This window comes from Diabrotica undecimpunctata, chromosome 2 (assembly GCF_040954645.1).
Source record: "Diabrotica undecimpunctata isolate CICGRU chromosome 2, icDiaUnde3, whole genome shotgun sequence".
NCBI classification, from domain to species: domain Eukaryota; kingdom Metazoa; phylum Arthropoda; class Insecta; order Coleoptera; family Chrysomelidae; genus Diabrotica; species Diabrotica undecimpunctata.
The window spans coordinates 12,439,289-12,582,838 of NC_092804.1; the positions used below are offsets into that span (position 1 = coordinate 12,439,289).

Here is a 143,550-nt window from a genome sequence, read left to right on the forward strand (position 1 = left end):
GGAAGAAGTACTTAGGAACAGAAAAATAACAAATATAGTAAGAGCTTCGTTTATTATGCATAAAATTGTAAAATTAACAAAACGAAATACACATACACACACACTCAGACACACACATACACACACATACGCACAAATAAGGCAATCAAAAACAGCAAAAGACAATGCTGAATAGAGAAATAGAGAAGATCGTTACTAAACTATTTCCTTAAAAAATTTAAATATCGATGTAAATCTATCTCTAAATGTATTTTTATAAACAGGTACCTGTGGGTTAGCTGATACTCTTAAGAAGGCATATATGAGGCTAAGGTATTCTCTCCTGAGTTGAAGGGATCGTAGATTCCACATACATACTTTGAACTGAGCTTGTGTAGTGTGCTCCCAGTGCAATTCTAATTGCTGAATTATGTACTCGATCTATCACTTTTAACAGTAAATCTTTGGCTGAAGTCAACAGCAGCATAATCTAATTTTGAACGAATTAAGGTTTTGTACACAGTAATAAGAGTTTGGAAGTCGGTACTCTATTATTTATGAGATATAATTTTAAAGTTGAGGCCGTTGTGATCTGACAATCAGAGTGAGCGGATGTGGTCTTGCCAAGATGGGTAAATTTTTAGATAGGGTTTCTGTGGTATATTGTGCTTCTTTGGAGTTTTACTGAAGATGATTGCTTTCGTTTTAGTAGGAGAAAATTCTAAGCCAGTAGCGTTAGACCAATTCTCTAGTTTGTAAATGGCTTGCTGTATATAAGTCGTCGAGTTTTACTGAAGATGATTGCTTTCGTTTTAGTATTAGAAAATTCTAAGCCAGTAGCGTTTGACCAATTCTCTAGTTTGTAAATGGCTTGCTGTATATAAGTCGTCATTGTTGATATATTTTTTCCTCGAGAATATAACACAATCATTGGCAAATAGACAAGTTTTGACTAAGGGGCTAAATGACTTGATATGATATTTCCTTGAATCGATCAACTTGACAGAATTCTTATGATATCTTATTTCTAAATTGTATCATATGTACGCGTTATATTAAAAAATATTGCCAAACATTCTTGGCCACATCCAATTGACTCATGAATTACAGATTTAGTAACCACTAGGTTGTCTATACAGTAGAAGTTAGAGAGATTAGTCGGAAAAACTCTGGGTCCGATTTAATATTGCCCTGTTTGGCATATAATATTGATTTGTTCTAACCGCCAACATGAGAAAATATGTGATCGGTACATATGAAACAGATCACATCTTGTCCCTCACTCTTGTATGAATTGAAGTAAAATACTGCACCCTTTATTACACGACCTTGTGTAATACTAAACTAACATCATACTTTTTTTAGGAAATATTAATGTTTGCATTACGAGCCTCTGGTAAGTATGCTTCTTCTTCTGTTTCTTTTAATAGTTTTATCTTCCCTCTGCTCTATTATATTTATCGTGTTTCCGATTTCTTACTGTGATTCTGAGCTTTAACCGTTGTTAAATTGTTTTGGTGGTCTTCTTACTGGTTTTCGCATGTTTATTGCATGCAATATAAATGGGTCACACTATATAAAAAGCAGTTTTTAGAATAATATATGCAATTAGAATAATTTAAAAAACTTAAAACTACAAGAATATAACAACGTCCTGATCTTCTTAAATTTTCCATCTGTACTTAACGTATAATATATGAAATACCTTGAATTAAATTAACACCGACGCTTATCGCTAGTGAAAAGTCTCGATTCTCGTTTTTAGAAACCGGGTCAGTGGTTCGGTGACACAGCATCCTTTTGGTTGGTGCTTCAATCAACAAGTGCTCGCATAGGCGTGTAGTGAAAGTGGTTATTGGGTATACAAAAAACAGTGTAATCGATGTTTTCTTGCTGATATCAAGAAACTTGTACGCATTACAAAGAGAGTATAAAATACCACTAACAATATTTTATATTAAATATATCGCACTTTATAAAAGTGTACTACTTTTTCTTCACTTATAGCCTGCACACAAGGGCACTTGTTAGGACAGTAATGGCGAACCTATGACGCGCGTGTCAGTGATGACACGCATCTTCAAAGATAAAACTTTTTATAATAATTCAAATATTTAGCATAGAAATAGAAGATTTATTATCAAAAAAGTCACTAATTTTATATATCTAGTCTTGACATATAGAATTTATAAGAAGTGCGAGGAACAAATATCTGACAGACAGTTCGGCTTCATTAACGCAGTGGGTACCATAGAGGCACTTTTCGGAGTACAGCTGCTGATTCAAAGATGCAGGGACGTTAACTGCGACGTATACGCGTGCTTGATCGACTATGAAAAGGCATTTGACAGAGTTCAACATCAAAAGATGATAAACATTTTAAAAGAAGCAGACCTGGATGACAAAGACCTCAGAATAATTTCAGAACTATACTGGAATCAGACCGCATACATGAAAATTAACGGAGAAGAAACAGATCACATAAAAATACTACGTGGAGTTAGACAGGGATGTATCCTATCGCCGTTGATATTTAATATGTACTCAAAGAAAATTTTTAATGAGGCTCTTTACGGAATAGACGAAGGCATCCTTCTAAATGGTGAAAGAGTAAACAATGTTAGATATGTCGACGACACCATGGTGATAGCAGATAGTTTAGAGGGACTTCAGAGGCTAATGGACAGAATAAACGAGTACAGTCAACAGTACGGACTAAACATTAATACCCACGTCTTTAATATATATAAATATATATATATATAATAATATAAACGGTCTTTAATAAAATGAGCGCCATCTTCAAAAGTCACAACATATCCCTAGATACAAAAATGAGACATTTGAGATGCTATGTTTTCTCTGTGTTGTTGTACGGGGCGGAGGTATGAACGCTTACAGACACCACTATTAAAAAACTTGAAACATTTGAGATGTGGCTTTATAGAAGAATGCTGAGAATATCAAGGACAGCAAGGATCACGAACAAGGAAGTTCTAGAAAAAATGAAGAAGGAACCAAAGATTGTGTTTACGATCAAACGCATAAAATTGCAATATCTGGGACACGTTATGAGAAATCAGCACCGTTACTCCCTGCTGCAGCCTATATTGCAAGGTAAAGTCAAAGGTAAGCGAGGACCCGGTAGAAGGAGAATATCATGGCTGCGGAATTTAAGAACATGGTTTAAGAAAACCTCAACGGAGCTGTTTCGAGCCGCAGCAGCGAGCAAGGTCATGATTGCCAATATGATTTCCAACATCTGAAACGGATAGGAACCAGAAGAAGAAGAAGTCTTGCCATAAATATTGACACAAGGTATTTAACTTTAACTTTAAACTTAACTAATTAGTAATAAATTTTTGCACAATTTATGACTAATATAATGAACTACAAAGTACAAAAAAATATTTAAAATGAACGCTATTTGCCTGAATACAACGCTGAAGTCTGTTAGGCCATTCATCGATCGCTATAAGGACGACATCTATAGGCACATTGTCTAAAACTTCTACCAGAGACTGTTTCAATGACTCTTGATTATGGTGACCTCTCCATACAGACCATGCCATCTAAAAATAACCACAATTCGTATTCGAGTAAATTAAAATCTGGGCTGGCTGACGGCCAACGTTCACTACTAATAAATTCGAGGATATGATTTTTCAGCCACCGTTGAGTTGTTTTCGCCTTATTCGCAGATCCAGAGTCTTGTTGGGACATCCATGGTATATTTTGGAATATGTGCGGCTTAGAAGCTCCACTATATTTGGTATAATGTTCCGATGACAATTTCTCGCCGCTGTTTTAACGCCCTTTTCACAAAAATGTAAAGAACTTACGCCGTCATATTACACTTCCAACCAAACCATTACTGAAGCCGGAAAATGTCTTCGTTTGATCCTTGGCACCAGTTCGCGGGCCTTCTTGGATGACCGTGCATAAACCATATAGTTTTGCTTATTGAAAGTTTTCTCCAAAACAATTTTTTTTATATGTAAAGTGAATTTCTTTGTAACGCGCTTTACCGTACAACGACAACAGGCGTCTGGATTATTTTTCCTATTTTATTTGAATGCAACGATAGGGTGTTGCCTTGTTTATCAATTGAAAACACCAAGTCCCAAGTCTTGATTTTTAAAATGTAACTCATAGTTTTCGGCGCAATATCAATTTTCCGAGCAATAGATTTCGGGTAGGGGTTTTTCTATTCCATACTTATGAAGAGCAATGACAGAAATACGGTTCTTTTTGTCTGTTAACTCTATCGTAGTGGCTCAAACTAGACTACAAGCCGCGTTCTCCACCCGTGTCCTGTGAGCACTTGCATAAGGAAGTAATCCAGTCACTGTGACCACAGTCCACCCAGTCCCTTAGGCTTGGTATCAGCATCTTAGTCACTGGGATCATCTTCCCTGTTGTTCCACTCTTTCTGTTATCTTTCCATTGATCTCTCCCTTTCTTCTTTTCTTATGGCTGTAGTCAAATGCTCTCTTCTCTCATAGATATGTCTGCTTTTTACTGCTAACACATACAGTGCTATCCACTCGTATTATGAGCTTCTTACAGGTCGATATCTCTACCGCACCACTTCAGACTGATGCCGCGTAAAGGACGACTAACTGCACAATTGTGTTGGGCCCTCTTCCTTTCGGATTTGGTTCATCATTTGGAGAGGCATCACTCTCCCCACCGCAGCTGTACTCTTCGCTGCCTTCCGGGCTACCACGCGTATATGCTTCTCCCATTCGCTATATTAGTGATACCCATGCTGACTACAAAGAATAACGAGTTAGAAATCAAATAGACTATTTATTTATAAATAAGTCTCCCCAAAAACTAGTAAGATCAGCAAAAACGTATCCTGGGGCAGACGAAAATAACGATGAAAATCCAATTGTTATGAAAGTAAAGATGTGTTTTTTAAAATAAGTTAAATGTGTCTGACCATAAAAGTGCACAGACAAAAAACTGAAGGACCCTCTGTTGAAGATAAGAACAGCTCAAAATTTAGAGGTAAGAATGCAGACCGTTGAGTCCAGTACATTAGCTGAGGAAAAATAGATAGCGATGCGAGTACTCCTTGAAACGCAGAAGCAGGATGTTCTGACACACAGACAACAAAAAAATAGTCCTGTATAACCGACAATATTTTAAATTTAATGAAATAACGGAAAAACCAAAAAACAAAAATTTGCTGATATATACAGGGAACTAAATAAAATTATTTGTAGAAAGTGCAGAGAAGCAAATAATAAGGGGTGACAGAGAGATTTTGTAAAATTGAACAACTACACAGCAAAAATTACGACTTACAGAACTTATATAAAAAAAATCAATGAAATAGCAAGCAAAAATTACAAAAAAAAACAGCGGAAAATGGAAAAATAAAAACCAATCATATCCTTGTAGGATCTGAACCAAACAAAGTACTGGAAAGAATACGTTATGCATATGTTTAACGACTAACGACCAAAGCGACCCCGTCATGCCACTGAAATCAATAAAAGGAGTCCTGTCATCACTAAAAAAGAGATACAATATGCCGTTCTTTAATAGAAAGATGGTATAGTCGTAGGACCTGATGAGGTATATGCCAAAACTCTAGAGCTCCTGATATACGCAGACGATTTAAGGTTATACATTTTGACAGATTTGTTTAACATCATCTACAGAACTGGGAAAATACCTTCAGATTGGCTGAAATCGACTATCGTCATCTTGCCACATGAAACATTTCATATCTTACGTATTAAAAATGTTCTTGTGAGTCATACATTTCTTCTTAGGGTGCCCGTCCATTTCGAACGTTGGCGATCATTCTGGCTATGATGACTTTGTTGGTTGCAATACGGAATAGCTGTGTTAAGGTCTTTCTATACCATGTTCTTAGGTTAGCAAGCCAGGATATTCTTCGTCGTTCTGGGGCCTTTCCTTTAATTTTACCTTGTAAAATGCAATGGACTAGCTCATATCTGCCTTGATTTCTCATTATATGTCCCAAGTACTGCAGCTTATGCCACTTCAAGATGTTGACTAAATCCAGGGTTGTGTTCATCCTCCTTAGTACTTCTTCATTGGTGACTGTCTATCCATGGTATCTTCAGGATCCTTCTGTATAACCATAGCTCAAAAGCCTGAAGTTTTGATAGAGTTTCCGCCTTAAATGTCCATGTTTCTACTCCGTACAGAAGCACTGAGTACACATAACATTTAAGAAGCTTATTTTTGTTACTAAGGTGAGGTCATGGCTATTGAACACAGAGCTCATAGTCAAGAATGCACTTTTTGCCTTTCCGATGCAACATTTAATCTCTTGGGTATTGTCCTACGACTAATTGATTATAGTTCCCAAGTAGTTGTACTGTGAGACACGTTCAATTCTCATTTGGTTTACATACAGATTTGCTCCAGTTATGTTTTCCTTGCTGATGATCATAAGCTTGGTTTTGCTGGTGTTTATATCCAGTCCATATGTTCTACTTGTTTTCGTTATTTCGTTTACTAAGTTTTGCAGCCCTTCTAAGGTATTGGAAAACACTATTGTATCATCTGCATACTGCAGGTTATTGAGTTTGACTCCATTTATTGAGATGCCTTCGTCAATATCTTTTAGAGCCTCTTCAAAAATATGCTCCGACTACAGATTGAACATCAGTGGTGACATTATGCACCCCTGTCTTACTCGCCTTAAGATTTTGACCTGAGTCATACACACCCGTATATATTATTTGCCAAGACTCGGATGACTTTCGAAATTTTACCCCGTCTGAGCAGAGAGCAGAGGGAAAAATTATTCGGGAAGAAAAAAAAATGGATGAATGCCGAGACTCGTCTACCTAATTTTTTAAGCAGTTTACAGCTTGAGTTTACTTCTGTTTTCAAGATAATTTATAAAGTCGTTCCTAGGTTTGACAAACTGTACAAAAAGTGTGAGTATTAAGAGGGCGACACCCAATTCGGCTTCAGAAAAAAAAACTCGTGATGTTGTATTCTGACTTATACTTATACTTATACTTTAAGTGTAATGAATATAGAAATGTACGCCAGCTTTATAGATTTGCGAAAAGCGTTTGATTGTGTTCAATACCAGAAACTAGCAGAAATACTAGAGCAGCGGATATAGATGAGGGTGACTTACGAATCATCACATAACTCTATTGGTATCAGATAGTTCAAGTAAGGGTGAAGGGCATCATGTCGGAGGAGATAGACATAAAAAAGGTGTACGTCAGGAATATATACTGTACCCACTTCTCTTTAATCTGTACTTTAATCCTTTTACATTAAGTATGTTACAGTTATTTTTTAATTACTTGTTTTTTCTCCTTGATTCTTCTTAAAAAGGCAAAATGTTAAATAAAATATTATGCTTCTTTACAAGCCAGTATTTAATTTTCGATTAGTTTTAATACGAATTTTGCTTTCGAGAAATTTCCTACCAAATCCTTTCGATTTGGTTTTCACTCTTTTTGAATTATTCTCTCAGCTCATAGTCAGCTCTTTTATTAAATGTTGCAGTAGGATTATTTTCGGTAATTTTTACTAAACTACTGGAACTTGAAACTTTTTCCCTAACTATAAAAAATTCGTAACCGTAACCAAATAGATTACATATTGGTCAACAAAAGATATCACAATGCAATCATCAGTGCAAAAACATATCCTGAAACTGACATCAATTCCGATCATAATCCTGTTGTTGCAAAAGTTCGCGCAAGATGGAAACTAATAAAGAAACAAAAACCTCAACACCAACTATTAGACATCCAACTATTGAAAAACGACACCATACATCAGACAGTAAATAAAGAATTAAACAAAAATTTAGGAAATATCGACCACAATAGAATTAGCGAGTACGATGGCATAAACGTTCTGTGGAAAACTATTAAAGAACAAATGAACAATGTAACGGAAAAACATCTAAAAGTAACACCTAGAAATAATAAACAGGAATGGATGACAGAAGAGATTTTACAATTAATGAACAAACGAAGAGAATCTAAAGGAAAAAATGACAAGGACGGAGAATACAAAAGACTTAATAGAATAATTCGAAAAAAAATAACCGAAGCAAAAGAGAAATGGCTGGAAACAAAATGCGTGGAAATAGAAGAACTACAACAAAGGCACGATTTTTTTAATTTACATAAAAAGGTAAAAGAGTTTACATCGACTACCAAGAGAACGACTTTTCACACCATGCTGAACACGGATGGCAAACTTCTAGAATCAACGGAAGATAAACTGAAAGAATAGGAAAATTATATTAAAATTCTTTTTCACGACATACGAGAAGAACCAAGATTGGAAAATAACAACGAAGGGCCAACAATTCTGAAATCTGAAATCATAAATGCAATTAATCATCTTAAAACAAATAAAAGCCCAGGTCCAGACGGAATATACCCAGAAACGTTAAAATTAATCAGCGAAGAAAATATCGAAATATTTGTCCTTTTATTCAATCGCATTTATGATACAGGTAAAATACCCCAAGATTTGCTGGAGTCAATATTCATCCCACTACCAAAAAAGCCAAACCCACAACACTGCAATGAGTTCCGTCTGATAAGCCTTATGAGTCATGCAGTAAAAGTCCTACTAAAAATCGTACATAATCGTATCTATAGAAAATGCGAAACAATCATCGGAGACGATCGGTTTGGATTCAGAGCCGGCATGGGAACGAGGGAAGCCCTGTTCAGTTTACTAGTTCTCGCCCAAAAATGCTACGACCAACAGAAAGATATATTTATATGCTTTATAGACTTCGAAAAAGCATTTGATAGAGTAAGACACGACATACTATTAGAACGTTTGCAAGAAGTCGGTTTAGATGAAAAAGACATCAAATTCTTAAAAAAACTTGTACTGGAACCAAAACGCCAGAGTTAGGATCGAAGGTTCCACATCCGCAGAAGTAGAAATTAGGAGGGGAGTTAGACAGGGATGTGTTCTGTCGCCTCTGCTGGTTAATCTTTACTCCGAGTTTCTATTTAAAGAAGCATTGGAGGATTCCAAGGATGGAGTCAATGTGAATGGCGTAAATATCAACAGTATCAGATACGCCGATGATACAGTTTTAATTGCGGATTCCGACTTAGGTCTACAACGACTCATCGACAAGACCAACTCGACCTGTGAGCAATTTGGTATGAAAATAAACATTAAAAAAACCAAAGTGATGTCAATCCGAAACAACCAAAACGTACCTCAACCTTGCACAATAAATGGGCACATTTTAGAACAGGTCAATAGATTTAAGTACCTGGGATGTTGGATCGATAGCAGACTAAATCCTGATCTAGAAATAAGATCGAGAATAGAAGAGGCCATAAAATCTTTCGAAAAAATATAAAAACTGCTTTGTGATTCTCGAATAAAACTCGAAATTCGACTACGTTTATCAAAATGCTACGTCTGGTCGACTCTTCTATATGCAGTTGAAACGTGGACCCTTAAAACATCAACCGTAAATAAATTGGAGGCCTTTGAAATGTGGATCTACCGGAGAATACTCAAAATTTCATGGACATCGCATACCTCAAACGAAGAAGTGCTGCATAGAATAGGCAAGGAAAGAGAACTTTTTAACACAGTAAAAGTTAGAAAAACATCATACCTAGGCCACATACTGAGAAATAATAAGTACCAATATGCCCAACTTATAGTGAAAGGAAAAATCGAGGGAAAGAGATGCCTAGGAAGGAAAAGACTATCGTGGCTCAGAAACATCCGATAATGGACAGGGCTAAATTTTGAACAGCTAATAAGAACAGCTGAAGATAGAGAAGAGTTTAAAATTGTAGTAGCCAACCTCCATTGAGGAGAGGGCACTTTAAGAAGAAGATAAAAAATTAAATTACATTATCATTTAATAAAACAAAACTCAAAATGTGAATGGATGAATTCTAAATAAAAAATACTAAAGCAGTCACCTTTGGGTATTTAATATATCTTTTTTTAACAATCCTACTTTTTTTAAAACACACAGCAGTGGTATTAATGTGATTTTTTATAAGAGTCCAATTTACGATGTCAGATGTAAATATTTTATACTCCTTTCACACGGCTGTTTAGATACGCACTTGGATGCCTGAGGTGTTAAAAATTCTGTACATCACTTGAATACTTATGGGAAATTGTGTAATCCAAATTTGCAACGAGAAAGTCTTGTAAATCGAAGGTGATAGAGAAGATGCGATGGTCTGTTAGATTAATATTAAGATTTACAATGCAAGTAATTGTCGTGAATGAGCTTAGTCAATCGGAAAAAGTGACGGTTTTCTTGTTTCTACTATGAATACATTGTACACAAATAAATAATTTGATTTGTAGGTAGTCGACCAGAAGTAAATAAAGAATTTCTCTATGAGGAAGAAAATATTAATCACTGGGACCTTGTGTCAATTTCGAAAAAAAACTATTTATTTTGGAATTTATCGTGTAATTTTTATGCTATATAAGATTCTACATTTTTTTTTGCTTAATAAACGCACTCTTAAAATATACAAAAAAAGTTTTTTATTAATTTTCAACATCTTTTAAATTCAAAGTGGCAAATTTCCTGTGACTGTCCCAAAATTGACGGCGACTAAGATTTTTGTAGGAATTATCTGAAACATAAAATTTACAAAGATTTTTGATAACTATATCTACTAGTATAATCACTATAGTATGAACTAAAAAGAACTGATTCTATATAGAAATGACTGCTTGGTAGCAGTTTAAAGTCAAAATTTTCGAGTTTTTTGCAATTTTTGGCAGTTTCAGAACAGAAAAAGGTGGAAAAATTAATATTCTAGCGTTATTTTAGTTCATACAATACTCAAATATGTGACAAATACTTGGATAAAATTTCAGAAGGATCGGTCAAATAGTTTTTGAGAAATCATCGCCGTAAGTAGAGAAGTAATTTTCAGAATAACGTGTTTAACATGTTTCGATTTTTCAATGTTGCTTCAATCGCGTTATAAACGGAATCACATTCCATCTGCGTATTCCCTTGGGTCAAACATTTTTTGCTCGATAGTAATATTCCATTCTTTACTCAAGTGTAGCTGTGCGTTAGATAAAACTGCATTTCTGTTTTGATAGTTACAGCCATCCGACCAAAGGATAACTGGTAACTGTTTTTCTTGCAAAGCGTTTTCCAAATTAACGTATGGTCCTAAAGTTTTGGGAAAAAAATCGCCTGGTCTGATTGAGAAGCAAAATGCATTTAACAAAGAAGGCCATGGAATTGAAATGTCATCAGTTATTGACATTTAATAAACAAAGCAGAATATTTTGGTTTGTGCTCTGCAAAATGTCTTATAAAATTGATATTCGTCGAGGTGTTTATAATATGGTTGGGCGAATGTCGAAACGAGATATTGTTAATATTTATCGAGATCAAAACATAAGCTAATCGACAATTTATCGCACAATCAGAGAATGTGAAGAAGGGATACCATGTGTTAACTTGCGTAAAAGTGGCCGACCGCGGATTTTGAACCATATAAGAGAGGCAATACTGATTGAAGCAGCTAAGAACAAAATTGGGGTCTTACAGCGAAAACTGGTCAGAAGATTTCATGTTGGAAAGTCTACAGTATACAGGACCCTATCGAGTAACAATATTATCTACCTCAAAAAAAGGAATGCTCCAAAATACACATAGGATCAATTAGAGAGAATTTCGAGATGTTGCCTCGCGTTAAGGCGAGTGCATTTCGTCAACAAGTTGATCGTGATGGACGATGAAAAATATTTTACTTTGTCCAACTCTGAGATGAAGGGTAACGATGGGTTTTACACGAACGATTACGAAAATGTACCTGATGAAATAAAATTCCAAAGTAAGAAAAAATTTGAGGACAAAATTTTGGTATGGTGTGCAATTTCTGAGGCTGGCTTTATCTCACAGCCCTACATTGGTGTTGTTCGAGGTGAAGCCTTAAACGCAAATATTTATATTCAAATATTTCTCTCTAAATTGCTTCAGTTTGTGAACACACATCATGAAAATGATCAAATAGTCTTTTGGCCAGATCTTGCTTCATGTCATTACGCGAGGATCACAAGGGACTGGTACGAAACTAACAATATTACCTTTGTACCGAAAGCAGACAGTCCCCCCAACCTACCTCAGGCTCGTCCAATTGAAGAGTTCTGGGCAATATTAAGTCGGAAAGTCTATAATAACGGATGGGAAGCACAAAATCAGGAACAGTGAAGACGCCGCATATACACTCCGCGTCATAGAAAACGGGCCACCCCAAATATTTAAAATATTTTCGAAATTATTATTTATTGCTACAAAATTAAGCATTTATTTTTTTGTATATTGAATCAATAACTCGTTTAATATAAAATTTCATCATTATCGTAAAACATCAATCGAAAATGAAAAATTTAAGAAAAAGAGGAAATTTATTGAAAAAATCAACTTACAGTTTTTAAAACAACAATGAACTGTATATTTAAAAAAAAAGCTGGTATCCATTCTCAGTAATGGGTATTACCACCTCGATTCTGGATGACACTCCTCATTCGATTTGGCATGGAATTTATAACGTTTTGGATATCTCTTTGGGGAAAAGTGGCCCATTCATCAATGAGTGCAATCTGAAGCTCTACAGGTGTTGTTGGAGCAGGTATGCGACGCCTAACGCGACTTTTTAGCAGGCTCCATATATGCTCAATAGGATTGAAATCGGGGCTTTGAGCAGGCCAGTCTATTTTTGGAATACCAACCTCGTCAAGGTACTCCGTTACTATCCTTGCCTTGTGTGGTCTCGCATTATCCTGCATTAGCAGGAATTTGTTGCCAATAAATCCACCATAGGGCATCACGTGATGTTGTAAGATTTCCATTATGTACCTTACTGCTGTTAACGCACCTCTGTCGATCACGACGAGATCCGTATGCACATCAAAAGAACTACCACCCAAAAACCAAAACCACCTGCCCAAAACATTACTGAACTACCACCAAAAGCAACCCGTGGTGCCAAGTGCAACCAGCGAAACGTTCTCCAGCCCGTCTGTACACCTTACTGCGTCCATCTTTACCATACATAGACATTCTACACTCATCCGTAAACAATACTTTTTTCCAATCGTCTGCTGTCCAATTGATGTGCTCACAGGCAAAATCGAGTCTTCGTCTTTTGTGAGCTGGGGAAAGTAAGGGCCCTGTTGCTGGACTGCAAGCTGTCAAACCTTGCTCCCTTATCTTCGCCGAATAGTAGAAAGGCTGATTGCTGGTCCTTGAGCTTGCTTTAAATGACCTTGAAGTATTCTAGCGGTTTGGGTCTGATTCCGTAATGCAGCAAGAATGACGACGCGATCTTCCCTAGCGGTTGTTTTCCTTTTTGGACCTGTAATAGATCGTCGTTGGTGAGATCCTGTCACAATAAATCGTTGCTGGGTCCTTTGTGCAGTCGAACGACTAACATTCAATTGTCTTGCAACTTGTCTTTGACTTAATCCACTTCCCAGTAACGTTACAATTTCAACCGATTTTTGAAAATTCTCCATCGTTATTAACTCAAGACTACTTCACACTAAGTCGGCTACTGTAATACTGAGATGAGTTTAAAACTCATTAGAACCCTTTACAATATCATACATTTCTCAAAACAATCGCTTCCTCGAAAATTTATTAAGTTGTAAACAACTTTTTTTCAAAATTGTTTTGTTTTATAGGTTCTACGAATATCCTCAATCCAGTTACATGGTCGGTTTGCTTTCGCAACAACCCATTTAATTTAAATAACCCAAGACACATTAAAAATAAAATAATATTAATTCAATTTACAAAAAATAAATGCTTAATTTTGTAGCAATAAATAATAATTTCGAAAATATTTTAAATACTTGGGGTGGCCCGTTTTCTATGACGCGGAGTGTATACAAAAATTAGAGAAATTGACGCCGAGGTCATCCAAAGGATGATGCAACGTGTCAGGGGAATTATTAGGCAAATCGAAAATAATGGTCCCTTGTCTGTCATTTGAATTTTGATTTATAATAAGGATAGTTAAGTTAAACTGTTAAATAATTTAATAAAAATATAATATTATTGTGGTCAGAGTTATATGCTTTTGAAATTTTTCCCAAAACTTTAGGACCATACGTTATGTACAATGCAAGAAGCAAATGAAGAGGATACTAATTCTGTGATCGTTTTGTCGAACCAGTAACAAACCGCGTCATGAGTGTGTAGGTTATACATAGTAAAGTTTTGTAAATCTGAGCTAATTTAGTGGCTTGAAGATCTTGCGTAAACACATGTGCTTCACTTTTTAAGGCTCTTTCTTTGTTTTGTCCTTTTTCAATTCGTGCTCTTTCATTATTTTGTATATGTGTATTATGCTCAGCTTCAGAACTGTTTCAACTTTTATGAGCACAACATAAATCGCAATGATCTTTCCTCGGTTTAAACAGTGACAAATTCTCTTTTTTAAAAATCGATTCAAAAGTAAATCTACTGACTTCCTTCAAATTTTCTTGTAACAATCTTTCGAGATAAAGACTGTACCGATGCGAACGTGATGTTACGATATGCTCTAAGTACTTCCTTGTTGTTGTTTGTCTGCAATAATGGGACGGCATCTTTGGTAGAGAATCGAAAAAACTTTTTTAATGAAATATTTGTTCTTTGTGTGCCGCTTTGCAGCAGTCTCTGTAGATTTTGAGTAAGTAATATTAGAATCAGGAGTAATACCATCACTATTTTCTTTAAAGTCAAGCCAGTAGCATACAGTACATTTTTTAATACCAAATGTACTAAAGTAAGTTTTACAATAAACTTGTCTGCTAGTCCCATTAATAATTAGGAAATATTGTAGCGATTAGTGGCGTCTAGAATTATCAGCTTTGCTGTTTTAGTGTGTTTTTCAACTGTATTTACAATAAATGTTTTTCGTTTGTCCCATGTCATGGTTTTCCAAAACGAACTAAAAAGTTCTTGCCTCTTTTGCTCGGTAATTTCATTACACAGAACCTTCACTTTTCGGCACATATCAGAAGAACAGGGTGATCCCATTTTTCGTTGACCTCTCTCAACATCTTGATTTATTTTTCCCTCTCTGGTTCTTCGATACCCTAAATACGCTTCCCCTTTCATCCTTAAAATTTGGAAGAGTGAAACTTTACCGACTTTGTAAAAAACGTGTATTTTGCATATTTTGGTGTAAAAATTGGTGACCAAAACAAAGGTTGGGCTCCTCACAATGTATGATGTTTGTGTTGAGCATTAAAGGAAATAGTCAAACAAAGAAAAAAAGCTTTCAGATTTGCAGCTCCTATGGTATGAAGAAAGCAAAAAATTAATCAAATGATTCTTATTTTTGTACTACCGATGTTTCTGGATATAACTCAAAAAGTAAGAAAATGATTGTTAATAACCTCCCGTCTGCTATCCGTCCGGTGGTAGAGCATGGATCTAAACTGCCAGTCCCTGAGCCTCCTCTATGTATTGATGACATTTTAAATACTAGTGAACCAGAATCTAATAAAAGTAGCCCAGGAGGTGATGGTGAATTTCAGTTTCCTTCAGAAAATTTACAACCACAGTTATTTACACAAGTTGAGTTAGATGACTTAGTAAGAGATTTGGGATTAACAAAGGAAAAATCAGAATGATTGTGGAACATGATTGTGGGACATATTGTGGAAAGACAGTGGGTGATGCGTAAAATCTAATTTCAGATTCTTTTTAGCACCAAAAAAATACATAGGATTCACATACATTTATAAGAAAAGTTTTCTAAATCTTTTTTTTTGTTGGCCTGTTTATTCTTTGTCTAATTAAACCTTAAAGACTTTAGTAAAGACTTTACTGTAAATTTCTTAAAAAAAGTATTTTTGTTTTATCATCTTCAATATTCTTTATTAGTTCGGTAAAATACCTCCTTATAATTTACGAATAATGTGGGTATAAATGTCTCTTGTTTTCATTACTTATTTTAATCTAAGGTTAATTTTACTTAGCGTGAACAAAATTTGAACCATTATGCATAAAAATTATAAAAATTGCCTCATTTAAAAAATCGCAATGCATGTTCCATTGTTTACTTTTCAAATTTGTTCACATCGCCGATACATTGTATGAAGGTAATGATAATTATACTTTCAAATAAAACGTTATAAAATCGAGTGCCATTGTTTAGAACTAAGCAGTTCAAGTGGTTGGCGTATGCTTTAGTAGACGTTTGGGTTACACAACTCTGGTTCCGGAGCTTTTAATTTTGCTAGTGAACATGACAGTTCTTAATTAGTAATAATTTAATTCACCTATTTTTCATTAATTAAGTAATAATCGTAATAGAAGGACAAAACTGTGATATTTTCTCTTGTAATTATGTAAAATAAATAAATATTAGATTAAAATTCTGTTTTTTCTCACGTATGTTTCGTTTATGATCACTTGTTGAAAGTATTTTACCAAATAATTTAAAATACTCTTGCAAACCACAAAGAAGACAAAGAAGAAAATTGGAAAGGGAATGGTGGTATTTTATTTGTTAACAGAACATAGGCTTTCCTATGTGATAAAACGATTTAATGAAACAGGCCAATTGAACGCAGAGGTGGTGATCGAAAAACTGCGAACTATCGGGATAAGTTGAAAGGAATGCAAAAATTTATAAACCAAGTAAAATGTAATGAATCCCATTACTGCCATTCAGCGACAAAAATAATGTATCTTTCATCTCAATTCAGCGTCTCAAAATTGGATTTAATGTACACTGCTCAGACAATTTCATCTGAAACTGAAGAAATCGTATTTTTGCTATATATTTAACAAAAAATATAATTTGAGCTTTAAAACTCCAAGAACAGACGTTTGCTCAAAATGTTTAGAGCTAAGTGAACGCATTAAATACGGGAAAAATGAGCAATCTAAAATTAAACTAATGACTGTAAAAAGGGCTCCACAAACTTCGAGCGAAAGCATTTGCCAATTTATTGAAGAAAACAGAGAAGACCTAGTCACTTTGTCGTTTGACTGCCAAAAAAATTTGGTCCTCTCCAAAGTTCTTGATCAAAGTGTTTATTATTCAAGGCAGCTTTATTTCTATAACTTTACTGTTTTTAAAGGTTTCTCAAAGTCTCCACTTTTAAAGGAAAACGTATTTTCATACTGTTTGGCAAAGCATCAAATGAAATTTCCTCTACAGCCTTTCATCGACTCAATGACACTGATTTTGGCAACATGTCAAAGAAGGTACGACTGGTCGCCGATGAATGTAGTGACCAAAATAAAAACTCAATAACGATTGATATCTGCTGCAAATGGCTAGCCGAGAGGGCACCACCAAATGTTAAATTACTTGAGTTAGTTTTTCATGTAGTTGGTCACTCATTCTTACCATCTTATAGAATTTTCGGTCAAATTGAGAAGAGATCCTTCTTCATCAGTTTTATTGTTTTAATTTAATTTTGTTGGTTTCTGTAGTTTCTCGCGGTTTCACAAAATTATGAAAATGGGAGATTGCTGACTTTGATTTTACACCCCTCATATTTGACTTCTCTATTTTACTATGATGTATAGTAAAACAATTAAAATCAAATGCTTTATGTTAATACGTTTAATTTTAATTACTCATACATTATTTGAAAAACTATTTAGTATTTATTTACATTTTTTTTTAACAATACTTGTTGTTAATTGCTCGAAAGCAACGAAAACGCTACAAAATATCAAATTTCTGAACGATTTATTTAAATAATTGCCTAAAAAGACCATACAATAGCATTGATTTATGAAGATTCACTTGCCCTACTTACCTACGGACCATCTAAGAAGAGTGGTCAGAAGGTTTGTGCCCATACCAAGGGATGCTAATTTATTCACAATCAAAGTATTGCATTTTTTTTTCATTATCATTCTTATTATTAAACAATCGACCTTGATAAGTTTTACGCAAAAGATTTGTGGTCCTCCCCCTTCAAAATCGATGTTTTTAAGAAGTATAAGTAGCTAGTATAAGTGTAAAGAATGGACATAAGAAGATCGATATACTAATAACAAACTAAGTAGAAGAAAATTGGGATTGACAAATAAGCCGCGGGCATGTTTTGATAACAGGACATTATTGGATGCCATATGAAACTGTGCTCAGATTAACAACGCGTACACTGCCGTCAGTTAAAATTATTAGCATCGAATCAGTAGAATTTTTAGACCCTACTCAAGAGACTGTGACTGTGTCAAAGAGAATACCGTTGTCCTCTTTTCCTGTAAGAATTCCGTGGAGTGTAAAAGACAAGAAGAAAAGCTTCGAAATCTCGGCTTGGCATCGAATTTCAGAAGAAAGTCTTCGACGAAAGCAGGAAAATGTCAGTTTGGTGAAAATTGTACCAATTGTGTTGGTGATAAAACATGACTAGCACAATCAGAGGGGTTTTGATAAGAAGGCACATAATACCAAGAAGAGTTTGATATTAGTTCTTGTATGTATTTATTACGATTGGCAATTTATGGGTAGAAAAATTAGCTCGAGTGAGCTCAATCGCAGAATCAGACCAAACATGATGATTGGACTAGACTCGTTGCCAAAAAGTGACTAGATCAGCCAGTAATATGGCTACTAAGGGCTCCAATCTAGCTAAAAGGACCAAACAAGCTTTATGTTTTATGTAAAATTTATTAAGGTAGCTGGTTTAATAATTAGAATGAAAATGAAAAAAAAAAATGCAATGAGTATTTGATTGGGAATAAATTTGCAATTAATTGAAATTCACAAAAATACCTGGCGTATCTGCGCGTCGCAACGCAAGGGACGGATGCATTCTGGTCAAATTGGAGATGTTTACATGGCGATGACTCTTTTGGATCTGTGTTACCTTAGCACGGACACAAAACCACTCTTCTTAGGTGTCGTAGGTTAGTGGGACAAATGCATCCTCTTAAATCAATGCTATTAATATTGCCCTTTTGAAAGGCGATTATTTAAATAAATGGTTTACAGAATTTTGATATTTTTCTGTTCTTTCAAGACAATTAACACAAGTGAATTTCTTTGAACTTTAAAACAGATTAACATGTGTTTGAAAATGAGAAATTACTGAATAGGTAGATTATAATTACCAGTAAATAAGTAATTAAAATATATAATTAAACAATTGTTTATATTGTGTTAATATTGTGTTAATATTGTAATACAGTAATAAAAATATTAAAGCAAAATATGTAAATAAATCCTAAATATAGAATACTTTTACATGGATGATTTAAGATGATCGCTCTCTCTTCTTCATATTTAATTACGTTGGGTTTTTTGCTTATTGAGATGACTACAAATATTAGCTATTTTTTTCGAAATTTTATTTTCTAGGATATCATTTGATCTAGCTCTGATTTATGTTTCTTTATAATAGGTAATGATTTGCCAAACTTTACACTTTCGTTTTTAATAACTCTGCTGACACTGATGTACTGATAAACTCTTAGTTTTATGGAGGTTGCATAAAATATGCAATAAAACAAAATTACCATGGATTAGAAATAAAACAAATATAAAATAAGTTTGGTAGATTTTAATTTTGAATAATTTCACAAAAATACTTATTTATAGACAAATCTAACTGTTATAACCATTTCATCATATCATCTTTTTTATGTTTTTATTGACGTTAATAGACGAGAGAAATAAACTTACTTGAATATTACAATATAATGTTCAAGTTACAATAAAACCAAAAGTCTTTTCTTGTCTATTCGTAGCTATTGAAAATGGACTCACGTTGGCAAACGTGCAAACTTTTTTTGTAACAGAGTGTACCTCGTTGTTATATAATCACACCTCATATACTGTGTATACTATAATCTATTAATTTAGTCTGTCTTTATAACCTTTGGAATACATCCACCAGCTGAAACCTTGAACATATAAATATCTGGTATTTTTATTAAAAACGATAAAAAACAAGAACATAATAAACCCTTGCAATGTAGCCATAAAACAAAATACAACAGCGAATACTGGAGTATTAAAAATAAGAGCTGAAAACCCAAACAGCCATGTCAAGCCTAGCATAGAAAACAGTAAAATTGCAAGTCTCCACTGGAATAAAATTTCATGGTTAACCTGGTCTCTATATTCAGTTTTCTTGTGAAAAACATTGTAAAGAATAAAAACAAAAATAACGAAGTTAATACTGATTATGACAATCAGAGGAAGCCATACTCCTAAATATAGTCCCAGTCCAGATGGGTAGCATAACCCAACACCACTTTTGTTGTAGTTATTTACATCTATTATAAAAATGAGGAAAACTGGAAGAGCGGGAAAAACCCATCCGCAAATACATGCTTTTAACAATACGTACTTTAGAGGACCTCCAAGAACTTCGACAAACCTTTTAAATTGGAGGATAGCAATTATCAACATCCAACAGAACTCGGAAAGTATAGAATAATGCAAAATACCTCCAGTAATGGTACAACCCATGCTGGTTTTGTTTTCGTTAGATATCCCCTCACTTATATAGAGCATAACATTTTTTATAGAAACAGCTAAAGTAAAATTTATTAATATTTGATTTCCGGTATTGTTTCTCCATCTGTCAAATAAAACGGCTGTTAGTAATATACCGAAGAGCCCCAGTAGAGAAAGAACGCTGTTGACATTAGTTATCATATCTAAAATTTGACTGGTGTTAAGATCGTTTATAACATCGCTGGAGCCGGCTAGAAGCAGGACAAAGTGCGTCAGATGGTTGTATTCACACTTAATATAGCCTTTATCTGTTGCATTAGGAACGGTGTCATCTTGCCAATATCCTTTAAGTTTATCAACCTATAAAACAAATGTATGTTAATTATCTAAAAAGAAAATATATATATATATATATATATATATATATATATATATATATATATATATATATATATATATATATATATATATATATATATATATATATTGTTATGATTCATTTTATCAGCCAAAGATAAAATTAAAAATTACTAAATAGACCATTTAAATAAATTTTCAAGATATCCTGGGGAGTTGCTATGCTATGTAAAATTGAAAATAATATTGGTTTGCTCTTAATATATTTCAAAGTACAAAATATAATAATGCAAGTAATTCAACTAATAAACTATAAAAGATATTTCGAAGAAATGAAAGTCGATTATCCTGGATGACCTGTAGTAAACAAAATTTAAGATATGCATAAATTATTTTCTTTGTAAAATATATTCGAGTGACGTGAGTGAGCTTAAGTGAAGTCATGAACAATGCGAGCGGGTTTTCCAAATGGACTTGTGAATAAGACAATAGAACAGAATATTTAGAAATTATTTTACTCCGTTAGTTCTTAAGAATTTGTAGAAACCGATTAGCATGTTAATAGTTTTTAGGAAATTTATAATTGTAGGTAAAATTGTTGTTTGTTATCTAAATGAAGAGATGGGGATACGTATGACGAGCTTTGATTGGAGGAGATTGAAAAAAGTTTTATTGGTATGTAGGAATGAGAGTTTAGCTAGATTTTTGAGGGAGAAAAGATAATCAGTTGTTTTCCAAGGGTGCAAGGCGAACAGTCGTTGTTCTCTGGTGGTTCCCAAGTGATAGTAAGCATTAGAAGTGAATGTTTGTGAGTTTTCTTGGAGTAAGTGTATCTGACGGAAGCTGATCCAGTAAAATATTGTAAGTTATACTTTTCTACTTATATATTCCAAGAGTCACTGTTCAGGCCGGAATGAGAGATTCAGTTTATCGAGAGGAGAAGAGGCTAGCATCTTTTGAACGATACGTGCATTTGAAGGAGATCATTAAAGACGAGAGGCTTGCAATAATTTGTTGTAAGATTGCTGATTACCTAGGGAACTGCTAAGAATAGATAGTGTAGGCTACAAGGAACAAGGATTTGGACAACTCATCATCAGAGAGATAGTTTTTTACCATTCGTCAGTGTTTCTTTATTAACAAAGTTTCTTTTTAATTGCTTTAGAAAAGATAGAAATATTTTGATCAGGAGATTTAGAACAATAATTTTGATTTGAAATTTTAATTTATATTGTATATAACATTAATTTTTAAAGGTTCACGTACGTAGAACAAAATTTTGATAATTATTATATGAGATAATTTTTGTTAAAGATATTTGAGTGTGAATTTTATTTCAATATATAATGTTGTATCATATATGTTTTTTTTATTATTCCGGTATTCTTTGGACCTTACCTATCATATGTAAAGCATAGATATTGAGATAAGAGAATTAAATAGTGTGATAAAATGATAATTGCATCATTTAAATAAGTTTATTCTACTCTATAAGGCCTCTATAGAAGTCTTTTCTTGGAGTGTTGTGATTGGTCAAAGAAGAGATTTGGAGGAAGTGATGAGAAAGGAAACCGGGGTTTGGTTGGCAAAAAAAGTTAAGTTTTGTGGTAGCTGCCAAGCAGTGTAAGCAGAGATCTCCAAAGCTCACAATTGTAACATTCTTTAAATACAAATTATTTGAGCATAGGATGACTATGTCTTTTTTGAGCGGACACCAGATTCGGAGAGTTAGAAGCAGCAGCATATTGTCAATTAAAATTTGAATTAGAAATAATTTCTTTGAGCATAGATCGACTTAAGAGGAGAATACCCGAAGCAGGAGCAGTTGGAGCCTAAGAAGGACTTTCAAATTATAATTCATTTTTTTCATTTTCGAAAGTCATTCACAGCGAGTTTATAGTGGATTAAAAATATTTTATCGGTGATTAAATATAAACAGTTCCCTCATTAATTCCTAGAACCGGAAAATACGTTGGATCATCTAATCTGTGTATTGTAGATGTTGAATATTTATAGTATAACTTTGTTTTGCGCTATAGCAGATATATAATATATAAGATATATAATAATGCTAAATAAAGATAATTTTACGTTTGGTATTTTTTATTAATTTTATTTCGATACAATATATTGATGAATTTTACATTTAATATTTTTTTGTGTGTGTATTATTCCTTTTTTCCGCGGTTAGTGTAATAAAACCTAAAACTTAAGTTTAATATTACAAAAATGAATATTAAACTCACCAGGCTTCCGAGTTGAACCGCGTCGATTATTACGAGCCGAGCTTTCGACATACTCTGATGTTTTCTTCAGTGTCTCGGGGATCTCAGTCTCATGAGTCCCCAGACACCACTACACTGATCCATAAATCACTGCACTACTGCTACTGGGAACAGAGGACGGTACATTTATACCTTCAGGTTTGGGAGTTTTCAAAATCAATTTTGTGACCTGTATGAAGACAGTGTTGACCTAGAGCTGAAATTGAATCGGAATTGCGAACAGAAATGGAATGTTTATAAATCCTTTTTTGGATTCTACGATTTGTTTGGTCTATATAAGATCGGGGGCAGTCTGCACAAGGAATTTCACAAACTCCTTGTTGTTTATTTGGAATACTGTTTTTGTTTGATCTGACAAGAGGAAAGTTTTGGTTGGGGGTAAATATTGTCTTTATTGCTCTTGATTTTAGAATTTTGTCAATTTTGTCAGCGACACCTTTGATGTAAGGAAGAAAAGCTTTTGTATGATGGGGGTCTGAGTCTTTGGTTGAGATTAAGTGGAAGATTGATGCTCCTATTTATGTGTTTTTTGCGGTAACCGAGCACTATCCACATCAATGCTCAAATCCACATGTTGGCTACGATATGTTGACGATACATTGGTCCTTGCTGATAATACATATTCGCGCCAATCCCCACGCCAGCCCCCGCCCAAACCACTTTACCAACGGCGGTATAAATTAACCCAGCAGCAGCACTAGTGCAGTGATTAGTGATCAGTGTAGTAGTGTCTGGGGACTCGGAAGACCGATGCACCCGAAGTTCTAAAGAAGACATCAGAGAGGATGTCGAAAGCTCTTAGCAGTAATAATTGACGCGATCATTTTTGTAATACTAATAATCTTAGCTTTAGGTGATAATCAAATAACGAGTAGTTATACTACTATGACCAGAAGTTATAAGTCATTTCAGTTTCCGGATATTGTTCAAGTCTCAAGTTACTTAATCGGGAATTATACTTAGTTATGACAATTTATTGTGTTTTATTAAATTTCCCCAAGAATATGAAAGTCCTTCCGTATAAAACAAGAGTGTATTAATGGATTACTGTTTCGCTATTTAAAAATAATATTACACCCTTTGTTACAAAATAGGAAATGATTAATAAACATTTCATTTTTGTTATCAGAAACTCTTACCTGATACTTCCAATATGCACAACTACTATTTGCCGTCTCTTCTATATTATCTTTATTATGTATAAGATAAATCGAACCAGCAAGTTTTTCATTTATACCTATAAATTAAAAGCCAAAATGTGTTACAAATCGCTCTATTAATACTTATGGTGAAATTACAAGGAATAAAATTAGCAATAAAACCGTTAATAGATAAATCGTTAATTGATCGTCGTCACACACTAAAGGACGATACTAGACGCAACTTACAGAAATTAAAAGAAAACGTGAAATCAGAAAAGCAATAGGAATTAAAAAATCCGAACAATCTAAACCAAAGAGATGATGTTCAAAGGCAATTAACATGTAAAACGGGGTTAAAGGAGAATCTTCTTCTTAGGGTGCCTTGGCGATCATTCTGGTTATGATTACTTTGTTAGTTGCTACACGAAATAGCTGTATTAAGGTCTTTCTATACCATGCTCTCAGGTTATCAAGCCAGGATATTCTTTTTAGTTCTGGGACCCTTTTTCTTTCAATTTTACCTTGCAAAATGCATTGGAGTAGCTCATATCTGTCTTGATTTCTCATTTTATGTCCCAAATACTGCAGCTTACGGCTCTTCACGATGTTGACTAAATCCGCGGTTGTGATCATTCTCCGTAGTACTTTTTCATTGGTAATTTTGTCTGTCCATGGTATCTTCAAGATCCTTCTTTATAACCATAGCTCAGAAGCCTCAAGCTTTGTCCTTTAATGTACACGTTTCTACTCCGTACAGAAGCATTGAGTACACGTAACATTTAAGGATCCTTATTTTTGTTTCGATCCAAGGAAAGAGAATCATAGGGAGGCGTAGAATGTCATGGCTGCGCAACCTGAGAGAGTGGTACGGATGTACATCAAATGAACTTTTCAGAGCAGCCGTCTCAAAAGTCCGAATAGCTATGATGATTGCCGACCTCCGCCGCGGAGATGGCACTTGAAGAAGAATTTTTGTTTCTAGGGTGAGGTCATAGCTCTTGAAAACATAGCTCATAGTCAACAATGCACTTTTTGCCTTTCCGATGCAACATTTAATATCTTGGGTATTGTCTCACGACTCATTGATTATAGTTCCCAAGTAGTTGTACTGTGAGATGTTCAATTCTCATTTGGTTCACATACAGATTTGCTCCAGTTATGTTTTCCTTGCTGATGATCATTAGCTTGGTTTTGCTGGTGTTTATATCCAGTCCATATTTTCTACTCGTTTTCGTTAATTGTTTATTAAGTTTTGCAGCCTTTCTATGGTATTGGAAAACACTATTGTATCATCTGCATACTGCAGGTTATTGAGCTTGACTCCATTTATTTAGATGCCTACATTAATATCTTTTAGAGCCTCTTTAAAAATGTGCTCCGAGTACAGTTTGAATATCAGTGGTGCAATTATGCACGCTTGTCTCACTATCCTTAAGATTTTGACCTGATTTGTATATTCCCCATCTATTCGGAGCACCGCAGATTGATTCCAATACAGATTAGCTATTATGTTTAGATCTCTTCCGTCAATCCCTGTCCTCTTCAGCACTTCCATCATTTGTTCCCATACTTTCTTTTTATTTTCTTTGGTTATGACAAGATTGCCTTCATCATTTGTTATTTTTCCACTGTTGATTTTTTGAACTTTCCAGCTATTTACTTCACCTTTCGATGGACATTGAAGTTATCATATCGACTCTAATACTCCTCTATTTCTTGACATTACTCTGTTTTTTGTTTATCTTTGGGTTCTCATATCTTTCTTCTGACGATGGTATGTATTCTCTTATATTCTTGGAGATTTTCTTTGTTTTTTTTTCTCTGGTCAATAAGTTCAAGTATTTCATCGGTCATCCACGATTTCCGTTTAGGGAAATAGACAAGACCGACGAATAAAACGACACTTATCTATACACGTTTAGTATAAACGGAATTTGGTCAGAATATGCATTATTTAAGCTTTTAATACCTGAATCATATTACCGATAACAGCATGAATGGAAATATAAAGGTCCGGACTTACACTCACAATAAATTTTACGAATGTAATTTTTTGTACAGACGATGATTTACTGAGAAAGTATAATGTTTAGTCTGCTAATTACTTTACCCGAATTGGAAAGTTTGTGAGTCATAGATATACCACGTTTTTATATTATTACGTATCACTGCAAATAGTTGTAAACAAGAAATGTTGTTATTCAGTTATATTTCAAACTTAGCCTGTAATAAATTTAGTTGCATGTGCTTGTTGTAGTAAAAATTCTTTCACTAAAGACATTACGTAGGTAGACATTTTTAAAATGTGGCGTTCTTGAGAAAACAATATTTCCGAGCATCAGGTTGAAGGACCAATAGAAGAAGATTCTTATGAATTAGAATATTTACAGAGCTACTAAACCCTATTCATTTTACAAATTCCCAATCGTCAATAGAACCACGTGTAAGCCAAACAGGGTCGTACTGATGTACGACCTATGTATCATATGATTTTTAAAAATATTTACTTTTGAAACTGTTAGTGTAAGAATTTCTTGAAATTTAATCATTATATCACAATTAAACTAAACTCTAAATAATAACACGACCAGTAAATAACTTAACAATAACTATAACATAAATATAACACAATATATTAACTTAAAAATCAACACGTTACAATTTGAATTTAAAATGCCGGCAAGTTGGGATCTGTAACATGAGAATCTGTCTCGCTTAAGGTAATAAATTATATTTAATAGCCTCTTGACGAATGAGACGGCGAATATCAACACGTGCTCATGTTTACTGATGGGAATTTGGTAAACGAATGAACTTTTATGTAAAACGCAAGCGAAATCTCAAATATCTCTCTAACGGTGCCAAATCTATGGTAAAAATTGTGTATAAAGGACAGTGCTCTGAACTGTACTGTGAACAGAAACTGTATTTTTAACAAAAGTGCCCAAATTAATATGTGCCCAAAAGTTCTATTATAAAAGGAACATCTACATCAAGAAAAAAGCGAAAAAATAATGGGAAGTCTAAAAAAATAAGACGCCACTTGATTCAACCTACAAGTATAACAAAGGTATACGCCAACATTTTTTCCATGATTGAAACTCTTCGATAGACACTGATTGGAAAATTTTAAGTATAGAACTATACATAAACGTCAGATACTTATGAAAAGCAGCAGAATAATTTTTTTTGCGAAACGAGTATATTGAAATATTTATACGAAATATAATGGAGTATAGAAACATGAAACGAAACATTGTATATTTGGGTGAAACATAAACATAAACATAAACATAAACATAAAAAAGGCTGGATAAAGATAAACAACAATAAAAAAAATTCAGTTGTATTACCATCCAATAAAGGTAAAAAAATTATTATTTTACACTGCGGTGGAGAAAACGGATGGATCAACGACGCAATTTGATATCTGCCAAAAAAATTAAAAATGCGTCATTGGACTACCACGATGATACGGGCAGTGATCTTTTTGAGTCTTGGTTTGAAAAAACTCTTCTCCCAAAATTGCCCAAAACAGCGTAATTGTCATTGACAACGCTTTATACAATTCCAGATTAATTAAATAAATATATTGTTGATGACTGTGCTCTCAATATAAAAAAACTTGAGTGCCATGAAATAAACCGTGTTATGATGCGTATCATCCGAAACAAAATATATTAAAATTAGTATTCCTAATCTAGTAAATCCAAATGAAAAAATTTCAAAAAGGCAAAAAGAAAAGAAAAAAAATGCTACCTATATAACCTAGTCTGTCTGTTAGAGTTCCTTGATTTTTTAGCAATTTTTTCTTGAGAGGTGAGTGATGGTATTCACCTGAAGTTTTTTTCCTAGAGTGTTGTTGGTATCCTGACTTTGGTTTTATTCAGACCTGCTGCGGTCCATGTCCCAGCAGTCATTTTTGCCTCTCTCCATCTTTTTTTTATCCAGAGAGGTGTTTTTTTATACTTTGCGGAGAGTCTGTTTCACTAAGAGTAGTATTAGGGGCAGGTACTGGAGTCATCCCTCTAATCATTACCGTTTTGTTTACAATTATGGGCTTAGAAATGTTTTTCATTTCTGAAACCTTTCGTTGTTGGCACTGTAATGCGCTCTTACCGTATTGAGATAGTTTGCTAGATTCCAGATAAGATAGTTCGGGACATCTCGTAAGGCAACACTTTCTCGTCTGTACGAAACATCCTCTTGGCACGATGGTGGACAGTAAATACTAGCAGAAGACAGTAAATAAAGAATAGATTCAAGTCTCATGATGTTCAACTTAAAAAATGTAATTAAGCTCTTAACAAATAATTCTTTTTTTTAATGTATAGAAAAAATGTGAAAAATTTTACCTTCCAAAATAATCCCCAATATTTTGCTAGTACTTAAACTTCTTTGCTGTTGTTCTCTAAATAGATGGCTGCTGAAATGAACGCTTACAATAAGATTTACAGGATCTATATTTTCATCTATTTGCTTTTTTAATGCTTCACTAAAAAGTAATGCAGTTTTAAAAGGAATTTTTTCTGCAGTATCTTCTATCGTTTGATTAGAATGCAAAGGTGTTATATTACAAAGACTCTCAGAGCAATTATTCAATATCAAACCAGTAATGTTAGAGTTTTGGATATTGATTTTTGTTAGCAAAAAATTATTGTGCAGTAACCCTGAACTAAAAGTCTCATTGCATAATTGTGTAGTTTCATCAAGTGTATAGAGAATATTGTCTGTTGCTCCATATTTTTCTTGAGATCGTTGAAGAACGTTTGTGTTCACTAAATATAACTGGCTGATTATTGCTGAAGAGAAATCTATATGTTGAGTAGTCACTGTTGATTCTTTAAGTAGTTTTCCTAAAAAAATAAATGAACGATATATAAATAAATATATTTATGACTGATTTTGAGTTTCTTGTGTACAGATAAGACAATATTATCCTTATGCAGTTTACCACAAATATTTTATGAATCGTATATACGTATACTTTAGAGGTATGGTGCTAGCACCGCATGCTCAGGATGTCAAAAAAGATTGACGATGATTACTATGATAATAGTAATGACGATAATTATAACAGCAATCATATAAATAGTAAATATAAAGGTAAAACCTACCTCAAAAACTATTTGAATGAAATTTAAACGACTATAGAAACATAGACTTACCTAGTATACTTGCTACAAGATGAACATCGAAAGCCTCTAAATTCTGGCTATGGATATCCAATATATTTATCACTTTCTGCAATTGTTCGTCAATTGAGACATTGGAATTAAATACTTGCTCTAAATCATTAGTTACGTTATGGCTCTCTAAAAGAGCAAAATATGTACCTTCTGTACTTTCGCAAGGACATTTACTAATAGGTTCCCAATAACCTGTCTCTGTATTAGAATCCAAAGCTTTATGTTTCCAGTATACACAATTTGTGTTGTTTTTGTAATTTTCAAACGACATACTAAAAATTAATATCCATCAAATTATTAATGTAATTAGAATTTGTGATATGCTAAAAATATCACAAATTCTAATTACATTAATATTTCTCACTTACAATTCACACTGATATTGCTTACAAAACAATTCACCAATACTAATTTTTAAAGATCACCTGGGCAGCTTTTATAATAAAAACAAATGTTCTCGAAATAGAAAGCAATTCGACGTTGCGCCTCTGTAGAAATGAAGTGGAAGTAGAATCTCATGTCTTCTTTGGATTTTCTAACAGTTCAGTGGAGAATTGGTGTGTATATTTTGTTCTGGTCACCCTTATAACTGACCCGCATATTTTAAGTACTGGTCCTTTTTCAAAGTGATCTTGTTGTCATTTGGGTTGGTCATTCTTACCGGAATGGCCTTATTCTTTCCATCTACCAAACATCTAGAAATAATGAGACCATCATGACCTTGTTCTTCTGGATGCCCATCTACGATATCGGCTATTAGGAATAATACTTCTATCTCGACATGTCCCAGTTCGATTCTTATATATCTCTTCCCATAAACAATTATGTTTTTACCCGTCGTATGGGAGGTATCAACATTGTCATAAATGACTGATCCGGGAAACGTTTACTTATCACTGACCTTGTTGCCCCAGTATCGATGATAAAATTGGATTTATGGCTATTGAGAAGTTCATCGACAACTAAATTGTTATTTCGTCTTATTCCAAATATTGAGAATTTCGGGGCTCAGGTAACAGCAGCCAACGTGCGCCTTTTGACGTTGGCTTCTTTCAGTTTTCGTAACTGCGTTGCTGTTGAGGGGATTGCCTGCCGTTCGATTTTCTATCCTCTTGTACGTTGTTCTCAATCTCGTTGAAGATGGCCTACTAATCCAAAATAGTAACATTTTTTGACGTTTTTGTTTCAAAGACTTAAGTCTCTCCAGCTATTTAGAGTATTTAGATCATCTTCTTCTACTTTGGCAATACCTCATGATGGACTTTGCGTTGATGGCAGGACACATTCTTCACAACTTCGTACTCCAAGGCTGTGACAATGGCGTTATTCAATATTTAGTAGAGCTCTCTCCCTAGTCATAATGTCTGCTGTAGATCTTAATCGCGCAGGCTGTCGAGAAAGCATTGGATGTTAAATTGGGGTAGAAACTCTTCCGGAGCTTCTGGCCAAGCGAGTCATGCCATCTTTTCCACCTCCGCTCCATATTTTTGCACAGATTAGTTGGAGCCTTGGATATGCACTTTTGGTTAACTTTGGTAGACTTATTTGAAGTACTGGCTTACGTATCTTGGTTCTAAAACCGATAAGAAACTATCATAGCTTTGACCTTTGGGATGTTTTTGCGAATTTTGACAGCTTTATTTTAAAGTGGTAATATGATAGTTGTTGTCTTCTGTTCATTTGCCCATCCATGCAGTTTCAATTGCTTTCTGTACACTGGCCGGGAGGTCTTGTCGTCAAATTTAGGAAGCTTAATTTATTTCGTTGACAGCGTAGTAAATAAAGCCTACTTCTGATTTTCCTACAACTGTCAGTTGCTTATTTTTTATGTCTAACTGGATATTGTCAAGAGTTCTCATTACATCATTATGTATCTTCGTCACTAGACTTCATTTTACTTAAATTCCTTTAATCATATCTTTATTTATCTCTTAGATTTTGTTTCATATATTCTTTACCCAATTTGGAAGCATCTATTTTTGATATAAGACTCATAAGCAACTCTCTTCCTGACGATGTCCCTCTTCAGCTTCTTGTCAACGTTTTATTTTTCTTTTGCCGTTTCTTGTTAGCCTCTTTTTCTACTCTTCGACGTTGTTCCATTGCGGCAATCATATTTCAAAGTTCCTCCGTCTTGGTCTCGCTTCTTATTTTGACCATACAAATTCTTGAAAATAACTTCTTTTATTTAATCCCACTTCTGACACAAGTTACATTTTCTGTGGGTTCAGATATATCACATCGGAACACAGTGAGACGGTACATTATATCAGAACACGGGCAATCTGACGGCTGACTAATTAGAGTCAGCTGCAGTTTTCTGTTCCTTTCATATTGTTTTGTTAATGGTTTTTTATTACATTTTCTAGTTTTTAGGCGATTTTGATTTTTGTACTATTCGATTTTAATTTTGTTTTTTAGGCATAGTGCGTTCTTGGTTTCTCTATGATATTCCATTGATAATTCTAGTCTCTCCAAGAGCGCCACATTTAGGAATGAAATTTGTAGGAGCAATATATTTTAAAATGTTTAATTGGCTTGTATTGGGATCTTTTATGCACTATTATTAAAATAACGACTTTATTACAAATAAGTGTTTCACAAGGTATAACAAAACGAAAATACATTGACTATGTAATAAAAATACTAGCAAAAATACGAGTATCTGAAGGAAAAGACTATGAGAGAAGTGCAAGGCAGATGTTTGTAATTTTGAGATATATTCGAGAAGGAAACAATACAAAAAGAAATGAATCGGTTATGAAATACAGACTGGTGTATTTCATAAGTAAAAATCAAAGTAAAATTAATAATATTACCTCATGGACAACTGTAAGTTTTCATCTGAGACTGCTACACCAACAATAATTCCATTCTTTTCATCAACTGTATTATATTCTCCAATAAAAAGAGCGTCATTGAAATATACCGTCACAATTGTGTAGTATTCTGAAGTTCCAGCTTTATTTTGATAGGTATTGTTGATAAGTAAGGCTGTATGGCAACTATCCACTTGTGCTTCATCAGATATTACATCTTTTATAAAATACTCATACTCATCTTTATCGAATAGTATACCAGCAATTTTTGGTTGAATTATAACAGCAAAATTTTTACGCTTTATTTTAACTGTTCCTGAAATAGGAGATAAATAAATTTAAACAAACCTACCATTTTTTGTAGTAGAATAGATCTCAATGAAACTTGTGATTCGATTCGAAAGAGCGTTAAGAAATTTTGTGATCTAAAATGATGAAGTCGAAATGAAAACTGCATTATTGGACAGGGAAAATGCATTTTTCAAAGTATATTTCGTATTGATGAAAATAATAAATTCGTAATTTGGAAATATTTGACGAAATGAGTTCAATATTACTACTCGGGAGTTTTTGGGGTCGCTGAACACGAATATCATGACGGCGATGGTTTCCGAGGTACCTGATGCCCGGGCGTTTTTGGGGTTACTGAATACAAATATCGAGTAACGAGTTTGGACAGATTTTGTATCTTATTCCCATGAAATTTTCGGAGACAAGGTTCCTCGCGAGATCAATCCTGAGCACCCTCTTCCTCTTGTCAAAAATTTGGCGCAAGATAAAGATCTGATCTATTGTTGATCTTCCCTATTGGAAGCCACACTGGTAATCACCTTAAATTTCTATAACACCAGATTTCAAATGTTGTGAGTTTCTTCAGTGATGCTTCAGTTAAGATCCATGACTCTACTCCATCTATAATAACGGAAAATAAAAAACGGAGAATGTCCTATGAGGACGAAACTAACAAAAAAATTTTACTGGATCATGGAAGAAAGTTATAGTAATAGGAAGTCAAGTAATACAATTTGGAGGAACATGGCCATTATTATTAGATAAACTGCTATTAAATACTTGAAAAAATCTAAGCAATGAAGTTTGAGAATAAAAAGACCTGTTGGTTATCAAACAAAGTTCAAGAAAAAATAAAGGTCATATAGTTTTGATCATTGTTATATATCATTGATTTTGAGAAAGCATATAATAGAGTTTCTAGAGATTCTGTAGTGAAAGTTCAATAAAAAAGGAGTTCCTGGTGAATATTTGAAAATCCGACCCACCTATATGCCTCAAAATCTTTGACCAATCTTATCTTATTTTGACTTATGGAGCAAAAACACTAAAAAAAATGTAGTAAACAAGATTCCGAATGCTGTGGAGTATCAGTGTCTGTAAGTGTCTCTGAAAGACCGAAACCCAAACGAAGAAATACGTCGAAGAATGAAAACAACAGAAGCTATCTAAATAATCAACATCAAATGGGGCAGAACCAGTTTCTAGATAATCTAATAACCGATTAAACAAAACGTATTGTCGAGTGGAGGCCAAGATAAGAATCACTAAGCAGAGGCTGCCCAACAACCAGATGGACTGACGACTTAAAGGGTGTTAACACTATTTGGATACAAGCCACATAAGAGAGCTATAGCTTTGGATAAGATAACCGAGAAATTAAAGAGTGAGATTCCCTGGTACGTAACGTGACTGCTGGTGTAGTGTTAGTAATAAATACTTGAAGAAATTTAAGGCATAAACTGCAACAGTGGAGTGAGGACAAGTTCATGAGGACAATCTTTATCGGACAAAAACAAAGTATTTGGAATTTTTATTTAAAGATGGAGTTGCTACAGATAAAATGGTTATTGTTGACTGATTGTAAGAATTTTGTAAAGTTTTACGTATCTAGAATATGATTATAAGTCGAAGTATACCAATACGAAGATACTGTGTGACAAAAAGTTTCCCAATACAAAGATACACAAGATTCCCAAGTTACTGAGAGAAGTAGGAGAGGAAGATTGTGAAGAGAAGCAGGAGAGGATTGTATATGTTTCAAAACGTTGTTAATATGATGCTCTTAAGTTGACAGATGTTGGAGATCGATGTTGATCTATTAAATAAATGAGAAGCGTTCGAGATCTGACGTAAGACATGGAGAAGTTCTTGAAAAAATGAGAGAGGAGTTTTTCCATAAAATCAGGGAAAGTGGGATATCTTGGACATACATTTGGAGATAAGTTATAGGACATAGACAAATATACTTAGAGAAAGCCGTGACTACATGGAAAAGAAAATGCGAAGGCATGGAAGTACCGGTACGGAACGAATACCTATATACATTAAGTTTTGCAGACGATCAAGTAGTGATTGCACAAGACCAAGACGACCTCAGCTACATGATGAAGAAACTACAAGAAGAATATACCAAGGCTGGCCTAGATATTAACCTCGCGAAAACAGAGTACCTATCTACAAGTGAAGAAGACATAGAAGATCTACAGATTGATGACAACGTAACAATCAAAGGAAAGGATAAATTCAAATACCTGAGGTTTATAATCACGAAAAAGGCAACAACAGAGGAAGAAATTACACAAAGATTAGGACAAACAAGAACAGCAATCCGACAACTTAACTCAGTATGGTGGGATAGACACCTAAATATGAAAACAAAAACGCAGATTTATAAAACATTAGTGCGAAGTATTATGACATATGGGGCTGAAAATTGGATCATAAACAAGAAAAACAGCAGTAAGATAGTAGCAACAGAGATGGAATGCCTGCGAAGATGCTGCAGAGTAACAAGAATGGATAGGAGAAGTAATGACGAAATAAAGCAAAGAACATCAATAGAAACAGACATACTAACATATATAGAACAAAAAAGACTAAAGTGGTATGGACATGTAAGAAAAACTAGCGACAGCAGATGGATAAAGAGAATAACCGAATGGAGCCCCATAGGAAGGAGGAAAAGAGGACGACCCCGAAAATCCTGGAGGAACGAAGTAGACGACGCCATGGGTAAGAGAGGACTAAACGATGGAGAATGGAACAACAGAGAGAGATGGAAACGGTTGAGCGCGGGAAGGCAGTGAATACTGTAGAATCCCTAAATATATATATATATATATATATATATATATATATATATATATATATATATACACATAACGTGAATTAAAAATATTAGACAATGGACTGATTTAGGTGCACAAATCATTTTTAAAATACCAGTTGATAGAAATAAATTTACCAGAGTAATCGCTAATCTTCGATAAAAGATATAAATACAAGAAGAACAATGGGAGGGTAAGTTCTGACTGTAAGGTATCTAGATACAAGTACAAATTATATTTTTAAGTCGACATTTGCCTACGACAGATATGAGGCAGAGAAAACACTCGACCCAGTCTGCAGGGATTAAGCCGAGGGTTCAAGCCACAACTTCAAGCCTAACGTTCAAGCTTAAACATAGCCACTCAAAAAATCGATATAAGTAAGATCAAACCCTTCAAAATGTGGGTCCATAAAAGAATTCTACGCTTGTTTTGGACAGAACTCAGAATCAACCTGTCAATTCTAGCAGATTCCAATGGAATATATAGAAAAATCCCTATAGGAAATTCCTACATGAAATCGACCATCTGGCAGAAGATTGCAGAACGAACTAATAATATCTGGATTATCACCATGACCCGATAGGAGCTCAAGAAATAAGGAGGAGGAGGCAGCTGCATACTGTGTAGCAGGTGACCTGAAACAGTCAACCATATATTACATGACTGCAAGACATTCAATAGCAGGCGACAAATATTTTTCGAAGACTATTAAGTGATTTCAAACTCATATGGTACCCATCCTATAAATCATTACGAGCTAGTACATGGTTCCAGAATCCGGGAATAGGTACCATGAATAAATGTAAGTTGTACAGCTGGTTCTTAAAAAAACCTGATACGACTTTAGTAAGATTTGATCATTTTAAGCAGTCTATTTGATTGGTTTGACATTTTATTTTATTTATTATGACAGACAAATAATGAAATAAAAAAACAAACAACAAACAATTGAGTACATATTTTAATTCATAAATTGTAATAATTATTAAGGTTTAACTTTTGATAATACAGTAAAACCTCCCTTAACCGAAACCTTTTTAACCGAAACATCGTTTAACCGAAACAGCTGACAGTGTCAATAATTTCGTCAACAAAAAGTAAATGTTTGTCGCAAAACGTAAACAATTCCGTTAATTTCACTCACCAATTGATGTCTATGTGTGTTGGGAAATCACAAAAACCAAGAGCTCTAAAAGATTTTTCGAAAAGGCATTTTAAGGTATAGAAGCCAAAAAAGTTCATGGATGTCGACCACTTTAGTTTTAGAATGGTTTGAAAATGAATTCGTCTCAAGTGTAAAATCCTTTTTAAAATCAAAAAACCTTCCCATCAAAGCATTGTTGCTTGTTGAAAATTCCGCATCACCCTCAAAATCTACAAAATGGTGACAATTGTCAGATTTTTGCCACCGAATGTCACAAGCTTAATCCAGCCGTTAGACCAGGGAGTCATAGAGACATTCAAGAGACATTATAGAGAAGCATTCTCAAGACATCTGTTATTACAGGAGATGAATTAATCCAAAAGTGTTCCCGAAATTCTCAAATCTTTAACAATAAAACATCTTTATTGGTAAGCTGAGTCCTGGGCCAAGATCAAATCTTCAACTTTTGAAAAATGCTGGAACAAACTTTTTGATTTTTGACAAAGATTTTGATTGACGATCCTTAAGAAGAAAATGGTAAGAAAACGACAGAAGAAATTAAACCTTTCATTAAAAATTTGCCGGGACATGAAGAAATTAACTAAGAAGAGATACGTGACTGGTAAGCAGCTGATGACTCAGAACGTGAATTCATCGACCAGGACATCATTGATATGGTTCTTTATCAAGACAACCTGAGCATATCAGATGACGAAGATTGTCATTACATAAAGTTTTGTCCTTTTCAGATTGCTTTACATTTCGTCAAACAATCGAATGAGGCAAACTTATGACGTCCTACAAATTAACGATGGAGGGAGAGGGAAACATCGTTGTCAAACGAAAACGCAAAAACATAGCAGATTTCTTTAAAAAAGCATGTTACACTTGTTCATTATCCTTAATTTTATTACTTTATTTTGGATTTACTTATTAGAAAACATTACGAAATCAACTCATAGTATTTTTTAATACCAATACTTTGATCAAGAATATTATAAAAAACAATGTTATTTTTAACCGAAATTCTTGTTTTCCGAAACGGCCTTCCCCCCAATTATTTCGGTTAACGGAGGTTTTACTGTATTTTGAATTCCTGCATTTTATAAAGAGTTACATAAAATAAGGTTGTTGTTATTATTTTTATTATTATTAAGGAATAAAACAAACGACTTAACAATATATTAAAGCAAGAATTGTCCCCAAATTAAAATATAACTGGGCACTATCAGAGGCAGCAAAACATTTTAACATAAGCAAAACCACATTTTCCTGTTAATAAAAAATGGGGAGAAAAATAAACTCTCGAAAAAAAGCGATGCTCTGGAAGACCAAAACTATACCAAATTTAGGTATGTAAAAATAACATTAATATTTTGTAATATCTCTATCAGCATTGATAACGGCTTGTAGTCTTCGGTCCACCTACGTGAAAGGAACTCTGAAATTGTCTTCGAGAGCTCTTCCCAAACTTGCCACAGCTCTTCAACATTTTGAGGTATAAAATTACACCGATACAACCGTTTTATAATAACCCCCTACACATTCTCGATTGGGTTTAAATCTGCACTGTAGCTGGGCCATGGTAAGGTTTCGATGTTGTTATTCTAGAGCCACTGGTTTATTATATTTGCAGTGTGAACAGAACAATTATCTTGTTGGAAGATAAAATTATTTTCTGGATACAACTGTTCTTCACTGGGAAATACCATCAATATGCCATACCATTCCCATTCCTCTAGATGAAATCCATCCCCATACATTGGCGCTTAAATGACCAGCTGTTCGATATGTATTAATATATAGAGGATTAAGTCTATTATTATCTGGTCTATACACCCCAATTTTGTCCTTTTTAGAAGATTGAAAATTTTCTCATTTGTAAATATTACCCTGTCCCAAAAATCTTGATTTTGTAGCTGATGGTTTAAAGCAAATATAAGTCTTGATTGCTTCTGTTGTGTTGTAAGAGCTTGTTTTTTTGCTGCAGTTTGGTATCTAAGACGCGATGCTTTAATTCTGCGCCATGTTGTTGTTTTTTTTCCCGGAAACTGTCACATAATTCTTGCAGTTTTCAAATCTTCAAAAGGATTCTCGTCTAATCTTTCCAAAAGCGTACGATCTTAATGAGCGGTAGACATTTTTGGTCTTTCGGAATCTTGTTTTCTTTCGAGAGTTTCCTGTTCTCTCCATCTTTTATTAATATTTAAAACTGTTGTTCTGCTGTTGTTCTTTAAAACTGTTGATAGTGACCAACCATCTTCTAATTTCGTTACAATTCTTGCTTTTAGTTCTTTGCTAGCATGTGGAGCCATTTTTTGAGATTGAACAGAATAAGTTATCTGACAAATTTTAAGATTTGGCAGTGACAGTGACAGTAAGTAAATAATAAGTATTTATCCTTCAAAATACACTGCTCAATGTTCTACAAAATACGCTTTAAGAGTCGTATGAGGAACCAGAGTTACTTTTTTTTAGGAACAGCTGTACAATAAGACAAATGGCTCTAGTACAACTGGTTTACAACAGACGGCATAAAAAAATAAGAATCCTCGAAATGCTAATAATAAAACTTTTATATAATATAAATACATTAATCTCCATTCGCTTAGCTCGGACAAATTTTGACAGATTCATTGTCGGAAACCTACAACACAACAATTCCTACTTCTCGGTATTAATAGCTCAAGTATCCTGCTATTACAGACTTCTTTCTTTAAAAAAAGAAGAATTATTCTAAATAATCGAAGTGTATACTAAACCCATCAAATTTTGGGTAGTATATATTTAAAAAATATATATTTAGTTGTTATAATTTAACATAACTATTTATTATATGGTGCAGATAAATAAATATTGATTGTCGGTAATTCGCAAAGTTCTATTTTATTTACTATTTAGTTTGTTTACTATTAATATTGGCTATGAGTACGGGTGCTTGGTTGTATAGTAATTTCCAGCCACTTTTAGTCTGTCAAAAAGTAACTAACTTCGCAAAAAAATAATTACTAAATTCACTAGACAGTTTGGACTGGGATTAGCGAACCGAGTTTAACAAAAACTGATAATACCAAGGCTGGCCTAGATATTAACCTCGCGAAAACAGAGTACCTATCTACAAGTGAAGAAGACATAGAAGATCTACAGATTGATGACAACGTAACAATCAAAGGAAAGGATAAATTCAAATACCTGGGGTTTATAATCACGCAAAAGGCAACAACAGAGAAAGAAATTACACAAAGATTAGGGCAAACAATAACAGCAATCCGACAACTTAACTCAGTATGGTGGGATAGACACCTAAATATGAAGACAAAAACACAGATTTATAAAACATTAGTGCGAAGTAGTATGATATATGGGGCTGAAAATTGGATCATAAACAAGAAAAACAGCAGTAAGATAGTAGCAACAGAGATGGAATGCCTGCGAAGATGCTGCAGAGTAACAAGAATGGATAGGAGAAGTAATGACGAAATAAAGCAAAGAACATCAATAGAAACAGACATACTAACATATATAGAACAAAAAAGATTAAAGTGGTATGGACATGTAAGAAGAACTAGCGACAGCAGATGGATAAAGAGAATAACCGAATGGAGCCCCATAGGAAGGAGGAAAAGAGGACGACCCCGAAAATCCTGGAGGAACGAAGTAGACGACGCCATGAGTAACGATGGAGAATGGAACAACCGAGAGAGATGGAAACGGTTGAGCGAGGGAAGGCAGTGAATACTGTAGAGAATCCCTAAATATATATATATATATATATATATATATATATATATATATATATATATATATATATATATATATATATATAACAAAAACTAAAAACACAAACATTATTAGACAAATAGTTATCGTAAAAAATATTGTGCTTACCTTTATAATCTTTCACCAGGCGATTAATACACTCATGTAACTTTTCCGTCGAATTGTTATGAGTTTGTGCTTTAGCTAGAATTTCTCTATCCAAATTCATAAGGAGATCGATAATATCCGCCATATATTCTAGTTGTTGTTCTGTATCTAAATTAATTTTGTTAAATATGTTGAAGACTGTATCAATATTGGAAGCCTCCAACTCGCTAAAATGATTGTTAAGTGCGTTTAAAGTGACTTGCAACGTAGTAGTACAAAAACTAGATTCATCACATTTGCTGTCCTGTTCATCATCTTTGCTGTAAACGTCATTTAGTATTTTATTTATGTCGAGGTTTGCCAAAGTCACATATTCGCAGTACTGCAAGTCGTTGATGTAGCAGCTTGTGTTGTATTTTGATTGCAAGGTATGAAAGTAAGTCCATTCGTGATTGTTCCAACAGGCGCAGGAGTAACTTGGATCATTATACTGGTCGTGTTTAAAAGTGATTTTGAACTTAGTAATGGAACTTTCTGGGGTGACTAGAGTCGAGATACCTAATATTTGGGAAGTCTCGTATTCTTCGTCAAACAGGTCGTTACTTTGAAAAGCAATCACTGAAAAAAGCGTGACCTGCTCGGCGGTTTTCGTATTCCCATAATAAACCAAATTTGTACTGTAATCGTTTTCGGATAAGGGCTGGCAACTTATAAAATTCCTCGCTAAATATAACTCTTTATTTTGATTGAGTTTACAACTTATAATTTGGAGTCTATTACCGATTGTGTAGGCGGTGTTAGTTTCAATAATAGATCCCACAATCGAAACAATTTCCAGAATCATACGGTTAGTATGAAATAATCGTTCCGCATTCCTTTTCACGTTATTGGGTATGTCACAAAAATTAGCGCCTATTCGTTTTAAAATATTTAGATCGCTAATGCTTAAATCTTGGCAATTAAGTAATTTCTGTAAAAGAAAATACACATCCTGTGGTTTAAAATCCTCAGAATACGACGATATAGCCTCCAGTTGTTTCAGTTTTTCCCTAGTTGGCAAGCTATCGTCCAAGGCTTGTAGAGATGAAGTAATATTAAAGGGTTCGTCGAGTAGCTTCACCGAGAACCATCCTTGTTGAAACCATTCACATCCACCATTCGAGTTGAGTTGCTTCTGCAATCCCCACCGGCCTTTTTCTACATACTCAGTACTTTCATCTTCCCATGTGACACAACCAGCAGTATCTGGAGTAAACACGAAAGAATCAAAAATCACTGTTACCTGATTGTTAAAAGTATCATCAATATTTGGTATGTACAAGCCAAATACCTTGTCATTGTTCGTCAGAATTTCGCCGTTATAAAAAAATGAATCGCAGGAAAGAACGATTAAATACAACTTTTGTACACCGTATTCCCTTAATTGTGATACTAATAAACTATCGAGCCATATTCCCGAACTGTTTATCATAAAATCAGATAACTTATTTTGATATTTACAGTAATTATTTGTATCAGTAATTTGCAAGCCCAATACACCGTTTTGGTTCAAATATAACACTTCAAAGATAACGTTCCAAGCACAATTGGAGTATGATGTTTTCAGCAAGTCCGCCACCGAGAACAGGTACGATAAAATTTTGTTACCAGCGTCCTTGGTTTCATCTTCTTGAAATATATCACGATCAACGTTTAACAAAATGCTCGTCATAGTTATACTTTCGTTAAATGCATCTGGTAAGATAAGTTGACAATTTGTGAAATTTGATTCTTTTGATTCTTTTAAAAAATTAGCCAATAGCTTGATATCTACGGCTCTAATTTTTGTTAAATATTCTGCGGAAATGGAGGTAATATTATTTATTATATTATGAAATGGTATGTTGTTTTCATGGATTGCATCGTCTAAAAGTTCAGTTACATTTAAGGTATCATAAAAAAGAACGTAGTACCTAAAAATAACAAAAAACTTTAATCTATATATATATATATATATATATATATATATATATATATATATATATATATATATATATATATATATATATATTAAACCTAGAGCTGAGATTATTACTATTACAGGAATTAATATTAAATTGCGTCGACATGGGTTCCGAGGCCTCAGTATTCCAAGCCCCCAGACTCTACTATACTGATCACCAACCAATGAATGTGTTACTGGTGCTGGTAACAGAGTACGGTTCATTTGTACCGCCGATGGTGACGTGGTTTGTATGGAGGTTGGCGTAGGGGTTAGCATGGTAGCTGGCAGTAGGGTTTAGATTGACGGTGTTGGAGCAGACGATATTTTCTTGAGTAGTCCCCATCGGGGGCAGTCTGCACAAGGAATTTCATAAAGTCCGTGTTGTTCATTTGGAATGTTGTCTTTGATTGAGCGGACAAGAGATGAAAGTTTTTGTTGGGAGGTAAGTATTGTCTTTATTCCTCTTGATTTGAAAATTTTGTAGATTTTGTCAGTGACACCTTTGATGTAAGCGATGAAAGCTTTCGTATGGTAAGAGTCTGAGTCTTTGGGTTGAGATTGAGTGGGAGATTGATTTCTGTAGATGCTTCTATTAATGTGATTTTCACGGTAACCGTTTTGGACGAGGGCTTGTTTTAAACAAGAAAGCTCAGCGGATCTACTTGCATCATCGGAAAGGCGTATTGATCTGGAGATAAGTGTATTAATGACTGAATTAATTTGTAAAGGTAGATGATAAGAGTTGGCATGCAAGTAACGATTGGTATGAGTGGGGTTTCGATAAACACAGTGATGAAAACCTTGGGATTGGTTTTTATTTACAATAATGTCGAGAAACGGTGGGGATGAATCAGTTTCTACCTCCATCGTGAACTGGCTACTAGGATGTATTCAGATGAGTTTGAAAAGACACCAAAACATCCCTGCCATGGAGCCAAATGACGAATGTATCGTCAATATATTGTAGCCAACATGTAAATTTGAGCATTGATGTGGATAGTGTTCGGTTCTTGAAGTCTTCCATAAAGATATTGGCAATTACTGGAGATAGTGGGAGCCCATTGGAGCACTATCTATTTGTCTATAGAATTGATTTTGGAAGATGATTGGAGCCAGCAATGCATTGATTAGTGATGAGTGTAGTAGTGTCTGGAGGCTCGGAAGACTGAGACCTTGGAAGCCCTGAAGAACGTCGACGAGGATGTCGAATGTCTCGGCGCAATGAAAATTGTAATGTATAGTTCGTAGTTTCCTAGAAAATTCGAGTTTTAGCTAAGTAGCGCTTCTTAGACTATTGAAATTCAATGTCTCTGCCCTCTTGTCTATAAAGCTGAAAAAGACGGCTTTACAGACAATTTTCGAACGCTTTAATCTACAATAAAGCTAAAATATTCAATTTCTAAAGGCGCGTCCTTAGTCACATAACATGGTATCAACAATTTTATTTAACATGTTACCAAAATTCTACTAAAAATCAACATGTTGCGCGTTATTTCAACAAGTTATTTGTTTACCGTCGGTCAACGGTAAAGATGAAAGAATGTTGGCAACATGTTGGTGCTACATGTTGGTACTGCGTTCTCACTTAATGTTTTTAAATATATTCTCCGGTTGCATTATAGGCCGAAAGAGACTGATAATTTCGGATTTTTAGACAAACGGTTTCCAAAACTTCTATAAAACTGTTCTGGTTTCAGCTTTAGAAAAAGAACGCGGGTCAATTATATGATACTAGTTTAAGAAACTGAATATTTAGTTTTATAGACTAAAATATTCTAAGAGCTGGCTTTTTCAGCATTATAGGAAATAGGGCATATATAAATCAACCAGTGCACTTTAAATTAAGGTCCTGGACAATATTGCCCGAAAACAGTTTACCGAATGGACAATTGGCAGATAAGCAATTACTCGAAAAGGGAAATGACCAAAAAATATATTTAAATAGGTATTGCTCTATATATGTTTCCTATATACTAATACGGTAACTTACGTGCTATTTAAATAGTTAATACTGCTTAGATTGTGTTCGACCTAGCTATCTCGTTAATTAATTTATATTATAATATATATTTTTTATTCCATGTTTCCTTCCCACTTTACTCAGGCTTAGGACTGGCAGCGTACCGCTGGAGTGTTTAGAATTTGGAATAAACAACCAATTTGTCATATTTTGAATTTTTTTATTTTTTAAAATTTTAATTTTTATTAATTTTTAAAAATTTATTTATGCATATGATCTTTATATGTATTTTCTATATACTAATACGATAAATTATGTGCTATTCCCCGCAACAATTCGTAAGTGTTCGCAGGGTCGTAATTGTTTATCAGATTTGCAATCCGCTCTGCACAATCTCTGTATTTTTACGTGTAGGAGGGCCTTCCGAGCCTCCTATATACTGTTCAATTTAAAGTTCATGTAAGCTCTGCTCCAGCTGAATGCCTTTAATAAATCTCCAAATGTTTGAATGATCTGCGAAAATCTGTTGTTCAAATCCTCGATGCCATCCTTCTATGGATTTGTTTGTTTTTGGTAAACTTTCTTGGATCCCATCATAACAATTCCACATATCATGTGAAAATAAGGTCAAACGACGTTGTCTACCTCTTTGTGTACTCCCGATACAGGTATCTTCAAAATAATTAATTACCGACTGGGCTTCTGCTGGTAACACATTTGCTCGCAAATCGTTTCAAATGCCTCCACTATGTCTGCAGTAGGAACGAATGCTAAGGCCCCCAATAATCGGAGCTTTAAAGCAAAATTTAGATGAGTTTCATATCTTCTTTTTAAACCATCTGACTGGATTCTTCTAAAGAGACATTGAGTGAAATGGAAAAAACACCCACGATGTCGTAAGTCGGGATATTCTTGTCTTATAGCACGTATCATACCGCTTTCAAAATCTGTTAATATGTTTGCCATCGAAGCTCCAGGCAAAACTTCTTTTAATTTTGAAAGTAGTCGAACATAAGTTTCTTCTGTCTTGGTAGGTAGTAGTGCGTATACTAAAGGAATCGGAGTATTCTTCTCTAATCCGTGGATTGTATATAGTTGATAAAAAAGGTGAGGTACAGTTTTAAAGGTTCCGTCGGCAAACCAGTGTTGTGACCTTGCCAGAAGAAGCAGCTTTGTTAAAAAAATTAACAACCGATCATCGTGTGGGCCTGAATCAAATAGTAAAAATTGTTCTCCATTTTGTGTTAGTTTATACTCTTCTGGAAAAACAATGTCTCTTCTGTGTAGATGTAAAGCCGGAGCGCTTTCTGGTTACTTCGTACAAGCCTTATTGTTCTTTTATTGCTGCTCACTTCTGGAAGCGTGGCAGCTGTAGCTTGACTTAGCTGAACAGATGCATTGGATATTATATGATGTGGCCCACCTTGGGTTTGTGTAGCGTGTTCACGTATTCCATTGACAAATTTTGTTTTTTTCCACTTGCCTTGCATCCGCTATATGGTTGTGTGTCCCACTTCTTTTTACTACTGCATCTTCCAAAGTTGTAACACGAGCTTTACACTTGAATGTCTTGTAATAATCACACTTCCAATAAATGTTTTGCTTTTCTTTCTGCTTAGCTTTCTGGTAAAGATAACTGTCAATCAGTAATTTACTCGTACCCTTTTCACTAAGTACACACTCCAAAGCCATTTTACGTCGTGACCCTAGTTCAGAGTTTTGACAATAACTTTTGTTCAAGAATTTATATGAAATTTAGTTATTTTGGTTAGAATTAAGACTAATGGTACAGATTAAAATCTCTGTTAATGGAGTGTACTTATAAAAAATTTAAGAGTTGGATTTCCCAACTTCAAGTAATCAGGTAAAATAGAATTTGAGTCTTCTTACAAACTCTTAAGAGACCCGAATTAAATCGAAACGCAATCGTCTTCGTATAAAATAGAATTTATTTTAAGATATTATTGTCAAAAAGAACAGGAAACAAATAATAGAATATTTAGAAAGCTCGTTAGCAGTTTAATCACTTTGTTAAAAAAAAACATTAAAATGCAATTAGCAAGGGATTATTGCCCTCAATTCTTGCGTGGAATAGCACGTAATTTATCTTATTAGTATATAGGAAATACATATAAAGATCATAAGCAGTAATAACTATTTTAGGTAAGTTACCATATTCTTCTTCTTTAGCCTTCAGTAATCCAACTTTGGACATAGGCGTCCCCCAAATCAATCCAGTGTCTTCTATTTTGCGCCACTTGCTTTCAGTTGTGTTCTCCGATCTTCTTAATATCATCAGCCTATCTCATTTGTGGTCTTCCTCTGCTTCTCTTTCCTAACCATGGCCTCCACTGTTGTATTTCGTGATTCCATCTCTTATCCTTCAGTCGGGCATTGTGTCCTGCGAAGCTCTATTTTAATTTGGCAGCATGTTCTCCTGCGTCTTTTACTTTAGTTTTGCTTCTAATCCATTTGTTTGTTTTTTTGTCTATAAGTCTCACCCCGAGCATTGATCTTTCCATCGCTCTTTGTGCTTTTACTATTTTATCCATATTGGACTTGGTGAGTGTCCACGTCTGTGAACCATACGTGAGTATAGGGAGGATACACTGATCGTAAATTCTGGTTTTCAAATACTGTTCTATTTTAGTGCTTTTCAAGATCCAACTCAGTTTTCCAAATCCTGCCACGCTAACCTTATTCTTCTGGTAATTTCAGCAGTTTGATTTTCTTTAATTTTTCGTTAATTTTCATTATCTGTCCTAGGTAGATGTATTGGCTTACTGTTTCTAAATTTATGTCGTTCAATGTTATTTCTGGAATGTTCGGTGTATTTGTCAATATTTTTGTTTTTTCCAAGTTCATCTTAAGACCTACTTTTTCCGAAGCTTGAAATAGTTGCGTCATCATCGTCTGTAGTTCTTCGAAACTTGTAGCGAATATTACAATATCATCAGCGTGTCTTAAATGACTCAGTTTTCTTCCATTAACATTTACTCCCTTATCTGCCCAGTTAATGTCTTTGAACACGTCTTCAAGTCCAAGTGTGAATAGCTTTGGTATTTGGTAAGTTACCGTATTGTATATAGGAAATACATGTAAAACAATAACTATTTAAATATATAAATATAAGGTTGAATGCTCGAATAAATTAACTTTGATCAGATTAAAGGCATATATCGAGCACAGTTTAATTTAATCTTGCCCAAGTACTTTCGATCCCTAGATCATCTTCAGGGGCATTTCGTCAATTGTGGCCTATCCGGCAAGAACAAGATGTCATAAACATATAAATGTACATTACACTACACTACAAATGGACAAACAAACACTTTAAAATTATTTAAGAAAGGCTACATTACTTGAAGAAGTTCAATCAGTTCATTCTGTCTCCGGCTTCTTCAAGTAATGTAGCCTTTCTTAAATAATTTTAAAGTGTTTGTTTGTCCATTTGTAGTGAAGTGTAATGTACATTTATATGTTTATGACATCTTGTTCTTGCCGGATAGGCCACAATTGACGAAATGCCCCTGAAGATGATCTAGGGATCGAAAGTACTTGGGCAAGATTAAATTAAACTGTGCTCGATATATGCCTTTTATCTGATCAAAGTTTATTTAAATATAGTTTTCGGTCAATTTTCTTTTCGGGCAATTGTTCTTCTGCCAATTGTTTTTCTGCCAATTGTCTATTCGGGCAATGGTTCATTCGGTCCATTCGTGTTTCGGGGAATTGTACATTCGGGAAATTGTCCATTCGGGGATTTGCTTTCGGGGATATGTCTTTCGGGAAACTGTTTTCGGGCAATTGTCCTAGATCCTCCAAATTACACTAACAATAACATTAAATACTCACCCCGGATACCAGTTATCGCATCTATACGTTCCATGTCTGAGTTGTTGTACTGGAATATTTCTGATCCAAAGATTATTATTCCAAATTTGACAAGACTCATTTTTACTTCCAGCCCCAAGTACATAAGTAACAGAAATGCATCCATCAAATCGTTGTAGCTGTGTAAAATTTGGAATTGTAACTCCAACCACCTTAGACAAAGCCGTATTGGTATATTCTTGTTTAGAGCTAAAGAAAACGTCATTCGCAAATAAAGTAACGATTATCTTCTTAACCTCGAACTTTAACAATTCTGCCAATAACTCTTTGTTTATCACCATGTAAAGCTCACTACTTGATGGTATTTGGTTATAATCGTGCGTGAAAACTATTTGACACTTGAACTGATGGCAATCTATATAAAATCCGGTGAGGTTGTCTTCCTTCAAATATTGTACGGCTACCGCAAAATGTTTGAACTCAGATATGTATGATTTTTGCCGACATTCTAAAATCGCTTCTAATAAATCAAGAAAATTAAGCGAATAATCCACCATTGCATGTGTAATAATTTTCAAGGGCATTTGTAAAATTTTATCAATGATGTTCATGCTTATATCCGTATCTGTAAAATCTTCACATTTTACTAAGAGGTAATAGAGTTTTTCCACATCTGCAGCAGTAAAACTATTTAAATGTTCTTTCAATAATTTCAGTGCCTTCGCCAATGCTTCATCGCACTCAAGTTGTAGAAGATCTACCAGAAGTTCGCTCACGTCAGCTTTAGAGACCATTGCAACATTAGCCATTTTTTGAAATGAACAAACATAGGTTTTGTTACTTTCCACGATTACGTTTTTATGATACCAGTAGCCTTCTGTCCAGTACGAGCAAATATATTCACTTAACGGATTATCGTGCTTGTATATAGTTGTCACCAAATCTTGTATATCAGAATTTGTTTCGTCTAAATTTGGAAATATTGTAGTGAATACTGTTGAAGTGTAATTTCTTGTAACGTCTTCGTTAAACAACGTGGGCTTGAAGTAAGCAATTACTATTATTTTCTTACAATCACTACTTCTTGTTGCATTCTCTATTAAACCTTTGTTAAATCTAAGACCCAAGTCAAAGTCTTCTTCTTGCTCTAGTTGAAAAATATTCATATCAGTTGAGTTGACGTATTTAATACTGTATACGTTATTTAATACATCATTAGTTTTTGTCCATATAAGAGTATCGCTGTAGAAATCCTCAATAGAAAATATAACAATTGATAGATAATTAGTTGTTTCGCTGGTAACATTATCAGATTTTTCCAAAATTTTACCAACACTATGAAGGATACTATCGGTACTCTTGTAAGTCTGTTGAGATTGCTTTAAAATTGTTGGTGGTACTTGCATAATTCCATTTATTAAGGAAGTGAAGTCAGAGAGCGATGTAATCCTTGAGCCGGAATCTTCTAACAGCTTTAGATATTTAGCGCACAACTCTACATCGTACGCTGTAATGACTGAAGTTCTTTTAACAGTATCTGTTACTAAAGACATATATAAAAACGGATCTTTTACTTTTAGTAAATTTGACAAAATTAACGTGGGGCTAACTGATTCCGGACTGAAACAGTTTCTGTCCAATTCTGACCAAACAGCTCCATCGATAAAGTTACCTAAAAAATGGGATACGTAAATTATAATATTTTTCAGAAAAATCATGATAATATTTAAAATAAAATGTGGTTTCAAGTGTAAAAACATTTTTATTACATACTAAAACATATTAAACATAAAATTCACGAAATTGAATTTGAAAATAAAATTCAAGAGTTTATCGGTAACATTCTTACATAACTCTAATGGCTTTCAAAATTATTGAATGTTTTTTTATTTGTAATGAACGTGTCACTGATCCTTGGAAATACTGCAGAGAAATTAAACAGATAGGCACATTATTTTGAAGAACTGCTAAATAATGAAGAATAAATGAGGCAATGGGCCAACCAGAGGATAATGAGAAGTACGTAGAGAAACCAACAGAACAGGAAATAAAGGAAACAATAAAATGGCTTAAAAACGGCAAAAGCGCAAGAGAGAATGGAATCTCGACGGTAATTTTCAAGGAAGGACGGGTCACACTGCAAAGAAAGCTATGCGATTTGATGCTGAGAGTGTGGAGGGAGGAAAAAATGCCAGAGTGATGGAGTAATGCCGTAATTTGCCCAATACATAAGAAATTTGACAGAACCCTTTGTGAAAATTACAGAGGGATAGCGCTACTGGATGGTACAAAATATTAGCAAAGATCATACGTAATAGATTGAAAAAATACGAGAATGGCATAGAGAACAGGCGTATGACTCTATCGATCAAGAAAAGTTGTATAAAGCTCTACACAATTTGGGAATATCAAAAAAGTTGATAAAATCATTGAAAATGTCGCTAACAAGTACAAACAATGGAGTGGTCGTTGAAGGAAGTATCGCAAATCTGTTTTCGGTTACAAGAGGATTAGGACAAGATGATCCACTTTATACTGATCTGTTTATCTTTGTCTTGGAGGCAATAATGAAAGAAAGTAAGATCCAAACTACGGGTACCATTTTTCACTATAAACAGCAATGTATAGTGTACGCATATGATGTAGTCCTCTTAACAACAACAAAAAAAGAGCTTGAACACATATTCAAGAACTTTGAAGAGGAAGCAGGAAGAAAAAGAAATAGAAAACAGACTATTAAAAGGAATTAGAGCAATGGGCTCATTAAACAATATTCTAAAAGCAAAAAATGTATGTAGGGTAGCAAAAATTCGAATATATGAAACTGTCATTCGGCCAGTGGGAGTGTATGCCGGTGAGACTTGGACTATAAATAAGAAAGATCAAATGAAAATCGAGATCTGGGAGAGAAAGGTGTTGCGGAAGATTTTTGGTGGCATTAGGACGGCGGAGGGAAACTGGCGAAGAAGAACAAATAAAGAGGTAATGGAGATGTATGGAAAACCCCTAATTATACAAAAAGTTAAAGAACAGAGAGTCAGGTGGTTAGGTCACATCACTCGAATTGTGTAAAAAAGATGCTTTTTGGAGGAGGCGGGGGTAAAATGAAGGGAGTAAGACCACGGAAAAAGTGATTATAAGCAGTCAAAGGTGATTTAAATGGAATAAGAGTGCAGAGTAACGAAGAATATATATATATATATATATATATATATATATATATATATATTTATATATATATATAAATATATATATATATATATATATATATATATATATATATAAATATATATATATATATATATATATATATATATATATATATATAAATATATATATATATATATATATATATATATATATATATATATATATATATATATATATATATATATATATATATATATATATATGTTATGGCGAGCACGCACTGTGTGTGTGTGTTTTATCCCAATATTCAGACTACTTAGAAGATGATAAACATCCACGCTGAGTATCTCGAGGTGTTTACGATATTATCAAGAACTAAGAGAGGTTTTTAGGATATAGTTTGAAATTCTTAAGTTAGTATAGTTTTATACCCTAAACTGTTAACATCTAAATAAATTTGTGCATTTCATTCAGAGTTACGTTGTTTAATTCTCCAACGAACACACATCATTTTATAGAGAATAAAAGTTATATATATATATATATATATATATATATATATATATATATATATATATATATAATATTAACGTGTCTGGACACATTTTTTCTAAAATAACGTGAGCGTGTGATTTGATGCATTTGCTGGAAGAGGCTTTATGGTATTGATTAGATTTATTACCGGATTACTTGGGTTTGCTAATATTCTTACAAAGTATGCAAGTAGAAGTTGTTGCCTTCTTAGATGGATTGGTGGCTCTGAAGATTCAACACAAACACTTTCAGCTTGATTTAAAGGCACCAAGATATAGTCGTAGTGATGTATTTTGAGTTGTGTTTTGAAAATTTAGTGAGGAGCTATTGGATGTCATATAAAGAATTTTGCCATAGTCTAGCTTAGAGCGAATTCCTCATCGTATTCCCAAGAGTAACCAGCAAGAGATGTAAGTAAATTGATTCTTTGGGTACAGTTTTCTTTAAGTTCAAGAAGTATTAAATAGTTAACTGTTTGTAAGCGAATCCCGTTTGGATTTATAAAAGATAAATTAGGTATATGCTTTTTCGTAAAGTGAATTACTTTAGAATTTTGGATTTAGAAACTGAAAACCCAAAACCAGCACGCGTAGACCAAATGTCTATTTTATTCATTGAATTTTGTAACAAACCGTTGGTGGTAGCTGTGACTCTAACTTGGCACTAAAATATAATTTCATCAACATATATCGAGTGGCTGACTGGTGGTTCTATATATGAGTGAAAGTCATTCATGCTAAATAAAAATCAGGTAGTGCTAAAAACAGAGACCTGAGATAATCCGTTATCCAAAGCGTGTGGTTAACACTCTAAATGGTGGCACTCTAACACTCTAGTGGCCTTTGTTTTGCTAAGATTTTGCTTCTTTTCGAAAATGAGTTAACAATATCAGTGTGTAGTGTGACCAAGTTCTTTCGTTGTACTTCGATTTGATTTGAAGCTTGTTTGTAATGAATCAGGAATATTATTTTTTTTTTTTCGAGATACCATAGCATGCGTTTATTGACCATCTTTCTAATAGTTTATATAGTAAACAAGTGAGAAAAATTGGTCTATATATTTTTAGAAGATTTGGAGGTGAGTCATTCTTTCTCATGGGAATTGTAGTTTAAAGTTGTTTGTCGTCATAATATTGGGAACTGTTTGTGAGACCAGATGTTATTATATAACTTTAATAGTTTAAGATTGTATCTGGATAAAAATTTTTTAAGAAAATTGATGGGATATCATCTAGATCGCCAGCTGAGTTTTTCAAATAGGATAGGGCTTCATTTAATTTAGTGGATTAAAAGAAAGATTAATAGAACTGGTGTTAGAAGACATTTTGGGACTGGATATGTTGAATAAGGATATGTTGGATCCAGCTGTAGCTGGATAATCTACAGCGTCGAGGTTTGTGTTTGGCGAAAATTCTTTATGGAAAATATCAGTGGAAACAAAAATTAAGGCTACACCATCGACACCTGGTTGGGTAGATCAAATGTAGTGGTAACCAGTAAAAGTTGTCCGGAATATTTATCAGTAGAATTTGTTTCTTGTAGGCATAGGATGTCAGGAGAAATAAGCTGTTTAAGGTGCGAACGACGAGAATAAAATCCATTACAGTTCCATTGTATCAATGTGAAGGCTGAGATTAATATGTACAGTGTTTGGATTTTTGCGAGGTTTATGAACTATCGGACAAGTATTCTGTATTAGAAGTATCCTGGGGATTATCAAGACTGTCGATACTTTTAGAATCATATATTTCCGGATGTATTTTAGTTTTAATTTTTTTAATTAAGCGGGTAATTCTGATTTTTGTAGATCTTCCTTTAAAAGTTAGGTTTATTAATTGCATAGTTATAATGAGTGCTTTAATATCTGTTGTGGATTTTAATGCTTCTGAGACTACCATAAGCGTTGTTTATAAAAGCAATTATATTATCAGGAGGGACTGTAAACGCTTCCGGGTTTTGTTTCGAGACTTAAAGATACACTGGAGTCGACCGAAGGACTACGTTTTTGCTTTTTTTATATTGTAGGAGCTAGAGGAACTGGGAACTGTTTGCTTGAGAGAAAAAATGGTTTGTTTTGTTGCGGGGTTTTCCACAGATTTGTTTGATCGCTCACAGATAATACAGAAAAGCATGGCATCTTCTGTGAAAGTGGAAATGTTAAACATAGTCTATCTGACTGTTCAGATATTGTATCATTTTCGAAAATTTCTCTTGAGGAAGAGAGATAAGGTAAATTGGTTTGAGAGGGACATAATTCAGTATGAGAGGAAAGTTGTCTATTCTGTTGCTGTGGCGTTAATTCGGTAGTGGGAATTAGATCATGAAAAAGAGTAGGATTTTGAGATGACCGCACGAAAACATTTTTAAAAAGAAATTGCAGGAAATTGCATTGGCACCAGTTTCAGTTGGTACCTTTTTGGTCGAAAAGTGGACATTTTTGAAACAAAAGTTTCCCTATAAAATCAAGATCGCAGCTGGGGCAATGGCGGAATTCATTCATGATTTTAAATTTACACTACTATTGATCCCCCTCCCCAAAGGTTAGAATAATAAAATTTGTGGTAGCTTGCCAAGCATGGTCAAATGCTTTCCCGACTGGACTACAAGGTTGTTGAAACAACCTTCAGTCACTGGCATTAAAAATTATACAATGACATCAAACTTATATTAATTTTTGTGTTTGAGGCTTGCTTTTATTTGTCGGTAATTTTGTTCATGAATTTTTAATTCTTTTATAAGTAATTACTTGATATTGTGTATTATGTTCTATTCTTTTATAGAACAAAATCACATAAAGAAAAGAGTCTATTTAGGTTATTTTACATTATTAGAAATTATTTTTTTATCAAGCAACCGTCAATTCTATAATTATGACATAAATGTATAACAAAAAATAAAACATACCTCCACAAGTCCTTGTAATAACAATTCCCTCCTTATTGACACACCAATCATTAAACGGTTTAACAGCAGTTTCTCCAAACGGTGTTGTTGGCCATAAAACCTTTTTACCTTCCGCGTTTTGTGTCTCTGATCCAATACACGTGGAATATATTAACATGCTGGTTAAAAAAAAATTTTCTACTTCTAAATTAAGTAAATCGGAATATGTTTGGAATAAATCGACATCAGTTTTCGTTGTTAAATGAAAATTTAGAATGGCTGTGGAATTGGTTGCAAAAATATCGACTATTTTCATGATCCGTGGATACAGAGAAGTTAAGGGTAAACTCTCTTGAATTCCAGTTTTGAGAAAGTTTTGAACATACTGCAGATATTCTGTAGAAAGTGGATTGTTATCTGCTGTAAAATGATGGACGAATACTGCGATATATTCAGGATTAGTTGGTCTAAAACAAAATTTTAATTAACATTGTTTGGAAAAATATTTACTTAAATATTTTATTGTTTATTGTTCCTAATATTTTTAACAAGACCTTATTTAGTTACTTATTTCATTGTATGTTACTATCTTTAAATTATTAACGTTAAAATTGGCACTATATGCATATTTTATCAAAGTTGCAAGCTGGTAGACACTTATGCATGCGATATTATTAGATATCTTCTTCTTCTTCATAATCTTCGAAATCTCACTAATATTAAGGCAATTAAATTACTTTATTACACTTTTGTACGATGTAAACTGGAATATGCCTCTGTCATTTGGTCACCTTTTTATGATGTACATATCCAACTTATAGAGCAGGTGCAGCGTAAATTTTTAAAATTTTTGTCTTTCAAAATTAACGGCATATATCCCAAGAGGGGCATCAGCAATAGTGAGTTGTGTAGCGATTTGGACGTAGTATCATTAGAATCTAGACGAATTAATGCCTCCCTAATATTCCTGTACAAGCTACTACATAATCTCATTGACTGCCCTGATATTCTTCGACAAATAAATTTTAACGTTCCATTTTATCCAGTGAGAAATTCGATTACGTTCAGAAATACACAAGCTAGAACTAATCTTATGTTAAATTCTCCTCTATTTCTCATGTGCAACTATACTCAGTGACATTAGAAGTGTTACACCCAGAAAGAATAATTTCTTGAACTTAATTTTTTGGCAACATGGTAGATTTACATCAAGAATGAAACGATAACGTTGTCAAGAATTTTTATTAACAAGTAATCAAAAAAAAATTAATAATGTGTTTGGCGACCCCGTAGCTGAATACACTCATGTAAACGTCTAGGCATGAACAAAATGAGATGTTCAATGTCTGCTTGGGGCTCCTCGTTCCAAGCAACTTAAACTTCATGTATTAACTGTGCCAGAGTCTGTACAGGATGGTGCAAAGTGGACAGTCTCCTTCACATCATATCCCATACATGTTCAATAGGATTTAAATCCGAAACACGAGGCGGCTGTGGCAACACATTAACGCTAGCTTCTTGGAAAAGTCCATAGTTTGATGAGCAATATGAGGACGCACGTTGTGTTGCTGAAAAAGGACGTCTCGACTGCCGTCGAGATAAGGCAGTAAACTGGTTTGTAAGATGTCTTCAATATAACGCGCAGCTGTGATATTGCCTCGAATAAACACAAATGGTGATCGGCTACCTAGGCAATAGCCCCCCAAACCATTACTCCAACTGTCCTGTATACATGCCTCTCAACAGCAAACCCGATATCTCGTCGTTCTCCACGGCGGCGTCTTACCATCCTACGACCATTATGCATTCCTAAACAGCATCGTGATTCATCGCTGAATGCTACATTACGCCATTCTGCTACCCAATGCTGCCGTTCTCTGCACCAATTCAAACGTTGATGACCGTGGTCCGCAGTCTAAGGAAGCACTAGTCATGGGCGGAATGAAACCAGTCCAAAGGCTCGAATACGAAGGTATAGTGTACGCATACTATAGTTGAGCCGCTGAAAAGATGGAATGATCATGTGAATGGCACGCACTCTTAAATATTCCTCTTTCTATGTTACCACTTTTCCCACGTTTACACCGCTCAACAAAAACGAACTAACAATGTTGCTATAATATATTTATACCGTTTTTTAGAGGTTATTGATTTACATTAATTTTAAACATTTTCACAAAATTCACCAGCCAGCGAAAGTGAAACACAAATCATGATACATAAAACATTTAAGTTATAGTATCATGACACAAATAATGACGGTGTAAACAATTTCCCATAAGGTCTAGTTTCGAGCGCCTGTCGATGCTTGCATTGAGTGATCATGCGACCTTGGATTCCATGTTTTAAGCGGCCAGGGTATAACAGGTTTATCTACTACTCCAAACCATTGGTCAGCAATTTGACGCGCAGTAGCAAAACGGTCTCGCAGAGCCAGTAATCTAAAGCGCCTATCTTGACGCTCTGTGGTACACCTTGGTTGACCATTTGGTCTTCTTCTTATTCCTCTGCCTTAGTTTGTCCACATACGACAGACACGCATAGCCGTCATTGCCATACAATTAACACGACGGCCAATTTCGCGATACGACAAACCCATATCTTTATACACAAAAATTCTACCCCTGTCAAAATCGCTAAAATGGTGGTAATTATGATTTATTCGAACTCGAGGCATTGCTTACACTGAATACAATTAGACTAAGGAACAATAACTAAAAATTTCTATACGAACCGGTTTTCACAGGTCGGTCTCTCACAAAAAAAATTAGAAGATAAAACTTTATTTTTACAAAAAGTAGAAGAGATAAACGATTGGTATTGTTATCATAGCATGTTTTAAATATAGTCATTCTGTTGCCAAAAAATTAAGTTCAAGAAATTACTCCTTCTGGGTGTAACACTTCTAATGTCACTGAGTATATTATAATTCCTTAAGTGCTTACTGCGATATATTTCACTGCAGTTTAAAGCAGCTTACTAGGATGGCTGAGATCTACCTAGGTGATTGAGTAGTTTCTTTATGTTAAGGTAAAATACTCGAAAAATGTGTTATTTAGTTAGTACTTATGAATTATTAATATATCATTTAATTTTAGTATTGTATTTTGTCCTATAAATGGATTCTGTTGGACAATAAACGCTATTATTATTATCCAGATTTAGCCATACGGCTCACACTCCCTCTAAGGGGAAAATTCACTCATCCCAGATACCTACGGTATCAAAAGGATTGAGCTCTGGTGGGACTCTTTCCATGTTATCGAGTCCTAGGTGACTTGGTATGTCGGTGTATCTCCCAAAAATTTTCGTACGCATCTGGACGTCGAAAGTAACACAGCTTTCTGCATAATCTTATATAGATGTTCGTTTAGACCCAGCTTTTTTATGTTTTCTAGGAGGCTCTTCGGGATGACTCCAGTGGTAGAAAGAATAATGGGTATCGTCTGGGTACTTTCCATTCTCCATTGTCTCCTGATTTGTATTTCTAGATCTCTGTACTTGGCGATCTTTTCGTTGTATTTAACACGTAAATTATTGGTGTTGGGTATCGCCACATCAATAAGTGTTGTTTGCCTAGTAATTTTATTAACTAGTATGAGATCGGGTCTATTATGGGCCACTGGTTGGTCTGTAAGCACAGTGCGGTCCCAGTATAGCTTGTAGTTGTCATTTTCAAGCATTCTATCAGGGACGTATTGATAATAAGGAAGATGGTCGGTTTGGAGAAGTCCCAGTTTGTCAGCTAGTTCTTGGTGGATAATCTTTCCTACTGAGTCATGGCGTTCTTTATAATCAGTACCGACAAATACCTGGCAGCCGCCGGTAAGATGTTGGATGGTTTCTTGGGCTTGGCATCCATATCGGCATTTGTCATTTTGGGCTTGAGGATCTTTAACAATATATTTCAGGTAATTTTTAGTTGGAATAACCTGATCCTGAATGGCAAGTAGGAAACCCTCAGTCTCGGGAAACATCTTTCCTGATGTCAACCAATAGTTCGACGCTGTATTGTCGACATATTCTTGGCTGATCTCATTGAGATGTCGCCCATGCAGAGGTTTACTCATCCAGGTGCGCATTTTGTCTTGTTTAGTCAGGTGGTTTATGCGCATTTCTTGTTCCCTCAGTTTAAGCGGCGTCGTATCATCTACTGCGCAAATTGCTCGATGTAAAGTAGATGTCTCAGCCTGTACCTGAAAATAAGTTCTTAAATTAGCAATTTGTTTATCCAATTGCTCACCTATATCCATAAGTCCTCTTCCCCCTTGATACCGCGGTAATGTTGTTCTTTCTACTGCACTGCGTGGGTGATGTTTTTGCGCCTTTGTGAGAAGTGTTCTTACTTTCCGCTGAAGACCCTCTATATCTGTTTTTGACCACTTTATAATACCAAATGAGTAGCTCAGCGCGGAACAGGCGTACGTATTTAATGCCTTAAACAAATTTTTACTATTAAGATATGACCGATTTAGTTGTCTTACTCTTCGTACGAACTCCGAAGTTAGTTCAGTTTTCATTTGTTTATGGTCAATTTTCCGCGCTTGTTTTACTCCGAGATATTTGTACATATCATTTTCACCCATTGCCTCGATGTTTTGGCCATCTTGCATATCGAAACCTCCGGGCTGAATCTTTCCTCTGACTATATTTAGTATACGGCACTTGTCTAGTCCAAAATTCATACTGATATCATTTGAGAAATTTTCTACAGTTTTTAGCATCTCATCTAGGTGGTTTCGAGTGGAAGCCATTAATTTTAAATCATCCATATACAACAGATGATTAAGCTTCGCTACAACAGTGTTGTTATTTTTGATGCTAAAACCTGAGTCAGTAGAGTTCAGCAGCTGAGATAGTGGGTTCATTGCTAGGCAGAACCAAAGTGGACTCAACGAGTCCCCCTGGAAAAGCCCCCGGTTAATAGGGATATTTTCAGTTTCGATATTAATTTCACCCGGTATTTGGAGGTGAATTTTAGTCTTCCACTCTGCCATTATATTCTTCAAAAAGGTCACGAGATTATCATCGACTTTATATATTTTCAATATATCTATAAGCCATTCATGCGGCACTGAATCAAAAGCCTTCTTGTAGTCAATGAAGGCAGTAAAAAGGTTTCTTTTTTTGGTGTATGCCTGGTTAGAAATGACTGAGTCGATAATAAGTTGTTCTTTGCAGCCCATGGAGCCCTTAGCGCATCCTTTCTGTTGAGGCTCTATGATATTGTTCAGAGCACAATGTTGGTAGATACGCCGGGCCACACAGGATGTGACCAATTTGTACAAAGTTGGAAGACAAGTAATTGGGCGGTACTTTGCTGGATCTTGGGTATTACTTTGATCCTTCGCTATTAGATAAGTGGTTCCCTGAGTAAGAAATGATGGTATTTCCTGTGAATTAGAAATAATATTATTAATAAATACTGTTAAAAGCTCATGAACACTCCAAAACTTCTTTAGCCAGAAGTTTTGAACTCCGTCTGGTCCAGGAGATTTCCAGTTATGAAGCTCTTTGATAATGTTCGAGACTTCTTCAGTGGTGAAAGGTTCATAAGGAATATTACTGTAGTGTTGACAGTTGTTCGTCGTCTGTTCAATCCATCCAGCATTGTTATTATGAGTAGCTGGCGTCGAAAGTTGGTTTCCCCAAAACTCATGAATTTCTTCTTGGCTTGGGTGGGATTTATTATTTGCATTTTCTACAGTGGAATTAAGTTTCCTATAGAAAGCCTTCTCTGCTTGCTCAAAAAGTATGTTGTCGCATTTCCGGTGGTTACTAACCTTGTACCTCCTCAGGCGGCCTGAGTAAACAGATAGTTTTTGTTTTAATGTGTCCAGGCATTGTTGAGGTGTGTTGTTTTCTGGATCATGTCGTGAGTGTCTTAGAGTGTTAAACAATATTTCTTCAGCTCTTTTGATGATTTTTCTACTTCTTACTCCTCTTATGTATTCTGTTATTTGTCCAATGTCCCTACGCAGTAATTCAATCTTCCCCAGCAGTCGTTTTTCCCAGGGTGCTATTCTGTTACCAGTCCTTCCGATGTTGGTACCCCGTCGTGTTCTGATCTTAATGCCCATAACATTAGCAATTGCTGTTGCCGCACAGTAAATCAGCATATGCAAATATTCTAATGTGTGGGCTTCTGTGATATAATTGGGTAGGACTTCAGTATTCACAATTTGTAACAGCGCTCCTAGTTTCTTAGAGGAGTTTATTTTTGGTAGCGGTGGTCTGCTAAGTGGGTTTGTTCCACTAAACTCTTGTACAGCGCGTGCCATCTCGTTTACCAGACTATCGTGCAACTCGTTATTGTCCTGCTGTGTATTATTAGGTTGAGTTTCTTGTACGAGAAGCTCAGGAATCTGCTCGTTGGGGACTTCATTAGGGACTTGGTCTGCAACTTGCTCTTGGTTATGGATCTCCTGTTCAATTTCGCTTCTGATGATGTCGCGTCTAGTCTCTGGGATAAGATTGTTTCTTAAAATTACCTGGTATTGGTCTGCTACTCTTTGTTCAGATACTTGAATTTCTGGGTATTCCCTGCAAAATTCGGCATACAGTTGTTGTCGATAGCCGATCGTTTCTTGACCGAGGTTTGTCACCTTATAATAAAAGCGCAAAATATTTTCGTTTATGGACACAGTCCATTTCATGCGCTGCCTCGGTCGTCCCGCTTGAGTGAGCGCCGGCTGATGTTCCAGCGCAGCACCTTCAGCGGGTGGAGCTCTTGTTGTTGTTTGGCTCATTTGTGGTTCTTCTTGTTGTTGGGCTGTAGCTGATTGTATGACAGGGGCCCGCCTCCTCAACACCCTGCCACCGACGTCCCGCATGCTGTCACGTCCAGCGCCGGCTCCAGACGTGCCCTGGCGATCCCCAGGCAGCGACCCTAAACATAAATCAATAATCTCCATTTTCATGGGTGTGCATTTTATACCTACTGCCAGGTGTCAGTTTTTGTTCCACGGCAGGTATCCCTGCTACCCTCTGGGTATCGGTTCTAAGAATACCCAGAGAGCATCCCCCATTCGCAGGGGGCCGCGCCTGATAGAAGAACTGACAAAAACTCCTACAGGTTATTATTATTATTATTATTATTATTATTATTATTATTATCCAGATTTAGCCATACGGCTCACACTCCCTCTAAGGGGAAAATTCACTCATCCCAGATACCTACGGTATCAAAAGGATTGAGCTCTGGTGGGACTCTTTCCGTGTTATCGAGCCCTAGGTGACTTGGTATGCTGGAGTATCTCCCAGAAATTTTCGTACACACCTAGACGTTGAGAGTAGTACAGCTTTCTGGATGGTCTTGTAGAGATGTTCATTCAGACCTAGCCTTTTTATGTTTTCTAGGAGGTTCTCTGGAATGACTCCAGTAGTAGAGAGAATAATAGGTATTGTCTGCGTACTTTCCATTCTCCACTGTCTTCGTATTTGAATTTCCAGATCCCTGTATTTGGCGATTTTTTCGTTCTGTTTAACACGAAGATTATTGTTGTTGGGTATCGCCACATCAATTAATGTTGTTTGTCTCTTTAGTTTATTAACAAGTATGAGATCCGGTCTATTATGTGCCACTGTTTGATCTGTGAGCACAGTGCGGTCCCAGTATAGCTTGTAGTTGTCATTCTCAAGTATACTCTCAGGAACGTATTGATAATATGGAAGATGGTTTTTTTGAAGAAGTCCCAGTTTGATAGCTATCTCTTGATGAATGATCTTTCCTACTGAGTCGTGCCGTTCCTTATATTCAGTTGCAGCAAATGCCTGACATCCCCCGGTAAGATGTTGGATGGTTTCCTGAGCTTGACACCCATATCGGCATTTGTCATTTTTGACCTGAGGGTCTTTGACGATATATTTTAGGTAATTTTTAGTTGGTATAACCTGATTCTGAATGGCCAGTAGTGAACCTCCTGTTTCAGGGAACATCTTTCCTGATGTCAGCCAATAGTTCGACGCTATATTGTCGACATGGTCTTGACTGACCTCATTGGGATGTCGCCCGTGCAGAGGTTTACCCATCCAGGTGCGCATTTTTTCGTCCTTGGTAAGATGGCTTATGCGCATTTCTGGTTCCCTCAGTTTGATCGGTGTTGTATCATCTACTGCGCAAATCGCGCGATGTAGAGTAGATGTCTCAGCCTGCACCTGAAAATAAGTTCTTAAATTAGTAATTTGTTTTTCTAGTTGCTCACTTATATCCATAAGTCCTCGTCCTCCTAAATACCGCGGTAATGTCATTCTTTCTAGTGCACTTCGAGGATGGTGTTTTTGTGCCTTTGTGAGATGTGTTCGTACTTTTCGCTGAAGATTTTCTATATCGGTTTTTGTCCACTTAATAATACCAAATGAGTAGCTAAGCGCGGAATATGCGTAGGTGTTTAGTGCCTTAAACAAATTTTTACTGTTAAGGTGTGAACGAAGCAGCTGTTTTACCCTTCGTATAAACTCAGTAGTTATCTCAGTTTTCATTTGCTTATGGTCAATCTTCCGCGCTTGCTTTATTCCGAGGTATTTATACATATCATTTTCACCCATGGCCTCGATGTTCTGGCCGTTTTGCATATCGAATCCGCCGGGCTGAACCTTTCCTTTGATTATATTTAAGACACGGCACTTGTCAAGACCGAAGTGCATACTAATATCATTAGAGAAATTTTCTACTGTTTTTAGCATCTGATCCAGGTGGCTTCGAGTGGAAGCTAGTAGTTTTAAATCATCCATATACAATAGATGATTAAGCTTTGCAACAACAGTGGTGTTATTTTTGATGCTAAAACCTGTGTCAGTTGAGTTCAGTATCTGGGATAGGGGGTTCATCGCTAGACAAAACCACAGTGGGCTCAACGAATCTCCTTGAAATAGGCCTCGGTTGATTGCAATATTTTCAGTTTCGATATTGTTTTCACCAGGTATTTTGAGGTGAATTTTTGTCTTCCAATCTGACATTATATGTTTTAAAAAGGTCACTATGTTATCATCGACTTTATATATTTTTAATATATCTATAAGCCATTCATGTGGCACTGAATCAAACGCTTTCTTGTAGTCGATGAAAGCAGTAAAGAGATTCCGTTTTTTGCTGTATGCTTGGTTAGAAATGACAGAGTCGATGATAAGTTGTTCTTTGCAGCCCATGGAACCCTTAGCGCATCCTTTCTGTTGTGGCTCTATGATATTGTTTAGAGCACAGTGTTGGTTGATACGCCGGGCTACACAGGATGTGACCAATTTATACAGAGTTGGAAGACAAGTAATTGGGCGGTACTTGGTTGGATCTTGGGTGTTATTTTGATCTTTGGGAATTAAATAAGTTGTTCCCTGGGTTAGGAAAGATGGTATTTCCTGCGGATTAGAAATAGTGTTATTAATTACTGCTGATAGGCACTCATGAATACTCCAGAACTTTTTAAGCCAGAAGTTCTGAACGCCATCTGGTCCAGGAGATTTCCAGTTATGAAGCTCTTTAATAATATTTGAAACTTCTTCAGTGGTGAAGGGTTCGTAGGGAGCAGTAACGTAGTGTTGGCAGTTGTGCGCCGTATCTTCGATCCATCCAGCATTGGTGTTAAGAGCGGCTGGTGTGGAAAGTTGATTTCCCCAAAACTCATGGATTTCTTCTCGGCTTGGGTAAGATTTATTGGCACTTTCTGCAGTAGAATTGAGTTTCCGATAGAACGCCTTCTCGGCATTTTCAAAAAGCGTATTGTCAGATTTTCGTTTGTTACTAATTTTGTATCTCCTTAGTCGGCCTGAGTAAACGGAAAGCTTTTGTTTTAATGTATCCAGGCACTGTTGTGCTGTGTTGTTTTCTGGATTATATTGTGAGTGTCTTGCGGTGGTTAGCATTATTTCTTCAGCTCTTCTGATTACTTTTCTACTTGTTGTTCCTCGAACATATTCCGTGATTTGACCAATGTCCCTACGTAATGATTCAATTTTCGTTAGCAGCCGTTTTTCCCAAGGTGCAACTCTGTTATCTGTCCCTCCGATATTAGTACCCCGTCGTGTTCTGGTCTTAATGCCCATAACATTAGCAATTGCTGTTGCTGCACAGTAAATCAGCGTGTGCATATATTCCAATGTATGGGCTTCTACGACATAATTGGGCAGAACTTCAGTGTTCACAATTTGTAACAGCACTCCTAGTTTCTTACAAGAGTTTACTCTTGGTAGCGGTGGTCTGCTAAGTGGGTTTGTTCCATTAAACTCTTGTACGGCGCGTGCCATTTCGTTAACTAGGCTATCGCGCAACTCCTTCTCCTGCTGTGTATTATCAGGTTGAGTTTCTTGTTCTTGTATGACAACCTCAGGAATTGGCTCTTGTATTTCGTTAAGGGCTTGATTTCCAACTACCTCTTGATTATGAATCTCCCGTTCGATTTCGCTTCTGATGGTATTGCGTCTAGTCTCTGGGATGAGATTATTTCTGATAATTACCCGGTATTGATCTGCTACTCGTTGTTCAGATACTTGGATTTCTGGGTACTCTCTGCAAAATTCGGCATACAGATTTTGTCGATAGCCGATCGTTTCTTGACCGAGGTTTGTCACCTTATAATAAAAGCGCAAAATATTTTCATTCATGGACACAGTCCATTTCATGCGCTGCCTCGGTCGTCCCGCTTGAGTGAGCGCCGGCTGATGTTCCAGCGCAGCACCTTCAGCGAGCGGAGCTCTTGTTGTTGTTTGGCTCGCTTGTGGTTGTTGTTCTTGTTGTTGTTGGGCTGTAGCTGATTGTATGACAGGGGCCCGCCTCCTCAACACCCTGCCACCGACGTCCCGCATGCTGTCACGTCCAGCGCCGGCTCCAGACGTGCCCTGGCGATCCCCAGGCAGCGGCCCTAAACATAAATTATTATACTCCATTATCATGGGTGTGCATTTTATACCTACTGCCAGGTGTCAGTTTTTGTTCCACGGCAGGTATCCCTGCTACCCTCTGGGTATCTGCGCTACGAATACCCAGAGAGCATCCCCCATTCGCAGGGGGCCGCGCCTGATAGAAGAACTGACAAAAAACTCCCACAGGTTATTATTATTATTATTATTATTATTATTATTATTATAACACACGCATCACAGTTCCTAATTCATTTATGAAATTACTAGATTCGGATCAAACTATAACGTTACTCAGATTTTTTCGCATATATATATATATATATATATATATATATATATATATATATATATATATATATATATATTTATATATATATATATATATATATACAATAGCACTAAAGGCCTTAGAGGCCCAAGGCTTAAAAAGTTTGTTCTTTCTTCATTTTCGCTTTCATTTATGTACTGAGATCTTCTCTGGCCCGATATGTGATTTTTCTCCATTCCTTCTTGTTATTCATTTTTATTTTCTGGCCTTCTAGTCCAATTTCTTCCATATCTTTTTCTACCTCCTGATTCCATCTATTTTTTGTCCCTTTTCTCTTTTTTTCTCTAAAGTTATAGTGTAGTTTAGTAGCCTATTTGGAGTCCTCGTGTTTGGCATCCTTTCTAGGACCTCGAGATGACCTCGCCATCTTAGTCTCTGTGCCTTTATGACTCCTATTATGTTAGGTTGATTATATAATTTCTTTAACTCATCATTTGATCTTCTTATCCATAAACCGTCCCTTATTATTCCTCCATATATCTTCCTTAGGATTTTCCTTTCCCATATCTCCAGTAAATTTTGTTCATTTTTTGTCATTGTCCATGTCACACTGCAGTATGTTACTATTGGTTGTATAGTTGTTTTGTATAACTGTATTTTTGCCTTTCTTGATAAAAACTTGCTTTTCAACATTCCACTAAGAGCATGTACACTTCTATTGCCTGCCATTATACTAGCTTGTATTTCTTCTTTAATGTTAGGTTTACGTGATATTATTGTACCTAGGTATGTAAATCTTTCTACCATTTCGAATTCGTATGTTGATCTTTATTCTACTTCTACTTTAAACTTTCGTCCATCCCTGAACTGATCATCTGTCCACTGCATACATTTTGTTTTAGTTTCATTTATGTAAAGTCCTATTTTCTTTGCTGCTTTTACTATTCTCTGTACTATCTCCTGTAGCTCTTTTTTTCCTCTTGCCAGCAACACTATATTATCCGCAAATGCCAAAACTTGGTGTCTTTTATGATATAGGAGTCCTTCTCTATTGATTTTCGCTTCTCGCATTATTTTTTCTAGGCATAAATTGAAGAGTAATGATGACAAAGGATCGCCCTGCCTTAATCCTTCGTTTACTATAAATTTGTCCGATGCATGATTGTTTACTTTGACTCTGTTTTCTGTATTCTCTAAAGTACGCAGTATCATGTTACGCAACTTTCTGCTAACTCCCAGTTCCTCAAGGGTCTCTTTTAATTCCTTCCTTTTTATTCTATCGTATGCTTGCTGGAAGTCGATGAACAGCGCTATCGTTGGTAAGTTGTGTTCATAGCTTTCTGCTTGTAATTCTCTGATTATGAATACTTGGTCCGTTGTGCTTCTCCCTCGTCTAAATCCGCACTGATATTCGCCTATTACATTTTCAACTTCTTTTTCTAGCTTATCTTTTATGGATTTTGATAGGATTTTATATACGGTATTTAGTAACGCTACTCCTTTGTAATTACTGCATTCTGTTTTGTCTCCTTTTTTGTGTAATGGGCAAATAATGGCTTCCTTCCAATCTTCTGGTATTCGTTCTTTTATCCATATCTCCTTTATTATCTTGTATATCCAATTATTTAGCAGTTTTCCACCATATTTCATCATCTCTGCTGTTATGTTATCGCTTCCAGGGGATTTGTTGTTTTTCAAATTTTTTATGATTTCCTCGATTTGTTCTTTGCTGGTGAATTATCTTCTATGTCTTCTAAGTGTTCGATTCTTGCTTCTGCTTCCATACATTCTCTTTGGTTTGACTTATTACTACCATTTAGTAATTCATCAAAATACTCTTTCCATCTTTAGACTATTTCTGCTTCCCCCCTTATATTATTTCCTGCTTTGTTTTTAACGGATATGGGTTTTTGTTGGAAACCTTTTTTTTTCATTTCTAGCACCTTGATATAGGTTTTTTATTTTTTTATTTCTGTAATTATCTTCTATTTCTTTTAGCTTATTTTCTATGTGTTTTCTCTTCTTTTCTCTCAGCGCCCTCTTTACTTTTTGTCTTTGCTGCCTATATCTATTCTTTGTCTTTGTTGTTTCTTTCGTGATCATTTTCATCCTTCTTAGTTCTATTTCTTTTTGACACTCTATGTCGAACCAGTCTTTCCCCTTTTTATTCTCTTGTTTATTACATTCTTTTGCTGCTTTGTTCATTATTTGCTTTATGTTTTCCCATTTGTTCTCAGTTTGCTCTCAGATTTTTTCGCATGCTATAATTTAAATCTATATTCCATTCCCCCACTTAAGAAGGTACAAGTTGCTGAAAACTGTTACCCTGTAATAATAATTTAATTAATTAAATACTTACGGTAAGAAATAAACGTTAGATTTTCTCACTTCCAGGTCTGGATACAAAAATCCTTCACACCAATAGTGTCCAGGTCCATCCAGGTCCAGAAACGTAAAAATATTATTATTATTTTTTGTAATATCTAATCTTTTTACTATTAAATCTTCGGCTGCATCGGTAAAACAAAACAACAAAGGTTCCTCCACAGTATCTTTTTGCTTCCAGTAAGCAGCATTGGTAACCGATACAGTAAATATAGAAGATACATTATTATAGCTTAAAACCAAAGAATCATTGAGAAAAGGAGGAAATATCTCGAAAAGACTACATTTATTATCAAATTTGTTTTCCCTCAATACCCATCCATCAGAAGACATGGCACCATATGCAAAATTTGTACCAAATTCTGTATTAGGTGACCAGTTGGTGTATTCAATAGATACATTAGAGTAGGTCCAAAAATATTGATTGTCTTTTCTTTCTAATCCTATGTCACAAACTTCATCTAGAGATGTGTAAAGCAGATTTTGGTATGGCATCTGCAACTCAATTTTATTTCCGTCTGGTTGATATTGTTTACAGAAACATACTGATTCGGGAGAGTAGGTACTCTGTTTACAATTCAGGCCCAAAGTCTGTGTGCAAAATGATTTTGTTCTATCTGATAAAGTTCTGTAGGCACATATAGCTGTATGTATTTCGTCACATGGTACAGCTTTTACATATTGTGGTTTAGTCAAAATTAAACAATGATTATCTAAAAGCAGTTCATCGAAAGAAATGTTAAAACTGCTTAAAGGTGTTTTATAAAGTTCGGACTGCTCGTTCCAGTAGAACAAACCTACAATAAAATAGATACTAAATTCTTTATAAATGCAAAAAAAACAGTATTAAAGTTATAACAGTAAGGAGATTTGAAGGCAAATAACACAGCTATACATACACACCACAGATGCCGTCGCCGCTTGGATTTCCAAGCAATCCAGAGATTTTTTTATTTTCATTTCGCTTGATATACCATATTTACCAGCTCATATTCGTTTTTTCTTCCCTGATTATATGCTTTCTTAAGATCAATAAATATGATATGAGCATTTGTTCCTTTTAAATAAGTGACGGATTCGACCGTTACTTGTTGAAAGTGCATGTATTTTTACTATTCGTCAACAATTTATAGTCTTCAACTGAATAAGTTGAGGAGGGATGAGCTGTTTGTCTCGTCTCAAGTTCAATTAAATTTAACTATATCTGTATTTTTTAATTTACTAGGTTTCATAGATTTCTGATATTGAAAGCCGGCCCTGTTGTGTTCTATTATACGTTTGTTAAAGGTTTTACCGGTTTGTCCGATGTATGTTTTTGGGCAGTTACCACATGTAAATTTGTATACGTATATGTTGTCATTATTGGGCAGTACACTTCATTGGTATAAATACATGTGTAAATCTATAAATGTATATAGAGAATAAAATACAGAATGTGAGTAAAAGTTTTACAGTCTGAACAAAATTGTCTTGATTATATATTTACAAAAATAACTATTTGTAATATTCATTGAAGATAACATTTATCTGAACTAAAAATATGAACTAAAAATTCCTGTCCAACATATATACCAGTGGTCGGGGAAATGGGGCAAATTTCCCCAAATGGGATAAAAATGAAATTTTTGAGGGTAAAAACGAAACTTTTGTGAGTAAAAAGTATATATTTTTAATTTGCTATTTTCCAAACCTGTTAGTATTTTTTTTACTTAAACAATTTAGTGACATATGCAGGCCACGCCTTCTCACTCCCCTCCACTAGAGTTTTCTAGAGTTACATCTTTGCGAACTAAAGCTCAGTCCCGGCACAGAATAATAAACAATCAGATATCAGAATGCCCACTCTGCTTGTCAAGATAAGTACGCGCATTTTGTTCGCGCAGACAGAAACAACCATGTTTTAAACGGAACCAGTGCTGTTCAGTGAAATTTTATGTTGTGTGCATAGAAAAATTAACCCGGTTTAATTTATTTACGGCATCCAAAGACATAATATGCAATATTTTATTCACACTTTTAATTGAAGAATAGATTAAATTATTTCAAATTTACTAAATTATTAATTTCTAAAAATTTAAATTACAGTTCTGTCGTAGCTTGTCACAAATTTCTCAATCCGAGTCTATGTTTCCGTTTAAGATATGGCGATCGCTTGCTGACACACTTTAAAGGTGGCATCTGAGAGTGGGTATTCTGATTGTTATTTATTCTGTGGCACCGACCCGGCTACCTGCTCAGGTTCAGTCCGTGCCATGCCGTCAAGATACAAATACATTGACGAGTCAGAGAAGGCCACCATTTTATCATTAACGATCGATATATCGATCAAGGTAAGCCGCAATTTAAAAATTTAATTTAAATATTTTACAACTATTATCTCCTTAAGATGGCAGCAAATAGAACATACCAAGACGAATTCCTTAATAGCGGTTTTACACAAATAGAACAAATAGAAGACAATGGTACAATGAAACCACAGTGTGTAGTATGTATGAAGGTACTGTTTTCAGAATCTTTCAAAAAAAGTCAATTGAAGAAATATTTAGATAATTTGCATTCACACTTGTCTTCCAAACCGCGAGAATACTTTGCAAATTTAGAAATCTCTGTTAAAAGACAAAGATTGAATAGCAACTTGCTTGGTGCATTTGATCAGCGTTCAGCATCAAGGGCTAGCTTTGAAGTAACCTAGTTGATTGCTCGAAATAAAAAACCATACACTATTGGTAAAGATTTGGTTAAACCAGCTGCTGTAAAAATGGCAGAGATTATGTGTGGTTAAAAAGAAGCGAAGAAACTGAATTCAGTGCCCTTGTCTGCGAGAATTGTGAAAGAACGAATTTCTATATTAGCAGAAAATGTGAAGGAACAGGTTATTGTTGCATTAAAACAGGCTAAATATTTTGCTATTCAGCTTGATGAGACAACTGATTTTAGTAGCAACGCACAGCTAATGCTATATGTTCGCTACAAAGGTGCAGATAATTTTGAAGATGAATTGCTGTTTTGTTTTCCTCTCGAGTTGAGATCTAGTGGAATTGATCTCTACAATAAAGTAAATGAATACTTCAAAGCGCAAAGTTTAAAATGCTATGCTTGCTCATATTAATGGTTTTTCGGCTTTCGTAAAAAAAATAACCCAAATATTGAAGTTACTCACTGCATAATCCATAGCCAGGCCCTTATGGTCAAATATTTAAGCATTAAACACGCGGCTATTTCGTGAATTATGTCAGGACGGTGAAGCTGAATATACGGACCTACTTTATTATACAGAAGTAAGGTGGCTTTCTCGCGGAAATGTACTAAATCGAGTATGGACTCTCAAAACTAAAGTCGAAATTTTTATGGTTGATCAAAAAAATATTCTCGTAGATAAGTTTAAAAACTCTTCCTGGGTTGCATATCTCGCATATTTAGCGGACTTTTTTGAGGGTATGAATATAATAAACAAAGAATTGCAAGGAAAGAATATTAATATCATTTCAGCAAGAGAAATAGTGTCAGCGTTTGGATTAAAGCTGCAATATTCAAGACAGAAAGTAGAACAGAACAAGATAGCTTCTTTTTCAAGGTTAGTTTTGTTCAGATCTTGATACACGTACTGTCAGTTGGATTGTAGATCCTTTTAAATGTGAAATTGCTATTATATAACTGTATACTATATATACTTAACTGTATATTATTTCCGTTATGTATTACTAGGTACTACATTGATAAATTGAATAAATGATGATGTTATTGTTGTCTTTTTAAAATTATCATGGGGCTATAATAGAAAAGAAGCTAAAAAGAGGCGAGGTTTTTTTTGCTCTTCTCGATGGGGTAATATTAACTTACACAAAAATATTTTGGGGTTATGATTAAAAAAGTTCCCCGACCGCTGATATATCCTCCTGAGACCTGATGTCCAATTAAATGGACATTTACGTTTTATATATTTTTTTGGAAAGAACTAAATTTACAGCGCCGAGTCCCACGGTCCATCGTAGTGTATATACAAGTGACCCTGACAACAGCGCGCCGTATTACTGTGACCACATTATAACTTAGTTAACCTGTTAATCTCAAGTGACAAAAATGGCGGGCAGTTATAGAAAAACAATTGATGGTAAGTAGCTAATTTTATTAGATTATTAACCTAAATGTTGCTTAGTCTAATAACTTAGGATAGTATAAATGCATTCATGCGATGTAGTTGTCTTATCAAACCATTTTTAAATTGTTTTTTATCTAAAACGGGGATGTCCTTTTTTATGGACGTCAGGTCCTTAGGCATACATAAAATATTATATTAGACTTTTTTGTTTCAGCTGTGTTTGGTAATAAAAAATATTTAAGACCCGAAGTTGACATTGAAAGACTTCTTGAATGCCTGGAAAATTCAGATATAGACGTTTCAGATTCTGAAAACTCTGATGACGGCTTTGATCCAAATGAAGAATCGTATCAGCCTCAGCAATCAGATTCGGCCCAACATACAGATGATGAACAAGATACAGAAATGTCATCCGAAGATGAATTAGATAACGTGCCACTCAGTGAACGAAAAAAAAAAGGAGAACCGAAATACATGTGGAAAGTTGAAAACTATGTCGGTATGTATTTTGATGATTCAGATTTTGAGAATATTTGTAATTGTACAAATATTAAATTTTTGCAAGAAAAAGGAAAACCTTTGAACGTTACTCTAACGGAGGTGAAAGAATTTTTTGGAATATCTATTCTAATGTCCTGTCTGAATTATCCACAAAGTAGAATGTTTTGGGCTAAGACAACAAAAGTCAACAGCATTGCACAAGCCATGACTCGTGATAGATATTTTCAAATCAGGAGCAACTTAAAAGTAGTTATTGACACTGATGTGCCTCAAGATCAAAGAAATGCTGACAAATTATTTAAGATCCGGCCTTTAGTTGACAGAATACGAAGAGGTTGCTTGACACTTCCAAGATACAATGAGGTTGCTGTGGACGAACAAATGATACCTTTTACGGGCGTGTGTAACATGAAACAATTTGTTCGAGGTAAACCTAACCCAGAAGGATTAAAAAATTTTGTCTGTGCCACTCCCAAAGGATTAATATTAGACTTCGATATTTATCAAAGGAAAAATACATTTCTGCAGAATGATGATGATGTTAAGAAGTTAGGTGTTGGTCCATCCACAGTTATTAAGTTATCTACAACGTTATTAGAAGGAACGCATGTGTTCATCGATAGATATTTCACCACCTTACCTTTACTTGAGTACATGTTAAACAAAAATATTTTTTTAAATGGTACAATAATGAGATCCAGAATACCCAAAGCAGTTCATGTAACATCGGATAAGGTGATGACTCGATTGGGTCGTGGTTCATCTGTGCAGGATGTAAGAGCTGATGGAAAAATTAACATAGTTCAATGGTATGATATGAAATCAGTTATGCTAGCGTCAACTGCATTGCAAATAGAACCTTCAGATGAATGTAAGCGGTGGTCAAAAAAGGACTACCGATATATTGAGGTACCTAGACCAAACATAACCAATAAACAATACCTTGGCTGTTGGATTAATTGCAAGCTGGACCCAGAACAAGAAATTAAAGCGAGAATTGCTCAAGCTAGGGATAGTTTCTTTAAGATGCGCGTTCTATTCTGCGATACACATATAAATATTAAATTGAGATTAAAACGAGGGCATTTGAAATGTGGGTGTACCGTAGAATTTTAAAAATTCCTTGGACAGCACGAAAAACAAATGAAGAAGTACTAGCTAGACTCAATTTAGAAAAAGAACTATTGAGAACAGTCAAAAGAAGAAAAACCAGTTATTTAGGGCATTTGTTGCGCAACGAGAAATACTACATCCCTCAGTTGATAATAAAAGGCAAAATAGAAGGAAAGCGAGGAATTGGAAGAAAAAAATTGTCCTGGTTACGTAATATCAGAAACTGGACAGGACTTGGATTTGAGGAACTCTTAAGAACAGCTGAAGATAGACAAACGTTTGCCACCATAACCGCTAACCTCCATTGATGGAGACGGCACTTGAAGAAGAAGACCAAACATTGTTAAAAAGTATAATGAATGCATAGGGGGAATAGATTTAATTGACAGGATGATAAGTTATTATAGAATGGGAGCTAGAAGTAAAAAATGGACAGTCAAAACCATTTTTCACTTATTTGATCTTGCGATTGCCAATTCTTGGATTCTATACAGAGATGACCATAAGCAACTTGGTGATGCTAATAAAACCGTAATGAAGTTCCTGGAATTTAAAATAGCTGTTTCCGAGTTGCTCCTTAAAGACAACATTTCTGAAAATTCTGATTTTGGGAACACTTCAACATTAGTAACTAGAAACAGTTCCAATCCTAGACCATCACTTCAAACTTCTACTAAAAGAAAGATACAACACATTCCTGCAATGGCATCCGAGTTAAAAAATTCTGTTAGATGCAAGCTTCCAGGTTGCAAGGGTAAAACAAAAGTTTATTGTGAATCATGTGACATATTTTTATGTTTAACGTGAAATAACAATTGCTTTAAACAGTTTCATTTATAATAATTTTGTATTGATGCGATCCTGATGTCCTTTTGAATGGAAATAATTTTTTTCATATTTAACAACAAAATAAAAATTTAGAAAAATTTACATGTGTTTTTATAATCAACATCATACGAATTTTATTATTTAATCAAAAAAAAAAAAACAAAAAGAATCAGCTCAGGTCTCAGGAGGATATATCAATACAAGTAAATATTACCTTTTCCATATGTTCCGTCTTCTCTGTTGATTGGTAACCAAAAGGGATATTGAACCGTTTCAATATATTCTGCATATTCGTCATAAGCCAAAGTTTCCGCAAATGGGCAATTCGGAGGATAAGTCGTAGCTATTTTAAATATACAAATGTTGTCTATTCCAACAAATGCGTCCGGACAAGGATTTATTATGTCTTGTTGGAGTGAATAACATTTCGGAGATTCATCCCATATAGAGTTTTCCCCACAACATCTTTTTGATATTTCTAAATTTGTATTGAGGCATATGGGCTGAGATGTGGAGCAAGATGATTCTTCTGTGTCAGGCCAATATAAATCTTCATCGACTTTTGAAGGGCAGGACTGTAAAAAATTCGACAATAAAAAGTTAGACAAAAAAGTTGACAAAACGTACAATAAAACGTAGCGTAAATACCGGTTTTTATTACATTAATTTTCGTAAATAAAAGCCGCAAAGTGAAAAGAAATAATATTGTAATAGTTTAAAATAAGTTATAGGTGTTATAAAACTACTTGCCAATTGTAGAAGTCTAACAATTTAATCTCTTTTGCTTTTTTTATTATAGACATAACAAATAAAAACTATCGGTAGGCGGACAAGCACACCAACACATTTTCGGCTGTAATAATAATCGTAATAAATTATATATCTTGACAGTTAGAAATTTTAATTATGTGTTAGACAAAAGCTTCTGACAGAAAAATGTATTACAGAAACAATAACACATCATTATTTTATAAGATAAATAAATAAAAATATTTGAATATTTGAATAAAATAAAAAAATCATTAATATCTTTTACTTTCCTCGTAATTATTTTTAATTAATTATTTTTTGAGGTTAAGTCTGATTAGGTTAATTCTTAAAAACAGGTTTCTATTTGTTTTTTTTTTAATTAAAAGAACACCTTGCACGACATCATCGATATTTAGTAATAACTTATTACTAATTTTAACAACACCCTCTTAAAATACACCGAATATATGTTTCTTCTTCTTTATGTGCCATCTTTATGTGGCATTTTTTAATCAGAGATATCTTCTTCTCTCTGCGCCCTACTCTATTATTATGCGTTGGGTATTAAATTGGCTATACTAATTTCATTCCATCAGGTTTTTAAGCCATAACGTTCTTCTTCGACCTGGCCTGCTTCTTCCGTCTATCTTGAATTATTGTATTATTAAATATAGTATATTAATCTCTCTGGGTGATGCGTAACATGGCCAAAATATTCCAGTTTGCTATTTTTTACTGTCTGGACCACCTAATCTAACCTAACTTTTGCCATCCGCTGCAAATCATCGTTACAAACTCTATCTATCCAACTTATTCGCAGGATTCTCGATACAAATAGACTTCAAAGGCTTAAAATTTTCTTATACGTGTATTCATTGAAGTCCAACCTTCGACAACATATAAAATAATAGAGAATACATAACATCTTATTAGCCTAATTTTTATTCTTAAAGTAATATTGTTTCCACATTCCATAGAACTGCAAGATATTGCTAATAATTTCTGCTAATAATAGAATTCCGATGATGAAGAATCTCCTGAATTAGGTGGCATTGAAAGTGACTCTGAAATTGAAGATCATCTTTCGGAAGCAAGTGAAGAGGATGGTCAGTAAGTAGTTCTTCTTCTTAGGATGCCTGTCCGTTCCGAACGTTGGCGATTATTCTGGCTATGATGACTTTGTTGGTTGCTATACGGAATAGCTATGTTGAGGTCTTTCTATACCATGCTCTCAGTTTAGCAAGCCAGGATATTCTTTTTCGTCCTGGGGCCCTTTTTCCTTCAATTTTACCCTGCAAAATGCATTGGAGTGGCTCGTATCTGCCTTGATTTCTCATTATATGTCCCAAGTACTGCAGCTTACGGCCCTTCACGATGTTGACCAAATCGGCGGTTGTGTTCATCCTCCGCAGTACTTCTTCATCGGTGACTTTGTCTATCCATGGTATCTTCAGGATCCTTCTGCATAACCATAGCGCAAAAGCCTGAAGTTTTGATAGAGTTTTCACCTTCAGTGTCCACGTTTCTACTCCGTACAGAAGGACTGAGTACACATAACATTTAAGGAGCCTTATTTTTGTTTCTAGGGTGAGGTCATGGCTCTTGAACACAGAGCTCATAGTCAAGACTGCATCTTTTGCCTTTTGCAGCAAGTAGTATTAGGTGATAATGAAGAAGAATGTGTAGTTACAAGTTCTCAGATTTCAGAGTGTGTAATTTTAGAAACTAAAGATGGAATTAACTGGAAGAGTCAACCACAACCGACAGGATCTATGCGACATAATAAAAAACAAAGTGCACAAAGTACTGTTAGCCCCTGGTCAAAGTGTAGATGATCTTGTTGATTTCTTTTGTTTGTTTGTGGACGAAAAAGAGTGCCAATATTCATAATGTAGATATACTTTGGAATAAGTTTTATGGACCTACTATATTTAAAGATACATGGGGTTAAAACGATTCAAAAAATTTGCTAAGATTTGTTTGATTTGATGATAAGGACACGAGATCTGAACGAAGAAGGAATGACAAATTGGGAGCAATACGCGATGTGTGGAATCAAGTCAAACAAAACTTTCAGAAATACTATTTACCAGGAAAAAACATAACGGTAGATGAGCAACTTGTTCCGTATCGAGATAGCTGTCCTTTCAAGCAGTATATGCCTTCAAAGCCAGATAAGTATGGTATGAAAATATGGTGGGCTTGTGACTCGGAAACACAATAACCTTTAGGTGGAATACCATATACAGGAAAAAACGGAAATACAGTAGCCAAAGGTCTTGCATCTCAAGTTGTAAAGCAACTCGTTGAGCTTTATAATAATTCCAAGAGGAATGTGACTTGCGATAACTATTTCACTGATCTTGCTCTTGCACATAAATTACTTGCAAATTCACTAACTCTTGTGTGCAGAGTAAAAAAATAAGAGATTTGTTACTCGGAAATTTTTACCAAACAAGAACCGTTTAGAGAAATCTTCAATTTTAGGATTCACTGCAAAAGCATCTGTTCTTACGTTCCAAAAAAACAAATAAGTGTCCTAATCCTATCTATCATGCATCACAATGCTTACTGTGCAGATGATGTTGACAAAAACTAGATATGATACTCTATTATAATAGTACAAAATGTTGTGTCGATACGCTAGACCAAATGGTTCATAAATATATGTTTTACATTTTTTATGAATATTTTAGGCGTAGTTGGGGAGCCTCGTTTATTACTTGGACACATTTACATCCAAAATGGAACGAAAACAAAAATGAACAGTGAATATTGTTTCTTACAACGACAGCAGAACACCTAATGTTGCCTCAAATTTTGAGAAGAAAATCAAGGGAAGTACAATGGGAAACAACAGTGTATTGAAAAATGCTTACAGGAAGTTGCACCACACAATAAAAAGCAAAAACTAGAAAAACCTCCAGTTTTAACAAGGAAAAGGTGTCATATGTGCCCAACAAAAAAGGACAGGAAACAAAACCAAATTTGTGAGATATACAGTAGAAATGTGTGTAACGATCACTGTATAATTAAAAAGTATTGCCATAAAGAAAAATAAAAGACTAATTTATGGTTTTTTTATTTTTATTGTTTTTTTTAACCTCTTCTTCTTAAAGTGCCTATCCGTTCCGGATGTTGGCGATCATCACGGCTATCTTTACTTTATTTATTGCAGCGCGGAACAGTTCAGTGGTAGTCGTGTTATACCACTTTCGTAAATTTTGAAGCCAGGAAATGCGTCGTCTTCCCGGTCCTCTCTTACCTTTTACTTTCCCTTGGAGAATAAGCTGGAGAAGGCCGTAACGTTCTTGATTTCTCATTACATGTCCTAGATATTCCAACTTTTTAGTTTTGACGGTCATGAGAATTTCACATTCTTTCCCCATTCTACGCAGGACCTCCACATTAGTAACTCTGTCAACCCAGGATATACGTAAGATGCGCCTATAACACCACATTTCAAAAGCTTCGAGTCGATTCATAGATGCAACAGTCAGTGTCCATGCTTCCATTCCGTAGAGCAGAACTGTGAATATGTAGCAGTTCAATAGACGGCTATTTGTTTTTAATGATATGTCTCGACTGTTGAAAATGGTTCTCATTCGCTTCTCTGCTTTTGCTTTTATTATTCGCTGTTGAATTTCTGTTGAGTGGTCCCATTGGCTATTTAAATTGGTGCCTAGATATGTATATTGCTCGACTCTTTCGATATTCTGTTGGTTGATTGTAAGATGAGCGTTTAGTATTGGTTTTTTACTAATTGTCATAAATTTGATTTTCTTTATGTTAAGAGCTAGTCCGTATCTGTTGCTGACTTCTGTTATGCGATTTGTTAATATCTGTAAGTCATTCAGATTATCGGCAAAAACTATAGTGTCATCTGCATATCTAATGTTATTCAACCATTCACCGTTTATTAGTATTTCTTTCGCACAACCGTCTAAAGCTTCCTTAAATACCCATTCAGAATAAATGTTGAACAACAATGGAGACAAAATACAGCCCTGTCGTACTCCACGTTCTATTGCAATTTTATCAGTTAACTGGTCTTCTATTTTGATTTTGGCCGTTTGATTGTAGTAAATGTTTCTGATAATTCTAAGATCTTTGTTGTCAATTCCAATTTCTTGCATTAGAGTCATTAATTTGTCATGTTTTACTCTGTCAAATGCACTTTCTCGCATTGGGTTTTTTTGGAAGATTTACAAAAGTTGACACTAACCACTCTTGGGGAACCACGCCGGTACCATATATACCGTTAAATATATTTGTCAACCATTTTATGCCATCATAGTCCATAAGTTTTAAGAATTCTGAGTGAAAATTATCAGGGCCTACTGCTTTACCATCTTTGGTGCTTTTGATGGCATATTTTACTTCTTCGACTGTAAATGGTGGTCCAGATTCGCAATTGGTGTTTGTTGTAATACCAGTGTTACTTCGTATATCTTCAAAAGTTTTTTCTACGTATTTAATCCAAATATCTCTTTTATGCTCTATTTCCAGTACTATGTTTCCCTGATTATCTGTCAGGAATCCAGTGTTCTTGTGTTTATATAAGCCTGCCGCTTCTTTAATCTTTTTATGGAGGTTAAATGAATCATGTTTTTGTTGTAATGACTCTATCTCTGTACACTTCGAGCTAAACCAATTTTCTTTTGCTATTTTAATAGCCCTTTTTATTTCGTTATTTATGTTGTTGTAGTAATTCTTATTATCTTTAGCGTTTCTTCTGTCTTCCATCATACATAGAATCTCCCCCGTCATCCATTCCTTTTTATTTGTTCTTTCAGATTTTAAGTATTTCTCTGTTTAACCTAATATTTAATATTAATTTAATTTGTCGTTTCAATTTTGATATTCTAGTTGGAAATAAGCTAATCTTGTACTCGTAGCTTAGTTTCAACTAAAATAGTAAATTGATATGACAAAGTATTAATTGGTAAAAGTAAAATAATAATATTCTTCTGACTTACGCGTTTTATTTATTTTGTAAAGATTGTTTTTGTCGGTAATTTATACATGAGCTTCTAATTACCATAATCTTTTCTCAGACGGGTTTTCACACAATAATGAAAGGCAACAATACCGTAATCTTTTTCCAGAGTATGCGTAAACATCAACCTCTATTTTCAAATAAAATGGTTTGGTAGATTTACAAAAGTTTTTATTTATTTATTAATTAAGTCTTAAGTTGGCTCCAAATGTTTATTACTTGTGCATAAATATTTTTTCTACAAAAGTTTTCTAGCATTTCATTATTTTGTGCAATTTGTGCAAATCCTTCAGGTAGATGGCACCCTCGAGGTAGACCGCATACTATAGCATTACTTTTTTTTTAATCTAGACAATTTAAATTTAACTGTAATAAAAAATCAAAAAAGAATATTAGAAATATATGGGTAAATATGAATAGTACCTTCAAGAACAGTGGTGGGCCCAACTGACCCGAGTTTACTTAAGTAAAATGTGTTGCCCGGATAAGGGTTAAGACCGGTTTTCACGCTACGTTTTATTGTCGGGCATACAAAACGTACGACAAAATATACGTTTTGTCCATTGTATACACACTACGTGTTTTCTCTTCCGCTTTCTAACTCAGATCCAATCCAGAGTCTTGAGTTGTGTGAAATTTTGTTTAGTGAATCTTTTTGAGACATTTTGTTTATTATAGAGGACACACTGCTGTTTGCTTTTATTTTTTTAATTATACCGATACAACGACTGACGGGCAAAGAGATAAAAATAAAAAAGTCAAGAGGGTCCAGGGAGTGTCTTTTGAAAAGAAGCCAATATTCCCACGTCTCGTTACTTAAAAAATGAGGCAAAATCGATATTGGTCTGATGACTGTTTTGTAAATTCTACCTTTAATTTCTTTCCCGATATTTATATTCCTCCATATTGTTACAATTACATATCTGCATCTGTTTGCTCTATTTACTTCATCTTTCACCTATGATTCAAGCTTTCCGTAACTAGACGGTGTGATACCCAGATATTGAAACTCCATCACTTGTTCTATTATCTGTCCCTCAAGCGTCTATTTACATCTTAATAGTTCTGCTACTATAACCATGCCTTTGGTTACTGTATCCATAATTGTATCTAATTTATACATCTTATCTCGTAATATACCTTTGCCAACGACACTGGAATAAGAGCATTGAACGAATATCCATTAGAAACGTCAAGAAAACTAAAGAACCTTAATTTTCGTTTAAATTGGCTTCACAAGTAAAAGATTACAGTAAACACTAATAAATCTGCACAGATAACTTTTACAACCAGACATAACTTGTGTCATCAATTCATAAGTAACAATTAATACATCCCAATAAAGAATTAAGTCAAATATTTCGATCTTAACACAACAAATGAACTGGCACATTTTCAAAAACAAAATATTCACTAGAGAACAAGCTAAAAAAAAATACAAAATCGTGAGCATGGAATTGAGGGAATGTGCAAAACTTTCAAATACAAAAATTTTATAAACAAAGCAGATCAAAACAATGAGGATGATGGCAGATGCTCCTTGGTATGTCTCTAATCAAACTCTTCATGATGACTTGAGAACACAGTTCATAAAAGACACTATACACTATTATATAATTAAATACAGAAATGAACGGCAATGAACTAACAAACGCCCTTGCCAAATCCCCAGCAACAATTATAAGACTAAAGAGACAGTGACCAAAAGATCTGGTGAGAATCTGTTAGATTTGGTTAGTTGAATCGGCACATGCCGGCAAAAACCACAAGCTATCATCATAAACCAATTTATTTAATGATTAGAATGTAACGAGTAGTTTGTAAATAAACAGTTTAATAAAAAAACGTTTGAGGGAATCCTATGTTAACAGTAAATGCAGCGAGCAACGGGAGGTTGCATTTGTAAAAAATATTTGCATTTGAATATTTATTTAACGCAATTACTTCAACAAACATTATGTATATTGTTTTGTTTTATTTTAATATGATGTTGTATCTCTAAATTGATAAAAATGACTAATTTCCTATTTAAAGTAAAATGATTCCAAAATAAGTACCTGCTAATGTGATTCGTCCTAATCAAAACCAGTTAGGTATAAATGGATACACCCAAAACTTACTATTAGTCAAATAAATTTCGGACAGGTTTCTTACTCGTCTTATCAGTAAAACTAGTTTTAATTGCTTACATTTTTATTGGTGAATCAATTATTATGGGTAGGATAGTATGTAACTAGTTATATCACAAACGAATAGCTGCTGAATATATTGTTTTTTGAAGTTGTATGAGTAAACCTGAAATATTATTTGATAAAACGGTAAACCAATAAAAAAAATCGGTTGCCTGTAAAGTCGGTTTTACGGGCGAAGATTTTACGTGACAACGTCTTTTTCTCGGTAGAATATTTATTGATATGAATATTATTAAATTGCACAATAGGAACAAGGAATTGAATGAAAATAAGAATTGCACAAATTTTAACTATAGAAATATATTTTGTTTACTAAAACATTGTACATGTAAACTTAAACTTAACTAATTTCTATTTGAGTGATTTTGTTGAGGATAGGACGATGATAGGAGAAATAGCATCGCACCAGCGGACCGATCATGTTTGAGTGGGAGAGAGACGCAAGGCATTCGCCGGTCCGACGGGCCTCTCTCTCGTTCGGTGACTCATCGTAACAGACGTGAGCGGGCGTTACACTTTTTCATGAGTGACTCCGAGCCACAACCTAATTTAAGACGTTGTCACGTCAAAACGAACATGCCATTAAGATGTATAACTTATTTGTACTTGGAAAATTATGGACAATGATGAAAAACAATTTAACTACTTTAGATTAAGTTCTACAAAAGTTACAACTTTGATTTTTTTTCTTATGAGAGATATTATATCGTCAGGTTACAGACTAACTGTCTTACTAATAAAACATTCGTATTCTAAGGTTATTCCGTATTTATATCTAGAATAGTTATCCTAAGTATAAGGTAAATATAATACTGAAACATTTTGTTACAAATAAACTCAGTATATGTTAGTTATAAGTATTCCCACATTATTCCGAAATAATAGTTTGGCAATGTCGCAATCTTTTGCACAAATACATAGAACAACGACATATTGAGTGAAATAGGTATGTCAATTTTGATTTTTCTTTGAAACTGACAACTGATATTAAATATATCTTCTTCTTTATTTGTTATCTTATATGTTGAGGTTGAGTATTTTAAAATTGCAAAAAAGTTGCAAAAAATTGCAAAAATTGCCAGTGTATTATGAAAATGGATTTATTCTTTCTTTGAAAGTTTTTATTTTTCGTGTATTTTCCATCATGTTAATTAAATTATCGACTTCCTCGACAGCCGCAACACCTCTTAAACACATTATTTTATTATATACATAGCTACTCACAAAACAATACAAAAAATAATATATTCTTGTCACTGATGACTTTGACATTCATAAAATAGGTTATACCACGGTTATACTAGACTTAAACAAGAGTGTGGGTCAATATAATCTTGGAATAAATTCTTATACCAAGTATAACTTATATCTAAGTTATTCCATGTTTATTGTTAGTGATTTTGCCTATACTTGATTTATTCTGAGTATAAGTTTTATACTTGATTTATTAGTTATGCTATAAATATATTAATAGTCCGGGATCCGAGGCACAATTTCACCGTTTATTTCTAACAAGCTAATTTTTCGTGAGTAGCTTTATTTTAATGAGACTTCCAATTTTCCTTACAACAATTTGCAATTGTGATAGCTAACACGGATAACAGCAACTGAAACAGTGGAGACAAGCTCTTGAGGAAAACGGTTTAGAACTTAGTAGGACAAAAACAGAGTATTTGGAATGTTTATTTAAAGATGGAGTTTGGTAGAAATAAAATATATCTTTGAAAGGCAAAAATATTGTGAAAAGTAATGGTTTAAAGTACCTAAGGTACGTATTGCAGAGTTATGGGAAAATAGATGGAGAATAATGCAGCAGAATAATGCAGGGTTAGATGGATAAAGTCAAAGGAAGCGGGTGATGTGTTGTGTGACAGAAACATTTCAATAAAGCTGAAGACAAAATTCTATAAAACAGCAATAAGTGCAGCTATGATGTACGGAACTAAATGTTGGGCTGTTGAAAAGAAAGAGTAAAAACGAATGAATGTAGCGGAAATGAGTGTGCTTAGATGGATGGATGGAGTGACAAAATAGATAAAATTAAGGATAAGTGTGTTAGGGCAAGTCTAGGGTGGCACCAATTGTTGCCAAGATAAGAGAGCATAGGTTAAGATGGTTTGGCCATGTTTAACGTCGAAAAGACAATCACCCAATTCGAAGCATTGCTGAACTGCGGGTTCCTGGGAGGATTAGGACAGAAAGACCATAGAAGACCTTTTGGGAGACGCTTAAGCTGGACATGTCGGACACTTATGGAGATAAGGAAGAACTTATGTAATAGTGATGTAGTCACTAATAGAAAAATCCACCCAAAGCAGATTCTACATATCCGAACTTTAAACTCAGCAGACGCAGGGAGTGAACACAAACTAGTACTAGCAAAAATAAGAATGAAAATAACACCAAAACATTTTCTACAGGAAATTACCCAGGAAATATTCAATGTAGAATCACAGTGGAACAACTCTATAAGAGAAATGTACCAAAGGAGGCTAGCACAGAAGATACAGCTGAAAAAAATAGATGACATCGAAGATATAAACGTGAGCTGGGAAAATTAAAAACAATATTGCAGAAGCAGCAACAGAAGCTCTAGGACACGCAACGAAACGTTAAGTCATACTGAACAAACGAAACAACAACAGTACACCATGGTTCAGAAAAGAAATAAAAGAGAAATGTAAAGACAAAACATCAAATATTCCAGAATCCCAAGACACCTATAGAAGAATACGAAATGAAACAAAGCAGTTGGTAAGAAAAACAAAAAATGAACTCTGAGAACAGTTTACAAAAAGGATGGAAAACGACTTCTACGGTAAACAAAAACAAATATGGAAATTCATAAGAAACCAACGGAAAGAAATGGCAGAATTGAAGGAATACAATAACATACCAGCAAACGAATGGGAAAGATACCTGACCGAACTGTTTAAAGGAAAGGAAAATAATAATCAACACAATAACGTGCCTGAATTACGACACTAAATAGAAATCAGTTTTCAGGAATCAGAGATAGCCATAAATGCACTCGAAAATAGAAAGTCACCAGTACCAGATGGAATAACCAACGAGCTTTTAAAACATGGAGGAGAAAGTATAACGCTAGAGATGACAAAACTTATGCAAAAACTAATATTGCACTGCAAGATACCAGACGCATGGAGAAACCGCATAATGATACCAATATTCAAGAAAGAAGATAAAGAAAACTCCAATAATTATTGAGGTATAAATCTACTGAACGCCACACTTAAGCTTACCACAAAAGTCCTAACCAACAAAATTAATAAACTAACAACTTTATCAGATGAAAAACAAGGATTAAGATCCGGAAGATCCTGCGTAGGCGCCGTATTTGTACTAAGACAAATCACAGAAAAGGCCATCGAGTAACACACCAATACCAGTCGAAAACATACCAATCAATATTATACAAACCATCGAAAATATCTACTTCCATAACCGCATAATCGAATACAGGCAAAGATAAATGGAAAACTAACAGTGTATACCAGCACAAAGCGGAGTCAGACAGGGTGACTCATTAAGCCCACTTCTCTTTAATAGGAGACAAAGAAATCCAAATATTATGTTGCAGTCGATGCCAAATTAATCGCCGAGACAGAAGACGAGCTCCAAAGATTAACATCTTCAATATAACAGCCAAGAAATCTTCTTCTTCAAGTGCCATCTCCGCGGCGGAGGTCGGCAATCATCATAGCTGCCATGACATTCTACGCCTCCCTATGCTTCTCCTTCCTTGGATCTTTCCCTGCATAATCAGTTGGAGCAAGGTGTGTTTCTCTCCACGTGTAATATGTCCGAGATATTCTAATTTTCTTGTTTTTATTGAATTTAAAATTTCCCTTTCTTTGTTCATCCTTCCCAGAACCTCTTTGTTTGTGACGTGTTCTGTCCATGATATTTTCAGAATTCTTCTGTACACCCACAGCTCAAATGATTCCAGTTCTTTTATTGATGTCGCATTCAAGGTCCAAGATTCCATTCCATAAAATAAAGTCGAAAAAACATAGCACCTCGCCAACCTAACTCTTAGTTCCAGTTTTAAATACCTGGTACATAGAACTCTTCTCATTTTGTTGAAATTTGCTCTAGCCTTTTCTATTCTTATTTTTATCTCCTGATTGTAATCATTTGTGGAGTTAATCATTGTTCTCAGGTATGCATATTTGTCCACTTGTTCGACGTTGGTTTCGTTTATTAGAAGATTCTCGTTATTTCTTTGAATTTTCGATATACTCATAAATTTCGTCTTCTTGACATTCATTGTTAGACCATACTCTTTTCCATACTCTGCTATTCTGGTCACCAGTCTCTGAAGATCTTCAATGTTTTCGGCTAAGATCACAGTGTCGTCCGCATATCTAATGTTGTTAATGGGAACTCCATTTACCTTTATTCCAGCTGTTTCACCCTCAAGAGCTTTTTTCAGGACCTCTTCGGAGTAGGCATTGAAAAGAATTAGCGACAATACGCATCCCTGTCTTACTCCACATCTAATTTCAATTTCTTCTGACAGCTGTTCGTTAACACGTACTTTTGCTCGCTGTTTATAGTATAAATTTGATATGATCCTGAGGTAATTGTAGTCAATCTTCTTTGATTTCAGGACATTCATTAAATGTTTATGTCGTACTTTATCGAATGATTTATTATAGTCAATAAAACATGCGTATATATCTTGATTGACGTCCAGGCATCTTTGTATTAGTATATTAAGTAAAAAAAGAGCTTCATGTGTTCCTAGGCCTTTGCGAAAACCAAATTGTGTATTATTAAAGTCTATGTCCAGTTTGTGATATATTCTCCAGTCTATGTCCAGTTTGTGATAAATTGATGGGAAAATAATAAAGCAGGAAGCAATGTTTAAATATCTAAGAATAGATTTAATTAGTTACGGAGATGTTGAAGAAGAAGTACGACAACAAAGCTTAAAAGCAAGTAAAGCGGATCTTTTAATGACACAATCTGGAAGAATAAACACCTAAGACAAGATACATACAAGAAGGAAGAAGAAGAAGAAGCAGTGATGATGACTAAGTAATATATGGGTAATATATCTACTAATTCGTCAGATTTTAAAGAGAAAAAAATGAAATATTATTAAGTGATTTGCTCAAAATCAACTCCTGTTTCCCCACATACTACCCCTTTTATCTAAAAACTGTAATATTGTATTAGCTATCTTATCAATGTTAGATTACCGACTAAAAAGTATCCTATATACAATCATTTTTATCAAAATACATAGCACAATTTTAACATTTTGATACACGGAATATTTTAATTACATTATTGTTAAATACCATATTCTAACATAAATTAATGAACACAACTAACCTTTAGTGTTGCATCTTGTATACTCCTAATCATGAACAGAAACACCATAAAAAATAGTTTAACAAAAAACCAATGAGTGCTCAAACGAACAACTAACATTTTCAACTTTTGATAAACATTTTTCCAATCAAGAAGAGGTATCGTGGATCACTGTACAAATTAATTATTATTGTAATATTTTGTGTTCCATATGTTTAACAATCTAATCTGATTATATGGCAATGATAAAATTAAGAGTTTGCGAATAGTAACTATTTATGGATTATGTTTATTGGAATGTTCCAGTTTGATGATTTTTATGTTATTGTATTCTGATCTGGTGAAATACAAGACCGTATGTAAGGTTTCGGCTTCGGTCCGGCCACGGAATAAATGATCATAGATCATAGATATCATAGATCCTATCAGAATGCAGATATAGATATACATATGACTATTTCACTACACTAGACTATTTTTACGGATAAAACGTCATAGTAACGCCACGTTTCCTACTGACAAAACTCCCTCCTATCCGTGATTTCTTAGCGACAAAATTACGACAGATCCGTCACGAAGGTGTCTGGTAATTCTATTGTTGTCAGTTTTACAAACGTCATTGAGGCGTAATCAATTTTGGATAGATATAATGAATCCAGACGAAAAATCAAGATTTGGATGCCAGTCAGATGAAGAAATCAAAAAATTCGTTTCGGAAAATATCCCATTGAACACGCAGAGGTCCAGAAGCTTTATTTGAACCCAGTTTTCGGAGTTCCTACGGGTGAGAAATTTTACGCTTGAAAGATGTACTACTATAACGGAACTATCAAAAATTCTCAAGGATTTTGCCTCTAACATGAAAAAAGGCAATGGCGAAGACTATAAAGAATCGTCTGTACAGTCAATGTGGTACACTACAGCAAAAAATTTCAAACTTTAGGTATAGAATGTACCAGGAATCAGATATCTAAAGTACAGCTAGTGACTAAAAAAACTTATACGACTCTTAAAGCGTATTTTGTAGAAAATTCAGCAGTGTATTTTGAAGGATAAATACTTATTATTTACATACTGTCACTGTTAGTGCCAAATCTTAAAATTTATCAGATAACTTATTCTGCCCAACCTCAAAAAATGGCTCCACATGCTGGCAAAGAACTAAAAGCAAGAATTGTAACGAACTTAGAAGATAGTTGGTCATTATCTGCCGTAGCAAAAAATTTTAACGTAAACAGAACAACAGTTTTTAATATTAACAAAAGATTTTTTGGAGAGATTAGAAGAGAATCCTTTCTACAGTTTCCGGGAAGAAAGACAACTTGGCCCAGAATTAAAGCATCGCTTCTTAGATACCGAACTGCAGCAAAAAACAAGCTCTTACACCACAACAGAAGCAATCAAGACTTATATTTGCTTTAAACCATCAGCTACAAAATCAAGATTTTTCTGACGGTAATATTTACAGATGAGAAAATTTTTCAATCTTCTAAAAAGGGCAAAATTGTTATATTAGGGCAAAACTATTATATGTTAATGTTGATAGATATGTTATTAGTTATATATATATTGTGACAATTAGGGTTTATAGAAAATAATTTATAAGTTATATACTACATAATATTAGATATTTGGTTGTTTTAAATAAGTTATATACTAGAGAATTTAATAAAAATATATTTATGTGAGGGCATTTTTAATAAATTAGCATATAATAATTGTAAAAAGTTGTATTTAGTAATTTTAATTTTGTAAATAGATTTAAGTGAGCCATGTGCCTAGGCAACCAACTATACATACTCCAAGTGTCAAATTAAGAATCATAATACGAATATAAGTGGGGTTATTATAATAATATATTGTTTGAAATGTGTATTTTATTAAATTAGAGTGTTAGTTACTAATTTAATTATATATTCTGATCTGAAAAGCCTAAATGTAAACAAAATTATTAATAGAAAAGAATGGAATTCTCTGGATCTCCGGAGATGGCCATGTTTGCGAAATGGTTTGTTCCAGAAAATTCAGACAAGTATTTGATAGAACAAATTAGAACATGATATCTTACGAGATGGTTCTAGAAATCCAAAAACATATAAATACCCGTGATTTGGATTCAAGATGGCAGTTTTTGAAAGTTTTTAGTCAGAAAAGTTTTAGATAGTGCAGTCAGAAGAGTTTTAAGAGTTTTTAAGAAGTTTTTATTCAGAAGTCAGGCAGTTTTAGAAGTTTTTAGTCAGAAGTCAGGCCAGTTTATTATGAAAGTTAAGTAGACACATTTAGTGAAGTAATATTGTTCAGAATTTTCAAGAAGTCAGTCAGAAAAGTTTAGTAAGAAATATGAAAGTTAGTTGGAGTCAGTGAATCAGGTACAAATAGTCAAATTGTTTAATATAATGAGTTAAAAGAAGATTAAAAATTATGCATATATTTAATGCACATTTATAATTATACACAAATAATTATTGAAGATTAAAAAAAAAAGTATATTGGAAGAAATTAAATTATATTATGGTTGGAGATTAGTATAAATCAACTTATAATAATTGGATATTGCTATATTGAAAAGAAGAATAAATATAAATGCTGTTTGCTGGTTTGGTTGGTGGTGTAGAAATGCTGGTGAAGAAAACTATATCTTAAATTGGTAGAAGCTGATAATTGAAAAAAGTAATTTCACAAAAAACAAGGATAACTGAAGTACGAAGACATTCAGTGGTGATTAGAATCTATATACTTAGTGGAAAATAGTTCATTTAGGCATTCAGTGAAAGAAAGGTACAAAATTTTGTTAATATAATTTAGTTAGTGTCATAACAATTTCAATTTTGAAGATAGTTTGTTTAAATTTTAGATTGTCTATAGAATTTAATTAGTTTTATAAGAATATCAGTTTAAAGATAGTTTATTTTAAATTTACATTGACTAGGTTAGATATATATGTGTGTTTCATAATAGTTATAATAAAGATAATTTAAAAAAGTACTTACAAGCTAATTCTTTGAGAACCGCGATAAAAACCCTATATATTATATTATTAAAAATACTCATTGCTCATCATTCAAACAAAAAACACATCATAACAATTTGGCACCCAACGCGGTGGCTCTCTATTTAAAAGAATTAGTTTGGGAAGATAAGTGCTCTCATATAATTAAATTAATTATCAGTAGAAAGGAAAAATTATAGAATTTATTTTTAATTATATTTGAACAAGTAAAGTCTCAAAATGTCTCAAGGAAAGAAAGGTACAAGAAGCAAAAAGAATGAAGAAGATGTGGAAGTAGAAACACAACCTATACAAGAGGAGAGTTTAGTTCAAGTTCCACAAGATACTGCAGAAATGAATACAGAAAGAGAGGAAAATGTCAATATGGCAGCTTTGATGTCATTAATGATGCAGATGAACAAGACAATAGAAGAGAATTCAAAAGAAATCAAAGAAGACATAAAAAAATTGGAAGAGAATTCAAAAGAAGTCAAAGAAGACATGAAAAAAATGGAACAGAAATTAGAAGAGAATTATAGAAAATTAGAAAAGAAAATAGAAGATAATAATAATAAAATTGTAAAACAAATAGAAAAACAAATGGATAAAAAACTGGAAGCTGCAGAGAAAAAAGTAGCAAATGAAATAAAAATTATACGGAATGACTACAAGAAAAGGATAGAAAATGAGAGGACAGAAGTAAAGAGGATTATTCAAGATAATAAGATAGATATAGAACAGAAAATAGAGTTACAGAAATGTAACTTAGAAGTAAAAATTAACGAAGACAGGAGAAACACAGAAGAAAAATTAGACGATATACAACAAAATATCCAAATAAATAGTAATCAAATAAGAAATGTGGAACAGAGAATAGATGATATTTCACAAATGAGAGACATAGGGAGACCTTATTTAAATTTAACAAATGAGACTGGGATTAAATTCTCTGGTAATATAAAAAATTTGCATCCTAGATTATACATAAATAGTTTAAAACATAAATTAAGATTTGTGAATAATATTAATGATATTAAAGATTATATTAGAGTGACATTAAATGACAATGCAGCAACTTGGTTTGCTAGTATTGAAAATGATTTAGATAACTTTCAAACATTTGAAAATAAATTTTTAAATTATTATTGGGGTGAATTAGAGCAAGCAAAGTTTAGAGAAATTCTATATTTTGGAAAGTATAATCAAAATTTAAAATCAAATATGGTAGATTATGCATTGAAATTGATAACAGTTGCAAAATATTTAGAACCACCACTTAGAGAGGATGAAACAGTCTTAAATGTATCTAGACATTTTGATGCTGATGTTGTGCAAACCGTAACTGTACAAAATATTCAAACAATAGATAGTTTAATTAATTTTATTCAAAGAATACAAAGAGGCAATATGACAAGTAATAATAACAACAGAAAAAACAATAATAACTTTCAACAATATAGACAATCATATAACAATAACACTAGGTATGGTGATAATTTACAAAATTTTAATAATAATAACAGTAATCCAAATAAACAGAACTTTAATAATAATACTAGTTATAATAGACAAAAGTTTAATAATAATACTAATTATAATAGACAACATTTTAATAATAGTACTAATAATAATAGACAAGATTTTAACAATAGAAGAAATACAGAGCGACCTAACTATAACAGACAGGTAAATTGTGTTCGAAGGAATAGAAGCTGCGAAGACAGGGAACGAAGTAGTACAAGTCAGGAAAATGTGAGTAGAAGTCATAGTAGGGAAAGACATAGGACATCAGATCCAAGTGGTCAGATACAATCTGACAATTCTAATAATCAAAATTTTGTGCAGTAAACTTTCTGAATTACAAGTTAGGCCATTGCTATTATGAAAAACCTTCTGAATTTATTTCTTTAGATGAAGAGAAAATTATTGAATCTTTTAATTTAATTTATATAAATGCTTTGGCCAAAAATAAAATGATTAAAATTATGATAGATACTGGTTCAGAAAGTACATTAGTCTCGGAGAATTTTATTTTTAATACATTAAAACTATCAGATATAATAAAGATTCCAAAAATTAAAATTATTGGTGCAAATAATAAGAAGTTGGGTGAAATTGATAAACTAGCCAATTTTAAAATTAATATTCTTAATAAAGAAATTAATATGCAAGGATTTATTGTCAAGGATTTATGTGTTGATATATTAATGGGAAATGATGAATTGGAAAAGAAGAAAGTAAAGATAGATTTTGAAGAAAAAATGGTAACTTTGGAAGGGCAAATAATTAAATTTATGCAGAAAGATGAGGTAGAAGAAGGAATAAGAGTTGATAGGATATTATTAAAAGAAAATAATGATGTTTATGAAGAAGAAATGTATTTTGATGATAGGGAAATGTCCCAGAAGAATGTAAAGAATAATTATTGTAGTGAATATTTAAGGAATGGAAATTTTAAGCAGATGGATGCCTACGAGGCGGAGTGCGTAAAATTGGAAGCAAGGAATAATGAGTACATAATGAAGAATAATTTTATTTGTAAAGAAGAAGATATGATAAAAGTTTTAAATTGCCCTGAAGAATATAAATCAATAGTCATTTCCATATTGCAGCAACACAAGGGACTTGTCAATAAAGAAAATAGAATTGCACAAAATTATATCCATAGTATAAAAGTTAAAGAAGAAAAAGATTTTAAAACAAAATCATACCCAATACCATATAAATACAGAGAAGAAGTAAACAAAACAATTAATAATATGTTAGAAGATGGGATCATTGAGAAGGCAGACACACGTTTTATTAACCCCATAGTAGTAGTACGAAAAAGATCAGGTGAAATCAGGTTATGTTTGGATGCAAGGAATATTAACAAGATTACTGAAAAGCAATTTGAAGCACCAATGAGTATAGATGGAATATTAGGAAGAATTACAGGAATGTCATTTTTCACTAAAATCGATTTACAGCATAGTTTCTGGTTAATACCTCTAGAAAGAAAAAGTAGACAGTATACAGGATTTCAGATAGATGGAGTAGTATATCAATTCAAAGTAGTACCATTTGGACTTCAATCATCTTGCAGTGCTCTATGTAGATGTCTTCATGATATTTTGGATCAATATGAACATTTTGTAATTCACTACATTGATGATATATTAATTTTTTCTAAAACGGCTGAAGATCATGAGAAACACCTAAAAATTATAATAAATAGATTAGACAAAGTGGGACTAAAAATAAATCAAGAAAAATGTACATTTTTTCAAAAAGAAGTCATATATCTAGGTTATAAACTTAACACTAAGGGAATCGAAATGGATCCAGAACGGACACAAGTCATTCAGGAATATAAAACACCACACAATTTAAGAACTTTAAGAGGATTTATTGGAATAATTAATTATTATAAAAGGATGATACCAGATCTAAGTATAAAAGAAATTCCATTACTTGAACTACTGAGAAAAGGTGTAAAATGGAGATGGGATCAGAGAAGAGAACTAGCATTCCAAGAAATTAAAAACATTTTTCTGTCAAATTTGAAAATATACTATCCTGACTACACACAGCCATTCATATTAAGAACAGATGCATCAATAGAGAGATTATCAGGGGTATTATTACAAATACATGATGGGGTCGAATACCCAATACAATTCATTTCAAGAATTACAAAGCCACATGAAAAGGGTTACTCAGTTTCAGAATTAGAACTAGCAAGTATAATACACTGTGTCACAAAATTAAGATTTTATTTGTTGGGTAATGAATTTACAATAGAAACAGATCACCAAGCTTTAACGTCTATATTAAATAACAAATATGGAAACAGTAGAATACATCGGTGGAGTCTAATACTTAGTGAATACTGCTTTGAAATCAAATACATTTCTGGAAAATCCAATATAGTGGCAGATGCTTTATCAAGGTTAGAAAATACACCACAAAAAGGGCAGCGAACAATAAAAATTGGATTAAATCAATTAGTAGAAAGTACTGGATTATATTCTAAAGAAGAAATTATAAGAGATCAGATCAATTTGAGTGAAAAACAAAAAGTCCTTAGGAAAGATGGGGTATATTATAAAATAATAAATGGCATAGAAGTATATGTAATAACTAGAACTTTAGCAAAGAAAATATTGAAAAATTTACATAACAATTATATGCATATTGGTTCAAGAAAGCTATGGATGCTATTTAGGGACAATTATTTTGCAAAGAATGACATAAGTATAGCAAAAGAAATTACTACCCAATGCCCAATATGTCAACTAAACAAAGAAAAGAATTTCAAAAACCAGAACACATATAAATCTAATGTTGTATATGAAAAACTAAATACAGTTTCCATGGATTTTATTTCAAATTTAGTTCTCAGTCCAACAGGAAAAAAGCATATACTAGTGATAGTTGATTTATATACAAAATTTATTAAACTATATCCCTGCTCTAGAACAAATGTTAAAACATTAAAATTATATATTAATCAATTTTTCGAAGAAATAGGACCATTTAGAAATTGCATAATAGATAATGCTACATATTTTAACAACCAAAAATTTCGGGCATTTTGTGAGAAAAAGGGAATCAACATTCATTTTACAAGTATCAGACATCCTCAGGCAAATCCTGCAGAAAGATATATTAAAGAAGTTATAAAATATTTAAGGATACTGTGCCAAAATCAACACGAAACTTGGCAGCAACATATACCACAAGTAGAATATTTTTTAAATAATACACATAATTTGAATACAGAGGAAGTACCAGAATATTTAATGTTTGGCCATATAGGAAACAGAAAGTGGATTAGTGAATATAATCAGGATATGTTAGAACAAGTAATGCAGAAAGTGAATAACCGAATTAGGAGGAAAGCTGAAAAATATATCAGAAGACAAAATCGAAATATAAAAAAACCAATCACATTTCAAAAAGGAGACCTAGTGTTAATTCGTTCACTTAGAAAAAGTAATGTTAAAGAAAACCGTTGTAAGAAATTACAACCAATGTTTGAAGGTCCATATACAATTGAAAATCAGAATGGACTAAATAGTTATGTGTTAATAGATGCAGAGAACAGACTAAGAGGCATATTTCATATCAACGACATTTTTCAATATCATGAAGAGATTGAATAATGATTTCTATACCTTTAACACAAATATAATAACACTAATAACTTACTGATGTGTCCATTTTGTTCAATAGACTTGATTTGTTAAATGGTAGATGGTAGATTTCATTATTTTGAATCAATTTGACATCGTACTTGTTGAATTTTGTATATATGGAAATTAATTTGTACCCTAAAAATCATAATTTGGGGTTAGACACAAAATTGATACTATAATTGCTATAAAAATGTCTTTCTAATATAATAAAGTGGAAAAACTTACCAATTTATATTGATGAAGTTATTTTGAATGGAAATAATTCCTAGATATTTGTCTATAAACAAACAGAACACCATATCGATTATATTGTAATTAAGGTTATATTTTATTCTCTCCATTTGACATGACAGTTTGACCATAGAATAGCCGAACTGTGATCCGTTGTTCTCTGTTTTGACATAGACAGCGAACAGGGATGTATTTAACACATTTTAAATAAAAAAAAAAAAAAATTTTGATTTATTAAATTTAATAAGGTATGAGAAAATTAATATTTAAAAAAATAATAAGTAAATTATTTATTTTAAATATTATTTTTGGGGTATTGTGACAATTAGGGTTTATAGAAAATAATTTATAAGTTATATACTACATAATATTAGATATTTGGTTGTTTTAAATAAGTTATATACTAGAGAATTTAATAAAAATATATTTATGTGAGGGCATTTTTAATAAATTAGCATATAATAATTGTAAAAAGTTGTATTTAGTAATTTTAATTTTGTAAATAGATTTAAGTGAGCCATGTGCCTAGGCAACCAACTATACATACTCCAAGTGTCAAATTAAGAATCATAATACGAATATAAGTGGGGTTATTATAATAATATATTGTTTGAAATGTGTATTTTATTAAATTAGAGTGTTAGTTACTAATTTAATTATATATTCTGATCTGAAAAGCCTAAATGTAAACAAAATTATTAATAGAAAAGAATGGAATTCTCTGGATCTCCGGAGATGGCCATGTTTGCGAAATGGTTTGTTCCAGAAAATTCAGACAAGTATTTGATAGAACAAATTAGAACATGATATCTTACGAGATGGTTCTAGAAATCCAAAAACATATAAATACCCGTGATTTGGATTCAAGATGGCAGTTTTTGAAAGTTTTTAGTCAGAAAAGTTTTAGATAGTGCAGTCAGAAGAGTTTTAAGAGTTTTTAAGAAGTTTTTATTCAGAAGTCAGGCAGTTTTAGAAGTTTTTAGTCAGAAGTCAGGCCAGTTTATTATGAAAGTTAAGTAGACACATTTAGTGAAGTAATATTGTTCAGAATTTTCAAGAAGTCAGTCAGAAAAGTTTAGTAAGAAATATGAAAGTTAGTTGGAGTCAGTGAATCAGGTACAAATAGTCAAATTGTTTAATATAATGAGTTAAAAGAAGATTAAAAATTATGCATATATTTAATGCACATTTATAATTATACACAAATAATTATTGAAGATTAAAAAAAAAAAGTATATTGGAAGAAATTAAATTATATTATGGTTGGAGATTAGTATAAATCAACTTATAATAATTGGATATTGCTATATTGAAAAGAAGAATAAATATAAATGCTGTTTGCTGGTTTGGTTGGTGGTGTAGAAATGCTGGTGAAGAAAACTATATCTTAAATTGGTAGAAGCTGATAATTGAAAAAAGTAATTTCACAAAAAACAAGGATAACTGAAGTACGAAGACATTCAGTGGTGATTAGAATCTATATACTTAGTGGAAAATAGTTCATTTAGGCATTCAGTGAAAGAAAGGTACAAAATTTTGTTAATATAATTTAGTTAGTGTCATAACAATTTCAATTTTGAAGATAGTTTGTTTAAATTTTAGATTGTCTATAGAATTTAATTAGTTTTATAAGAATATCAGTTTAAAGATAGTTTATTTTAAATTTACATTGACTAGGTTAGATATATATGTGTGTTTCATAATAGTTATAATAAAGATAATTTAAAAAAATACTTACAAGCTAATTCTTTGAGAACCGCGATAAAAACCCTATATATTATATTATTAAAAATACTCGTTGCTCATCATTCAAACAAAAAACACATCATAACAATATATATATATATATATATATATATATATATATATATATATATATTGTTATGATTGTTTATTTTGGCTTTAATATTAGTTTATTGAGCCAATAAAAAAGAATTATAACTTATTTGTTATCAAAAGTAAAATAATCCTTATATTACCTGTGTTCGATGGATTCAAAAGATTTTCTAGTTGTCTTTTATCGGGATAGAGAAGAAAGGATAAGGATACAAATATATTATATTACAAAGATATACGTTTCTTTATTTTATATGAACGAATAAAACAATTATTAAATTCTGTCGTTATCTTATCAATCAGCATGCAAGAAAATAAATCAAATTTTTATAATAATAAGATTATAAAGCTACATACATTTATATTACGTGAAAAACCAATTTTACTTAAAATTTTCTTTACTTGAAACAAAAAACAACAAAACTTTAAACTTTTGATTAGCCTAACAAAACCTCAGTTCTTAAATTTGAATGCTAATGACCATGATGTCGAAACGATCCTTCACAGATATAAAATTCAATTGTACAAACACTTACAGCTTATTTTCTTCTTGAGTTGTATGTTGGAAAATACCCAGAAAAGTCCAGTCTCCTCAACGATGTGATCTCTACTTTTTGGCACCTCGGCTCTTTCTTAACGTCTCTGCAAACCTCCTGCAGACTACACAAAAAACACCTCATTCACTTCTCCAAACTCAGCTACTTATTTATGACACCAGGACCTCCTTTTGTCAACTTGATGCCGTAAGAATACTTTCACATATCCTTCATCAAATGCCCACGGTACATACAAGGACCTCTTTTAATCTACTTGTTATCTCCTTCTTCAAACTATTCACTTCTTTTCGTTACGCCGGTATCCAAACTCACGAACCACACCCTATCTTGAGACAAAACGACTGTTTCCTTTCGATTACCAAAATATGACTAACTTCTCCTGTCTCATGATCGACTCCCAAATTCCCATTTAAAAACGACCGTCCAATCAAAAGCTCAAATTGTGTTTACCATGATTTTGGAAAAGCCTAATTTCGGTTTCAGAGAAAACTAAATAGCTTACTTTAAAATTGGTTTTTTCAATACATCATTTATACATATTTCAAAAGATTAGAATATGGTCATTTAATACTCGACTATACAAACAATGAAAAGATTAACTTACAGGTAAAATGTCTTCTAATTCTAAACAAAGGTTTTTTTGATAATTTTGTTTGAAACGGAAAAAGGTCGTTTGCTAAACAAATTTCTATTCTTATCTACACTAAATCTTATCTTAAATCAATATATACATTTTTGTTTATAATGATATTTTAAAATTTTATTCCGATGGATATTTTTATTTATTTTTCTTTGGTTGGGAAAGAAAAACCTGACATCGTCATCCTTCCGGCCGACAAAGGTAATGCCACCGTCATTCTCAACTCTTCTAACTATTTCGATAAAATGTCCGAACTTCTGAATTCCACAGAATACAAACATGTCCCAAATGATCCAACCACATATCTAGAAAAAACGACCAAATCCATTATAAATAAGTCTACTCTATCTCCAGACCTCAAAAAATCTCTTATACCCAGAGAAAAATCATCCCGAATTCCAAAGATATACGGCCTTCCAAAAATCCATAAGCCCAATGTTCCCCTAAGACCCATCGTCAGTGCATACAACTGTCCCACTCAGAAATTGGCAAAACATCTCGCTTCATCCTTACAACCATTAGCCGAAAACGCCTCGTCCTTTGTCAAAAACTCTTTTCATTTCATTGATCTTCTGAAAAACTTTTCTATTTCGCCCTCAGACATACTAGTCAGTTTTGACATTGTCTCTTTATTCACCAACATTCCCATCGATGAAACCATTTCCATCTTGGACTCTAAACATCAAATTCCCCAAGACACATTATCTCTTATAAAACACTGCATGTCTAATACATATTTCAAGTTCCAAAATCGTTTCTATCGTCAAATCAAAGGTGCCCCAATGGGATCGCCCCTCTCTCCCGTAATAGCAGATATATACATGGAACATTTCGAAACAGTAGCCTTGTCCTCGTCAAATCTCAAACCCACCTGCTGGTTACGGTACGTTGATGACACCTTTGTCATCTGGCCCCATGGTAAAGACACATTAGATCTCTTCCTCTCCCACCTGAATGGAATACATCCCAGCATTCAATTCACGATGGAAGTTGAGTCTGAAGCGTCTTTGCCATTCCTTGATGTTCTTATTCAGAAAAATCCACCTCACAGTTTTTCCTATTCCGTGTACCGGAAACCCACTCATACAAACCGCTATCTCAATGCCCAGTCACATCATCACCCCGCCCAACTTAATTCAGTCATCAACACTCTTATTTCCCGTTCCATAAGACTTAGCGACAACAATCACAGGTCATCCGAAATCAATTCAATAAGACAAACACTCCTACAAAACGGCTACCACAAAACCCAAATCAATAGAAGCATTCAAAAACTTCTAAACCCCATTCCATCCAAAAAAGAAACCTTGCCGCCGGATCAACCCAAAATCTTTCTACCTTTTATTAAAGGTGTCACTGACAAGATCAGTAGAACTCTTATCCCTCTTAATATCAAAACCATCTTCACCACTCACTCCAAATTGTCCAATCTCGTTAGATCCGTAAAAGACCAAATCCCCAATGAAGACCATGGTGTCTACGAGATAGCTTGTTCCAGTTGCCCACGTACATACGTAGGACAGACAAACCGACGAATCCATAACCGTATTTACGAACATTCTCTATCAGTCAAACATTCCGATACCACTTCAGCCCTAGCCCAACATCATATTCAGACAGGCCACAAAATAGATTTCGAAAAAGCAAAAACCATCGCTCCCATCCGCTCATTAAAAGCGAGAATCATTCGTGAAGCTATCGAAATCGAAAAACGGCCTCACAGCTTGAACACGCGCGATGACGCGAAACGATTGCCGGCAACATGGCGACCCCTTCTTCAGCGACCTCCCGCCCACACCGCTCAGGCCACGTCAGTTCAGACCACGTCAGCGCATACCGTTCCCGCGCACACAGCGAGTATAAAAGCAGCCACACAGGGTAAGACCGGCTGTCACTCGACACTGGGGAGTAGGCAGATTGAGACCTCAGTGCCGAGAGACAGTTCTTGCAATATAGAACACGATACTGGTACGTCTCGAGTGAGGGGAGTAGGCAGATTGAGACCCCGAACTCGAACCGAACCGTATCCCTCTTGATAATGGCTCCAAAATGGGTGCCGAAACGTCGAGTTTTAAATTCTCAACGCGGTTCTTCCCGAGAACTCAGTAATTTTCATATATATATATATATATATATATATATATATATATATATATATATATATATATATATATATATATATATATATATATATATATATATATATATATATATATATATATATATATATATATATATATATATATATATGTTAATAGATATCGAGCAGCTAGTCATTTTAGTGCTAATCTATGAGGATGGATTTTATCTGAATGGGAATGGTATGGCGTATTGATGGCAGGTTGTAACAGAATATATTGTTCCTACCATATTAGGGTATTGCTATAAGGGGTTGAAAATTGGGACAGAAGTTACTGAGGATGGAGATAGGGCAAGCAAAATAAACGATACTTATGCGAACGGCACTCAAGGTTTATTTGGAGAGCTGGGGTCGAGGATAAGTTGAATGGCAAGGGGTCGGATTGGAGCAACTACAAAAATGAAACACAAAAAGAGGTACTTACATGAATCTCCTAGACAAATGTGTAACACAAAACAAACAAGAGAGACATCTAGCTATTTAAAATGAACGCCGCTTCGAGGGCACCTCTTGCTGGATGAAAGAAAAGGGCTCTTCTTTCCTAAAATCCTAAAAAACACAAAAGAGAGGTTAGGAGACTTTTCTAAAATAAATAGACAAAATGGTTGAGAGAAATAAATTAAACATTTATTGTTGTCTCAATACAAACAGTTACCAAATATAAATGACACAAAAATACAATATTAATAGTTACAAAAATTTATACCAAAATAACAAAGAAAAACTTACATATACTATCCGTTTACAAACTCTGTTCACAAGTGGGAGATGCTACAAAACTTACTGGAGTATAAATCACTCTTTTTTTCGACAAATTTGCCGGTTTCTTGATCGACTTAATTAAATACGACTGCTTCAATCGCCCATCTTTTCAAACCTCATTGTAACTACACATGAACTTTACAATCAACTGCCACTACACACTAGATTTCTATAAAAAGGGATGAAGAATGAGACAAAATTACAAATTCGACGTGAAATTTGGACTAACGCTGAAGTCAAGCGCTCTTGACCACGCCTCAGCGAGAGTGAGTTAATTCTTAAAAATCATTCGCTTCCCAACTTATTATAAACAAAATATATAAACGAGAATATTTCTGTCTATTTGCAACACGTAAAATATCTAAAAAGCGGCTTCGATCAAAAGAAATACCGAGGAAAAACCCAACTGTGAAATATAAACAAACTGTAATATGGTTTATTATCGACCTCGGCGACGCAAAGAGGATTGAAAATACTTAACTTGTACGATAGGAAACAGAAATACATGGAAATTATTCTTCGGTGTTTTAATACATATACGAGGGGATTTCAATATATACCAGAGAATGTAGAAATGCCACAAGGTTTGTAGGTCAGACTTATCTGAATATTCTAGAAAACAATTATGTTTCCCAGTGTAGAACAGTTGTATCCAGAAAATAATTTTATCCTCCAACAAAATAATTGTCCTGCTCACACTGCAAATATAATAAACCAGTGGCTTCAGAATAACAACATCGAAACCTTACCATGGCCCAGCTACAGTTCAGATTTAAACCCAATGGAGAAGAGCTCTCCGAAGAAAACAATTTCATAGTTCCTTTCACGCAGATCGACCGAAGACTACAAGCTATTATCAATGCTGATGGAGATATTACAAAATATTAATTTTATTTTTACATACCTAAATTTAGTATAGTTTTGGTCTTCCAGATCCTCACTTTCTTTCGAGAGTTTCTTGTTCCCTCCGTTTTTTATTAATAGATAAAATGTGGTTCTGCTTATGCTAAAAGGTTTTGCTGCCTCTGATAGTACCCAGTTATCTTTTAATTTGGTTACAATTCTTGTTTTAATGTATTGTTGAGTTAAGTTGTTTGTTTTATTCCTTAATAATAATAAAAATAATAACAACAACCCTATTTTATGTAAAAACTATCATTTATATACTCTTTATAAAATGCAGGAATTTAAAATTTAGACCTTAATATTTATTACAATTTATGAATTAACATATGTAATCAATTGTTTGTTGTTTGTTTTTTTATTTTATTATTTGTCTGTCATAATAAATATAATATAATGTCAGACTAATCAAATACACTGCTCAAAATGATCAAATCTTACTAAGAGTCGTATCAGTTTTTTTAGGAACCAGTTGTACATTAAGATAGGACGTTTGAGGTTGGTAGGTATACAATGCCGAGCGAATAAACTGACCCAGCTAGAAAAACGGTGTTTGATAGACCCATTGGTCAAAGAAGAAGAAGAAGACCCAGAACAATGTTCATTAATAACATCGATAAAGACATGCGAAATATGGGAATACGTGCTGGCGGAGGAAGGCGATGGATAAAGACGTTTAGAGAAAAATTCTTGAGGAGGCTAGGATTCATACAGGGTTGTAAATCCAAAATAATGATGATGATGTTTGGTCCGATAAAACAGTCACTAAAAGGGTGTTTGTTCTATTTGAAGAATATTTATAAATTGATTCATGTTTTAATCCCAATTATATTATCTTTAGATTTGTTGAAAAAAAAAACCTTAAATTTTCTTAACCATTGAACCACAACAACAAACCAATTCTCACGTTTGCGTTGAACAATACAAACAATAGTAGCCGGATTATAAAAAAAACTCATACGTTTTCGTTATTTTGTATATTACCGTATAATAGATATCTTGATTTGTAAAATACCATGACTTTTTGGGATAGATGCCTGCATTTAGGAACTATTCGAAATTTTTGATACCGTTTGATATAGGAGTTCCGGTAATGACATCCAAAGTGGCGGAAGTATTGTCTCTAATTCCTAAAACGTGTCGTGATTGTAGTATTAAAATAAGAAATGAACATTAAATAGTAAAATATTACGAAATCAATTAACGTTACAACAGTGTAGTTTTTGCTAATGTTCGTCATTGTAAGAAAAAGACAAAGATGTTGACTTTCACCCGTCCTTGGTCATCTTTACTTTCTCTCGACAACAATCCGCTTGTGCCGTTAATTTTGCGTTTACGGAATTTATTCGCTACTAATAACATATTTATATTATTTTTGTTATTATGTAATAGGTATTTATACACTAAGGGTATTAGATAGATGTTTACGCCCAGAGAGTCAGAGTCCCTCGGGTTTGTAAGTCGCTCGAGGGCATATACATCTAATAATACCCGCGGAGCATACAAACTTTTATGTCATACTAGTTCGTTATTGCATCTACAAATAAATATGTTCTAAAAAAATCCGAAAATTCGATTTTTTTGACAATATATTTACTAGTAGACATTCTATCGCCCGTATTATGTTGCTACACTATGGAAATGCTGTCAAACGTGTCAAACTAAAACCGTGAAAATGCAAGATATTTTTGACATCCTATAGGCGAGCGGTTTACCCCTCAAAAGACGCTTAGAAACACAATATACCGACTAAAATTCCTTTTGCATTTCTAATGCACCAAACGTTTTTTATTCGATTCTATATATTTTTCCAAGATGAAATGTATTTTTTTTTAATTTTTACAAGTGGGCCGGCAATTGTTATTAACAAATAACTTATACAAAAAAGTAATTTCATCGAATTGCCTCGGAATCAATTTTTTTAGGTGTATCTCATCAAAATAAAGACTTTTTCTCTCATGATAATTTTTCGAAAAATGCTTCCTTTTCGAGTTATTTGCATTTTTTTGTTGAAAAAATGCCTTAATTAGTGATTTTTGGGATTTTTTTCTAAAAAACTACTACATGAATTGCAATTCTACAAATAGCTTTATAATCTTTAAACCGTCTAGTACAAGTTAGAATATTTTGACAAGGATAATTTTTTCTATCTTGCTAAAAACGTGGACCCAAATATTTCGAATATGCCTTTCGAGCAGTCTACCGCTAAGTGTGTACAGCGGTTGCGGCGATACAGGCGTGCGGCGCGTAGAAATATTTGTTTAAATTTAAAAAATTAATTCAATACAAATATTACGTACAATTTATTAAAAAAAGATATTTCTAATTATTTTTATATAGACATATTATAAATAAAACAATTAAAATTAATTTTTTACAATGCTATAATAATGTAATTTTTCTTTTAATATACGTGGTGACTATATTATTGAATATTGTTCTGAAGCTATTTTCTTGTGGCATTTTAAATTAATTTATAATTAAATGGGAATAAGCCACAATTAAAGGTTAAAATACGTTTATTGACGTTTCAATTTCCACTTCGGAAATCGTTCTCAAAATACAAACATTAGTAAATTAAACAAATTTTGTTTTTTGTTACTTAGTGAAAAAATTCTTCTAATAATTTAATTTTATCTGACTCATCTATATTGACAATTCAGACATACCTTATACATTTTAAAGTAGAAGACTTTAAAATGATATTGCCAATATTGTTGAGTTGCGTTCCTGGGACGACTTTACTTATAAGATAGTTCATTCGATTACATGAAATCAACTTTAACTTGAGAATATCCGTCAGAAAAGATCATAACATGTAATTCGTCTTTAAAAAGACAAATACATGCCATGATGACAGTAAAATTCTCCTGTTAGTGATTCCATAGTAAATTATTAAATATAAATTATATTATTGAATGTTTTATTACAGTGAAATACATTAAGCAATATATAATTAATTTTCATTGAAAAATATAATCAAATTAAAATATAATATTAATTATACATCGTTTTCTTTGTCAATAATTTGAAAATTTTCGTCAACAGCAACAGGATTTCCATCTAATATGCTGATTTCATTGTCTTCAATAGAGTCGTCTTTACCATTTTTATAATTCTCTGGTGTACATGCACATACTGCGCAGCATTCTAAATTATAGGAAATACAATTACAATTTTTCGTAGAACATTTTCCGGTACATGAGCAGAAATACTTTTGTAACATATCTAAACTAGTTTCGCCTTCAAAATAATTAAAATCGAAACAATTATTTTCCATTGTCCAACCATGGGTTAATGGATCAAGAGATGCAATAATATTGTTTTTTGCTTGAATCCATTCATTTATTTGCCTAAGTAATGTTGTAATAATGCTGGTTTCGAAGGTGGTAATTTTTCATTAGATGCATTTTTTTTTAGCGCCTACAGCACCTCAACCGCTGTACACGCTTAGCTGGATACTCTCGAAAGGCATATTCGAAATATTTGGGTCCACGTTTTTAGCGAGATAGAAACCATTTATCCTTGTCAAAATATTCTAACTTGTACTCGACGGTTTAAAAATTATAAAGCTATTTGTAAAATTGCAATTCATTTAGTAGTTTTTTAGAAAAAAAATCCCAAAAATCACTAATTAAGGCATTTTTTCAACAAAAAAATGCAAATAACTCGAAAAGGAATCATTTTTCGAAAAATTATCAAGAGAGAAAAAGTGTTTATTTTGATGAGATACACCTAAAAAAATTGATTTTAAAACAATTCGGTGAAATTGCTTTTTTGTATAAGTTATTTGTTAATAACAATTGCCGGCCCACTTGTAAAAATTAAAAAAAAAATACATTTCATCTTGGAAAAATATATAGAATCGAATAAAAAAGTTTTGGTGCATTAGAAATGCAAAAAGAATTTTAGTCGATTGATGCTCTGCTTATAGGGGTAAACCGCTCGCCTACTAGTGTAATCTAAATATTACTGGATCCTTTCAGAATTGCCAGTTTTATGAGAATTCTAAATAGTGTTTTGAAATGTTGTTAAATATTGTAATAAGTTATCGTTGTGCTTGTATCTTTACGCCCGTGCGGGCCATAAAGTACACTTTATACCCACGCGGGCATAAAGTACACTATTACGTAGTTGGTAACTAAGCAATAAAAACACAGTAATAAACTAGTATGACATAATAGAATATTACATAACGAGAGTTGTAAGAAGCTTATTTCATGCGAGTAAAAAAGTTGCGCGAGCCGCGTAGCGGCGAGCGCATTAATTTTACAAGCATGTATTAAGCTTACAACTCAAGTTGTGTACTATACTTTTTCTACGATTATTTTTATTTATAAAAATAAAAATTATAACGAGTAACTTCTATTTATTTAACAAAATTCGGGAACAATTTAAATTAAACATTTATTTATAATAATTAATTGTTAAATTTTGGCAATTATTTATAACTATACTCTTATCCGAGTTTGGTGGTTATTAAATAATACGTGGTGAATGGTGAGATGACGTAAACTGTACGGTGTGTTCTTTTTGAACATTGGTATTTTCAGTGTATGTAAAGGTCTGTAAATTACTTTCAATTAATTTATAATTCTATTGGTTGTTGACGTCTTATTATTTATTGACTCATCGACATACCCTTCGGCCGTTGTTGAAGATTTCCATCCGCCATTTCGTTTAAGAGCCATTAAATCACCACCGGCATCTACCAAAATAGTGGCAAAAGTTCGTCTTAAACAGTGACCTGTGTACATTTTGGGATCTGGTAACTTTAAATATTCGGCTATTTGTTTAGGAACACCGCCTATTTTGTTTAATCCTACCACCTGTTTCGTACATTTACTCCTGTTTACTCTTTGATAATTAAGAAAAAATTTATTTATTTGCGGATCGCTAATCTGTAGTCGAATTTCTATATATTGTTTGCAGATTTTATAGAAATTTCCGGAAATAACGAAAGATCCACATATTTTGGTTTTCGTATGAGGAATTTTAACCAATAACATGGTACTTAAATCATCAATGTCACAAATTTTAAATTTTTTAACTCTTGTCTCCTACAAGCTCCACATATTCCAATAATTGCAATAACCTTAAAATAAAAGTATTATAAATATAAATAAATTGACACTTAAAAAAGTGTTACCAACTTATATTCATATGTCTCTAAAAACACCCTTTATAATTACAGATGAATCATTAATGTATTTCCCATTCCTTTACTAAAAAAAAACAAACCTAGAAGAAAATCAGACTCATATAAATCAATATCCCTCACAAATATCATGTAAAATTACGGAAAAAATGATAAACCGTAGACTTGTCTGGTACCTTAAACAAAGTAAACTACTATCTCCTGAACGAAGTGGTTTCCGTCAACATAGATGCTCTAACGATAATTTAATTGACTTTGAATCTAAAATCAATGATGAATTTGCGAATCAACAAACAAGCATCGAAGTATTTATCGACATTACTAAAGCATGTGATACGGTATGAACATACAAAATTTTTGAAAATCTACAACGCTTAACACTAATCCATAATCAGGTTGAACAATAGAGGACTCTACTTTTACATTTATTTTGTTGTTTTTGTAGATATTTTCGATCGTTTTGATTATTTCCAGAGGTATCTCTTTTACGTACAGTAAGTGGATAAAGTCTTTTAATTTGACCCGTTCAAGTGCCTTCTTACGGCGCAAGCCGCTAAAGAGGTCGAAATACGTATAAGCGGCTTGCCGCTGCCCTGTATCGAAACAAAAATCTAATACCGTCATTATGTTTTATTTCTTTACTCTGTTTGGAGTACCAGAAACTGAATTCACTACGAATTTTGTCCATGATGAACGGCAAGTGGAATGCATATTTTAGATTCCCTTGCCGAGTAATTCATCAAGCTGTTTGCTTTGCAAGTTGTAGAAGGCACAGTGGTAAAAATTTGAATTCAGTTTCGCCAGGTAGGAAATGGTATGATTTCTTTTGTTGTTATTAGATGACGTTGTTATAGTCTGTCCCAAACCCTTCTTTCAGTGCGTCACTAATTTTGACGTCATATAGGATTTTAAGAATGTCGAGAATTATTGCATGACATTTTAGTTAAATTTGACAGTTGCAGGATGGTAATCTGTCTTTTTCTAATTGAAAATAATTTAATAATTTTAATATTAGTCTTTGTTCTTTCTCGATATATCTCGGCATATTTAAAATATTTTTATGACAATAAATACAAAGTTAAATTTTCACTGTAAAATGTCTGATAATACCAACCTGGAATGACATTTATTATTTTATTAGTTGACATTGTGAAAGTACTGTCACGATCAAGACAATCTGCGTCAAATTATATTTATGCGCATCATTGATTGGATATCTATTTAGCGTATTCTAAACTCCAACCAATTATACATCCGTAAGTAGAATTAGCTTTACGATAAATAATTTTCTAAGTTCTATGTATAATAATCACAGACTCACGTTTTTTTCTGTCACTTCTAGCTTAATGTGTTAGAGAGAATTCGATCAACTATGACGCACTGAAAGAAGGGTTTGGGACGAACTATACGTCTGTAAATAGTTATTTCGATAATTATTTGCCTACGATGGGATAGATTTTGTTTCGATTCAGAGCAGTGGCATATACCGCTCTGATGAGACTTAAAGAGGTTGAAATACGTATAAGCGGCTTGCCGCTGCCCTGTATCGAAACAAAATCTAATACCGTCATTATATTTTATTTCAGAATGATTCTTATTTTACATAATACTAGACTATGGTCGCTATCTACACCTGCTGAGTTGAGGTATCTTACGTCGATTATTGTCGATGGATGTATATCTCTGTTGGTTATAACATAATCTATCATAGATCTTTGTCCACGGGTGTTATTAAATGTATATTTGTGTTGGTCTTTGTGGTCAAAAAATGTGTTTTCATCAAAAAATTTATCATCAGTTCTCCATTTTTGTTTTTGACACCCAATATTTTCATTGCTCCTCTGACTTGATCTGCTACTTGTTGTAATTGGTCATAAAACACTTCCCTTGTTGTTTGAGACTTGTTTTTTTCTGGAGTCTTGGAATCAATAGTAGAGAAAGAAATTAGAGACAGCAAAATATATGAAAATTTGTAAGAGATAAATATAGATGATGACCTGATATGCCATCTAAGTGGAAGACTAACATGCTCAAATGTACACCATATGTTAGTCGATCACATGTTAACGAGATAAAAATATAAAACTATCTAAGATAATTTACATACCAATAAAACTTTGTTATATGCTTATTTTTTATATTAAATTCAGATTTAAACAATTACAAGGCAAATAATATTATTTAAAATATGTAAAATGCGTGATGATTCTAAAACCAGATTCTAAAATCGATCAATTTTGTTTTGTCAGGTATTAGATTATATTGGCGGTGGCTTAACAATATACGCAAATATTGCCATCTGCTCTTGTTATTCAATTAAATTCCCTTTAATTACATTTTCTGCTAAAACGCACAATGGAGAGCATTTTAGTGCCTTAATAATAATAGTCGTAAATTATTGTTTTATCCATTAATACGCGTATTTGCTAGTTTCGGCGGAATATATACGAAGTACTCCATTTGAGTATGCAAATAATTTAACTGGAGACTCATTATCAAGGACTTTTAGGCTTTTATCAGAACCATTGATTAGACTGGAAAACAATATATTGCCGTGGAGAATTATTAATCAGATATTAGAAAATCGTCCATGATATTGTAAAAGTAATAAATATAACCGAATTCGGCAGATATATCATTATCAAGTGGTAATTTTATTTTCGTAAATGAATTTTGACAATGATTCCATCGTCGACTGATAGATCTCAAATGATGTTAAATAATAAATAATAAATTTTAAATAAATAAATAAATTTTAATAAATAATAAATTTTATTTGCTTATACATACCATTATATTTATACAGTATTATTTGGAAAGAGCATATTAAGAGAATTAAATACTTTTTAATTGAGTAATTATTAAATTTCGGTACGTCTAAAGCAGAGTTTCCCAAACTTATCTAAACCGCGACCCCTTTTTGCTAAAAAATTTTTTCGCGACCCCCCAATTTCCCCCCACTCATTTATTCAATATTATTTGACAGAAACAGCGTGCCTAATTTACAATTATCTGATGGTTTCTCAAATTTAATTTTACTTTACTGTTTAAGTTTAAATCAAAAACAATTATTTTATTTTAATACAATTGTTTTAATGATTGCGATCTGTCCCACTAGTAATTAGTAGTCTGCCAGAATAGCATTCACAATAAAAATAAATAATAAGTAGTCGACTGCACATTGTACACCGCGACATATTAGCTTGTGTCTACATCGCAAAACTCTTCCATGATAATCGCGAAAGCGCTCGCTACTAGATGGCACTCTGGAACGTTCTCGTAGCCTCGTTTTGGCTTTATATAAGCGGCGATGCGCAACGAAACCTCAGTTCGAATCCAAACAGCCTATGGTGGCGAACGCGGTGTTGAGTAATGAGTAAATATTTTACGATTTACGTATTCCCGTTTACGTATTTACATCTACGATAAATTATAAATTATGGATAAGTTTTTAAAAAGAAGTGCAGAACCATCTACGTCTGAAAGTGGCAGTAGCAGCAATAAAAAGAAAAACATATTCTACATTGATGAATATCTTAAATATGGTTTTACCGTTATTTCCAATAAAACACAATGTGTTATTTGTGGACAAGTCTTGTCAAAAGAAAGCATGAAGCCATCAAAGTTACTTCGACATTTAAATATCAAACATCCAGATAAAAAAGACAAGCCCATAGAATTCTTTGAAAGAAAGCTGAACGTCCTTCACAAACAGCAAGACAGTTTTCCCTTGGCAACCATTACTAATGAAAAAGCATTATTAGGAAGTTATAAAGTTGCTTATCGTGTTGCCAAAACTAGTAATCCGCACACAATTGCTGAAAATCTGATTTTTCCAGCAGCTGTGGAAATGGTACATATAATGTGTGGGGAAAGAGAGGCTGCAAAATTAAATACAATACCTCTGTCAAATAATACTATCCAAAGAAGAATTAGTGATATGGCAGAAGATATTCAAGCGCAAGTTGTGGAAAATCTTAATAAATGCACGTACTTCTCTCTTGAAATGGACGAATCCACAGATATATTTAACTGTGCCCAATTCATTACGTTTGTAAGATATGATACAAATAATGGCATTCAAGAAGATATTTTATTTTGTTCCCCATTGGAGACCAATACCACTGGAAAATGTTTACTCGACACTTTTGTGAAACGTACAAGTAAATATGATATTGACTGGGGTAAATGTATTGCTATATGCACAGATGGCGCTAAAGCTATGACAGGACATAAATCTGGTCTTGTCGTCAAATTACAAGAAATAATGCCAATTGGAGACATTGTTTTTTACATCGAGAAGCTCTTGCGTCCAAAGCTTTACCTCCTGAAATGGACTGTGTTATGAAAACCATCATTAAAGTTGTAAATTCCATTAAAGGAAAAGCTTTGCAGACCCGTATTTTTAGAAAAATTTGCGAAGACATGGTTGCTTTATTTGAAAATCTTCTCTATCACACCAAAGTAAGGTGGCTTTCAAGGGGCAACGTCTTAAAAAGGGTATTTCACTTAAGAGCATAGCTTTTAATGTATTTGAAAGATGAGAAGTCCCCATATGAAAATCAATTTTCCGATCCTATTTGGCTTCTGAAACTAGGTTTCCTTGCTGATATTTTCGAGCAATTAAATATTTTGAACAGTCATTTACAAGATCGTGACATTAATATAATTACAGCCACAGATAAAATAAAGGCGTTTCTAAGAAAAATCGATTTATGGTCGACCTCACTTGGCAAAAAACAACTCGATTCATTCCAGTGCCTTCAGGAAATTATGGAAAATGTATCTAATTACAGTGCTACAAATTTTGAACAAGTTTTTGCTGACATGCATGTTACTTTGCTCAATTTAAAACAACAGCTCTGTGATTATTTCCCCGAAGAAATTCAAAACAGTTACGACAGTTGCAGATGGATACTAAATCCGTTTTTAGCCGATTCCTTTCAGCATGTTGAAATACCAATAAACATGAAAGAAAAACTTATTGAAATATCAAGTGATGGAATGTTGAAGCTCCAATTTTTTTCCCAGAACTCGGACCAATTTTGGACCGAAAAGATGCAGGAATACCCCCAGTTGGCGAGTGAAGCTGTAAAATGTTTGGTTTCATTTGTAACATCATATTTGTGTGAGTTAAGTTTCTTGTCTATGACTGCCATTAAAACAAGAGTTAGAAATCGTCTCGTACTTGAAAATGATAATTGATAATTGTGTGTGTCTCAAATACACAGCCTAGATTTGAAAGATTAGTTTCACAGAAACAGGTGCATAGCTCTCATTAAGATTATAATATTTGACTTTGTTTTACTCTTTTATTTTTACGGACTTTAATATTTAGTTTTATATTTCGTCTGATAATTAATTGTTAATTTCTATTTATGGCGTTGTTAAAATAAAAATACATGATCTAACAAAGTGGTGCTTTTGTCTTATTTTAGAAATGTTCGGCGACCCCCCTAGTACCTCATGGCGACCCCCCAGGGGGTCGCGACCCCCCACTTTGGGAAACACTGGTCTAAAGGAACAACTGTTCATAATTTTGTAGTGAATAAGCAGGTATGCGGTCTGTTGTATATTTGCAAATTAAACTCCATTTCAAAACTCCATGGTTTTGTACAAAAGTAAAAGAAAAATGTAAAGAAAAGAAAAAAGCTTTCCTGAAAAACATGTCAACTAAAACACAAGAGGCATACTATAATTACAAGACAATTAGAAACGAAACACATGCACTTATAAGAAAAATAAAAAATAATCACTGGGAACGCTTTTTGAAAGAAATGGAACATAATTTTTACGGTCTGCAAAAGAAAATATGGCGCTTCATAAGAGGTCAAAGAACGGAAGTAAAGGAACTAATATAACCAAAACACATACAAAAGGACTCTCGAACCGGAAGCACCAGAAATTACCACAAATGAAGAACTTAATATAAATGTACAGAATGGACAGAACAATTAACAACATTAATTAATTCTTCTTCTTCTTCCTCTTTATAAGCAATTCTGCTTGTTGATTGGCGGATTAATACATCTATGGAAGGTTGTCACCCCATCTTTTGCGGAGTCGTCCGATACTTCTTCTGCCGATTGGTGACTTATCCTTTGCTATTTTGAAGCACGGGTCTCCTCCATTCTGTTTATGTAGTTATTCTATTCTTTTTTTCTATTTTGTGTCCATTCATTTATACACCGTACGTTATATTTTCTTCTAATGTCTTCACTTCTCTTTCGATTTCTCAGCGTATTTCGTGTAATTCTTCTCAGTACTCTCATCTCTGACGTTTTCAGTAGCCTTTGCGTTGTGGCTGTGTCGGATCTTGTTTCTGAGGCATATATCATTCATCAGGTATTCCTCGCATTTATTGTAGATACGACCATGTATTACCTTCAGAAAAATTTTCAATAAGTCTTTTAAAAAATTGATGGTTCTATAATCAGCACAGGTTTTTGCTGTTGTCTATATAAACAGTGAATTAGACCAACCATTAGGTAGTTGTCCGCTGATATAAATGGTATTGAAAAAAGTTATAGCCTCTAAAACATTGCTATCATTTATAAGCTTGTATATTTCAGTCGGAATTTCATCAGGAACTGAATTATGTCAATCAGACATAGAAATGCTGGTTTATTATACTCTAGTGATTTCTTAGTAATTTGCTTTATAACGAATACTACATCTGTACACGATCTTCCACTACGAGAACCCTGTTGTTCATCTGCTAAACCTATCCTCTGATTTATTAGCACTATAAGTTTTCTGGCTGTTTTATCTCCTTTTTTGAATAGTAGAATTAGTTCGCTCGTTATCCATTCTTCCGGTATTTTATAATTTTATTATTTAATGTTGTTAATTGTTCTGTCATTGCTGCTCCACAATATTTTATTTGGTATCCCGTCTTTACCTGCTGCATCTCTGTTCTTCAGGATTTCAAGTATTTTCCAAACTTTCTGTACATTTATATTAAGTTCTTAATTTATATTAATTTCTAGTGTTTCCGGTTCTAACGTCGTTTGTTCTTTCTCTGCATAGAACTTGTTTAGGTAGTTAATCCACGTATCTTTTTCTATGTGTTTTGGTTCTATTAGTTCCTTTACCTCCGTTCTTTGACCTCTTATGAAGCGCCGTATTTCCTTTTGCAGACCGTAAAAATCATTAATTACTATTTAACTGGGAATAAGCCACAATTAAAGGTTAAAATACGTTTATTGACGTTTCAATTTCCACTTCGGAAATCGTTCTCAAAATACAAACATTAGTGTAATATTAATAGTACTAATGTTTGTATTTTGAGAACGATTTCCGAAGTGGAAATTGAAACGTCAATAAACGTATTTTAACCTTTAATTGTGGCTTATTCCCAGTTAAATAGTAATTAATTTAAAATGCCACAAGAAAATAGCTTCAGAACAATATCGTAAAAATCATGTTCCATTTCTTTCGATGTAAATAATAAGATTAGCAAGTTATTTCGTAATTATTTTAAGTTGTGGTATCAATAATAATTCATATTTTTGTCCTTAATAATTTTTCCATATTTTTGTCTATAGGTGTATTTTCTATATACGAATTATGAAAGCTGAGAGATATTATCGTAGGTACATCTAATTCCGTCATTTAGATTTTTTTTTATATATATTTAAAAAGTAGTAGAATTTAAAGTTTTACAATTTATTAAGTACATTTGTGAAATGTAAAAATGGCGATAACTATTTTATATCCTTAATGTTACGGAAAAAGGTCTTATATTTGCGCAATTTTGTCATTCAGCAAATGTCATTTAAATTTGACTTTTCACTTTTTTGCCAAATTTTTCGGTTACTGTGCAATAAGGTGTATTGTAGGAGGATGTAGCCTTCTGTTGATGGATCCTACGTAATTATGTTACATAAAACGTCAAAAATCCCATAAAGTTCATATTCTCATTAAAACTAACATCCGATAAACTTCATCTGCATAAAAAACTGTGACATTAACTTATTGGATAATATAATTTATGCTTGTGGATGAGTTTAACTTATTAGATACTTTCTAAAAGGACGGTAATGAAACGAAGAAATACTTATTATTGCCAATGTTATGTAAGATTGCTTGGTGACTTACCATAATTTTTTAGTAAATTAATGTGCATATTTACACACTTAAATGTTGCAAAATTAGATGTTAGTATTGAATAATTTTAAGTCTGCACTCTAAGAAATGTCGTTTGAAGAATTCGAAATAGTCCGTGACATTTAAGTTTATTAGTTATAAAATTAAATGAAAAATTAAGATTGCAAGGTTATGTTAGATAGGTTGACAATATATATATATATATATATATATATATATATATATATATATATATATATATATATATATATATATATATTAAAATAATTGAAATTAAACCATTAAATCAAATTAATTAAAAAAAACACATGGAATATTATGATTCAATAAATGTTATTGCTTCATAATAATAAATTGCAAGAGGCGTATACTTAGCAGTGGGCTTAAAAGGATAGATGATGATGATGATTAGCACTGCTTGAGCCTGATATATTTGAGTATCAGGTTGGTGTCTGTGTTCCACCGCATCCTAAATACTCTTGTGACATTGCTGATTATATTATGACCTAGTCTGCTCGTTGAATTTGCTTGTTTTTTAGCGATTCTTATTGCAAGGGGTATATTTTTTTCTGAAGATCCCTTTTTACCCTCGGATTTTTAGATACAGAAGGGGTATTTAATAATGTTACTACCAGCTCTTTGATAGGGGCTATGAGTAGACGAGGCGCACCTTGAGCACTGTCATCAGTAATATCCACTCTAGGTAATGCAATCAACAAATCAAATGCAGGTGAAGACTGTCCACAAGGAGGAGTTCTGTCCCCTCTACTTTGGAAAACCTTGGTAGATGATCTCCTCAGAAATCATTGTCAGGGTCAGGTTTGCCCAGCTGGTGTCTGAGAGAATACAAGCAGCCCTAAATATAGTTGACGATTAGTGTAAACAAGAGAGACTGATAGTTAATGCTCAGAAAACACAAATCGTCAACTTCACCAAAAAAAAAACAGCACTACAAGGCTACTACTACCACCGATGCTGGGTGGAACAGAGATTTCATTTGCCAAAGAAACAAAATACCTTGGGGTGTATTTTGATCAAAGGCTTACATGGAATATTCATATTCTGAAAACCACACAGAAAGCTACTATGATCCTGGGCAGATGTAGAAGAATGTGCGGTAAGAATTGGGGACTAACCCCAAAATATTTCTATGATTATACACAAGGGTTATTAGACCAATGATAACCCATGGCTCGGTGACGTGGTGAACAAAGACGCAGCAAATGGGAGCAATAAGGCTGTTAGGTACTATACAAAGGCTAGCATGGCTGTGTACTACGGGGGCCATAAAAATAACTCCTACAGCAGCGTTGGAAGTCCTGCTGAATCTACCACCACTTCATATCTTTATACAGGGCGAAGCCAGATCAGTGATGCACAGATTAATCTATAGTCAGCGATATATAAGCCAAATGCATGGTGCTGACAACAGAAAGCTAATCGAGGTGCTAAAAGCCGATATTGTGATGGGACACACTATCGATACAACAGCTACGAGATATAGTTTTAATATTAAGTTCACAATTAGGATACTAGGCAGAGAAGACTGAAATAAAGGTGTACCCATACAAGCTGCTGTTACCTGGTACACGGATGGCTCAAAAACATCGGAAGGTGTGGGAGCCGGTATGGTAGGGACAAATCAAGGAATACATTTCCTGATAAGTCTATCTAAGGATGTGACAGTTTTCCAAGCGAAAATAACGGCAATCCATCACTGCGTGGAAGAAATAGAAAGGCAGGAAAGAACGTTCCCTTCAGTTGCCATCTTCACAGATAGATAGCGCTTAGGCACTTAATTATGTGGAAGTCAATTCTTATCTAGCTTGGGATTGTGTGTGTGCCCTAAATAAACTAGGAGACCGTAGCATGGTTACGGTAGCCTGGGTACCGGGGCACAACGCTCATAGGGGCAATGAAAAAGCAGATGAAATAGCCAAAGAAGGATCATCAATGCCATTCATTGGACCGGAACTCTTTTGCGCCGTTGCAAAGACAGTAAAAAGAACGGCTACAAGGAAGTGGGTAGCTCACAAATCTCTGAAATGGTGGAGGAATTGACCAGAAAGAAGACAGGCGAAACAGTTTATTACAGAACACCCGCCAACATTTACGGCAGACCTAATAAGCAAAGACAGGAAAACAGTCAAAGCCTTAGTGGATGTTCTAACAGGGCACTGTAAGCTAAATAGGCACTTAAACTATGCAGATTCTGTCACTTCGAAGAAGAAACAGCAGAGCACATTCTGTCAGAGTAACAGTCTGGAAAATGTCAGGTGAGGTCCTCACATGACAGGTACAGACTCAAAGCTATTCTTCTTCTTCTTTGTCAACCATTTTCCATCCACTCTTGAATGTAGGTCTCTCCCAATTGCTTCCATCTTTCTCTATCTTGCGCCAATCTCATCCACTGTTTGTCTGCCACTGTTCTTATGTCATCTACCCATCTTTTTTGAGGTATTCCCATGCTTCTTGTTGTCGTCCTTGGTCACCATTCTAGAATTCTCCGTGTCCACCTGTTGTCATTATATCGGGCTACGTGACCTGCCCAGCGCTATTTCATTTTTGCAATTTCTTTCACAATATCCCCAATCTTCGTTCTACGTCTTATCTCGGTGTTTCTAATCTTGTCTCTTAGTGATATTCCAAGCATGATTCGTTCCATTGCTCTTCATGTTGTTTCTAATTTTTTAGCAGATTTTTTGGTAAGGGCTACTGTCTCCAAGCCGTAAGTACAAACTGCTAGTATGCATGTATTATACACCTTTTTCTTTAAGTTTACAGGAATGGAGGTGTTATATATGCTAATTTGCCGAAAGCGCCCCATGCCAGTTGTGTTCTTCTTTTAATTTCAGCATCTTGATTTGGTTATTAAAAGAAGCTATTAGACTTTTTAAAAATGGCTAGAGAATGTTATCTAGGACTAAAGAATCACAATAGATCTGAAAAGGTCGCATCTATATATCTATCTACCCTTGGATATTGCCGGTATTTCAGCTTTGGTTTTACATGGATCCAGAGAGGCATTTTTTGATAATAGACTCAAATTGTATTCCTATCAAAACATTTTCTGCCTCAGTATTTGGGACGGAGACAAAATCCGCGACCAGAGTCGCTTCTTTATCATTTAAAGCAATTTCATTCTTCTTCATCTCTTTCTCATTCCTTGTGCCCTTGTCAGGGCGTGGTGACACTCCCTGACAAGGGCTCAAAGCTAAATATTATTAGCTTGCTGTCTCCATTGGCTGCGATTCTATACCATATGGACGACTTCATGTAGGGATTTTTTTACCAGAGTCTTCATTTGGTCTGCCCATCGTGTTGGAGATCTTACTCTTGGTTTTTGGCCTTCTACTGTTCCTTCTACTACCAATAGTTCTATGGTCCCAGTTTTTCTAGCTATGTAGCCGAAGTAAATTAGGTATTCTTAGTTTACTCTTTTTAATAGCCTATGTTTTATAGCAAGCTCTTCCACAATTGACACGTTGGTTCTATGTTCTATTTAGGATACACGTAGAATTCTTCTAGAGTATCCCACATTTGAAAGGTACATGTTTCAGCTGTGTATGTAGCAACTGTATAAGACAACTAAACTCAGTGTTGTGGGATAAGAACATTACGATAAAGACAAAAAAGAGAATATATAACACCCTGACAAGAAGTATTCTGACATATGGGTCCGAAAACTGGACAATAAACAAGAGAAATAGAGGTAGAATAAGAGCAGTAGAAATGGAGTTCCTGAGGAGAAGCTGTAGACTTACAAAAAGAGACAGAATTGAAAACGCAGAGATTAAGCGGAGAATGGGAGTGCAATCAGACATAATCGACTATATAGAGGAGAAGAGACTATCCTGGTACGGCCACGTCAGAAGAGCGGACAGAGGACGCTGGATAAACAAAATCACAGAATGGAGCCCGATTGGAAGAAGAAAGAGAGGAAGACCCCGAAGGTCATTCAGAGATGAAATCGACGAGGCTATGGAGAAAAGAACCCTGCGAGATGGAGACTGGAATGACAGGGAAAATTGGAGAAAACGGTTGAGTGAAGGAAGACAGTGAAAACTGTGGAAATCCTTAGTAGTAGTAGTAGTATGTAGCAATGAGCAAAATAATTATTACATAAGCATTGACCAACCTAAGCTTAGTATTCCTTGTTATCAATCGGTCTTTTCATATTTTAATCAATTTAGCTGTTACGGTTCGGGCCATTGCTAGTCTACGCTTAATTTCTGAGGAGCAATCGCTAGTGTTGGTTATCTGAGAGGCCAAGTATACAAATATGTGTACCACCGTTTGGTGTATTTGCATTAGATTATTATTTGCTCTGTTTACGATCATTATTTTGGGTTTTCCGGTGTTGATCTAAAGTCAGAATTCTTCGCTTTTCCGGCTTAGCTGTTCAGCGATACTAATCATTTAACCATAACCATATGATATAACAATAATTAAATCATTTGTCGATACGTTTGAAATTCGCAATTGCCAATTTGTTGTGACATCAACTCATACTCTCATGTTTCTTCAAACAATTATAATAATTACCGTTACGTTAACTAGTGTAGTTCATCTTTCTCATTATTTACTGCTGATTACGGCCAAGGCAATTGCAACAACATTTGCATAAAAATGCAAATTTTTATTCTTCTTCAATTGCATGAATTAAGCTGCATAGAAAGTTAATAAAATGGTTTTAGTAAAGATTACAGACAGATAGTAGTTTTGAAATATGTGCAATATTTAAGGTATAATTAAAATTATGAATAAAACTTATTTGTTGATTAAAGTTACTTCACATTCGCTGCGAATACTGTTTTTTGACATATAGGAGCAGTATAATTTTATCCACAAATATAATGGAGATGGAATTAAGTTTATGTAGAGGAGATTACAAATTTTGAAAGTTTTTTAACATACACTAACTTAAAAAAGTTCTGAAACTGTTTTCTTGTGGCTTGTTTAAGTTAAATACTATGTTTATATGGGATTAGGCAACTATTGATTGTAATGAAAATTACATTTTTAACTAACTAATGTTTGATGTTTCGATTTCCACTACGGAAACATGTTAAAGAAAAAAAGATTATTTTAAAAAATTCTATGAAAATGTATAGTTCGTATAGAAAGTATCCGGAAAAAAGAAAGCAGAATTATAATTTTACGGTAATTATTTCTATCACTTAAAATACAAAATTTTAACAAATAATTCATCTCATTTACTTATACAACCTCCATTTAAATCTAAACATTTAACTAAACGTCCAGATACACTCGAAACTAGATCAAGGCCATAATTTTCGGTAATGGTATTCCAGGCCTGTAAAACTGACCGAATCAAACCTCTTTTATCTCGTGGCGCTGCTCGTTCCACTTCAATCTTCATCAGTCCCCATATGTTTTTAATGGGGCTAAGATCCGGAGATGCTGCTGGCCACGGAATTGTTGCCAATTCGTGTTCTTGCATCCAAGCTTGAGTATGCGCAGAAGTATGGCATCTTGCATTATCTTGTTGAAAACGCCACCCCTCTGGATATAAAACATGAGCCGTTTTAAGAAGAAAACCATTTAGGATGTCACAATATTTCGCACTATCAACAGTACCATTAACTATACAGAGAGGTGTAGCACCACGCTGAGATATTGCTCCCCAAACCACTATTTTAGTGGGAAATTTGTAAATTTGAAAGGTAACATTTTCTCTTGATAGGACTTTTAGATGATTTGCATATGTAGCCTTTTCAGTTACGGATAAGTAACATACTAATTGACCATGTAGAATCTTATGTGTACCTTGGCACCAACGTAAATGCAAAATGGGAACAGGCCACAGAAATTAAGGCGAGAATAGAACGAGCTAGAGCAGCATTTAGCAATATGAAAAAGCTCCTCATAAGCAGAGATTTGTCTCTTCCCCTAAAACTACGTCTAGTTAAATGCTACATTTTTCCGATCTTACTGTATGGTGTGGAGGCCTGGACGCTGACGGAGACGCTCACGAGAAACCTAGAAGCATTCGAAATGTGGGTGTACCGACGCATTCTTCGTATATCCTGGACCGAACATGTCACCAACATGGAGGTAATCCAAAGAATCGGAAAGGAGAAAGAAATCGTGAATACAATTAAACAAAGAAAGCTTGAATATCTAGGCCACATATTGAGACACGATAAGTACCGTCTACTGCAATTGATTGTCCAGGGAAAAATAGACAGTAAGCGAGGGCCAGGCAGGAGAAAACACTCGTGGCTCCAAAATCTGAGGAAGTGGTTCGGGCTCACATCGGTCGAACTATTCAGAAGCGCCGCAAACAAGATCAGAATTGCCATGTTAATAGCCAACGTTCGCAACGGACAGGGCACTTAAAGAAGAAGAAGCCTTTTTAGTGACATGCAGACAGTTTCTGGACACACTTTTATTCTTTGTTGATTTCTAAATCTGTTCGCTAATTTTCGAAACCCTTGGCGCGGATTTTGTCGTCCTAAAGCCACTAAAGCATTTAAATTGTTTCCGCGAATCTTACGCGGTCTTCCCAAAACTGGTCCATGTCTCATATCTATGCCATTTTTTATCCTCTTTATTGTCTCATACACTGCACTTTTTCCAAGTTCAGTCAATTACACTAATTTTTTAACGTTTCGGACACCTTTTCTATATAAATATTCCACCACTTTTCTGTTTTCTACTCACGACATTATTTCACAAATCTTAAGTCTGTTTACAAACAACAATATTTGACAGATGGTGTTGTCATGCGATTTTGTCCATAACCTACTATCGGCACAACCTACTTGATGCATTACTTTTGTCTTAAAATGTTACAAAAAGAAAATCTATTAAAATTAGGAAAAATATAAAATTCCGGATACTTTCTAGACGGACTATATTATTAACATGTTATAAGTAGTTTAACATGCTTATGGTTGAAAAAATCTCATGGCAGTATCGTTTCCCTCTGAATATCAAATTCTAACTGTTTTGTGTGTTTGTTTTTGTATAATATGGTTATGTAATATGTGTTTATGTGTGTAATGAGTAGAGACTGAACTATATGCAAAATGCATGTGCATATATATGCAGCATATTTGTGGGTTTCTTTATAAATGCATATGCTATTCATATTTACTTGATTAAGAGCATATTGCGACATATTTGAAAATATCACATAAATAAAATGGTTTTCTATACATATTTAGATAATAGTTTCTTGGAATTATTCATAGCAGGTACTAGGTAAGGTAACTACGAAATAATTTTATTACTATCTACTATCTACTATATCTTCAAGTTTTATTGTTTGGGAAAACCCATCTGGGAATTATTTATCAGAAGAATAGGACCAACATGCAGGTAGGTATTATGCAGTAAATTCGTTTTTAAATTCTCTAACTACTCTGAAGGACCTGGTGGTTCTTCTCTCCCAACCATCTTCAATCCTCCGAATATGCGTCTCAATATTTTCCTTTCCCATCTTTCCAGGGTATCCTCTTCCTTCTTGTTTAATGTCCATGTCTCACTGGCATATGTTACTGTGAGTTGAATTACTGTTTTATATATTCTGAGTTTACCTTGTCTAGAAACGTATTTTGAGTTTAGTAGGGCTCTTAAACTACCTAATTTTTCATTCCCTTTTGCTATTCTGGCTTCGAGCTCCCATTTTTCTTTTCCATTTTCATCGAAAACTACACCCGGGTATTTAAATTGGTCCACTCTTTTAAAACTATAGCTTTTATCACTTACAGACCTCACACTAAAGTCTTCTTTTTTCCCTTCTGTCCCTCCCGTGATCATATATTTGGTTTTGTCTTTATTTAGTTCCAATCCGAATTTCTGTGCTTTTTCAATGATTTTCTTCACAACTCTTCTTAATTCTTTCTCGGTTTTTGTTAGGATCGTTAGATCGTCAGCAAATGCCAAGCACTGGTGCTCATTTTTCATGATCGTTTCTTCCACCTTCATGCTGCATTTTCTGATTACAGTTTCTAAGACTAAGTTGAATAATGTAGTGGATAAAGGATCTCCCTGTCTCAAGCCTTTTGCAACCGTAAATTGATCTGATATGTGACCCTGCCAAGTAATTTTACACGAAGAGTTATTTAGTGTCATTTTAACTAGCCGGATCAGTTTCTTTGGTATACCTAAATGTTCCATAGCTCGATACATTTTGACTCTATCCACTCTATCATATGCTTATCTAAAATCCACAAACAAAACATGCAGGGGAACTTTACCTTCATAACAAGTCGTTTGTATCTCCTTTAATGAGAAGATTTGGTCTAAAGTAGATCTGTCCATTCTAAAGCCGGCCTGATACTCATGTAGGATTCTTTCCCTATAGCAATTTAGTTTATTTCTCAATATTCTTGCCAAGATTTTATATACCGTGTCTAGTAAGGCTATACCTCTATAGTTGTCACACTTCAGTTTGTCTCCTTTTTCATGCAGAGGGCATATCCGGGCCTCATACCACTCCGATGGCATTATTTCCTTTTCCCATGCTTGCACTAGTAGCTGATATATTTTTCTTTGTAGTTGTTCTCCACCAAACTTGATCATTTCTATGCATATGTCATTTTTACCAGGACTTCTGTTATTTTTCATTTCTTGTATTGCTGTCACCACCTCCTCCTCTGTAGGCTGCTTTTCAACTATCGCATTAGATCGCTAATTAAATTTCCGTCTTTAGCTTTCATATAACTACAGTGGCTTTGGTAACCTTTTCTCATCTTTTTAACTTCTTGATAGAACGACCTCACCTCTTTGTTTTTAAACTTCTCTTCTATCTCTTTTAATTTCAACTCATTGTGGTATCTCTTTATCCTTCTACACAGAGCTTTCAATCTTCCTCGAATTTTTCTATATTCTTGTTTTTTACACTCTCTATTATCTGTTAATATTTGTTGTCTGATTTTCTTCTTTTCCTTTGCTCTCACCTGACATTCTTCGTCAAACCAATCTTTGTTTGTAGTTCTCTTGGAGTCTCACTTAACTATTGTTTCGCTAGCTTCTCCTACGGCAGATTTAATTTGTTCCCAGGCTGAATCTGTCTGTAAGTAGAATTTTATTTATTTCTTCTTCATATTTATTTTTCTTAGTACGGTTTTTTAGGCGGTAGTTTTAGTTTCTAGAAAGAAAATAAACGGCTCTCCACCAATATAAACTATCTAAGGACTTCAAGAAACCACGCCAGCAGCTTCTGTAGAACAACATTATTCAAAATCATCACACATCGACGGGGAAAGAAATGTTTGCAAAAGATGTATGCAATTTTTTTGTTTTGCATAAGTTAGAATAAGCAAAACGCTGGGTATAAACAAACACAAACGGGAATTGAATTAATTTGAAAACGCAGTATCGGGCGGTTTAACGATAAAAGAAAAAATATCGAAGAATTTGCGCCTGTGACATAAACAAACAATAAAATGATTTATTATCGCTTTGGCGACGTGAAAAGAACGAAATATTATTTGGGTTTTAACTTGAAAGATACGAACTAAGAAACATGGAAAATATTCTTCTTATTATAATGCATATATGAGGAGATTTCAATTTAATACATATACGAGGGGATTCCAATATATATATATCAAGGAATTTATATATCAAAGAATTTGTAAATGCTACAAATTTTATTATTTTTTTCCAATATAATGTTACGATTTTTTAAATCGAACATCAATAAACTTGTGTTTATATGTGTTTCTTTCTGTAAAATAATAAATGTTTGAGCATTTTAATGACTAACACAATCAAATAACAAGAGTTATGGTTTTCTTAAAATTTTTTTTTTTAAACTTTAAATCTTAATATCTCAGTTTTCTTATTTTGTGGCTTACCATTATGTTGCAATAAGGTCTTCTTTCATTTAATTTTAAGTCAGTCAGTAATATTTCATTCAGTCAATATAATCGGTGGCTGATGAACATAATTCGAAGCCATATCCCTCTCCACACACACGCATCTCTAGATAAATTTGAATTAATCATAAGCATAATTGAGAGAATATGGAATATACCTTCTAATCTTACATAGTTTATTATTTTATATTTTCTGAGTCAAAGGTTATGACTCATACAATTTTAATAAACCTCATAATGTCGACAAATCGATTGGACAGAAAAAACCGATGTAAATCACTTATTTATTAATGTGTATCTATTGATTCTAATTAGATTACCTTTATAGATAAGGAAGATATAATAAAACATGTGCCCATTATTCGTAATTTATTTTTCATATGATAGAAATTGTAATAAAGGTTAAAAAGACGGAAATAACATTCAGTTCGTGGGTGTTTTTATTCAGAATTTCTATCAATTATTAGGATTTTAATTGGTTCGTTATATTTTGTGATTATATAAACACTTCTAATGCTGTTATTTTATTAAAAAAAAAACTTAAAAATAAATTGTATTTCATACTATATTATAGTTCATTATTTTGTTTTTATTGCTTAGTTACCAACTAATAATATAGTTTATACCCGTGTGGGCATAAAGTGCACTTTAAGGCATAAAGACAAACAAAATTGATAACTTCTTAACAACATTTATTATTGAAGTTACAAAATATGGAATTAAATTATCATAACTACATAACATGTTGTAACGTCATAAACGTCAGATCTTTATTAATTTATATTTAAATAATTATTTTATTTTAATTTCTTCTAATCAATTTATTAATTCCTGCCTTCAGATTCGTTTTTACTATTTTTTCTTCAAAAAGTAGTTGGCACCCTTTGTCTTTCTTTTCTTTTTCTTTCTCTCCGGTAAAATAAATATTTGCCTTCTCTTTCTCTGTCCGGTAGACTAAGTATTCTCTTCTATGTTGACAGAAAAGCTAATTCCATCATATAGGAACATCCTATGACATCTGTGCTAAATTCAGTTTAGTCTCCCTACTTTCTGTCAATCTACGTTTCTAACGTAGTGAGAATTTAATTTTTTGCCCCTTTTTGAAATTTATATAACAAGGCAAAAATTATTATAAGCTTCATTTTATGGTCTGCAAGATTCTCTTTTGGTGAGTACTTTCATTGTAATCTTTACTCTAGAATTCTGACAGCATTTTCAATATGTGTAACCTCACTTCTTTTGAAAGCATGTTTTTTCAATTATATGCACGTAGGACTCGTTAACAGAATTTAACTAAGTAATGATAATTATACAGGGTGAGTCATAACTATTGGGACATAGACTAAGGACAGGTTATTTGGACCAAAATATGGCTATTAAGCCAAATATGCCTTAATAAAATGTTGCTGAGAAAAAAGATACAGGGTGTTAAAGTTAATTTTTGTTTTTCGTTTTTTGCTAATAGTTTCCCTGTATATTTATAAATTGCTATCAAAATTGGCACAGAGGCCTAATTTTAGACAAGAAATATTATTTTATTTACAATTTTACATTTTGTCATAGAGGGCGCCACGTGGATCATTCCTAATGATCAAATTGAGTCTAAACTTTTTCTGATGAAACTTTTTAGTAATTTTTATTAGAAAATATGACGTAAACATCATTTTTACGTAAAATTGGTACTCTTGTTTAAACATGATATTTTCAACCGTTTTCGATAAAAACGCAGTCGAACTGCTTAGAGTCTTAAAAAAGGATTTCAAATATTATTTCATTTATGAAAAGTATGCTTTGGACTTTCAGATAATTGTTGTTGGTAAATGTCATTTGTTCAGAGTAAATTATTTTTGATGTGACAGTATAGTGTAATGTTGCATTTTTTAAAAGTAATCATTACTTTTTTTGATTGAAATGCCTCGTCACAATCATTTTACTAATGAAGAAATGCGAGATATGATTTGCGTATACGCACAAGAAAATTTTTGCGGTCGCTCGGCAGCCAGAAAGTTTGGAATGTTATACGCAAACAGAAGGCAACCAAATCACAAAACTTTTGCAAGATTATATCGTAGTTTAGGTGAAACTGGGTCATTTCACACTAAAAATCGGGGTGGTCGACCGAAACAAATCACACCTAATCAAGAAGATGAACTTTCGGTTCGAGTAGATGAAAATCCTGAAATAAGTTCACGACATCTATCAGCAGCAACAGGAGTAAGTCAGTCGTCTATTGTTAGAATTCTAAAAAAAGAGAACCTCCATCCTTATCACTTCACTCCTGTTCAAAATTTACTTCCAACAGATCTTCCACGACGGTTACAGTTTTGCCAACGTATTCTGAATAAACATAGCAATGACAGACACTTTATTAAGAATATTATGTTCACCGACGAAGCAACTTTTACCAGACGAAATAGTCATTATTGGGAAGAAGAAAACCCGCATGCTATTAAAGCTAGACATTTTCAGCATGAGTTTAAATTGAATATTTGGTGTGGCATTATAGGCGACCAACTACTAGGGCCTTATGTTCTTCCTCCGAATTTAAATGGAGATTCTTATTTATTCTTTTTGGAAAATACTCTTAGTGATATTTTAGATGACCTGTCACTGGATGTAAGAAGAAAAATGTGGTTTATGCAGGATGGAGAAGGCTAGGAGTGCATTCAATAACATGGCCAAACTCTTTAAAAGCCACAATCTTAAGCTGGAGATAAAAGTAAGGCTCCTACGATGTTATATCTTCTCAATATTGTATTACGGAGTTGAATCCTGGACACTAACTGAAGCAATGGAGAAAAAACTTGAAGCCTTCGAGATGTGGCTATACAGGCGAATTCTAAAGATATCATGGACAGACAAGATAACCAACGAGACCGTATTACGAAGAGTGGGCAAAGAAAGAGAGGTGATGTATACCATTAAAAGGAGAAAGTTGGAATATCTCGGACATATAATGAGAAACAGCACTAAATACAGATTACTGAAGGGGTACTCCTACAGGGTTAAGTATTCGGAAAGCGAGGAATTGGGAGAAGGAGAATATCATGGTTGAAGAACCTGAGGAAATGGTTCTCCACAACAACAACGAATCTATTTAAAGCATCAGTCAATAAAATAATTATAGCCAGAATGATTGCCAATATTCGGAACGAATAGGCACTGAAAGAAGAAGATGCAGGATGGAGCGCCACCTCATTTTTCATTAGCTGTTAGAAATCATCTTAATGACGTATTTCCTCAACGATGGATTGGCAGAGGCAGTGATTTTCAATGGCCACCAAGAAGTCCTGAGTGCAACCCGCTAGATTTTTATTTTTGGGGACATATGAAGTCCTTAGTTTATGCCAATGAAATTAATACACGAGACGGACTTTGGAGATACATTCAAAATGCAGCTAATCTTATAACGGGACAGAATAATATTTTTTTAACGTCCGAAAATCCTTTATCAAAAGAATTAGAAAAGGCATAGAAATCGGAGGAGACCATGTAGAACATTTAGTTTAAGTTTTTGTGAGTTCTTTTAAGTTAAAGTGTGTTTAGTTTTGATTTATCGTCAAAACGGAAACCTTACGTTAGTTGCAACTTTGTGTATAAGTTTGATATTTGATAGTGAAATTGTAAATAAAATACTATTTCTTGTCTAAGATTATGCCTCTGTGCCAATTTTGATAGCAATTTATAAATATACAGGGAAACTATTAGCAAAAAACGAAAAACAAAAATTAACTTTAACACCCTGTATCTTTTTTCTCAGCAACATTTTATTAAGGCATATTTGGCCCAATAGCCATATTTTGGTCCAAATAACCTGTCCTTAGTCTATGTCCCAATAGTTATGACTCACCCTGTATTTTATTTTTTCCTTGCCATTCGCTATTTGTTTAATTGTAATTTTGTAAAATGGCACGGAAATTAAACCCTTTATAATGTGTCTCTAATACGAGCTGTATTTTAGTTTATTGGCCGTATTCCAAATTTTATTGGCTGAATTAATTAACCATATTCGTTGCCTTAAGTATCACCCTCACTATATTTATTGTTAAGCTTTGGCAGGGTTGATTGTTTCCTGTTTTTAATAAATATGATTAGTTAAAATTTGTTTTATTTGCTATCAGCTAAGGGTTTATGGTTTAATTCCTAGTTTAAGACTAGACGAATTCACACTTGAGATACTGAGCTAGGCGAAGCATAGACGATAAGCTCCCATGGTTGATTGAGGTATTATTGAAGTTACACTTCTATACGCGCGCTCCACGTTGGAAATTTGTATGGGAGTGAATCTGTGAAATCATTACATATGTAATATAATGAGTAAGAGAGAGACAGAAGATATATTTTCTCTCTCTTCCTCTCTAGAATATAAAAATGTTCCTTTTGTATATTTATTCTTTTTTGTTCTCTAAAAAATGTTCTTTTTGTATATATTTAATATTATATATATATATATATATATATATATATATATATATATATATATATATATATATTATCTATACATATAATATTATATATATAATAAAATATTTATTAATATTATTATTTATGTGATATGTTTTGTATTATTTATTAAATGTTCATAATTATATTGGTCTTTTGTATTTCAAAATAATAATCTCAATAAATCACTGTATGACCCACAACTGTCAATTTTAAAATGCGTTTGTGTCATGTCCTCGGTAGTATAGTAGTCAGTATCCCCGCCTGTCACACGAGAGACCGGGGTTCGATTCCCAGTCGGGGAGGACCTTTTTATTAATATTATTACATGGTAAATTAAACATGTAAGTAGAAAAGTTATGTATATTATTGTCATTTTTAAATACTTATAAATATTGCATTTTAACTTGTATTGTATTATTATATTGAATTATGTTGCAGTGTATTGTATTGTATTTTTATATTAATAACAAAATAAACAATGAATTTTACTGCAGAGTATGCGTAAAAAAATTTTTGAATTCAACTCCTTTCATACATATATGAAAATAAAAATATACATTTTCATCAAAATATTGATTCAATCCTTCATTTACTATACTCCTATTACAGGTCAAATGTTGTTTATTAATTGTTAGTAAATTGTTATTAATTCTGTTTCTCTTTCTGCTATGTCTTACTTATAGCATTACATATGTAATGATTGTGCAGATTGACTCCCAAGTAAATTTGTAACGGCGAATGCGTGTATAGAAGTGTAACTTCTACCGGCAGTCCCACTGGACTGCCACACCCGTTTTTATTTTTATAATAGTATTTCAATTCTCTTTGGTAGTCTTATCGTTACAATGTGTAGATGCAAAATTCAAATTCTCCAAATTTTCATATTTCAGTTATACACATATATCAATGAATTCGTCTTTTAAAGACGAACCGAACCGTGATAATATTTTAAACCAAAACTCATATTTTAATATCGAAAAACCATACTGAAAATAAAGTTCTGAAACATAAGTCAAATTATCCAACACATGATTTGCCGCAAAATTAACATTTTCCAATTCGACCAATCAGAGCGCATAGGGCGCATCACGTGATTGTCGTCACTGGTAGTGTTTTATCAATGGTTGTTTTAACCTCACCTCACTTGTTGCATTTACATTATGCAAAGACATGCCGGATTTTCCTTCTTGTAACCATGATGGACAACAATTTAAATGCGCTCCCGTTCCTTTCCAAGACATTAGACATTTCCATCAAAACTTCTACTCTCAAAAAGATAAGGTTTACCAAGATAATTTTATTTTGAAGTTTTTCTCATCCATTAAAAAAAGAAGAACAATTTCTGGACTGTACAAAAGAGACATTATTATTCTTCTTCATAAGGGTGGTGAAAAATCTAATGTCTGCAACTATAGCCATTTTATCACAAAGTCAGTTCGGCTTAAATGTACTAGCGATGCTATGTTTTCTGTACTACATGAGGTCTACCAAGCACTAAACAATAATCTTTATATTGCCACTGTTTTTTGTGACTATGCCAAAGCTTCTGATTGTGTAAATCACGACATTTTGATAAAAAACTAAATTTCTACGGAATTCGAGGTATTTCTTTGAATTGGTTCCAATCTTACTTAAGGAATAGGAAACAACTAGTTAGAGCAAGTGGTACTAACTCTAGTCACAAAGTTATCATATGTGTAGTACCAGAAGGTAGTACTAGGTCCTCTACTTTCCCTTATCTTTATAAATGACATCAATAATTTAAAAATCGATGGAAAATTTTTTCTTCTAGCTGATGATACCAGTGTTACCTAGAGGAACTCTAATATTGCAACTCTTCATGCAATTATAACTTCTGATCTACTTAAAATAAAATTCTGGTCCGACTCTAATTTACTCTCTTTTAACGTGGATAAAATAGTAGCATTATCCTATAAAGGAGCTCTTCAACCGTTGCTTCTTAATAACAGCCAGGTCAGTATCGTTGATTCTGTAAAATTTCTTGGTATTTTTATAGACAGCAACCTTAAATGGTCCCTTCACATCGATTTGTTAAGTAAGAAACTAGCCTTAGCCTGCTATGCAATAAGATCTGTTTCGAAGGAAATCCATTTAGCATCTTCCAAAATAACATATGTTTCTTTATTCGAGTCTTATCTTCTATATGGCCTTCCTTTTTGGAGTTCTAGTACAGCTGCCCAATCTGATGTTTGATGATTTTTAAATTACAAAAAAGAGCAATACGGTATCTTGGCCTCAGTAGAATAACACATTGCAGAAGCTACATAAAAAAATCTCGGGATTTTAACTCTTCCCCTTTTAAATATTCTAAAAACTAAAATCCGTAAACTATCCGTAAACTATCCGTAAACTTTTAATACCAGATGACGCTATTTGCGTCTATACGAAGCCATGTTAGAGTTGCTTCCTAAGACAGAAAAAGATTTATTTTCACTTTCAGAGCGACTGTGACTCTCCGTCTCTGATGATCCTTATTAGGGTGAAATACGTATCAGCTGATAAACAGACAGACGCACTGTACGTGAAATCAAATCTTAACCGTCTTTTCCTTTTATTCTAGAAACTGTTTGCTTAATTCGTAAATACCTATATGTTTTTCCAGCAAGACCTAATCATGCCTACTCCACCAGAACAACTACATCTTCTTAACATCTACAACTTCTTTCCTTAAGTTCCGTAAATTGACAAAAGCCTATCTATCTGAAAGACCATATTATTCAGTGGAAGAGTTTCTTAACGAATAACTAAGAAATTACAGTACGTTTAGGTACGAGCAACTAAAGTATTTATATATATATATATATATATATATATATATATATATATATATATATATTTGGGTATCACATGCAGCAACTTATTCGTAAACTAGTTCGTAAGGTTTTATTATGCAGTTTGCAATTAAGTTAAATTTTGCAATGGACTGCATTTCATTATCTTTTATTTTGTGATATTGACGATTTATGTAATTTTAGTAAATTTTAATTGTTATTGTTATTTTTCTGACTTTTTGTAAGCTTTGATTATCAAATTGTACAATTTTTAGTGACAATAAAGCATATTTCTAGTCTATTCTATTCTAGTCTATGCTATTCTATTCTATTCTATAGTAGAAATTATAAGTAGAAAGACGACACCGACCTGTAAAGAAGGTGCGGGTGCGGTCTCTTGACCGCTAGACTTTATTCATTATTAAAGCAGACACTGTATATTCAAAACCGGTATAAACCATGAAATTAACATCATTTTTTTATGATTTAACCCTTTAACCCTTTACTTATTAGTAGAATGAGCTAAATTAGTAGAATTAGTAGAAATTATTAGTAGAAAGATGACACCGACGTATAAAGAAGTTGCGCGTGCGTTTATTTGACCGCTAGACCTTTATTCATTAATAAAGCAGACACTGAATATTTAAAACTGGTAAAACCCATAAAATTAGTAATATTTTTTATGATTTAAACATTTACTTATTAGTAGAAGGAGTTAGAAAGTCGGCACCGACCTGTAAATAAGGTGCGCGTGCGGTCATTTGACCGCCAGACCTTCCTTTATTAATAAAGAAGACACTGTATATTCAAAACCGGTGTAAACCACGAAATTAACAGTATCTTTTATGATTTAACCCTTTACTTATTAGTAAAGACTTAAGTTAGTAGAACTAATAGAAATTATGAGTAGAAAGTCGGCACCGTCCTGTAAATAAGCTGCGCGTACGGTCATTTGACCGCTAGACCTTCATTTTAATATATTTTATTAATTAATAGTAGCAAGCCTCTTTTTATTTGAAATTTATCAATTCAAACAAAATTGTTAATATTTAACACAAAAATTATAAAAATTAATTAGTTTTATTGACAATTTATACGAAAATATTCTTTCACCGCTTGTAGTGCCCGCACATTCATTTGTCGTACATCTGTTTGTCTGTTTTATTACAGCCTTCAAATGCATATAACTGTTTTTCTTTTCGAAAGACTTTCTAAAAGACTCAATAAAAAATTTCTTTTCAAATTTTTGAAGCGGACAACGAGTATAGAGATACAAAACGATTTCGAAGAAAAATTATGTAAAGACACAACCAAGAAGCAACTTAATAGGAATCGAAATCGTCACTGAAATACACACAGAATATATATACATGCAATTTATTTATTAATGATGTGCCTATTGTTTATAATTAAGTTACCAAACAAAATACCCATTATCTAATCGATGGTGTAGATCCATAAATAATTTTTTAAGTGAAAGCAGTGAGTATGTGACTTGCAAAATGACTTTTGATCTTTTACTTGTATGGTAATTATCGTGAGATCGTTATAAGGAAGCGATATTTAGATGTTCCTCTAAAATAAATTTGGAATTCATTTTTTACGCGTCGTTATTGTAATTAGTTAATAACCTCATAATTAGGCTGTCAATGTAGCAAGATTTGGAAATATTTCTCACGTTATTTAGCTGTCTCGGTCTGTACAAAATGGTTTCACATGTATGGAGTTATTTATGGTTTTCTTGGAAATGAGCGTTGTATAAAAAATAATTCAGAGACTCAAGAGATAGTGGATGATACTCCATTATACAAATAAACTCTTTTTTATAATAATAGTAATTAACAAATTTACAACTGTTTCATTATATATATGATCTATCCATCGGACTCTAAGCAGGCGTTGATAGAATCACAACAAATATAAGACTATTGTATGTAATTCATTATACATAAAATGAGCAGGAATGCAAGTGTGTTTAGCAAGTAGTTTTTAAATATTTTTTGACTTGAAAAAATCCTTTCGGAAACGCTCTCTAATTTATTACCATTGTTTATAGAAGTTTCCTCGATAATTTGAGAAACATTCTCGAATTTTTTATCAATTATTTTCATTAAAACTGCTTCTTCTGCTGATTGAAACTGAAATCTCCGTTTTTGTTCCGAAGATCCTTTAGTTGTTCTTGAAGGATCTTCTTGAACCCGCTGCAGTCTTCATCCCGTTCTTCTAATTGTTCACGTAACTGTTACTGATAGTTTTGCAAGCCGCATTATTGGTCAGGCACACATGTACTTTTTAAATGTTCTTTTTTTACAAACATCACTACCGAACTACGCGGATGTTCCTGACGAACAATACTTTCCAAAAGTTCAAAAGTCTTTTTCAAAAGTCACTGCGGATTTATTTTTAAATCTCACACCGTGACACCAACTGTAGCATTTACCAATAAAACGAGCAGTTCTAATTTATATAAATATATTTATTTATAAGTTTACAACCCGATAATATTTAATCAATCAACTTTAACTCATAACAGCGCTGCATATATATATATATATATATATATATATATATATATATATATATATATATATATATACCAAAAGTATTATTCTAGAATCATCTGGAGTAGTCCATCTTTATTCTTCCTGTCTGAAGGGCATCGAAGACAAGCGCTATTGGGAACGTCAACGATTGAATATTCTAGATTCATCCTTCTTAGAATTGTGACAGGTACCACGCATCGGTGGTGGGCTACATCTTTTCAATTTGTTGAATAATTTCACCACTAATGCCAATTATTTTATTTTGAATTTGAGTGCTCGTGTAAAGTGTATTCATCTGAGAAGTGATAAAATGGTCAGAACGATCTTTTTTTCTAGGTTCTAGGTTCGGCTGTGTACCGTAACATTGCTCGAAAATTGCCATTACTCTGAAGTGGTTGTTCAGACTGTGGTGTAATGTGGATTCGTCCTAAATCAGTTTATCTTCTAAAGGTATACCTTATTTGTCGGAAAAAATTCTTCCTTTTACGATAGCTATTAATATCTTTCGGTTTTCCTGTTGCTGTCTCTTTTTTTTTTTAGAAGACAACTGCTCATCGATTGAAAAAGCCTGTTATGAATCTTTAATGTTATGAATGTTAATTAACTTTCTGGGAAGAGCTTGAACCCCCAAAACCCTCCCATTGGCTACGCTCCTGTATATTGTTAATTGTTATTAAATGTCAACATTTGCGAATATTATATCAGAACCTATTTAATTTACAATTCTTGTTTTTCTGCTCTCAATGCTCTCAATGTTATACTCAACAGGAGGCTTCATTTTAAAAGTTAAAAAACAATTCTTTATTCAAGTATTACTCCATTGCACCATATTAATTGTATATTTACAGATTCACACAGTCGTGTTTCACGATTTCGACCAAATATGTTTCTACCATTGAACTTCTTTTAACATAACGAAATCGCAATAAGAATTAATCTCTTAACGTTTCATAAATTAGCGTTTTCTTGTTCGTGAAACTAGTTCAATGCGAGAGTTACATCTTTACTACTTGCAAAACAAAAGAAGATCGCATATAGATTAGTACGTAAAGAATGCGAAAATATTGAAATTGTTTATTGTACCTTCACACACTAGCGTCCTAATAAGATAAGGCGATCAGAATGGGAATACTTGAAATTTTTTAATTGAAATATGTGTTATTACTATATCATCTTGCGAAGATTTAGTACAATGAGGCAATTTAATGAAAAGAAAACAAATTGCACTTTCAATAGTCCTCATTTATTATATTATTGCTTATAGTCACAGCATAATTAATAACAGCGCAAGCACTTTTTTAAAGCATGCTTTATTACGTAATCAAACAATCTTAAAAAATTATAACAAATGAATCCACAATAACATTACAAGGATATTTTAACATTTGAAATATTCAATACGTTCACCTCTCTTATGAGTCATTATTTTCTAACAATTATACTTAAAATTACTGTTTTCTTCTTCTTCTTCAGCCTGTTTGCATCCACTCTTGGCCAAAGGCCTTCCCATAAGTTTTCCACTCTTCTCGGTTTTGTCCTATTTGGTGCCAGTTTCTCCCCACTTTTATTTTGATGTCGTTTAGTCACTGTTTTTTTGGTTTTCGTCTACTACGACTGTGCTCACGTGGTCTCTAATGTACAATATTTCTAGTCCATCCTTTATCCTGTTTTGTCGTGCCACGTGTCCTACCAAGTAACATTTCATTTGCACAATTCTTCCAATTACATCTTTCACCTTCCTCATTTCGAATATATATGTTCTCTCAGAGAAACCTGTATGTACCCGAATGTACCTTAAATTCAAATTAAAAACATTTACCGGGTTTTTACCCAAATATTTAGTGGCTCAAAACATGTACACTTAGACACACTGATGATTGAATATTGATTCCGAAAACGTTCTGTCATGTAGCCCGATTGGGTGTTTTAATTCTTCTTAAAGTGCCCTCTCCTCAATGGAGGTTGGCTACTACAATTTTAAAATCTTCTCTATCTTCAGCTGTTCTTATTAGCTGTTCAAAATTTAGCCCTGTCCATTGTCGGATGTTTCTGAGTCACGATAGTCTTTTCCTTCCTAGGCCTCTCTTTCCCTCGATTTTTCCTTTCACTATAAGTTGGGCATATTGGTACTTATTATTTCTCAGTATGTGGCCTAGGTATGATGTGTTTTAATTATATATCTTTAATAAAGGATTTTTAAATATATTTTTACCTATGCTAAAAATCTAGATCTGGGCAAATATTTGCCCATCTTAGAGCTTGAGAGAGAAAATTATTATATACATAGTTGGTTTTGTAAAAGTTGATTCAATCGTGTTCTACAGAGAGGTACATTGAGACCAACCTGCTCAAGGTGCTAAGGACACAAGATTCAAAGCTAAAGCTAAGCGTTTGTAAAGACTTACTAGAAATTATTGACGTATAATACGATTCAAATAAAAGTTTAGAGTCTAAATTAATTTCCAAATCCACTCAATTCCAAATCTTATTTTCACATAATCAGCTGACTTAAAGTCCCTATAGAAACCATCACTAACCAAACCACTACCATTGGGGCACTTTTTAGTCATCTTTATCTTTACTTCCAGGCGTGGGTGGCGTATACCCTCTCTCAAAAGAGCGTTATCTGCCCTGGACACAGTTACATTACATCATTAACCAGCACCACGTCGAGAATATCACCAGTTGCATTCACAATAGTGTTGGACTAAAATAAATTGTGGTATGCATACATACCAGATAAAACCTGCTGAGATTCAACTTCAGATGTGGTAATAGCTGGTAGAGGAATTGTTGTACAGCGCATAGAATTTGAAAACTATTTACAGTTTGGTAGATTGAAGTCAGCAACCAGATAATAGAGTGCAGATGGATAATTTTTAGCTATTTGTTCTAATGGTCTAATGGTACAAGAATTAGAAAACGTATCTTCAACAAAAGGTCTAAAAATGAACATCAGTAAGACCAAATTTATGACAAATTTAGTTCCCAGCGAACACCTAATCATCCAAAATCAAGTGGTAGAATTGACAGAAAAGTACATATATCTTGGTCATGAAATCAGAATAGGCAAGGACAACCAGACCTGCAAATTTCAACGACGAATAACACTTGCTTGGGCAGCGTATGGTCCACTAAGAGACATCTTTAAGAGCAACATCCCGATAGCTATGAAACGGAAGACATTTGACCAATGCGTTCTTCCTATTATGGCATACGGAGCAGAAACTCTCACGCTCACAAAAACAACAGCACTAAAAATGCGAGTGGCACAAGGGAAAGATCATTTCTCGGCGTGACAAAAAAAGATAAAATAAGGAATCAAGACTTAAGGAAAAGAACAGGTATCAGTGATGTCGTCGAACGTATAGCCAGCTGAAATGAAATTGGGCAGGTCACATAGCGAGACTGAAAGACACAAGATGGACCACAAAACTAATTGACTGGCGCCCACGAGAAGACAAACGCAGCAGAGGACGACCACCAAAACGCTGTATGGACGACATTAGACGAATATCCAAGAAATGGCAACAAGAAGCACAGAACCATGAAGAGTGGCGAAAAATGGGAGAGACTTATGTCCAGTAGTGGACAGAAGAGGTTGCATGATGATTTGTTCTAAGGTTTCACAAAATACGGAATATTTGTTAAATGTAGACTTTGGTAGAAAATATAATGTTCCTGTAATAATGTGATTTGCACCTTTAGTCACTAAGACAAAAAGTTGTTCGATTGTCTGGTTAACTGTTAAAGATCTACTGCTGAAGCTGTTATGAACTGCAACAAGGACTCCACCACCTCTTGAGAATGAACATGTTTCCCTAGAGCAATCAGTTCTACATATGTTGAGCCCAAATAACTGCAGCTCTTCATCAGCATAGTTACACGTCAACCAAGTCTTCTTGAATATCAATATACTGTAATGAGAATGGGATATATTCATAAAAAAAAACTGTCGAGCTTAGGTTTTAGATCTTCTACATTTGAAAATAAACTCTATCTTATTTTATTTAGAAAATTACAGTACGAAATTATATTTATTTCGAATTTGGTCGCTAAAAACTATCCTTGAATGACTAGCCTCATTCTTGTTGCCGTATTTGAAAAAAGTGTAAAGGCAGTACACTCAATATGTATGCAGTTTTAAGTTATAAATGACAGGTGTAGTTGTGAAAATTGAAAATTGAATAAAACTGAAAATAAGGTGAACTTTTTTATTTGTATTGTTTGATGTACTGACAACTTTTAGATCTTTGTGTGCTTATCATAGAACATTAAATTTCACTAACCTTATTTATATATCCCTATTTTTTTATTTGTATCACACATGATACAGTGGTAGCTAAGGTGAGATTACAGATTGTATCAAAGATGCTACAGTGGATTGTATAAGTATGTAAAACTTTTTCAAACGATCGTTTACATTTATCACCGCTTGACAGGGATGATGTTTCCCAGATGATGATGACCCAAATTGCTAAATACAAATTACAGAACAGGAAAGTTCTAGTGAAGACGATAAACATAGTGATGAAAACAATTCTCTTGATAGTGAAGAAAAGCGTTCTTAGCTTACCCTAATCCAGCACACAGGCATGGTCAGAAAAGCAATTTCTTCAGAACAACATCTCAGAAACAAACCTGATTGGTTGAGAAATATACCACCCACTGGAGAAGTAGATAAAGCTTGTACATACTCTGAGAATTTCGTTGAAAATGAAATATTGAAAATCATAAAGTAATCAAACGTGTACGCCTTACAAAAAGCCCTACTAAGTCCCTTTCAGTTGTTTAAAAGAGAAACAATTCAAATATTGCTTCCTGAAGTTTTTCCGATATCTCCTTCCAATTAATATAGTATTATTTGAAAAAAATCTCCTAATAAAATTTACTAAAGTAAAATTTTTATGTAACTTAATATTATATTTCGATATTTTCCCAACAAATAGCATTTTATTAATGACCAACCTAGCTTCTTTGATTAGACCAGCAACGTGAGGTTTCCCAACTGCCTCATTAATATCGAATATAATATATAATACACTACATACTCTATTTCAACATTAGAATATTATTACTTAAGAATCATTAAACATTCGCTACCTACATGGCTACCTTGGTTTACAATATTGAATTACTTTTACTTCGCATATTGACTTGTTAGAAACTCATCACTTGACTTACAGAAGATACTTCGTTAACTCAGATTAAACAATCTTAAAAATCGTATTAAAGTCAATAAAAAGGTCAAGTAATATTTACCGGGTTACAAAATGGTTATTATGTTCATTAATTAGCTGCTGAAAAGATTTCTCTATATTTAATATTTGTATAGACAAATAAAAAAGTTAATTCTAGGACACAAACAGAGAAAAATTAAATATAGTTTGATTAAAACATTATAAAAAACGAGTCTTAACGATCAAAAAGAATAATTTTAAAAATAATGGAATTTTACTCATTTTTCCTATCTGATTCTACCTGTATTTCACTGTTCTGCCTCTGTAGGTCACCGAAATATTTACTCACAAATGGTTTATATTCTTCTACAGTACTTTCATGCCTAAACATGTACAGATGTACAGGGTAAGTCGAGTAAAATCTTTCCCTCAGATAAAATGGTACCCTAACAGATTTCTCATAGTTTCCATAAAAGCTTTTAGCTTACTTTATTAAATTTATTACTACACTTTGCCAAAACCAGGAATAACTTTAAAAAACCTTCAATCGATACGCCCACTTGATGCGCAGCAAAATTACAGGAAGTTGTCTTAGTAAGAGAAGTAAACTCAAGCTGTAAAATCAGGTAATCAAGTCTCTGCGTTTATCTATCACCTTCTCTTCGAATACTTTCTCTGTCTGCTTTCTGCGCTGATTAACAACATTTCTAAAGTCATTCCTAGTCTTGGCAAGTAATACTAGAGTCACGAGTCAGTACAATACTGTGAAGAGATGTGAAATATATAATAATAGGTTAAGCTTAATATAACTTATAAAAACACATGTAATACTGCCAATTCCGTGCTCAAAAAATTTGGTGTTTTTAGGCGTTTTAAATAAAGTAAGTAGATTTTTTTAATGGAGTTTAATAAGGTATTTTTCTGTTTATTTCTTATCTGTTACAATTTCTCTAATCATAAGTAGTCGCTTTTGCTTTTTAAACTTCATCGATGTTATCAAGGAACCTTGTTCTAGGTCTTCATCTTCTTCTCTGACCAATGGGTTTATCAAGGAGCATTTTTCTAGCTGGGTCATTTTGTTCCATTTCAACAAACAAATTGGAAAGGAGTCAGGAGGCAGAGTGACACAATGTTATCCAACAAGATGTAAATAATCTCTCTTGTTGTTTCCCCATTACTAAAGATCGTGATTTTTTCCAATGTTCCTAACAATTTTTGTCCATTGGTCTCTATCTTCAGCTGCTCTGAGAGCTTCGCAGAATGAGTTTCTAGCTGAATTTTTAATTTGGTCGGACCATCTAGTTGGTGATCGTCTTCTTGCTCTTCCCCGGAACGTTTCTAGAAACAATTAATCTCTCCAAACTATCGTCACCTCTGCGAACCACGTGACCAAAAAACTTCAGATTACGTTGCAGACATATTGTGGATAGTCTTTTTTTAATTTTAAGTTGGTTTAGAATGGAACTGTTTGTCCTATAAACTGTCCAAAGTATGCGCAGTATTCTTCTCCAGCACCACATCTCAAAGACATCAATTTTTTGGCACTCGCGTCCGCGAAGAGTCCTAGTCTCTGCCCCGTATAGAAATATTGAGAATACAAGGGCATTCACCAGTCTCATCTTGATATTTTGAGAGATATGTAGATAATGGCCTACTTCAATACTACCTACAACCAGTGGAGCTCTTAAAAACACATTTAAAAAATATATACCAATTAATATGACGAAAAAAAACCTCAATCAGGTGTGCCTATGGTAAGAGACTTTTTGACAAGAAAGACGTTGCGATACTAGGGGTAATACAAAAAAGAATTGAACAGTAAGTGATAGAAAAGACGCTGAAAGAAAAGATCATGACCTTAGTATTTATGGCAAGAACATCCAAACCGAAGTGGAATTGGGCTGACCTTGTGGAAAGGATGAAGACGGATTCATCAACTACGAGGACAGCTAAGCGAAGCATAAAAGATTTTAAAGAGCCTGATTGAAATTTTCTTAAATTAAAATTGCCGTGTGAGTAAAAATTATAATTTTATATATTGTATATTATTGCATTGTAAATCCTCTTACAAAGGGTAAATACTACGTAATACCATTTTGGATGCGATATCTAATTGATGAAAAATCACACATTCAAATGCATAGTCGCTATAAGGATGACTTTGCAACTCTTAAGTGATTTATGTAACTATTTTCTTGCGCTTCGTTTT

At 33.7% G+C, this 143,550-nt stretch overlaps 1 protein-coding gene across 1 annotated transcript; it reads right to left on the reverse strand.

The window, feature by feature from the left end:
- Positions 1-19,529: 19,529 nt before the first annotated feature.
- On the reverse strand, positions 19,530-88,184 carry LOC140434198 (uncharacterized). The gene is made up of 11 exons (XM_072522282.1): positions 88,043-88,184; positions 74,952-75,312; positions 68,171-68,993; positions 54,711-55,156; positions 48,145-49,795; positions 40,367-42,297; positions 32,213-32,528; positions 29,373-29,665; positions 28,560-29,060; positions 24,202-24,299; positions 19,530-20,780 (listed from the first exon to the last, which is right to left on the reverse strand). The coding sequence occupies exons 1-11, from the start codon at positions 88,139-88,141 to the stop codon at positions 19,812-19,814; spliced, it is 7,488 nt and encodes a 2,495-aa protein (XP_072378383.1). The 5' UTR covers positions 88,142-88,184; the 3' UTR covers positions 19,530-19,811.
- Positions 88,185-143,550: the final 55,366 nt, after the last annotated feature.

What these genes read in the sequence shown, in the direction of transcription:
- LOC140434198 (XM_072522282.1), bottom strand. Translation starts at nt 88,141, where the DNA reads ATGTTAGTTGTTCGTTTGAGCACTCATTGGTTTTTTGTTAAACTATTT. An exon ending in TCTAACGTTTATTTCTTACC is followed by an intron (nt 55,157 to 68,170) that starts GTAAGTATTTAA and finishes ATTTTGTTTTAG; the next exon opens with ACCAACTAATCCTGAATATA. An exon ending in GTGCATATTGGAAGTATCAG is followed by an intron (nt 20,781 to 24,201) that starts GTAAGAGTTTCT and finishes TTTGTTTTATAG; the next exon opens with GTTGATAAACTTAAAGGATA.